The sequence below is a fragment of the Salmo salar genome, chromosome ssa05, assembly GCF_905237065.1.
Source record: "Salmo salar chromosome ssa05, Ssal_v3.1, whole genome shotgun sequence".
Taxonomy (NCBI): Eukaryota; Metazoa; Chordata; class Actinopteri; order Salmoniformes; family Salmonidae; genus Salmo; species Salmo salar.
This window is the reverse complement of record NC_059446.1, coordinates 28,457,281-28,601,459: the sequence shown is the minus strand read 5'-3', so window position 1 is coordinate 28,601,459 and position 144,179 is coordinate 28,457,281. Positions and strand designations below refer to the sequence as shown.

The 144,179-nt window shown below is 41.5% G+C and overlaps 1 protein-coding gene and 1 long non-coding RNA gene across 5 annotated transcripts; one reads left to right on the top strand and one right to left on the bottom strand.

The window, feature by feature from the left end:
* Positions 1–35,705: 35,705 nt before the first annotated feature.
* Positions 35,706–37,691, bottom strand: LOC106604554 (uncharacterized). The gene is made up of 3 exons (XR_001328688.2): positions 37,602–37,691; positions 36,375–36,527; positions 35,706–36,122 (listed from the first exon to the last, which is right to left on the bottom strand). It is a non-coding gene; the product is annotated as an uncharacterized lncRNA (long non-coding RNA).
* Positions 37,692–63,616: 25,925 nt separating this feature from the next.
* On the top strand, positions 63,617–137,310 carry pitx2 (paired-like homeodomain 2). Of its 4 annotated transcripts, none has more exons than XM_014199177.2 (4): positions 63,617–63,706; positions 129,793–129,861; positions 134,574–134,776; positions 136,117–137,310. In XM_014199177.2, exons 2-4 carry the CDS (start codon positions 129,816–129,818, stop codon positions 136,678–136,680), a joined length of 813 nt encoding a protein of 270 aa, XP_014054652.1. In that variant the 5' UTR covers positions 63,617–63,706; positions 129,793–129,815; the 3' UTR covers positions 136,681–137,310.
* The last annotated feature ends 6,869 nt before the right edge of the window (positions 137,311–144,179 follow it).

The following is a 144,179-nucleotide window of genomic DNA, read 5'->3' as shown; positions in this document are numbered from 1 at the left end:
GGGAGGGAGGGAGCAGGGAGGGAGGGAGGGAGCAGGGAGGGAGGGAGGGAGGGAGGGAGCAGGGAGGGAGCAGGGAGGGAGGGAGCAGGGAGGGAGGGAGGGAGCAGGGAGGGAGGGAGGGAGCAGGGAGGGAGCAGGGAGGGAGGGAGGGAGGGAGCAGGGAGGGAGGGAGGGAGGGAGGGAGCAGGGAGCAGGGAGGGAGGGAGGGAGGGAGGGAGGGAGGGAGGGAGAAGGGAGGGAGCAGGGAGGGAATGGGGGCATGTTTTTTTCTAAGCTACCGGAGGATTTCTTTTCCTCCACTACTCCAAAGCTCAAAGTAGTCACTTCGTCTATTTCAGCATCTAGATTCTGTTTCATATCCAAATATATAGCATTCTTGGAAAGATGACCCCTGCTCCTTTTACAGATGTGCTTGGTTTTGACAATGGAAATAATATGTTAATGTTTACATACAGTATTTGTATAGTGTATATTTGCTACGTCCTTCGATACTTGATGAAAATGAGTGGTAGCAAGAATAGTACCGAAAATAAATTAAGCAAGTGAGATAATTGACTTGTTTTATTCTACTGAATTGAGATTAGAATAAGTGTAATTAGTTTGCTAATCCAGTGACCCTGAATATGTCCTTAATTACATAAACCCATGCATGTATCAGGTCATCTTTAACGTTTCAAACCAGACCCTGCTCTTCCAGTAACAACAGAACAGAGGACATGATCTGTCAAAGAAAGATCACTTTAAACACAGCAGGACCTTTAAAGTCTAAATGATGATGCTGTCTTATGAGAAAGAATTGAAGTGATGTGTTTCCTCTTGGTTATCATTTTTTATTTTCCATTTCAAAGCCCAAAGTTGAGTCAGGCAGCATCGGAAAATGGTTGCTATTCCAAAAAGGTAATTCATGTCTCTATCTTTGCCATGTCTTGTGTTTGCTCATCTCTCTCCATCTGGATTCCATTACAAATGGGATTCTGACCGATAAGACAGTCGTCAGGGAAAGAGGAGAGGAAGAGGCTGGGAGAGAGGAGGAAGAAGAGGCTGGGAGAGAGGAGGAGGAAGAGGCTGGGAGAGAGGAGGAGGGAGAGGCTGGGAGAGAGGAGGAGGAAGAGGCTGGGAGAGAGGAGGAGGAAGAGGCTGGGAGAGAGGAGGAGGAAGAGGCTGGAAGAGAGAATGAGGGAGAGGCTGCGAGAGATGAAGAAAGAGAGAGTCTGGAAGAGAGGAGGAGAGAGATGCTGGGAGAGAGGAGTAGGGAGAGGCTGGGAGAGAGGATGAGGGAGAGGCTGGGAGAGGCCGTTAACTTTAGAACACACAATTGCACCATAGGGAGACGGAGACAGAAGACTGAACAAGTCCTATTGACAGTTTAGTCAGGTATTTGTGTGTTCTGGCACCTTATGTTATCTATTTTTCTCACTATTATGCAATCAATCTCACTCCATTGCTGGATTGTGGTCAACAAAAATAGCAACACAAATCATGAGAATATATGACACAGTAATTAATTTCCTTTATATTCGTATTTAGTTTTTTTTAACAAACCAGCTAACACAACAAATGCTACATAATGTGTTTCTCGTGAGGGTATTTTGCTATGAGGCTGCCATTACTTCTAGCAGGGGCATCAGGGTTGAGATTTATTCCCTCTGCAGAGGGCTAGACACATCAGACACAGACCACTCTCATTAACAGATGACCTCGGCCAAGGTCAGGGGTCGCTGTAGTCTGACCTCTCAATGACCCCCACATGACCCCTGTCCATATTGGCCTGAGGCCAGAGACTGACCGACTGACCATTGCAGACATATCTGTGCCTGTAATGGAGTTTTCACTGGGGAGAAAACAGAGTGGAGTGTCAATTGGGGGTTTTCTTGGACAATACAGTTTGTACAGGTTGAGATTGGCTGGTTATGGCCTGCTATGTAGTCTGTATCTAGGTGTGTGTGTTCAATGAAAATGTCTACTTTTACTGTGGTTTCTTGTCTTGTAAATTGTATGGGGTTGACGAGAAATTGCAATCCACATTTTGAATATGTGTTAGCTGAAAATCACTTATGCTCACCAAATTAAATGAAAAAAGTCGTCCCATATTAGCTGTCGCTAACTGAAGTAGATAACAAAAGTTGTTTGTTTGAAGTTGTTGCAAAGTGCATCATGGGTTGTCTGTACTGGCTCTTATCCAGAGGAAACAGTCTGATGCATTTCATTATGGAAACTGGCCAACTTGAATTACATAGAAGTAAGGTAGCAGTGTCTTAGTTGACTGTGGATAGTGGGATACATAATCTGTAAACATACAAGCATTCATCTCGAAAAGTATAAATGATCGACAGTTTACATATGCTCTGTCAACATACTTGTGAAGTGAATTGTTATGGAACATATTATCGCAAGACATTTGTTCTTAGCGTGACAATGTTTGGCCTAGGGCCACCAACATGTTTTATTTAATAAAGTGGGAATTTTGCACTGTTTTCCTTTCATTACTTTTAAGTTGAAAACAGAAACAGAAAGCCACTTGCTTTAAAGCATGAACTTTCCCGCCCAACAACTGTCAAATGCAATATGAGCATCTGGATTCAAATAGGGAGGCTTTTTTGCAGGATGTCCGTTTAATGCGGCCATTTTTCAAGCTTCCTTCTCCCTTTGCGTTTCTCTACGCTCAGCAGAGCCCCTTTAACTACTGGCCAAATCAAATCAAATGTTATTGGTCACATACACGCATTTAGCAGATGTTATCTCGGGTGTAGCGAAATACTTGTGTTCCTAGCACCAACAGTGCAGTTGTATCTAACAATTCACAACAATAACAACAAATCTAAAAGTAAAATAATGGAATTTAGAAATATATAAATATTAGATTCAGCAATGTCGGAGTGGCATTGACTATTTGCATTGCCCCCCCCCAACCCCTCTTTTACGCTGCTGCTAATCTCTGTTCATCATATATGCAAAATCACTTTAACCATATCTACATGTACATACTACCTCAATCAGCCTGACTAACCGGTGTCTGTATGTAGCCTCGCTACTTTTATAGCCTCGCTACTGTATATAGCCTCACTACTGTTATTGTTCACTGTCTTTTTACTGTTGTTTTTATTTCTTTACTTACCTATTGTTCACCTGATACCTATTTTTTACTTAAAAATCGCACTATTGGTTAGGGCCTGTAAGTAAGCATTTCACTGTAAGGTCTACACCTGTTGTATTCGGCGCACGTGACAAATTAACTTTGATTTGATTAAAATACAGTAGAATAGAATACAGTATATACATATGAGATTAATAAAGCAGTATGTAAATATTATTTTAAAATTATTAAAGTGACTAGTGTTCCATTATTAAAGTGACCAGGCATTCCATGTCTATGTACATAGGGAAGCAGCCTCTAAGGTGCAGGGTTGAGTAACCGGGTGGTAGCCGGCTAGTGATGGCTATTTAACAGTCTGATGGCCTTGAGATAGAAGCTGTTTTTCAGTCTCTCCATCCCTTTTTTGATGCACCTGTACTGACCTCGCCTTCTAGATGATAGCGGGGTGAACAGTGGTGGTTGATGTCCTTGATTATCTTTTTGGCCTTCCTGTGACATCGGGTGCTGTAGGTGGATCAAGACCTGGGTTTAAATACTGTTTGAAATCATTTAAATACTTTGAACATATGCTTTAGCCTGCCTTGAGTTGCGCGGGGTTTGCGCTAGTGAGACATTTCTATTGGTTCCACTGCAACAGGCAAGCTCAATCAAGCACAGCCAAAGTATTTAAAATGATTTCAAAAAGTATTTCAACCCAGATCTTCCCTGGGTCTACTTCAGCTTTGGAGGCTGGAGATTTAGGCTGCAGCGGACTAAGCCAGGAGCCGTGGGGGAGTATTTCAGAGGCTGGGAGAAACAAGTCAACAACAAAAAAGAGCTACGGAGTCACGGGGACCGAGAGGAAAGGGAGGGAGGAGGGTTCTTCATGCTCTCGGCCAGTCTTCAGGCACATGTATAAAACCGACCACCATGCTCGGGGATGAGCCAATAGGCCGCTTCAGGGCGCTGTGCTCAGCGCTAGAGATTGCCATAAGCTTTGACAGATTCAAAGGGAAAGGAGACGTAACGAAACGCTTTAGCGGGGATGACTGTATGTCCGCTAACTGAGAAATTGAGTGTTCAAGCTGCAGTTCTGTGTCGAGAAGCAGTTTCATAGAAACTGGTCTCAATCTCCATTGTGTTTCCATTTATACAGTTAAATTTACTTTTGACACTTAAGTATATTTAAAACCAAATACTGTTAGTAGTATTTTACTGGATGACTTTCACTTTTACTTTTCTATTAAAGTGTCTTTACTTTTACTCAAGTCTGGCAATTGGGTACTTTTTCCACCACTGCATTCATATTCCTTCCCAGAAATATTTTTCTGTATCAGGGTTATATGTTTTCCAGATTGACTTAGAAGTTGGATAAGAAGAGCATAATTTCAGTGGTTATGTGTTCAAATTGACAATATAACATTTATATGTCAGATCACAGAAGCTTATTTAGGTTTCTAAATCACTATAAAACATGTTTTGCCATGGAATGTATCCAGCCAAGTCCATTAACCAATAGGCAACACATCTCACAGTGGAACTATGTAGAGTAGAGAAAGTCAGGGTCACATGACGTAGAAGGGTCGACACGGGCCACCCGTCTCCTTACCCCGATGAAGAAATATCAACACTAGTCTCACGGTAGCCAAGGATTGCGAAATTGAGCTGTTTTCATCTAGGAGTCGGATTTGGTCCACTTTTTTTTGTCCTCTTTCTTCATGCACTCAAAGGCCCTGGTCCCAAAGCAGATGTGCCTGGGAGGCACGGGCATCAGGGTACGGGGGTGTGAGGGTTAAGTTTAGGCTCAGGGGTTGCTTTAAGGTCAGGGTTACGGTCAGGTTGAGGTCAGAGTAAGGTGAGGGGGTCCACTCCCCTTGGAGCAGTGTTTAAGTGATCAGTGTTTAGCTCTGTGTTCAGTAAACCAGCTATCCGCCAATTAGTGGTCACGAGATTAGGTGAACTAGATCAGTCCTAGGTGTTAAAATACTTCAGAGGATAATAGACTCACCAATATATTAACATCCACCAACACACAGTCATTTTTATCAAGGCTCTTCCGCATTTGGCAGGTTGTAGGGCTACAGGTTATAATACAGAGCATTTACAGTAACTGCTGAACATTTGATAGGGCATTGTTGTTCTAAGATTTAGGAGTACTTTGGCTCAATATATTTTAAGGGAGAGTTGTTGTAGTTGGTGGGTATGGGGTCGTCAACAGAGACCGGTGGTCCCACAGCAGTGCTGAATTGCCAGAGACCCCAATGATTTGCCAGCTTAGGGATGAGTTACATGCCCTCCGATATGATTTATTTCAAATGTCAACTAAAATATTATTTATGTTTCTATGGTATCTCACGGCAGTTGTTCGTGATCCCGTCACCCTTGGCTGTCACCACCATTTCTGTGCTCGCCTGCTCTCTCAGGGCTGCGGCATTCTGGGAAACCAAACACCATCCGACGAGGGGGACAGGGATGAGTCTCGGTACATGTGCTTCACCTCCCTGTGTCATGCCGGGGGGCACAGACAGTGCGTCATATCAGACATATGCCGTCCCTCAAAACCAAAATTATACTCCCTGAAGAAGAGGCAAAGACAGACTGGGCTTGTGTTGTCAAACAATCTGTCTGTCCAATGGGCCGACAGCCATGGGAATAATAACATTCTCATGACTGTGTAGTAGTGTATTCAACGGCTCTTATGGCAACGCCAGATATATGTCTGCGCCTGACAAAACCACTTAGCATTTCGCTGTATGACTTCATGAATGGTAGATCATGATTGGTTCATCTTGAGTCTTTGTTGTTGCACAATACTTTTGATATACAGTATTGAGCTGTTTTTTTCTTCAACGTGCTTTTGAAATTCATATTCATGGCGGCTGTTGTGGGGAAAAAAACTTGTGATCAATGTGTGCATGTGTAACTTCATGGATTGGGGTTTACTTGTGAATTTTGACTGTTGGAAAGGTAATGAAATTTGCCCAAGGCATCATTCAAAGATGCAAAGAAATGTGATATTCCACCTATTCATTAACTCCTCTTCTCTATCTCTCCATTGTCTTAGAAAATCCAACCAGGGGCATTCTCACGGCTTTCCTGGGCTTAAGATCTCATAAAATGAGCTGTCACCTGCTTAGTTATTGGGTCCTTACAAATAACCAAGATGCATAACTTGAGAAAGCACCAGTTCTTAAACCCTCTGTGGTACAGAGAAAAAAAGCACTTTCAAATACATTATTATTAATATGTTGCATAAACTAGGTCTGGACTGTACAGCAGATCGGATTAGCCAAGAAATGTAATATCAAAATGATTCCTTCTTCTCTCTCTCTCTCTCTCTCTCTCTCTCTCTCTCTCTCTCTCTCTCTGCCATGTGTTGTCATTTAAAATGATATTTTCTGAAGTTAATGACAAACGCAGGGTAGGTATAAATGGCTCATCCAGGGTGCTAATTTTATTGGCTGAGCAGACCCCGTAAAAAGGTCATTAAGCCTGGTTTGTGTTTAACCCACGAGCGTGAGGTGGAGGAAACAGTATTGATTAAATGACAGTTTAACAAGCAGCTGTTTAAAAAAATAGTGTCGGGGGGGGGCACTTGAAACGACCACTCGAGCTGACATCACGTTGAGGCGAAGGACTGGAGAGGAAGAAACCACGGCGAGGGCCTGCTTCCTTTGACGTGGTCATGATGGAAGTCACACACCCCTGCTCCTGACAAATTTATGTTAACAAGCAAATTAGCCACGGCGGAGAGAGGGGCCTGTGACAAATCAATAGACGGCAATAAAAACGTTGGTGCTGACCACACACTGTCTAGCGAATGTAAACTGCTAGGCGGCTCCATGTCCCCAAGGCCAGGCCAACAATAACCTACAACTGAGCGAGCCACAAAAGGTATCGACACAGAGCGCAGCCTCAATTTCCCCAGGCGGCAGGGGCCTGTCACATCAAACCGGCTATTAGTCACAAATTCTTGCTGCCATGGATCCATGCGTTCTCTAGGGGAACGTTGTCAACTTGAAAGTTGTGCCACTGGCAGAAAGGACATCTGTTTCCACTGTAGTGTGTGTTGAACAGAAGAGGGCTAGGGGTTGGGTTGTGAAAAAGAGCAATTGAGAAAGGATCATAAACAATGCTTTTTTAAGTGTGTGTGGCTATGGAGAAAGTGGTATTTTCTGAGTTTCGAAGATTGTGTCCGCATTGAAATGTAGTTCTACTTTCTGACATATAAAGTCCGATTACGCAAACAACATTGATTACACTATCAAAAGTAATTACAAATGTCAACATTGTCCAAAAGCAAATTTGGAAACCACAATTTTCCACAAAATACAGTTTGTAAAAGGTAGTTGAAATGAATGAAAGGCAAAACACTTGTTTTGTCTGTAGGTGAACATAACATATAGATATTAAAATTAAAGCACAATTTCCATTAATAACCAAGCAAATATTATCACAAATAATAAGATGTTTCCACCAGCCCTCAGTCCCTACTTCCCACCTCCTTACTATATGTCTGCACGTCTGTCCCTGTGGGGCACAGTGGGCGATCCGACATGGCTGTCAGTGCTGCAGTCTGTAGCCTTGTAGGTTTCAATCAGCGTCTCACAGCAGGGTGCCAGGTTCCAGACCGGTTCTACTTCATTTCCCTTCACACTGAAACAGGTGTCCCTCGCTGGCCATCACTCACCACCACCTAAGTGATCCGTCCCCATCCATTACGGCTCTATTAATTGCCCCCTGTGTTCCTCAGTCGCCTCCCGGTTAATGTTTAATGTGGCTCACTGGCTATACACGCTGGATCAATTAACAAAGACACAGACACAGTTACGCATATCCGGTGGCAGACGGGAAGATAGTGGCCTGGTATTGGACAGTTGAACGGATATGTCCCATCACTCTTGTAGTGGAGTGGCAAACACAATGGAGGTAGGATAAATACATATCATTTTGTTAATTAGGTTGGACAGGAAAGTCGTTTTTAAGAGCTCATTAAGACAATCATTATTATTTGGGGTGGAGGGTAGTGGAGAGGTTAAACAGGACATCTGATGAATAGACTAACACTATTAAAAAAAAAAGTAACTTCACAGTCAAGTCAGCTGCCTAGCAATTCAATTGTCTGTCCAATCAAGAGACAAAGAAACCATATAGGATTTTTCTAAAACCTTCTCTATTCATTGCAGAAAGAGTTATCATTTGCAATGGACACATTTTGGGTTTGCCTTCATAGTCCCACAACGTTTGATACCCAAAGGTCCAAAATAACCTCCATGAGGTCAAAGAGTGTCAACACTTTAGATGTAGTACAAACAAGTAAATACACCGTGTCAACACTTTAGATGTAAGTACAAACAAGTAAATACACCGTGTCAACACTTTAGATGTAGTACAAACAAGTAAATACACAGTGTTAACACTTTAGATGTAGTACAAACAAGTAAATACATCGGGTCAACACTTTAGATGTAGTACAAAAAAGTAAATACACCGTGTCAACACTTTAGATGTAGTACAAACAAGTAAATACACCGTGTCAACACTTTAGATGTAGTACAAAAAAGTAAATACACAGTGTCAACACTTTAGATGTAGGACAAACAAGTAAATACACAGTGTCAACACTTTAGATGCAGTACAAACAAGTAAATACACCGTGTCAACACTTTAGATGTAGTACAAACAAGTAAATACACAGTGTCAACACTTTAGATGGAGTACAAACAAGTAAATACACCGTGTCGACACTTTAGATGTAGTACAAACATGTAAATACACCGGGTCAACACTTTAGATGTAGTATAAACAAGTAAATACACCGGGTCAACACTATAGATGTAGGACAAACAAGTAAATACACCGGGTCAACACTATAGATGTAGTACCAACAAGTAAATACATAGTGTCAACACTTTAGTTGTAGTACAAACAAGTAAATACACAGTGTCAACACTTTAGATGCAGTACAAACAAGTAAATACACCGGGTCAACACTTTAGATGTAGTACAAACAAGTAAATACACCGGGTCAACACTTTAGATGCAGTACATACAAGTAAATACACAGTGTCAACAAGGGGCCATGTGTTCTAAAACATTAGTTATCTTAGATTAAGACATGCACGTGTTAAGGAGAATTGTTTTAAAAGAAGATTTATGATTCTCTCGCATTTGCCTCTCAATCAGGGGCGGTATTGTCTGGGGACAAATCTGGAATACAGATGAGATGGGGCGATGGAGGTTCAAAAATATAGATCCATTTTTGAGACAAGGGTTTGGCACATTTAATGAATTCATGCTCTCCCTCTCTCTCTGCACCTCTGCCTCTCTCTCCTCTCTCTCTGCACCTCTCCCTCTCTCTCTCTCTCTCCTCTCTCTTTGCACCTTTCCCTCTCTCTCTCCTCTCTCCCTCTCTGTTTCTCCTCTCTCTCTGCACCTCTCCTTCTCTCTCCTCTCTCTCTCTGCACCTTTCCCTGTCTTTCTCTATCTCTGAAAGGCTGAAAACGATGAAACAAAGAGCCACTCACAAGTGACCGTTAGGGAGGTGCTCTGCAGGCGATCAATCACTAATCAGTCATTGAAAATGCTTGTTCTGCTCTTGTAGGATGTTCCTATTACTAACAGAGTATGTGGTAGGTAGACCGAGTAGCCGATACTGTAGTATGGATGGACATGTATATCATGGCCTGTTATATTCAGTTTATTTTGTTAAACAAGCTATCTTATTTTCTCAAATCAAATCAAGAGTGATTTATAAGGCACATTTCAGCCATGGAATGCAACACAATGTGCTTTACAGGAAATTAAACAAATTAAAAACAATAAAAATAAAAGCTGAAATATTTTTTGAATAACTAATGATTTCACAAAGAATTGCACTCACATAAAATAATTGTTTGTGTTCCAGTAAAGTGCACAGAAACTGATCTGGTTTTTCCATTTCTACTGGTGTATGGATGGTGAAAGATACGGTTTATTTCAATAGGAAATGTAGTTTGGTTGAAGACAATGTAACACAAACAAATCCAGACTGTAAAGGTGGATGATTCTTTTTTTTAAATATCATTTTATCCAATGTTTCTTATCAAAAACACATCTAACCAAATACACATCTAACCGCATGCCCACACGCACGCATGCAAACACATACACATACACAGACACAGACACACACACACACACACACACACAAACAACACTCATGAATCCTGAACCCTCAGCGGACCCAGCGAGGCTTTGGATGATGCATGAGGTTGATACTACCTCCCAGGATAAGAATCACAGTATAACCTTAGCATAGTTTTATCTTTACCAATCTTAACTTCCTTAAATAGCCAGTGCGGTAAAAAATATGATTTTCCTGTGTTTTATCTATATTCCCACTCGATGAGGTTGGAATGATACTGTGAAATTGTTAAAATTATGATAATGCCCTTTTAGTGTAAGAGCTGTTTGAAAAGACCACCTGAAATTTCTGCCTGTCTTGGTGGGATGGAGTTATGGTCTGCCTGGTGACATCACATCATTAATTAATAGACCAATAAGAATGAGAGTTCCAAACCTCTCTGCGAATAACAGCTAGTTTAATATTTTCCCCTCCCCATTCAGACCACTCCCAGATAGTCCAAGCTAAATTCTTGCTTGAGAAATTGCTCTTTGCTAAGAAGCTATTTTTGTTTATTTTGAATTGAAAACAAATCACAGTAAGGTACTCAATTGTTACCCAGAAATTATTTGATATTGAGATTTTTTTTTAAACGGCTGCATTGGACCTTTAAACTGCAAAAAGGACATTGGACTTTCCAAAATATTTGAGATGTCAGTATGAAATTTGAACGTGTTGTGTATTCATATTTGTTTGTGTGTAAAAATAATAATTTGTATAATAGTAGATCATGTACAATTGTAAAGTGTTAATTATGTGTTCGATTAATAATCTAGAAAGGAATCAGATCACGAAATTGTAGTCACACTCAAGGAAAAATATTCACATTTTGTGAATATTTCAATCATCTTACACAAAAACATCTTGAAAAATGACACAACAGAATGCAAACTTATTAACTTCTGAAACTATTATTATGTGCTGCACTATACAACTAGGTACAAAAATTACACCCCCCAAAAAAATTTTTTGGGGGGTCTCACACAAAGTAACTACTGCCAAATAAAAATATTCACTACAAAAGATGGAAAGAAAAAAGAGAAATATTCAGCTTGCCGCCTAGCAGATATCCCACAACTTATTAAATGTGTCTGTGGAATACCCTATTAGGAATGAAGAATGGAGGTAGAAGGAAGAAAGGGCTTTACTTTAAATTGAGTGAGTGCCAACGCACATTTATTGGATCTAATGTGGTACAAGCGACCCCCTGCCACAATATTGGAGCTCCCCGGGCCAGCACTGTCACAGTGAGAGAACATAATAACCTTTTCTAAGGGGGACGACCCGCAGAATAAAGACTTCACAGTCGGTGCGAGCCAAGAAAACGGAGGGCTTCGCGCCTCAGATGAACATAATCTTTTGTTATTACATTGTTAATACGTTTTCATTCTGCGCTATGATCTCAAACCTCCAACAAACCACCCACTACACTACTCCTCCCCCTCCCATGAAAAAGTTGATTTCTATTTCAGTATCCGTGTAACCTTGTGAACAGATAGAGAGAACAACTGCCTCAGTGTGTAATGCTTAGTATTGACCAATATCTCCATCGCCATCTCACAAAGGATGAACTTATCCTAATGCTAGGTCTCGCAAAAACAAAATACTTTTTTTTAAGTGTCTCTGAAACGTTTTCATCCCGCTTATTCAGCTGACAACCTGAACCTCCGGTTCTACCTGTGAGCCACCCCCCTACAGTAGTTGAGGACATACACCACATTTGGGTGGCTGTGGTGGTTCAGCACTGTGGTGGCCATTGGGTCTATCGATTAACAGATTGGAAATATTAACTGGGGGATCATCCATCCCAGATCCCCCGTGTCATCTTCATTACGCATGTTTTTAGTGACAGGGCAGAAAATCCTCGGTCGGAGCAGGAAAGCATCACCACCTCTCATTAGCGTTGTAATTAAGAGGCCATCAGATAATGATAAATCAGAGAAATCATTCGGTGCAAAGACATGCACATTCATGCAGATGTGCACAGGCACACACACACTCATAGACACACACCAAACAAGCATGCACACACACACACACACACACACACACACACACACACACACACACACACACACACACACACACACACACACACACACACACACACACACACACGTTATTATTTCATTTGTTTTATTCATACACTATTGGCGTGTCATGCGTAATTCTTTTCATAATGTTTTAAGTGTCTACTTTGCTGCTATGTTTAAGTTCATATCAGAATTATTTCCCCCAGAAATCGTGAAAATCCTAATTCAATACTTCACCCACATTGAGACACATCCAGAATACAGCATTTCACACAGACACACAACTCTGTCTAATAGATTTAGCATTCAGACCGACCGATGAATGGAGAGTGACAGATATTGAATATCTTATGAAGGACCACCTCTTCTTCCTCTATCATGGAGGTGTGATAAATAAACATGTGGCCTGTTTGGCAATATGTCAATGCAGTGTTTTATGAGGCCACATTTTATACTGCATTATAAAGCAATTCGCATTAACTCGATGAAGCCACCGACGACCCACTCACGACAACCCAACCCTGGCCTCCGTACCATCACAGCACAATTATGCAGAATCCACGCCGCTTTGATTTAGGAACTATCAACGGCTGAAAATCATCCTAGGATGGCATGGAAGAAGGCCGGGAGAGATTGAATTGATTGAATTTTATATTGTTGTTGTCGGAGAACTTAACATGCCAGAATTTACAACCCGAGGAATAATAATGTCATATAAAACTGACAGAGGGGAGACAGCACCCTCTTATTTGCTCTCTATCTCCATCTTTCTCTCAGGGGTTACCCATCCCGATCCTTTTCCATTTGAAATGCATTCTGTTTTATGGAGAAACAAGTTGGTGTTTGACATGAGAGGCAGGGAGGGATCGATAGCAATTAATGTACCATGTGTATGTGGAACGTGTGACACTTTGTCACACGATAAGATATTTATATGACTTCTAAGATGATCTATCCATATTCTCCGAAGTACTATTTTAAATGTATAGGGTGGAATAAATATTTGATGAGTTTTTGTCTGAATGATTTATTGTTCTAAATAGTTTTTTTTTCATTTCTCTATGCATATGTTTTTGAAGTTCCAAATTTTTCGCCCATGTCCTTGAGAAGGCTCGTATGTGTTGTTCAAAATGTTTATGGGGAAATAAAATCAAATCGACACACAAGAAATGGACACACTGGCCATCAGAACAACCATGCGCAACATCAAATGAGCAAACTTCTACTCCTTTCACAGACCCAGGGAAAAAGGGTGCCATTTCTTATACCACAAAATAAACCCAATCATTTGAACACTTTTCTACCTCCGCTGGTCTGTGACACAGGTTTTGGCCTGAATGGGACCAGGTACCGGATGAGTGGGTACATCAAGGTGACCATCTCCACCTCCTCCTCTTCCCACTTTCCTTCAAACCCACACACTCCACCCCACACTCCCATCATCCGGGCCCATGTTAGTGCAGTGTAATTACTCGCCCCAACCCCCCAAAAATGACAGGACGTTGACCCCGACGAATTATTGAATTTTCATCGTCCGCCTAAGGCCATGTCGGGGCTATTCAATTTTTGCCTGAGGAGGACAAGCCATTAAAGGAGATAAGTCAAGAAACCGTCTCTTCTGATTGCCCGAAAGAAGCCATTACCACGACACAGGAGCGGGGACAGCTCTGGTGAGAGTGGACATCAGAAAGATGTACACACACACACACACACACACACACACACACACACACACACACACACACACACACACACACACACACACACACACACACACACACACACACACACACAGCATGTCTCCATCATCCACATACTCACACACAAATCACCCCTCCACCACACACACACACAACTCAACCATCCCCCGTCCTCCAGTCGCTATAGGAGAGCAGCAGACACAATTTACATGACTTGAAGGGAAGTGACAGAGAGCAATCAGCCTGGGGAATAGGGTTAGAGCCTACCGCGCAGATACATATTACAGCCCAGCACCCAGCCCCAATCAGATTGCTTATACCGGCCACGACCTACGACCCTGACACATATCAACCAATTGCCCTTTAGAATAATTATGTGGAATAATCTTTTGGCATTTGATTTGAGGCAGATGGTCAGGGAGCCCACTCCTAATGTATTTTTTGGGGTCATTGGTAATAAACACTTTTGGTGCGGCCTGTCTGGTGCCTAAGTGAAATACCCTTAGAGCTGGAGGTCAAAGTTATCTATTTGTGTCTGTCTGTCAGTCCGTCAGACTGTCAGTCTGTTCGACCATCTCCTATGGTTGGTGTGGATGATCACCATTGGGAATAGTATGATTCTGTGATTGTTTTTTTGAAAGCATCCCTTGACTTGACCCCCTTTTATGACCGTCTGGTAAAATCTCATCTTTACTTGAAATGATATCGTGTTAAATCACAAAGCACCATTACAATGCAAAGAAATTAAAGAGAGAAAAACAATATTGTTTCATTATACTGTCAAATGCAATATTCCTGTTTGAGACCGTCTTCTTGTTTGAAACCATCTTCCTGTTTGAGACTATCTTCCTGTTTGAGACCATCTTCCTGTTTTAGACCATCTTCCTGTTTGAGACCGTTTTCCTGTTTGAGACCATCTTTCAGTTTGAGACTATTTTCCTGTTTGAGATCATCTTCCTGTTTGAGATCATCTTCCTGTATTAGACCATCTTCCTGTACTGGCCATCTTCCTTTTTGAGATCATCTTCCTTTTTGAGATCATCTTCCTGTTTGAGATCATCTTCCTGTTTGAGACCATCTTCCTGTTTGAGACCATCTTCCTGTTTGAGACCATCTTCCTGTTTTAGACCATCTTCCTGTTTTAGACCATCTTCCTGTTTTAGACCATCTTCCTGTTTGAGACCATCTTCCTGTTTGAGATCATCTTCCTGTTTTATATAATCGTCCTATTTGAGACTATCTTTCTGTTAGAGACCATCTTCCTGTTTTAGACCATCTTCCTGTTTGAGACCATCTTCTTTCAGCCAAACTCAACAGAATTAGATCATCAGCTTTGATTAGCAGGTTGAATTAATTCTCGAAAGAGAGCTTCAAAGTTACTTAGGATCACTGTGACGTTTCTGAATGACCTTGATGATGTCCTGAAATGTATATCGTGCTAGAGCAGGGAAATGTGTTCTCTGCTCATTTCACCTCCATATTTTATGCACATAGCATAATATACAGTGTCCATGTTAGGACAGTCACAGCAGTGGGTAGAGGGTGTAAAGGTACAGGTAGAGGGTTCTGGTACTTTAATCGACTAGGACTCACATTTGGGTACCTATTTCTTTTTGTTCCGTATCTACGCCAAGTTAAATTGGCACCCAATGTGGGGCTTATTTTATTCAAGCAAGACGAACAGGCATTGCACATCAAACATGATCATTACATCATTTACATGAAAGCAGAACCCACTGCCTCTCTTCCATATGAACATCCCCTCGTTCATTAACCAGTTGATGACCATTAACCAACAATGGCCATTAACTCAGCATGACCTTAACCCCGGCCCTATAGCTACACAACTATAAACTTAACCCTGTAGTGCTTGTCTTGCCACCTCACCCCACCACTGTCACATTAGTCTGTGACCTTAATCATACACTCCTATCAGAAACCCAGTGAACCTAGCCTCCCATGAGAGTTCTGCTCCTTCACAAACTCTGGCTGAGCCCGGATACCCTATTTAGGGCTGTGATGGAGGGAGGCCCCGCTCAGCCACCCATCTCATTGTTTCACACCCTCTACCCAGCCCCCAGCTAGACCTGCATGTCCCCACTGGCTCCCTTCACAGCAGGATGGTAGTTGGCCATTTTGGCCATATCCTCCAACCCACCTCCACCCTCCATAGAGGGTTAACATCGCCACATGTCACTGTCACACATCAAATCAGAAATGAAAGATCTTTTGAGAGTTTGTGTCTGCTATTCCCTCTGTGAGATCCTGACATAGGGCCTTTTTATGAATCCTGGTTATTTCAAGTTGTAAACTTTGTTGTTGTATTAACTTGATGTTCTGTAAAAGAGGAGGAGCAAAAGGAATACTACAAAAACGTTATACAAAGTATTCATTCTAGCTAAAGCAAGCACACTAATAATAATATGAAATATGCAGAAGAGTTATGTTGCTAGCTGAAGGAAGAACACTAAGGAGATCATATCGTGGGAGCAGACTCCATCGACTCCGTCAAGCGATCAAATGTTCCACTCGCTTGCCTGTCATTTAACGAAATCTCGCCAGGTCACACCTTCCCATTTTGCCCCGAGGACACCAATTTATCCAGCGCATCTGTGTACCTATGGGATCGTAATCACGTGTGAGGCTAGGTGGACGTTGACCACGTTCCATGTACATGTTGTGAGTATGCTCCCCCAGCTTTCATGTTTCATCATGTTTGGTTGTGGACTGCATCACTTTACATTTATTGAAATGAGCAGATCCCTGGGGGTTGTGTGTAGAGCTGAGGCCTGCAGCCCTGCATCTATCGACTCCCCAGGATTAGGGCTGGCTGAGGCTGCAAGCAGGTCCCCTAGGCCCGTGGAGGTGACCCACGCCATGCCAAAGTTCAGGAGGGGTGAGAGCTCCCAGGAGCAGATTAGGGGCCTGCCTGTCCCAGCGGAGACATGAAAGTGTGAAATGATATGTGGCATGCATGCATACACACACACACGCACACACACACACGCACGCACGCACGCACGCACGCACGCACGCACGCACGCACGCACGCACGCACGCACGCAGCACACACACACACACACACACACACACACACACACACACACACACACACACACACACACACACACACACACACACACACGAACGAACTGGGCCAGTCGCATCAAACAGGCCCCAGCTCAACAAAGGCAAGTACACAAACATCAATTAGTGAGATGGGTCATGTGTGACAGCTTGGTAAATAGAAAAAGGAGTGAGAATAAGTAAAATAATGTCTAAATACAATAAAATGTGACTTTTGTGAAGTCTTTACCATTTACTGCTGTGACTGATGTAGCTATCTAGATGTTTCAGTCCATAGAATGTTGGACTATCCCATTGGCTATGTTTATTAAGGTATTGGGCTTTCCCAACATGAAAGTTTACTTTTCTGCATACCTTATGAAATAAAAGTGCATTGAATGAGTGTTATAAAATGTCCTTTGAAGTATTCCCTCAATAAGACATTTCTTAAAACATCTTAATTTTTTCGTAATTCAGTCCTGATCCCATGTTAAGTCTCCTAATTGCGCTGAGAAAACCAAGGAGCTATGTTCAAACAAGGCCATCCATTACACAGTGGTAGACAGGGTAATAGGTGTCTGTTTTTAGGTGTTACGAGGTTTTGCGATTTTTTTTTTTTTTTTTAATTGGTTCTTATGTTTAGTAAAATCTTGCTGCCTTTGAAGTTATAATTAACTAGGGCATGTCAACTTTCTAGCTTATCACTTTCCCACCCAAAAAATTATGGAAAATAAGAACATGACAATTACTACCTGTATTTTGCCATTGGTTACCATTATATCACCACCCAATAATAATATTATTTTAATGTCTGTGCCTATATGGAGAAATGGACTAATCAAGGGGTTGAGTATATGAACAACGGACTCCTTCAGTGCTGAAGTGGTTATCTATTTCCCCTCAGAGTGGTATCATCACCACCACCACCACTATCACACAGCCGCTCTCTTTCAGCTTGGAGAGGCAAAATAATTGGATTCTTTCCCACAAATAATGCCTTCACCCTTGAGTTTAATTAACAAGTAGACTGTGGGGCCAGGGTCCATCCTACTACAGTCCACTCTGCTATAAAGATCTTCCTATTTAATGGCAAATTTTATTATGACTGGGTGGTGATATAGGTCATTATAGCAAGATGCTGTTTTTGAGAAAATTGTGTAGTATTTATCAATAGGATAATTTAACCTGCATGATCATAATTTTGCTGCTGAATGTACCTGTGGTAGACTTTAACATCCAACAGTTCAGTGGTCTCTTTTAAAAGCTTTAAACGTGTATTTTGTGTTTATGCAATTCATGTGAAAATGTGACCAGTACATGAGCTGAGAAATGTGACCAGTCTATGAGCTGAGAAATGTGACCAGTCTATGAGCTGAGAAATGTGACCAGTATATGAGCTGAGAAATGTGACCAGTATATGAGCTGAGAAATGTGACCAGTATATGAGCTGAGAAATGTGACCAGTCTATGAGCTGAGAAATGTGACCAGTCTATGAGCTGAGAAATGTGACCAGTCTATGAGCTGAGAAATGTGACCAGTATATGAGCTGAGAAATGTACCAGTATATGAGCTGAGAAATGTGACCAGTATATGAGCTGAGAAATGTGACCAGTCTATGAGCTGAGAAATGTGACCAGTCTATGAGCTGAGAAATGTGACCAGTATATGAGCTGAGAAATGTGACCAGTATATGAGCTGAGAAATGTGACCAGTCTATGAGCTGAGAAATGTGACCAGTATATGAGCTGAGAAATGTGACCAGTCTATGAGCTGAGAAATGTGACCAGTCTATGAGCTGAGAAATGTGACCAGTCTATGAGCTGAGAAATGTGACCAGTATATGAGCTGAGAAATGTGACCAGTATATGAGCTGAGAAATGTGACCAGTATATGAGCTGAGAAATGTGACCAGTATATGAGCTGAGAAATGTGACCAGTCTATGAGCTGAGAAATGTGACCAGTCTATGAGCTGAGAAATGTGACCAGTATATGAGCTGAGAAATGTGACCAGTATATGAGCTGAGAAATGTGACCAGTCTATGAGCTGAGAAATGTGACCAGTATATGAGCTGAGAAATGTGACCAGTCTATGAGCTAAGCAAAGCGCTGTACATTGTACACTTTCAAACCCACACATGTGGTTTATAGAGCAGAGCCCATCATTTGGTCCAGAAAAATACCCATGAAGTCAGTAGTCAATATAGCAACAAACATAGGCTTTGAAAACAACTACACCAAACAGAGGCAAATTTCCCAATCTGTCAGAGGTCAGGCGGCAGTGCTACACTGTTGGTCAACACATTTAACAAGGCAAAATCCCAAGTAACGCCAATTTAAGGGATCGAGGCACTATGGCCGGTGGATTTAGGGGACTTACTTTATTACCGTGGGTGTTGTTTTATGGGCAAAGTGCACGCCATACTCTGCGTATCTCAAGCCCCTGTGCGTATTATAACTCTTCCTAAGGTCCTTAGGGCCGCTTTGTATGAGGAGCTGCCATTTTGCTGTCACTGTCCCCCTACACTCTCTCCGGTCTCTAAAGCTCCATGTTTGTTGTCCCATTCCCCTCTATGTCTCCCCGAGGAGCATCCTCATTTTAATATAAATAGAACGCTTCATCATGCAGTGGCATAAACTTTCCCATGCTGCATTGCTCCAGTGGCATTATCAGCTCCATAGGACGAGAAGCTGAGGGGAGACGGCACACTGTGAAAGCAGACAAAACAAAACATTTTATAAACAAAGAAATAAGATGATTTCAAAAACAGCTTCTTGTATGTGTTGGTAGATGGACATACAGGGATGAAGAATCCACTGATAGATTGCCCACAGACCAGACAGAAATGTGGCAAATCGTTGTTTCTTATGTGCTAGAAGAAAGGTTCTGAGATCTAAGAGAAAGTGGTTCTTACCAGCCTTTGCTAGCCAGGGCCTGCTCTAGTCTAATCAGATGTGCACAGCTGTATCCCAAATACCAGGGAGATCATTTAACGAGAGATGTGTGCAGCCCTCTCGGCTTGGGATTTCTCTCCCATCCTCGCTCTCCTCTGTTGTGGTAAAGAGGCGGCAAAAGGGCCAGCGGGGCAAGGACACAGCCCGGGGCAGTAGCTGCCAATACCCCTTCGCCCCAAAAACCACTGATTTGTGGCTTCTGATCGCGTGCACCTAAAGCTGGCCACCATGGACTAATTGCCGCTTCATCTGGTCGCGGGGATCCATCTTGGCTAACAAGAAAGCACTAGAGGTCTTCATTTAGCGATCAAGTCGGCTCCCCCAAGGGAATCTCCCCACTGCAGCTGCTGCTGTTCTCGTCCCTCTTCCCAATCAACACATCAAACGCCCCCCCCCCCGCTTCATTTCCCCTCCCTCCTCCTATTCTCTTTCTCTCTCCTTCACTATCGCTCCGAAAGAGGCAAGGAAAGTTCCAGGATGGAGGAACCAAAGACCAAGACACAGCGGTGAATACTGAGCGGCAGCTTTAGCCCAACCCTGGGAGCACTCTGGATTTAGCGGGATATTTATTCTTTTATATCCAGACAATAGAGATTGCACATGCCCTCCCGCGCATGCCAGAGTCCCTCTGGTAAATCAGAGAGAAACTAGCCAGAATGTAATGAGACTCCATCAAGACGATTGTCTAGGTTTGGCCATAATCGTGCATAAATTACCATTGTAGCAGGCTAACAGCCGAGGCTGTTATATGTTCATTGGAACATATGTTCCTTGGTATTATTTTCAATGGCTCCTTAGGAAACTAAATGAGAGAAGTATTTTCTAATAAGTTTGACTTCAGTGGACCTCTGGACTCTGTGGTCCAAGCTAATCAGCTCGGTGGTCGACATGAGAGTGATCCCTCTGCTTGTTTAAATTCAGAGCAGAATAAAAATCTAATAAAACTTCTCCCTGTACCCCTGTAGACAGAGACTTATGTGTTTATTAAAAGCATTGTTTAGCATATGCGTTGACTGGTTTTATAATTACGGGAAGTTACCATAGTGAGACACAGACACATTTTATTAATGGTGGAGAGTGGAGTATTGACAATAGTAATCCATGTTACATCATCAAATTGAACTAGTCTGTCCAATCTATCTGTCCGTCCTTCCGTCCGCCCGTCCATGCTACACCTACAGCGCATACATCATACTGTATGTAAATAGAGTCAGCTTTACAGGTGGCTGCAGGGGCAAGTCATCAATTCAGTTATTTGTTTAGAACTAAAAGATGGACTAAACCCATGTTTTAACTGGTTGTAGTTGACAAACTTGGCTGTTAGCATTGTAACAAAAATAATTACCAATGAATAGCCTTGTATGGGTAATATCATGTGTGATGTATAGCATATGCATTGATTCATGATAAACTAAGCACGATGTTACACACGGGTCATGACTTTACGATGCATCATGCTGTCATGTTATCTAATGTCTCTGTCATTTGCCTTCAAATTGCCTGCAATGTATTGGCAAAGTCTACTTGCCCAGCTCAGTGAATAAACAAATAATTTCACATATCAATGGTCATAAGACATGGGGAATCATGAGCAGTAATACATCTCTTGATGCATTTTAAATTCCATGTTAATAACACCTCTCCAAATGAGATAATGAACCAGACCAGTAACTATGTATCGGGTCATCTCTGTGTCAATCAATAGGCCCGTCAAAAAGTCAATAAACATATGCGTGAATTAATTCCATCCCAGTTATTATCATATAAAACAGCTCGGTAAATATGCAAATGAATGCCTGGGACACTCTTCAATATCAGTCAACTTGCTACTTGAGCGACAAGCCTCCCCACATTGGTCTGGCCATGCTGTTTACATTCATAGCCTGATAAAACGTCCCTTATCTGCTTCCATTATGCATCAACCTGATAGATGAATTATGTAATGTATTATATATCTTTAATTCAACACTATAATGGAGTTATTACAGATTGGAAGACAGAGATGACAACAAAATGCTCCAGTGTCACAGCAATAATAAGTGACATAGCATATCAAAGGATCCCCCTTTGCCTCTTGATTAGACCACATGGCAAACTATATAGTACTAGTCTTTTGCCAGAAACTAGTGACAATACTGCTAGCACTGGTGGAAGCCTCATTCTCCAGGTTTGAATGTATTTCGTGTAATTTATAGGGTGTGTGTGTGTGTGTGTGTGTGTGTGTGTGTGTGTGTGTGTGTGTGTGTGTGTGTGTGTGTGTGTGTGTGTGTGTGTGTGTGTTGAAACACGCTGATACTGCCAGCTATACACATGGACAAATGTGTGCTACAGTAAACAAATTATTTAAATATTGGTGAATCAAATCTCAATAAATCAAGGATCAATGAGGATTTTACACATCACTGTGCCCCAGCTGGCTGGCAAGACCATCCACAAGCAACCCTGCCACTCAGGCCGGCACCGCAAAGATGCCAGCGTTGCATCCTGTCAGTCTGCCAGTCCTTTCCACCCCTATTTCACCCAGCCATGCAGATTTTGCTTGCACTAATCCCCTTCTCCATGCTTCTTCCCTTCCCTTCCCTTACCTTTACCCTTCTCCTGGGTAATATGACACTGAGAAGAGACGACCAAATTCTCATTCCCTCATCCCTCAAACAACGGAGGAACTAGGGGCTGCGGAGCCTCATGTCTCCCTCTCTAACAAGATGAGTTGTTTTCCATGTGGACCCTTAATGCCACTTGGAGGCTTCATTCGGCAGATCCCCCTATGCGCCATAGTGAAATCATAGCCTGGGCCTCAAACCTCGCTTGTTGATCTTCAGATTATTGCTCGACAACAGGTTTCCCCTAAACCTCTCCCTCTGTGGGAAACCCAGACGTGGGGTGAGATGGTGATACTGAGATGTCTTCCCTTCCTTCTCTCTCTCTTTCTCTCTTTCACCACCCGAGTACTCACAGCTGCCACGCCACCGTGTCCGCTAAGCACGTTTTAAGACCAGTCCCAGTCGAGCCCTCTCTCCTCCAACCAGGACACAGGCCCTCAATCCAGACCTTTTTAAGTGATCATCCTTGTATCATAACAGATTAAGGGCTTGCTGCTACTCTGGATTAGGCCTAATCTAACCTTTATCCGCTCACATCTTCACCTGAAACTTATAAGGACCAGAAGTCAATGGGCCAGGGCCCGTGATTTACAATGACACTGATCTGTCTTTCAGCGCTCGAATTATCAGGATTAAGAAAAACACTTTTGAGTAATTATTTTCACATTGAATAAATATTAAGCTTTCCCGGATTTAGCTGAGTTTTCTCCCAACAAGAAAAAAATATCTAAGGAGGTTTAGACGCTAGGACGTAACTGAACTGGCAAATGAAAGTCCCCCTAATAAGGAATAGGATAACCAACAAACAGAGAGGAAGTAGAACACGAGAAATACTAAGAAAATGTATGTTATTTTGTCTTAAACACATTTTCAAGGTGAAGTGCACCCTTGTGCACTATGTCCTTATTTACATTTCAGTTGAGAGACACTGAAGCGTAGCTGAGCACAGTTAGAGAAAGATGATATTATTCTGTGAGAACTAGCTGACTAAAATGTGTCAACTGTCGTGTCTTTGCTGCAAGGTAGAATTGAACACCATGTCAATTCACCTCAGTATATCAATAATTGTATGCATCATTTTGGATGCATTATCACATTTCACTTGCTAAATAAAATGTGCAACATTTTACACATTTTTGGCAAATTTCTTGAGCAAAAAAAGAATCCTGGGAAGAAGGTGACCTCCAGCGAGTTCTTGATATTATATATTATTTCAATCATACCCAATTATAAATTGGAATCACATCAGAGAGCATCCTTCAAGGCCCAGATAACCTTTTAAAGAGAGAATTCCCTGAGAGGCCCAACCTCTGACCCCAGGCCTGCCAGCAATCTTTCTCAAGAAGACATTGCCGTGGTCACAGAGGTCTCTCTCTCTCTTTCTCACACACTCTCTCTTTCTCTCTCTCTCTCTTTCTCTCTCTCTCTAACACACACACACACACATACACACACTCTCACACACGCTCATACACACTATTTGTCTCTCATTCACAGTTCTCTTCAGCTGCAATAAAGGAAAATGATTATTATTATTTCATTGTTACTGGTATTAAAAACAGGAATATTATGTAATGTGCATTCCTTGTTTTCAGTGATCTCTTCCACACATTAGAAACATAATCACACAAACGAAAAGTGTCTCAAAAACCGCTGAAACATCAAAAGATAATTAATTAAACGGGAACAGATAATAATCTTGGTATGCCTTGAATCAATCTAAATGACCAAACTCCATCCTTTGTACATTTACTTGTTACAAAAGCCCACATGACAGAGGGACCCAGAAAGATGTATGGATAAGGTTCATTTTCAAACATTGATCCAGGAAATAGCAATGCTGTTTTTCCTGAGTCAAATTAATCTCACAGCAGTGTGCTGTGCGTTACTGTGTTGCCACTAACCCACTAACCCCGCTGTGCACCCCTAACAACCCTCCTAGATAAAATGAAGGCCTCTTGTGTCCACCTGCCCTCTGCCCAGAACCAGATGTTGCTACACTTTGATGCAGACTGAACTCTTTGTGAGTGCACAAGCCCCCACAAACGAGTGTTTGAACAAAAACGTACGCTGTACTTGCCTTTTGCCACAACACACAGTTTGTTTTGACCATAGCTCTGTGACAGATAGGACATTTCAAGCTCTTTACCCACTGATAAAGCTATTTTGTTTTTGTGACATTATGTCTGCATTGCTAGGTTGTAAAATTGTTTTCATTGAGGTTTATGCAATATTTTACTGTATATTATGAGCATCCAAGGAGAAATGGTAACAATTGCAGCAACATTAGACATTTAGGCAGAGAGTTATGACTTATGAGTTCTTGCCCTTTTTGAAGGGTTTGACATGTACAATTTAACTACATATACATTTCCACTTTTGTGATTTTTAAAAATGAAATATATTGAATTATTTGTATTCAATAGAGTGAATTAATCTTCCATGTCTGCCTGTAAGAAGAAACATCATTGTTTAATAAAGGTTTAGGTATAAAAACAACATAAACATGTTGCCCTTATGACCCATAAAGGCCTTGCCTTTAAATCTTCTCTCATTTTTAAACCTTCCAAAAGGGTTCTTTGGCTGTCCACATAGGAGAACCCTTTTTGATTCCAAGTAGAACTCTTTTGGGTTCCATGTAGAACCCTCTGTGGAAAGGGTTCTACATGGAACCCAAAAGGGTTCTACCTGAAACCAAAAAGGGTTCTTCAAAAGGGTTCTCCTATGGGGACAGCTGAAGAAACCTTTTCAGTTCTAGATATCCCTCAGGTGTCATGAATCTCATCCGATAGTGATAAGGTGCTCAAGTTAGGTAACCTACTTTGCCTGTCTTTGCCTGGTTTGGTTGTACAGGAACCATCTGCTGTCAATAAAGTCTTAAAAATAACTCTGAAGGGTAAACCAACATTTAATGTGGTTCTCAAAACATTGCCCTCGCGCTGATCTTCTGCCGATCTCCTGCTGACCTTCTGCTTCAGTGACAAGAGCCTATGTAAACTACACTTATGCTCCTAAGAAAGTTAGAACATGTTGCATGCACGCCAATTGTTGCCTTTGCTAATCAAGCCCAGGCAGAGAAAACAAACTGCTTTTGGTTTCAACTTGTGACTTAGGCAGAGGTTACCGTGCCAGTTCACTCGGTAGGGAATCTTTTGTCATGCCTTCTCTTTGAGTAAATGTGCCAGCATACTCCTGCAATTCCTACAGCATGATACAAAGAAAATAGATTTCTTTGATAATAAATTATCGTTTTTTTTTCCTACTCAGGCATTTTGAAGAATATATTTCAGATGTAATATTGGATATGTTGCGGACAGGTTATTAGGACATACTGTACATGATAGCCAGTTACACACCCCAAGTCCCTATCGTCTCTCTCCAGCATTCAATGTGGGGATTCTGCAAGGATGTTTTATTGTCCTTGGTCTGTGAGTCGACTGCCTCAGCTCAAGGTGATAAATTCGAGGAGCGGCGCTCTTCAATTGGGCTGTCATGGAAATCGACACATGGATCAATTTGGCAGCGGATCAGTTCACCCCTGTGGCCAACGACCAGTGTCACAACCTCTCAGGTCTCTAGCAAGGCTGAGGTGTCTCGCCGCCGTATGTTGGTTCACTAACTGCATGGGCAAACTTAGTGATTCACAGGCCCCAGGCAGGGGCCAGTCTGAGCATGGGGATTTAAAATATATATACACTGCTCAAAAAAATAAAGGGAACACTTAAACAACACATCCTAGATCTGAATGAAATAAATAATCTTATTAAATACTTTTTTCTTTACATAGTTGAATGTGCTGACAACAAAATCACACAAAAATAATCAATGGAAATCCAATTTATCAACACATGGAGGTCTGGATTTGTAGTCACACTCAAAATTAAAGTGGAAAAACACACTACAGGCTGATCCAACTTTGATGTAATGTCCTTAAAACAAGTCAAAATGAGGCTCAGTAGTGTGTGTGGCCTCCACGTGCCTGTATGACCTCCCTACAACACCTGGGCATGCTCCTGATGAGGTGGCGGATGGTCTCCTGAGGGATCTCCTCCCAGACCTGGACTAAAGCATCCGCCAACTCCTGGACAGTCTGTGGTACAACGTGGCGTTGGTGGATGGAGCGAGACATGATGTCCCAGATGTGCTCAATTGGATTCAGGTCTGGGGAACAGGCGGGCCAGTCCATAGCATCAATGCCTTCCTCTTGCAGGAACTGCTGACACACTCCAGCCACATGAGGTCTAGCATTGTCTTGCATTAGGAGGAACCCAGGGCCAACCGCACCAGCATATGGTCTCACAAGGGGTCTGAGGATCTCATCTCGGTACCTAATGGCAGTCAGGCTACCTCTGGCACATGGAGGGCTGTGCGGCCCCCCAAAGAAATGCCACCCCACACCATGACTGACCCACCGCCAAACCGGTCATGCTGGAGGATGTTGCAGGCAGCAGAACGTTCTCCACGGCGTCTCCAGACTCTGTCACGTCTGTCACATGTGCTCAGTGTGAACCTGCTTCATCTGTGAAGAGCACAGGGCGCCAGTGGCGAATTTGCCAATCTTGGTGTTCTCTGGCAAATGCCAAACGTCCTGCACGGTGTTGGGCTGTAAGCACAACCCCCACCTGTGGACGTCGGGCCCTCATACCACCCTCATGGAGTCTGTTTCTGACCGTTTGAGCAGACACATGCACATTTGTGGCCTGCTGGAGGTAATTTTGCAGGGCTCTGGCAGTGCCCCTCCTGCTCCGCCTTGCACAAAGGTGGAGGTAGCAGTCCTGCTGCTGGGTTGTTGCCCTCCTACGGCCTCCTCCACATCTCCTGATGTACTGGCCTGTCTCCTGGTAGTGCCTCCATGCTCTGGACACTACGCTGACAGACACAGCAAACCTTCTTGCCACAGCTCGCATTGATATGCCATCCTGGATGAGCTGCACTACCTGAGCCACTTGTGTGGGTTGTAGACTCCGTCTCATGCTACCACTAGAGTGAAAGCACCGCCAGCATTCAAAAGTGACCAAAACATCAGCCAGGAAGCATAAGAACTGAGAAGTGGTCTGTGGGCACCACCTGCCGAACCACTCCTTTATTGGGGGTGTCTTGCTAATTGCCTATAATTTCCACCTGTTGTCTATTCCATTTGCACAACAGCATGTGAAATTTATTGTCAATCGGTGTTGCTTCCTAAGTGGACAGTTTGATTTCACAGAAGTGTGATTGACTTGGAGTTACATTGTGTTGTTTAAGTGTTCCCTTTATTTTTTTGAGCAGTATATATTTGACTACTAGTATTCTTTTTTTATTATGCCCAGCTCACAAGGTCCCTTGATGATGTAAGGCCTGAGGCAATTGCCTCTTCTGCCTAATAGGAGGTGCAACACTTACTAACTGGCCAGAAGTTATACAATGTCTCTCCAAAAAATCTGATTTAAAATGAACCCTAACCTTAACCATAAGCTTTAGCCATTCTCTTCTTTTTCATAAGTGTTCACAATATAGCACATTTAGAGTTAGCAGCATGTTCATTGAGAGCGAAATCTGTCTGATGCTTCTCTTCATACAGAAAACCAACTCATCTCTCTCTCACTGTTTACACAGGAAGTGGAACCCATGCCTCGCACACCTGTAATTCGTCAAAACACAGGTAATTATGGGTCAATAGCCCGATGCAAACCCTAAATATCAGGGTTGGTTCTGAGGCATCTTTCAAGCGCCATTAACATTGACATGCAACAGTAAGCCCAACAAAGTAGCATAGAGATTACTCTTTCCTGCCGGCATAATCCATGAATTTCTTGCTCCCCTTTTTTTAGTCCAATTGCATGTCTAGACTAGGCTTCTTCTTTTTTTTTACCTCCAACAAAGCTTTGGGAAAAGTAAAAAATGATCTTCTCAGGCCGGCTTTCCCCGTTAGCTACAGTCTGAAGCCAGTGATATTAGGGACGTTTTTCATTGTTTTGTCTCGTTGAAACCCCCAACCCATGAGTACACACAATTTACCCCCTAGCAAACAAACAACAATAGCTGTCTGAAGCCCCTTATTCTATCCTTGAATTGTCCTGTTGTTGCCTTCCCTGTAGTGTAATGTACCATTCACAGGGTCATTAGGTGGTGGATGACTGACTCTGAAAACGTACAACTAATGTATCCAGAACCATCTTTGTTTCCTGATGACTAGTGAAATAATTGCTACAAGTTGTGAATACACAGTAGGTATAATGTGAAAAGTGACTAGGGGAGGGAGAAACTCTGGGACATCCTCCTCTCCGCTAGAGAAGAGCCCTCCAGGGGATAACATTCCAGGAAATCCCCCAGGAGTGAAGTCTTCCACAGGCCACAGTCATCAATATCCTGTCTGGTACTATTAGAGGCTTTTAAAATAGTAATCAGTACTACAGTCTTAAATACTCTCATAGGCATTTGGGCTATGCTTACTGTACCATCAATGAAAACACCAAACCTAAAAAAAAAACATTCTAAAACCTACATATTATAATATCTCAATAAATCGGAGTGAGGCTGTCCTAATATGGATACCATACATTATAATTACATTTCTTACAAAGGGAATTTGGGCTCCCGAGTGGTGCAGCAGTCTAAGGCACTGTATCTCAGTGTAAGAGGGGACCCTGCAGTCCCTGGTTCAAATCCAGGCTGCATCACATCTGGCTGTGATTGGGTGGTGTATAATTGGCCCAGTGTTGTCTGGGGTAGGCTGTTATTGTAAATAACAATTTGTTAGTAACTGACTTGCCTGGTTAAATAAAACAATAATAAAAAATATGACTGTTAGGTAACCATGATGAAATTGATGTTAATCCCTGCAGCATATTCACAATGGAATATTTCCTCATAGCCTTTATTGATCGGTACTGTTATTTGCGGTGAACATCACATTGGTAATTAAAACACATTTACCATTTGACTCTTTAGCTTTGATGGCATAACAGAAAACAGGTCATATGGAGAATGGAGGCCAAAAAGGATAGCTAATGAGTGTGACAGGATTATCTCAGGTGAGAATTGTTGAAGTATTATATAGACAATTTGGTGATGGGGGGAGGGTTAATTTTCTTCATTATATTTATGTTGTGAATATTTACATTTACATTACATTACATTTAAGTCATTTAGCAGACGCTCTTATCCAGAGCGACTTACAAAATGGTGCATTCACCTTATGATATCCAGTGGAACAACCACTTTACAATAGTGCATCTAAATATTTTAGGGGGGGGGTTAGAAGGATTACTTTATCCTATCCTAGGTATTCCTTAAAGAGGTGGGGTTTCAGGTGTCTCCGGAAGGTGGTGATTGACTCCGCTGTCCTGGCGTCGTGAGGGAGCTTGTTCCACCATTGGGGTGCCAGAGCAGCGAACAGTTTTGACTGGGCTGAGCGGGAACTGTGCTTCCTCAGAGGTAGGGGGCCAGCAGGCCAGTGGTGGATGAACGCAGTGCCCTTGTTTGGGTGTAGGGCCTGATCAGAGCCTGAAGGTATGGAGGTGCCGTTCCCTTCACAGCTCCGTAGGCAATCACCATGGTCTTGTAGCGGATGCGAGCTTCAACTGGAAGCCAGTGGAGAGAGCGGAGGAGCGGGGTGACGTGAGAGAACTTGGGAAGGTTGAACACCAGACGGGCTGCGGCGTTCTGGATGAGTTGTAGGGGTTTAATGGCACAGGCAGGGAGCCCAGCCAACAGCGAGTTGCAGTAATCCAGACGGGAGATGACAAGTGCCTGGATTAGGACCTGCGCCGCTTCCTGTGTGAGGCAGGGTCGTACTCTGCGAATGTTGTAGAGCATGAACCTACAGGATCGGGTCACCGCCTTGATGTTAGTGGAGAACGACAGGGTGTTGTCCAGGATCACGCCAAGGTTCTTAGCACTCTGGGAGGAGGACACAAGGGAGTTGTCAACCGTGATGGCGAGATCATGGAACGGGCAGTCCTTCCCCGGGAGGAAGAGCAGCTCCGTCTTGCCGAGGTTCAGCTTGAGCTGGTGATCCGTCATCCACACTGATATGTCTGACAGACATGCAGAGATGCGATTCGCTGCCTGGTTATCAGAAGGGGGAAAGGAGAAGATTAATTGTGTGTCGTCTGCATAGCAATGATAGGAGAGACCATGTGAGGATATGACAGAGCCAAGTGACTTGGTGTATAGCGAGAATAGGAGAGGGCCTAGAACAGAGCCCTGGGGGACACCAGTGGTGAGAGCGCATGGTGCGGAGACAGATTCTCGCCACGCCACCTGGTAGGAGCGACCTGTCAGGTAGGACGCAATCCAAGCGTGGGCCGCGCCGGAGATGCCCAACTCGGAATATGTCACAGGTGTTTCCTTTCAGTTGCTTGCTGACACAGTATGTTGATCAATGGTAACATATATTGTACATTTGTATAAACTAAAATATATAGGATATTACATTAGTATAACGTTCACAAGACTTCAATAAAGAAAGATAAAACACCATAAAATATGTATATCAGCCCTGTCTGATTAGAGTGCACTACAAGGAGCATGCTCAGCTGTTTCTCCCTGGTTCCTCATCTCTCTCTGGTCTCTGTCCTTTTCCCTCACTCTCCTCATCTCTCCCTGGTCTCTGTCCTTTTCCCTCACTCCCTCATCTCTCCCTGGTCTCTGTCCTTTTCCCTCACTCTCCTCATCTCTCCCTGGTCTCTGTCCTTTTCCCTCACTCCCTCATCTCTCCCTGGTCTCTGTCCTCTTCCCTCACTCCCTCATCTCTCCCTGGTCTCTGTCCTTTTCCCTCACTCCCTCATCTCTCCCTGGTCTCTGTCCTCTTCCCTCACTCCCTCATCTCTCCCTGGTCTCTGTCCTTTTCCCTCACTCCCTCATCTCTCCCTGGTCTCTGTCCTCTTCCCTCACTCCCTCATCTCTCCCTGGTCTCTGTCCTCTTCCCTCACTCCCTCATCTGTCTCTGGTCTCTGTCCTCTTCCCTCACTCCCCTCATCTCTCCCTGGTCTCTGTCCTCTTCTTTCACTCCCTCATCTCTCCCTGGTCTCTGTCCTCTTCCCTCACTCCCTCATCTCTCCCTGGTCTCTGTCCTCTTCTTTCACTCCCTCATCTCTCCTTGGTCTCTGTCCTCTTCCCTCACTCCCTCACTCCCTCATCTCTCCCTGGTCTCTGTTCTTTTCCCTCTCTCCCTTATCTCTCCCTGGTCTCTGTCCTCTTCTTGAACTCCCTTATCTCTCCCTGGTCTCTGTCCTCTTCTTTCACTCCCTCATCTCTCCCTGGTCTCTGTCCTCTTCTTTCACTCCCTCATCTCTCCCTGGTCTCTGTCCTCTCTTTCACTCCCTCATCTCTCCTTCTCTGTCCTTCACTCCCCTCATCTCTCCCTGGTCTCTGTCCTTTTCCCTCACTCCCTCATCTCTCCCTGGTCTCTGTCCTCTTCCCTCACTCCCTCATCTCTCCCTGGTCTCTGTCCTCTTCCCTCACTCCCTCATCTCTCCCTGGTCTCTGTCCTCTTCTTTCACTCCCTCATCTCTCCCTGGTCTCTGTCCTCTTCCCTCACTCCCTCATCTCTCCCTGGTCTCTGTCCTCTTCCCTCACTCCCTCATCTCTCCCTGGTCTCTGTCCTCTTCCCTCACTCTCTCATCTCTCCCTGGTCTCTGTCCTCTTCCCTCACTCTCTCATCTCTCCCTAGTCTCTGTCCTCTTCTTTCACTCCCTCATCTCTCCCTGGGCTCTGTCCTCTTCCCTCACTCCCTCATCTCTCCCTGGTCTCTGTCCTCTTCCCTCACTCTCTCATCTCTCCCTAGTCTCTGTTCTTTTCCCTCACTCCCTCATCTCTCCCTGGTCTCTGTCCTCTTCTTTCACTCCCTCATCTCTCCCTGGTCTCTGTTCTTTTCCCTCACTTCCTCTTTTTCTCTCTCTAAGAGAGAGAGGGAAAAGTATGGCGCTCAGCTAGAGATGAGCAGGCTTAGACAAATGGTCTCTCTCCCTGTTGTTTGGCAGCTGGGCTCTCAATGGCTCCCAGAAGACCTAACACTTTAGATCGACAATAAGGTACCAGGGGCGCATTGCAGACCGAACAGGATAGGAACGCGAAGGAAAACTCCTTAATCTGAAATCACAGCTGTCCAACGCTCGTTATTGAGGACAGACACTGGAGGAGCCGACACGGCCGCTTGGAGCCAATAGTTCCCCAAGGTCCAGACATGCCACCTGAGAAATCGGTAACTTTCACACAAATACTTTATCACCCTCTCCTTTCTTTTTTCCATAAATCCTGAACCAGCGGTCCAGCTTCTATCAATAAAACCCCAGACACTGAAGGGGCTGTTAAACAAAGCCATTTGTTACACTGTCATTTAATGGGAATCAAAGGGGGATTTTCTCCATTTATGAAGTTTCCTCTTAAGCATGGAGAAGAAAACATACTTTAAAATGCATTATTCACATGTTTTTGGCTTATGCTGGAGTTGGATCCGAGATGGGCGATAGAAAGTTTTCCAATTAATTGCTTCACTCCCTCGAGCTTCACTCACATCAGAGGAAGGGACTGTTCCAAATAAAACACAATGATGGTCCTAAATATGTTGCTGGTTACTGAGTCTTCCCTGGAACAATTGCATAAAACCTAATGCCAATGACAAGCAAGGCTATAATCTGAAATTGTGAAATTGTCAAAAACTTTACCCAGCTAGAGTTTCTGTATGAAGTTGGACCAATTTTGCTGAAAAATAATGATCACAGATTCCAAACCCACCCATGTCAACCAATACTCCGGTCCTAATTAGTGATGACATTGGTTGCCCACACATTGCCAGAACAATTTAACACGAGAACTTTGATGTGGGTATTTTTCTTCACTTTACTGTTCACCTTCAGATGAAACATGAATGTCTAGGAAACCTCATACTTGGTACTTTCTGATAACTATGTATCCTGTGTATCTATACTTCTAATGTACTTCTTCCAAGTCTGTGTGACACTGACACCAACTCTGTGTGACTGACGCTGTCCATACGGACACTGAATTAACGGCAGAGTCATATGAACTGATTCCAGGCCTGTATTTAAGGGTCACTGTGGCTGGATTATAGTTGGTTTTGGACACATTATTAAGAAGGGACATCCATTTATCCATGTATCTTTTTATCGCCCTACACTACAATAAAGTATTGGTGGCAGGGACTTCAATGCAGTCTCTTTAATTTACCTTTATGTCAATGAGGTCTCTCTTTGACTTGCGCTGATTGGCTGTAACTTAGGCCTAGAATGACTAGATGATACTGAGTATTAACCATGAGTGAATCCTTATTTAAAAATGTAGAAGCAAGTACACAATGCATTTGATAGAAAGTGATTAATCAAAGCCATTGATAAAAATAAATATTTGCAATATGATATAAAAAGAAAGGTAAATGTACTGTACATGTGTAGCTACATAGAGATGATAGCTGACTCTATCCAGTTATGATGGGGAGTCACTGTAAGAGCACAAAATAAAGACTTAGAGATGAAATGACACGACACATGGCTCAGAGAATTTACGTCTGCCGAATCGCCTTGATCACGACATAAACTATGCCGTGGGTTTTCGGTTACAGTGGGACCCATATGGTATGTGTTTTAAACATCGTTTAATATCCATGATTCATTCATTCATGGTTTCTGTGGGTCTGTTGACAAGGATGTTGTGTGGTTTATCTTCGTAACCTGTGACAGAAGAGATCATATGAGCTGTATTTTACCTGTCTCTGCTCATTTAGAATATGCTGAAATTAGAAATGCAAATCATGTTATTGTTTGAGATGGACATCCTGTAACATTGTATACATGTCATTTAGCAGACACTTTTATCCAAAGTGACTGACAGTAATGCATGTGTATATTTCAGATACGGTTGATCCCGGGAATCGAACACACTATCCTGGTGTTGCAAGTGCCATGCTCTACCAACTGAGCTACAGAGGACACCTCTTGTCCATGAGACGTCAAAAGGCTCTCTAGCATATACTCAATGGCTATGTGCTCCCATCATGGCCTCTTGCCTGTCTCTGGTTTCATGGTCAATGTGTCAGATGACTCAAGATACAAATGCTTCCTGGTCCTTGAGCTCCACCAAGTTATGACATCGCTGAGTTTATTGTCAAATTAAAGCTGAATCGCTCATCACCAATAAACATTTGCTCTGTGTTCGAGCAATAAACGTTTGCACTGCACATAAAACCATTTTAACATTACAGAAATGATAAAACCAGATAGGCATGATCAGACAGATACTCATGCCTTTTAATATATCTATGTGTGAATAACTTGGTGTGTGAAGTGACTCATTATAATATGTTATCCAAGGCCCCACTTGATTGGACAATATAATACAAGGACTTTGTTATGGCGAAGAGATTGCGAATAACAGAAGATATTGCACAAGCTAAGTGAGACATCAGAGGTATTAAATTGAAGCAATAAAATACATTGATTCATTTTGCCACGGTGTAAGCTGATCCCATGTTATAGTAATCTGCTGGTATGAGTATTTCGATATATATTAGATAAAAGTATTTAGATATTATATACATGTATCTAGTGGTGGAAAAAGTACCCAACTGACATACTTGAGTAAAAGTAAACATACCTTAATAGAAAATGACTCAAGTAAAAGTAAAAGTCACCCAGTAAAATTCTACTTGAGTAAAAGTCTAAAAGTATTTGGTTTAAAATATACTTAAGTACCAAAAGTAAAAGTATAAATAATTTCAGATTCCTTATATTAAGCATACCAGATGACACCATTTTCTTGTTTTTTTTAATTTACGGAAAGCCAGGGGCACACTCCAACACTCAGATATCATTTATGAACAAGCATGTGTGTTTAGTGAGTCCACCAGATCAGAGGCAGAAGGGATGACCAGGGATGTTCTCTGTTTAGTGAGTGGGCCAGATCAGAGGCAGTATGGGTGACCAGGGATGTTCTCTGTTTAGTGAGTGGGCCAGATCAGAGGCAGTAGGGATGACCAGGGATGTTCTCTGTTTAGTGAGTCCACCAGATCAGAGGTAGTAGGGATGACCAGGATGTTATGTTGATAAGTGACTATTTTCCTGTCCTGCTCAACATTCAAAATGTAACAAGTACTTTTGGGTGTCAAGGAAAATGTATGGAGTAAAAAGTACAATATTTTCTTAAGGAATGTAGTGAAGTAAAAGTAAAAGTAGTCAAAAATATAAATGTAAAAGTAAAGTACAGATACCCCCCAAAAAATACTTAAGTAGTACTTTAAAATATTTTTAAGAACTTTACACCACTACAAGTATCTATATACATGTTTACTGTGGGAAGTCCTTAAATTATATTTCTGGTGTCCATATTAGGACAGCCTCAGTCAGCATGAGTTGTTTCATATAATTTGTAATCACTTTGAGATATAGCCATGTTGGAATCTCCTTCATGTAGACTCTAGAATCTCCCATTGAAATGGTCACATTGATGAGAAAATGTTTGTGACACACTGGCGTGCTTCTTCAAACGTTGTCACGTCGGAGAGCTCCCACTCAACTGCATATGATATATCCTGTTACAATAAAATATAAAAATTATTATTGCTGTATAAAATAGCTGAAAGTGCTCCATTGGGCCCTTAAAGGGCAAGGCTGAGGGGATAGTCATGATTTACACACACACACACACACACACACACACACACACACACACACACACACACACACACACACACACACACACACACACACACACACACACACCCAGGGGCCCAGTGTGAACTCCACTAATACACATGCACAAACATCTACCCAGGGACATTTACCTTTCGCCCTGGTTGTCTCCATCTCATTGACGTGTGGCCATCAATTTGCGCTGTATTTTAGCTCCTACTCTGTCCCCCTCCTCTCTTCTCTTTGAATTGCATCCCCCTTGGGAGCACCTGTGTTTGTTCCTGATGAAAGTCCATGACCACGGTCTTCATTTATAAGGGAGATAAAATGCTTTGTTGAGTTGTACTGGACTGCAGTAGTCCTATGGCAGCATGCAGTTATGTTGTTCACCCACAGTGCAGTGTGTCCTTGTTGCCACACAGACAATCATTAGATCAAATAAAACATTCCAGAACGGAAGGGAACAACCTAACATCTCATGACAAAAATAAAATGTTGATATTTCTTTGGTAGATTTTTTTTTTTTGGGGGGGTATTTCTTTGGTAAAATCTTTTGATACAAATATTTTTCAAAGAAGGAATTTCTTTCATTTGCTTTCAATTAAAATGAATTAAATTGTGTTTTCCTCTTTTTGGTTACTACATGATTCCATATGTGTTATTTCATAGTTTTGATGTCTTCACTATTATTCTACAATGTAGAAAATAGTAAAAAATTAAGGAAAACCCTGGAATGAGTAGGTGTGTCCAAACTTTTGACTGGTACTGTATATGTAAGTAAAGCATTCTTGTCTGTACACAGGCAATTCTAGTGTACAAACAAGAAAGAGTTGTTGTGATCTACAACATAGAGTTGTTCTTGACACAAAATGAAGTCTACAGGAGGAAATAACTTCGCATTAGCACGTCAGTGACGACAGGGCCAGGTGGAAATAAATCTATGATTCTCACTAGTGTCATCGTCTGTTCTCTTCCCTTCCCACCCATACTTCCTGTAACCTCGATGTCAGAAAGAAAATGAAGGATTAGTGGTGCTCTGAATCAACGAAATTACTTTAAATTAGTTCCTTGGCTACCCACTAGCCCAATGCGTGGCATGTTTAAGTTGACATTTCAAATGTAGAAGTAATTTGCATTCTATTTGACTCCGAATGATATTGCCGATATTAAGCATTCTGCCGGCATAGTTTTGAATCCCTCAGTTCAAAGATATGAAGCTAAGCATCCCAGATTAATCTGGCTAAGTAAGACTCCTGTCAATCTAGGACAAAAGACAAGGTGGGGTTTTAGTTCCAATCACATTCTTTGGTGTCCACTTGTGACACTGAGCAAATCTTCAACTAGTGCTGCATTTCTCTTATTAAATAAAGATCACTCACCGAACACATGTACCTATAATATCTCTTCAATCTGGTGAAATTCTGAAACAAAAAAAAGAGAACAAATATTATGTTGAGGTTAATACATGGAGCCGCACACGGTGAGGTAAGAATCTGGCGTGATCCTGTTGCTAAGATACTCGGGTAATGCCAGGGAAACAAGCCCATGTTGCTAATCTGGTGGGAGCCATGCATGTCTCCACATATTTTGGCACAGCGACGACTGACTCTACTAGCTGCTTCGCCGCTCCTCTCCTTGAGTATACAGTATTACCACTTTATCTCCCAAAGCCACAATAATCTGAAGAAATAAGATATGTATCACACTGTAATGGTAGTTGGCTGCCTTGTGCAATTTCAGAGAGGATTAGGTTTCATGGGGTGGATTTAGTCTAGTCCTAGTGATTTTGACTAAAACATCATTGTCAATTTTTTTTCATTTGAATAATGATTTATTTTTGTTATTGTCAAAATGACAAAAACTCTGGGCCATTTTAGTAAACTAAATGTCCTTTCACTTTAGTTACATCACATTTGTATTGCCTCATTAACCTATAATAAACATAAATCACTGACTTCCATGTGCACAAACATACATAGCCTTGTCCTACCAACATATTTTTCTGCATAACATTCTATTCTATTCCCAAGAGCAGAAATATGCCAAATATATATAAGAATATATAAGAATTATCTGGCCATGTAAATTCCTAATTTATTCAACATACAGTACCAGTCAGAAGTTTGGACACACTAACTCATTCAAGGATTTTTCTTTATTTTGACTATTTTCTACATCGTAAAATAACAGTGAAGACATCAAAACAATGAAATAACACATATGAAATCATGTAGTAACCAAAAAAGTGTTAAACAAATCAAAATATTTTTTATATTTGAGATTCTTCAAAGTAACCACCCTTTGCATTGATGACAGCTTTGCACAATCTTAGCATTCTCTCAACCAGCTACATGAGGTAGTAACCTGGAATGCATTTCAATTAACGTGTGCCTTGTTAAAAGTTAATTTGTGGAATTTCTTTCCTTCTTAATGTGTTTGAGCCAATCAGCTGTGATGTGACAAGGTAAGGGTAGTATACTGAATACTATAAGTCCATATTGTGGCAAGAACAGCTCAAAAAGCAACGAGAAATGACAGTCCATCATTACTTTAAGACATGTAGGTCAGTCGATCTGGAAAATGTCAATGAACTTTGAATGTTTCATCAAGTGCAGTCGCAAAAATCATCAAGTGCAATGATGAAACTGGCTCTCATGAGGACCGCCACAAGAAAGGAAGACCCAGAGTTACCTCAACTGCAGAGAATACGTTCATTAGAGTTACCAGCCTCAGAAATTTCAGCCCAAATAAATGCTTCACAGAGTTCAAGTAACAGACACATCTCAACATCAACTGTTCAGAGGAGACTGCGTGAATCAGGCCTTCATGGTCAAATTGCTGCAAAGAAACCCCTACTAAAGGACACCAACACGAAGAAGAGACTTGCTTGGGCCAAGAAACAAGAGCAATGGACATTAGACCGGTGAAACGCTGTCCTTTGGTCTGACGAGTCCAAATGTGAGATTTTTGGTTTTTGTGAGATGCAGAGTTTGTGAACAGATTATCTCTGCATGTGTGGTTCCCACCGTGAAGCATGGAGGAGGAGGGATAATGGTTTGGGGGTGCTTTACTGGTGACACTGTCTGTGATTTATTTAGAATTCAAGGGACACTTAACCAGCGTGGCTACCACAGCATTCTGCAGCGATACACCATCACATCTGGTTTGCGGTTAGTAGGACTATCATTTGTGTTTCAACAGGACAATGACCCAAAATACACCTCCAGGCTATGTAAGGACTATTTGACCAAGAAGGAGAGTGATGGAGTGCTGCATCAGATGACCTGGCCTGCACAATCACCCGACCTCAACCCAATTGAGATGTTTTGGGATGAGTTGGACCGCAGAGTGAAGGAAAAGTAACCAACAAGTGCTCAGCATATGTGGGAACTCCTTCAAGACTGTTGGAAAGGCATTCCAGGTGAAGCAGGTTGAGAGAATGCCAAGCATGGGCAAAGCTATCATCAAAGTAAAAGGTGGCTACTTTGAAGAATCTCAAATATAAAATATATTTTGATTTGTTAAACACTTTTTTGGTTACTACATGATTCCATATGTGTTATTTCGTAGTGTTGATGTCGTCACTCTTATTCTAGAATGTAGAAAATAGTACAAATAAAGAAAAACCCTTGAATGAGTAGGTGTGTCCAAACTTTTGACTGGTACTGTAGATATTGCACATTACATACAGAACAAACAGACACACAAAGGCAGAGAGAGAAAGACAGAGAGAGAGGGGGAAATAGAGAGAGAGAGCGAGAGAGTGAGAGAGAGAGAGCGAGAGAGAAAGTAGTAGCACAATCACCAGATGGTGCCGCAAAGTATTGGCAAAGTAGTATGGATTGCGTCTCCGTCACTCGGTCACGTCATTGCCATTGTTATCAACTTTCTACAGACGCTGCAGCAACATTGATGTTCAAAAGTATAACGGGGGCTAATGAGTTAGAACGGGAGCTAATGGCGTTTCATCCAGTAATTTAGTTGAGTCACTAAACCTAAAGTCTGAATCGAGTCCCAGGTCCCCTGTGCTCGAGTCTGAGTCACCAATGGTCGAGTCATGAGTTGAGTCACAAGTCCCTATGACATAGCATATTTCTATCTGAACGTTCCAAAATGTTGCGTCCTGCTGAATGCGCCACAGGTTGCTAGCTACAGCTAGCTAATGAGGTAACATGATTGAACAAGGTGTAATCTATACAAATGGTTAACGGTCCTGTCCGCAAGTAGCTTAGTTTTATAATGGGCCACTTTATGAACGTAAAATACGGCCCACCAATGCACGATAGAAAGACAAAAACGTAGTGTCCCGGTATTGTGGATCATGTCTTTCGAACGTTAAGGGCTTGAATCAAGCCGTTTTCTCTGAAGAAAAGAGGGAGACATGGCTACATTGGCTACAGAACCTGGCTATGTAATGCAGTGGGGAAACTGCAAGGGTTGAGCGAGACTAGAAATTCAAGACAGCCTACTTTTCTATACTCAAAGGAGAGAAAAACATAGCTAGACTGTTGTTTTACTATTGAATTCAATGCAGCTTGTGTTTCTTAATCAGGCAAAGGTTAGCTAACTAAAAGGTTAGTGGTGATTGGTTAGCTAACTAGAAGCCTAGTGGTGATTGGTTAGCTAACTAGAAGCCTAGTGGTGATTGGTTAGCTATGGGGAAGCAAGAGAGTCACCTGCACAATGTGTATAATCGGAGGCGGAGCCGGATTGGAGCCTGCCTGCCCACACTCATCGCTTGCTCCCCCACAGCTCACCAGCTGATGTAGGCTGTGTGTGCCGGGTGGGACGTGTCCTTCCCACTGCTGAACAGAACTGCGCTGCTCATCTGTACAGCCAATATTATTCATTGAAAACCTCTCAATCTCTCAAAAAACTGTTTTCCAGTCCACTTAGTAGTCTGATTTTAGTCACAGTGACAATTTCGTCATGTCTAGTTTTAGTCAACTGAAATGAAAAAAACCCATTTTCGCTTTGTTATAGTTTTGTCGGGGTATACTTAGTCAGTAATAGTCTCGTAAGTTTTTACATAAAAATATGTATTTAACTAATATTTTTGTCACTATTTTTGTTGACTAAATCAACGCTGCCATGTGCTCCTAAATATAACTACACCTGAGTCATAAATTAGCATTTGAATGTAGTAATAACCTTACACTGACAGGCATCAATATTGCCAAGTGCCATTTGAACTTCTCACTCAGATGACACTTATTCAGTGAGGACTATCTTCCTCATTAAATTAGGTAATTTGAGGAAAGTACATGGGTTCAATCTTATTTCTCTTGACTAGTGTGAAAACTCAACAAGCTCATGGTTTAATTGAGGAAGCTACTGGAAGATGTTTGAATAGGGTCTTCCGAACGTATATTGTTGTGTGATTCTACCTCAGTCAAGAATAGAGTTGGGATGAAGTTTGGAGTGAAGGACAGAGATAGATGGACTAGATGGAAAAAAAACAATAAACCTTTCCAAGGTGACTGCATGACTTCGGGAGAACAAAGATGGCGTTCTTGTTGGCCATACACCACTCAAATCAAGAGGATCCAGACCATCTCTGTCTGGTCTGTTGGTGAGAAGTCCGATTCTCACCTGTGGAAAGCTATCGTAGTGAGCCCCTGTCATCTTAAAATCATCTTAACGATGGCATAGGGATTGTAAGGTCAAGCTCTATTACTACACAAGGTGTTAGTATTCAGTCAACACCAGCGCTGCTATTCATTCACAGTTAGTCTCTCCATAACACATAATCAAAATGGACTGATTGATGTTAACCAATTCGATGTTTCTCACGATGCTGCACCGCTCCTCCCGTCCCCAGACAGCCACCTCCACTGCAGGTTTTTATGCTCTTTCTCTTCTTACCTTTCTCTTCATTTTCTCAAGGTCAGAAGCGTGATGGGTCATTGGCCAGACATGAGAGTAACTTAATGATGTTGGAATGACATTTAGCCACGGAGAGGCTGTATTTAGCTGCATCTGATCTGACTTGGTCCAAAGAGAACCACCATAGTCACTCAGAATTGCTGCAGAATGAATTGCAGGGTACAACTGTTAATGAAAGAGAAAATACATGCACTTCCCACTTAGGAGTATCATGTAGTAGCCTTATTTCTATTACAGCATGTTGGATGACTGTCATTCATATTCCATTCACCCAATTCAATGTAACATCGATAGGTTTAGGCTACTACATGATATTCATATTTTCCCAAAGCCCATCCTGAGTTTGCTACAACGTAGCCTATGAATGAAAGTTTACAACGTAGGAGCATACAGGCCGAGAGGAAAATGTCAGATGACTGACAGTGACATATGGACAGACAGCAACACATTCAATACCACCTTGCACACTCTTGCCTGCATCTAGCTTATCTAAGGTGTAATCATTAGTCCAACAGTTGCAAACGAGAGTTTCTATTGGACAAAATCAGGTATTTTTTATCCCTGTTTCGTTTGCTTCCGTTTAAGAAACGTTTTTCAACAGAATCGATGGAAAGAATACACCCCTGATCACACATAAACACAGTTTACTTTCATAGCAGCCATGTTGTATTCCTTCTTACCTCTATGTACTCTCCGCCTCTCACCTTTTCCCTTCGTTTGTGAACTTCAATGAACAACACATCAGCTGTATGTGACCAGGCGAAAAACCTTTCCAAGCCAAACCATGTCATAACCACTACACACAGCCTACATTGTTGTAGCCATATTAGCTAAAGTAACGTCCTAGTCAACATAGTGAATAGAACTAATGCGTTAGTAAACCCGCTACAATCATGCAGTAATGTTACAGGATATAGTCAGTAAGCAGTTACACTGGCGGGACCAGTGGAAATAAATTAATAAAACCAAAAGCTTACCTTTACTTGGAAGAGTTCCAGTGTTGTGTTGGATAGTCATAGCCAGCTAGCTAACGTAGCAACCCTCTGTTTGAGCCGGGTGTTTGAGTAACTAAACTAGCCAGCTGCATTTGCCACCTAAGTAAGTGAAACTGAAAGTGAAAGAAAATGACAATCTCTCTCTCTCTCTCTCTCTCTTTCTTGCTTCTCTTTCATTTTTTAAGAAATGTATTTGTTGAAATCTGTTGAATCAACTACTACATTTTATGCACTGCAGTGCTAGCTAGCTGTAGCTTATGCTTTCAGTACTAGATTCATTCTCTGATCATTTGATTGGGTGAACAACATGTCAGTTCATGCTGCAAGAGCTCTGATAGGTTGGAGGACGTCCTCCAGACGTTGTCATAATTACTGTGTAAGTCTATGGAAGGGGTGAGAAACAAGAGCCTCCTAGGTTTTGTATTGAAGTCAATGTACCATGAAGAGGACGGAAGCCAGCTGTCCTCCGACTACACCATGGTACTACCCTATAGAGTGCTGTTGAGGCTACTGTAGACCTTCATTGCAAAACAATGTGTTTTAGTAAATTATTTGGTGATGTGAATATATTTAGTGTAGTTTCATCTAAAAATCTTAACCTTTTCAATGTTTTACAATTTTTATTTTTATGAAATTTACTGAGGAGGATGGTCCTCCCCTTCCTCCTCTGAGGAGCCTCCACTGCAGTATATGCTGTTAAAAAATGATATGTAATCATACGATATAGCACATTTCAAGCCTAGCCTTGTGTATCTGTAAACATTTTCTCCTTCCTGGGTGTGTGTTTGGGTTCTAACCAACACCTTCCATCCCAAGGCCGATACACATCGCTATAAACGCTACACACCACAGTGGGAGAAGAATCAATAGTGTGTTTTGGGGCCACCCAGGAATGACAGACACATTTCAATCGTCCTAGCAGAATCGTTGGTAGAAGAAGAGGTCTGATAGAAATGTTTTCCAAAACCTCTTACTGCTCTCAATCTCCACGAGGCTCCAGTGAGCAGGAGGAGAAAATGCTTGTTTACCCGGCAAACAGACTGGGGCCCTGATTGCCATCCCAACGGTAATGGCCAAGGATGAGGCAGATCAATAGCCATCTGCACCAATTTCTCAAGTAATAACATTCAATAGGAAAATCCATTTACTTTTACTTATCGTGACTTTATTTCATTTGATCATATAGGCGGCCCATCCCAGCTAGTAGCGGTTAGACTATGTGGACAGTTATGGTTGAAGACCAATAGTTACTGTGTTACCATTGGCCTTAAGCCTGCTTGTTAATGCTGGGAAAATTGGAGGTGTTCGGAGCAAATAGGTGGAAGGGGTAAGAAATGGTGTTGAGGAGAGTGGGGTGTTTGTGTACAGTTGTATATTGGAATTGTTTTCAAGTTGCTGGGTCTATCCCTCTGCTGCCTAGTATTTCAACCTCACCGTTTCAAATTGACCTTGAAGGTTGGTCGTTGATATCACCACAGCTCTTTTGGTTCTTGTTTTGTGTGTGTGTGTGTGTGTCTGTTCCCGGTGGTTCAAAACAGGAAGTTTAATAACAGTTTGTGTGTTTGGCTGAACTTGCCTTTGGACTCAGTTCAAAAAATCCTCTTGCTCAGTATCCCAGGTGGACCACTCTGGTACCATGAAATGTCTTCATTTTCTCTCAGTACGGTTTATTTTGCAGTTGTGAACTGCACTTACGGAACATTTTGCTGTTTTACTCACTTAAATTACGAATCTTGCTTCAATTCTTCACATCTCCCTTTTTTTTTATTCTGTCTCAGAATTGTCTTTCATCCCTGTCTCTCTTTAGCTCACCGTTTTCACTGTTGTTTCCTGATGTAAAGAAGCAGTATATTGGCCTGTTGCTGTCCATGCTAGTGCCTATTCAGTGTCTACCAAATGAAGCACTGCTTCTGGCTGCCCTCTGGATAACCCTGCTACTAACTCCACTGAATCCGTGGCAAAGCTCCTGGGAATAATATTTCTATTTTGGCTCCTATATTGTTTTCCTTTTCAGATGATGTTATTACGTACTGTAATATCCCTGACAAAGAGCATTCACTGTCAGAGAGATGCTTTGTATTATACATTTCAGACATTAAATTGAGTACAACAGTCTCAAACATTTTCGTTTCGTTTTTGAGACTTACCTCACTGTATCATGATCTGCGAACTGTATTTTTTTGCCACGATTTTCTCTTTTGATGCTAATATCCAAAAAATCCCAGCAACTACTAAAAAGACATGTAAGCACGTACGCAGGCACAAACACACATGTACAGACACCATTGTTTTGTTGCAAAATGTAGGTGACAGGTCGTAAAAGTAACATTCAAATTTACGCCCCAACTTATTATACTGTAAATCCTACCTCAGCGCACCATTGACTTACCTTCTAAACCTTTCATTTATAACAGTGGTCCTTTGCACTTCAGTGGAATTAGTTTACTTTTTCTCTATATTTCGCACTGCCTTGGTTGTCTCTTGGAGGTATGATATGCCACCAATATAGCAGCGTACCCTAAGCCTGCATTAGAACACAGTTTTCCTAAATATAAAATATTTATTACACATTATGGTGTTATCAAATATAAAAGAGAATTATTTAGACCACGGTAGGCATAAAGTCATATGGATTAGGTGGACCTCAGTTTCAAGTTTCACAAACCAATCAAACATGTACGGTTGTCAATCATGGTACCACGAAAGGTGAGCATTTTGACACTGATGTGTCATATGGACATCAAATTAGCATTGTCAACATGTCTACTCAGTGAAATTCCAGATCTTTAATGTAAACTAGCTTGCCATCTCAGGTCAACCATATGATGATATTATTGAATATATGATACTATGATACCATTCACCAAGCCAGAATGACATCCATACCCTGTACATTGGCAGCACCTGCCTGGAATGATGCCAATCACATTTCTAGTTCGCCCAGGGCACGAGAGGAATCCCATCTGTATTTTGGGGGGAGGGAGGGGCACACATTGCCCACAATATTAAATCCAAATTGGGAGGGCACCGAGCACCGCTGGGCAACTCAACGAGCACGATGATCCAACTGGATTAGATGGCCACACACCATGCTATCTACAGTACACTGATATTGACCCTATGAAATGGCCCATATTAAAAGTACTGGTCAATTCCTGTAACATTTGTCAATTTCCTCACATCCTTTCACTGAATGAGTGTGTGTGTGCGTACGTGCATTCATGTGTGTGTCTCTTCCTCATAAATCTGGCCCTATGATGCCTACGTGAGTTCACCCTTAACTCTCTTATAACTTCACTCCAGTGCAGCCCTCCACCAGAACCCATGGGATAGAGCTCCTCCATAAATCCTCCATCGCATCAGTAAGATGTACGTTTTCTCTCCTCCCTCTCTCCATCTCTCCGATTCTCTCACACATCTTTTCAACCATCCTCTGTTTGTCTCCTGATGGCCCCTGGGGGGTTCCCTGTGCGTCTGTATACTACAGTAAGTGGGTATAGATGGGGAAGGGTGGGCTGGGGCGGACCAGGGAGTGATATAGACGCCAAGGTGACCGCTATAGGGAGGGGGGGATCTTCTCCAGTGTAATGGACTTATACCATTCTAAACTGTGTATTGCAGAGAGAATGTTTTCTCACATACCATGGTTCAGAGAACAGGTTTACTAGTACTATAATGGTACAAGTAATGGGGAGATGCATGGCACCCAGTGCTACTTGAGACAACACATTTCAGGAGGAATTTAAATTCATGGAAATACAACATAGTCCATCCTAGCTATATGAGATTGTGTGTAAGAGAAATGTGTTAGGGAGAAATGGAAAACACAATCTTTTCCAATTATTTTAGAATTCCCTTAAAATACTTTGCAATTTTTATATAAAAACCTCTTGACTGAGTCTGAAAGAGATGTAGCCAGATATTTCATATTCCCTTACTATTGACCCCACAATCCTTTTCATATTTTTTGTATCAGGGTAATTCACCGGTTGTTTTGCTCCATACGTTGTGTGTCTCACAGAAAGTATTCATACCCCCTCACATTTAGTTGTTTTACAGACTGAATGCGAAATTGATTTAAAAAAAAAAAACATTCACCCATCTGCACATAATACCCCATAATGACAAAGTGAAAACATGTTTTTAGAAACGTTTGCATATTTTGGGGAAATTAAATACATAAATATCTCATTTACGTGATCACACCCCTGAGTCAATATAAGTTAGAATCACCTTTGGCGGCGATTACAGCTGTGAGTCTTTCTGGGTAAAGTCTCTAAGAGCTTTACACATCTGGATTGTACAGTATTTGACGATTATTCATAACAAAAATCTTCAAGCTCTGTCAAGTTGATTGTTGATCGTTGCTAGTCAGCCATTTTCAAGTCTTGCCATAGTGTTTCATGCCAATTTAAGTCAAAATTGTAACTAGATCACTCAGGAACGTTTCACTGTCATCTTGGTAAGCAACTTCAGTGTAGATTTGGCCTTGTGTTTTAAGTTATGATCCTGCTGAAAGGTGAATTCATCTCCCAATCTTCTATTGGAAAGCAGACTGAACCAGATTTTCCTCTAGGATTTTGCCTGTGCTCATACTGTAGCTAGCTGTATTCCTTTTCTTTTTATCCTAAAAAACTCCCTAGTGCTAGTCGATAACATGAATCAGCTACCACCATGCTTGAAAATAGGTACTCAGTAATGTGATGCATTGGATTTGCTCCAAACATAACACTTTGTATTGAGGACAAAAAGTTCCTTTCTTTGCCACATATTTTGCAAGTGCCTTGTTGCAAACGAGATGCATGCTTTAGAATATTTTTATTCTGTCCAGGCTTCCTTCTTTTCACGCTATCATTTAGGTTAGTATTGTGGAGTAACTACAATGGTGTTGATCCATTCTCAGTTTTCTCTTATCACAACCATTCATCTCTGTAACTGTTTAAAATCACCATTGGCCTCATAGTGAAATCCCTGAGCAGTTTCCTTCCTATCTGGCCACTGAGTTAGGAAGGAGTTGGACATTTGTATCTTTGTAGTGACTGGGTGTATTTATACACCATCCACAGCCTAATTCATAACTTTATGATGCTCAAAGGGATATGCTTTGAGGGACGTTACAGATAATTGTATGTGTGGGATACAGAGGTAGGGTAGTCATTCAAAAATCATGTTAACCACGATTACTGCACACAGAGTCCACGCAACTTATACTATGACTTGTTAAGCACATTTTTACTCCTGAACTTATTTATGCTTGCCATAGTAAAGGGGCTGAATACTTATTGACTCAATACATTTTCAGCTTAATTGTATTTATTAATTTCTAAAATGTTCTACAAACAAAATTCCACTTTGACATTATGGGGTATTTTGTGTAGATCAATTTAATCATTTGAATCTATCTGTAAGACAACAAAATGTGGAAAAAGTAAAGGGGTGTGAATACTTTCTGAAAGCACTGTATATCTAAGTATGGGATCAGAGTCAGAAAACGTTGATATTTACTGGAACAATTTAGTGTGTTCTGTAACCTCATGTCAAACTTTTATTTGGGAAAATGGAAAGGAAATGATTGTTTTAATATTTGTTAATAAATGCTGTGATGCAAAAAATTATATTGAGGAAAGAAAAGTGCGGGGAAATTAAATGTTTTTTTTAATATACTTTTAATGTCTGTGTAGAAAATATTGTTAAATCATTTTCAATATAAAAGCTAAAATAATTGAAAGATGCATTTCTGTGCAAAGTAAATATTTTTCAGAAATAAAATTTGTCTTAACGGTGGTGTGTGTGTGTGTGTGTGTGTGTGTGTGTGTGTGTGTGTGTGTGTTCACGTGTATGTGTGTCTAATTTTCCAATAATTGGCGCACAAACATCAAACCTTCGTGCCAGGCTCTGAATGTCTCTCATTACAGTGTAGGGGGGGGGGGCATATAAAAAATGGAGGGAAGAACAATTAGCATGTCTGAAATGTGGGGCTAGTGAGCTGGCCATTACGGAGCGAATGCTATGTCAACGCAGAGAGCCCAATCTGAAGAGGCTCACACACAATCTGCTCCACACTTTAATTACCTCGCAATGAACCAACTTCAAAAAAACATCTTGAACTTTCATATATATTGATCTTAATTATTTCAGCCCTGGAGAACAAACTCTGAAGTGGAAACAGAAGAGTAGTTCTATTTTTTTTTCTACTGACTGGGATTTTGCTCAATTGGTATGGAGGTGTTCTGAAAAAGAGGAGTGGAAAAATAGCCTGAGGCGCCTAGCAGAGGATTTGACCTGTTCCGGAGAGAAAGGAAAGAAAGTGTTTTTTTCCCACACTAGCCTGGCCCTGGTTTAAGGTCAGGAAATATATCGGTACCCCTGTAGGTGTGTGTGTGTTTGCCCTCCCCTGGATGGTATATAGGTGCCTGAGGTGCCGAACTATTTGAAGATTGTGCTGACCTGCCTCAGCCGCTCTCAGCTTATCCAAAATAAAATAAATAATAATACAATTTCATCTTTTATAGACTTTCTCGGGTTCCTCCGCGTAATCTTCATCTACTTTCAGCGTTATGGCATCATAGCCAGTCACACGATGGTATGTAGACTCCTTGATGATATATTAAGTTTGGTAAATAATGCTTAGGTAATAGGTGAAAGTTCACGAGTATGAAAAATTCAATGGCCCCTCAACTTTTGCATGGAAGCCTCCATACAGGCCTTACATCTGCTAGTGTAGATTATCTTTTACAATTGTTTTATTAAACAAAGTACTCTATATAAACGAAAATAAAAATGTATATGCAAACATAGCATGTTTCTGTTTTTATGTCTTAAACAAGATGTTCTGTTTACATTTGCAGTGAAGCGTCAACATGAACACCAGTCATTTTCAACCCAGTACCATCTGAAACCCTTATCATTTTTCTACCTCATGTGAAATGTCATACGTCAGGCGTGACTTCAATTAAATACACTGAGTTGTCTTGCAACCTTATCCACAATAACTGTATCTTGCTAGGACACAGCCTTACACTGGCGTGAGAACCAGAACAACATCCCAGGCTTTACCATCGAGTAAAACGACCATATTTCCACACGATGGGAATCGCTGACAGCCTTTTATTTCTCTGTGCCGTATTTTCATAGTGCAGTTCTGCCCGATGGTGGTTATGATAATTTAATCTGTGAAGACAGAGATTTGAACTGCTGACAGGAAGATGCAAATCCCTCAGTAAGTCCTATGCTATATAGCCCCCAGCTGCATGTGCAGTTTAATATCTACGGGAATGATTCAAATGAAAAGGTGAAACCACCATTGTAGTAATAATAAGGAGGAACGTGCAATAGGGGTTGGTGAGAGAGGGTAATATTTAGTCATGTTAGCCTGACATTTAATGTAAACAGACGTTCCTGAATGCTAATTTGAAGAAAATGGCTAAATTCGTTCACATCTTTTTTTTTTCACCTCAGAATGTCCTGCAGAACATGAAAATAAGTGAGCGGTGGATGATATTCTCGCAGATTGGTAATTCAGTATCAGTTTGCTGTCCTGGGTTTGAATTTCTAAGGTCAGTCAGTCAAGATACAATTTACAAAACATACAGCATATGTCTCTTAATAATGCATTATAAAGAAGCTGAATAGGATTTTGAGTTGACATTACAAAACGTTCAGATTCAGAGTATTATTCTGCCAGTATTCATTATATTTAAACAATTTTCCATATGATACATTTATGCCTGCTTTTGAATTATCTTCTTAAATGAAATGGCTGTAAAATCTGAGCTCCATTTGCCAAACCTTAGCTGGTACTAGGTACTTGCCCAGAACATAGGTCTACCACAGTGGCCAGGACATTCCATGAGTTCCTGTGGAAACTTTGCTGACCAATCAAATCCAAAGAGAATGACATCACAAGGGGCAAAGCATCCAAAAATGGCTGTCATTGGCCCACATAGACACCATGATGCATGTGTCCCCAATCACTTATGTCGGTCTAACTTGACCACTGTGTTGATGTTTTTAAGAAATGTGCTGTATTTTTTTCGCATCCTATCTAAATGTATTTTGCTGCCACTGGAATTTAGGCCTACAAGTGTAACTGTCTCTCTGTGACCACCTATGCATGACAGTAGAAAGAATAATAACCAATCAGCTCATTCTGAATTAAGAGTAAATGTAAGTATCCTTGATTTATACCTGATTCAATTGTGGTGCGTTGCAATGTGAGTTTTACAGATTTTTCTGTGTGTAAAATGTCACTGAATGTTCTGGTTCTGGTGTATTAATACACTTTTATAAGAGGGCATGGCCTTATAAATGCTAACAGTGATCTGGATAGTGATCTGGGTAGTACCAGGGAGGTGGCTGCCATCTAGTCATTACTGGTCATATGAGAAAGGTCAGGACTCAGGACGCCCGTCATCTCTAGCGGAGAAATTAACTTTTACCATGAAATGAACCCTCCTTGGGAATATCTGGCATGAGCTTTGACAGTCAAAATGACTGAAGCAGTACTAGGGTAAAGGCACTACTAGATAAAGTGTTTATTTAGGTCTAACTTGTGGTCAAGAGATATCCATTTAAATTTCATGGAAGTCCATACTCATTGCTTGTAATGTCATCAACTATGATACCAACCATGACGGATTGAGGTTTATTTTTTGAGGGCCTGTAAGTTAATCATGGAACCTACTCAAAGGTGATCTAACGTTGCAAAACTCATACCACTGATCATTTCTTCATTCAACATCCAACACTGTACATGTTGAAAGTCTACCAAAACTCAAATTCTTTGAAGGCCTCTGTTTTTGAAAGACACCTCTACTGAGTCAATAACACTGGTTGGTTAACAGAGCTCAAAGAAACAAAATAGATCAATAGTGTCTGAAGAACTCAGGTAAACTATCTAATGGAAACCAAATTGGTTGTCTAGTTTATTGTACAGAACGGGGGAGAGGAGGCATAGAGAATGAAGGGCATTGGCCAAGGGCAGGGGTCAGAGTATTTTCAATCATAGGGAATGGCGTCTGATTTAAAATTAGAGTCTATCAGCCATGAACTACAGACAGACAGACAGACAGACAGACAGACAGACAGACAGACAGACAGACAGACAGACAGACAGACAGACAGACAGACAGACAGACAGACAGACAGACAGACAGACAGACAGACAGACAGACAGACAGACAGACAGACAGACAGACAGGGCCAACACCGGCCAGCTAGGGAGACACTCAGCTATGGCTTTCGTTCTAAAAAGCTCACAACTTACCTAGTTATTATCAGTTAAGGTGAACTAAAAAAATCCATATTGTGCTGCCTCTCCATTGAAGCTGTGAAAGAGACAGGGGTGTACAGTCCTACATTAACATACCTGGACACTCTTGGAGAATTCTTTTCTCCAACTTACTGGCTTAATGCTACAGTTCACTCAGGCTCCATATACATTAGAATCATGCAGAAATATCCTGCAGTCTCTGGTAGCTAAATCCTTAAAGAGAAATGGAGGTTGGCTGAGATCCCTTGAACGACCTCAATTCAACTGGCTTGCAATTCTGCTGTGGAGCGACAGAGACACTAGCTATGTGGACTGTACTATCCACGCTAGCTGAAAGATTGGAGACATGCAAAGTATTATCTTGGCTCCACTGTGGACCAAGAACCACAGGTATGAAAAATGTAATGAGGCAAGTATGTCTCTCTGTAACCCAAAGAAATGACAGTGTGGAAAGGTAGAGCTAAAATAAGCCCGTAGTGGAGTAGGGCAACTCTTGCTTATAGTGATTAAAACTGTTCTTTATTCAATGAACACAAAACATGTACATGCAGGCCTCATTTGAATGTCCAATTATTTCTGAAACCCCCAAAAAGAGTATTGAAAGCATAGTGCCATGGATAGGGTGGCGTCAATTGGGTCAATTGGGTATGGCAGAGTATGGATGTCGCCTAGGCACATGCACAGACAGGAGTCAACCTGTGCCCAGCACCTGCCCCTTTGCCCTCCCACCTGCCCCGTTGCCCTCTCACCTGCCCCGTTGCCCTCCCACCTGCCCCGTTGCCCTCTCACCTGCCCCGTTGCCCTCCCACCTGCCCCGTTGCCCTCTCACCTGCCCCGTTGCTCTCCCCCTCTCACCTGCCCCGTTGCCCTCCCACCTGCCCCGTTGCCCTCTCACCTGCCCCGTTGCCCTCCCACCTGCCCCGTTGCCCTCTCACCTGCCCCGTTGCTCTCCCACCTGCCTCGTTGCCCTCCTACCTGCCCCGTTGCCATCCCATTCACCAAGTGGTGGGATCGGTCGAGTGTGTGTAGCTAGCTTCCTAGTTTAAATATCAACAGTACTGCCACAGCAGCATAACATTTGATTAACACTTGATAACACTTGATTTACATCATCATCAAAATGCGGTCTGGTTGGCTGAAAAGAGCAGCAGAGAGAGGCAGAAAGACAGAGAGGAGCGGCTGCATCAACGACCCTCGTTCCGAACCAACTCCATCCCTTCTTCTTTCGGCAGCAGCAACACAGGTAGTCTAGACTTTAAATAACCACCATATACTAAAATATCCACACAAGCCACGAGCCAGCCAGCGATTTAGCTTTAGTTTGAAGATTATATTATGAAGATTATTTAAGAGCATTGAGGATAAATCCAAACTAAATCAAGCTAGCTAACTAGCAGATTTACAACAATCATCAACATGAATGATCAGCTCATAGCCCACCCTCTTTTCCAGATGCCAATCATGTCTTTAGGAGGCACTGTAACTCATTTGCTTACAATTTGTGATAATGAGTGTCTTGTTGCAGAAATAAATAGTCCAAAAATATATATTGTTTTGCTACAGATGCAGTTGGTATGTTTTGAAGATTGAGATATGAATAATGAAAGTGGCTATTTTTTAAGCTGGGGGTGGGGTCGCAGGGGGTTGGGTGGGGGGTCAGTTTGAGCACCTGCCGTCTGAAAGTTCTGTGCACGGCCCTGCAGTTGCAACACCAACAGTTTCAAATAGGCTACTAAAATCATTCCAATCCCGATTAAAAGGCAAATCAGGATTAACGAGCTGGCTTTTAGGACCATGCGGATGCCTCAGAGCTGACAGGCAGGCTATTTGCCCAGCTTTCTGAGAGCACTGACTGAGGTATGGCTGAGAGTGCATCCATGCAACTGCAGAGAACAGCACAACTTTTCTCTCAAAACAGTGCAGAGGTAAAGATGGCTGTAGTAGATGGCATGGCTAGGTACACTATATTTACAAAAGTGTGTGGACACCACTTCAAATGAATGTATTTGGCTATTTCAGCCACACCCGTTGCTGACAGGTGTATAAAATCAAGCACACAGCCATGCAATCTCCACAGATGAACATTGGCAGTAGAATGGCCTTACTGAAGAGCTCAGGGACTTTCAACGTGGCACCGTTATGGAATGCCACCTTTCCAACAAGTCAGTTCTTCACATTTCTGCCCTGCTGGATTTCCCCCAGTCAACTGTAAGTGGTGTTATTGTAAAGTGGAAACGTCTAGGAGCAACAACGGCTCAGCCATGAAGTGGTAGGCCACACAAGCTCACAGATTGGGACCGCCGAGTGGTGAAGTGCGTAGCGTGTAAAAAATCTTCTGTTCTCGGTTTCAACACTCACTACCGAGTTCCAAACTGCCTCTGGAAGCAATGTCAGCACAACAACTGTTCGTCAGGAACTTCACGAAATGGGTTTCCATGGCCGAGCAGCCACACACAAGCCTAAGATCACCATGCGCAATGCCAAGCATCGGCTGGAGTGGTATAAGTGGAAACACATTTTGGAGTGATGAATTTGGGTTTGACAGATGCCAGAACGCTACCTGCCCCAAAGCATAGTGCCAACGGTAAAGAGGGGTCCCGTGTGGCTCAGTTGGTAGAGCATGGTGTTTGCAACGCCAGGGTTGTGGGTTTGATTCCCACGGGGGACCAGTACAGAATAAAACATTTAAAAAATGTATGAAATGTATGCATTCACTACTGTAAGTGGCTCAGGATAAGAGCGTCTAGTAAAATGTAAAGTTTGATGATGATGGCGGTGGAATAATGGTCTGGGGCTGTTTTTCATGGTTCTGGCTAGGCCCCTTAGTTCCAGTGAAGGGAAATCTTAATGCTACAGCATACAATGACATTCTAGACGATTCTGTGATACCAACTTAGCGGCAACAGTTTGGGGAAGGCACTTTCCTGTTTCAGCATGACAATGCCCCTGTGCACAAAGCGAGGTCCATACAGAAATGGTTTGTCGAGATCGGTGTGGAAGAACTTGACTGGCCTGCACAGAGCCCTGACCTCAACCCATCGAATACCTTTGGGATTAATTGGATTGCCAACTGCGAGCCAGGCCTAATAGCCCAAAATCAGTGCCCGACCACACTAATGCTCTTGTGGCTGAATGGAAGCAAGTCCTCTTAGGAAGCCTTCCCAGAAGAGTGGAGGCTGTTATAGCAGCAAGGGGGGGGCAACTCCATATTAATGCCCATGATTTTGGAAGGAGATGTTCAACGAGCAGGTGTCCACATACCTTTGGTCATGTAGTTTAACTGCTGTTTGACTTGACATGAAACTAAACTAGAGTTTTAATCCCACTGCTGAGCTAGTGTGTAGCAGCTATTTGCTGTACGACGTGTTTGTAGACTGTTAAATCCCCTATCGACTGATGTGAATGAAGCTACAGCAGCCAGGGTGATAATGGCTGGAGTCAATTTTGCCTGATTTGCTGTTCTCCAAATAGCATTTGAATGTTTTTTAATTGTGTAGAAATGCAGTAAATCCCCCCCCCCCCCCCATCACTTTGCCATGCACAAAGTTTAGCTGAAATTACACCCTAGGGATAGGGCCATGGTTTCAATAGCGAAATCTCTGCCTTTGCAGCATGCTGGGCGAGCTAAATCAAGTGCAACGTAAATAACCTCCGGACTATACTGTATTAGTCATTGGCTGTTATTGTCTGTTGGCCACAGTCAGACACGGGTGTACCCACAACTCTTTTGTCATCATTTCATCAGCAACCAGAGGCTGTGTTGCTGCTTACTCACTAAACATTAGCAGAGTCAATAAAAAATTCCACCATGGCCCCCTTCCACAGTGCAAACACTGAGAAATACAGTATGTAAACACTACCATGCTACGCCGCTGATGCCAGAACCCGGGAAGAAAAACTAGAGCTATCTTCGACCGACCGTACAGTATCAATAACTGAGACGTCCAGTGGTGAACCCACACTGTTCATTAGGTGTGTAGCCTCTGGCAGATTTGAAGGTCGGCTGTCCTTTTCCGCTCTCCTCTCTGCCGAGCGTCACCTGTAACTGCTAAATGTCAATGTGAAATATCAACTAATCTCAACTGAGTTCCCCGGGTACGGTTGGCCCGCTGAGTTCCCCGGGTACGGTTGGCCCGCTGAGTTCCCCGGGTACGGTTGGCCCGCTCATGGAGTCCGCGGTGCAGGAGTCTTATGATGACCACTACTGTCTTTAACCCGTTCCCATCTAGGAGGAGCGCGCATCAACAAATTACACATCTGGAGGATGTCTTCAGGTGTCTACTGTTGTCTTCGAGTGTCTTCGAGTGCCTTCAGGTGTCTTCGGAAAATAAGTATTGAGAAATATAGTCAAAGCAGCTATCTATACTTTTGTGACGTCTATTAAGGGTCTATAATACCTCAATTGTGCCCAATGTGAAAATGCAATTACTCTTTCTTTTTTTACATTTAGGCTACTCCCATATTACAGTTTACTTCTGGATTCACAATTTGGATATATTTCCATATATGTCCAACATATAAAGCCTATATGAACCTAAAGTCAGACTAGGGCCGATTCTCGATCATATGTAACCCTTAAGGTCCCTCCCACCTGTCCTATTCGCCCTGCTGGGTGTTAAAGAAATGTGACACAGGTTAATCAATGCAGCACCCACAGGTAATGGGCGTTGACTAACAACTCCCAGGGAGTTTTGAACTAGTGTTATGCTTGCAATTACAAGCTTCTGCAATTACATCCTTCAGGGAGCTATTGTATGTTTCAAAGTAAAGCTGCCTTGCAAAAGACCCCATGTGTTGCAAGGGGCAAGGAATCCACTCAGAAAAACAACAGCTTTTCCTGACATAATTCTTCTTTATTTGGGGCAATTCTCATACTGTGTGACCAGTTGTTTATGAAATTACTTTCTCCTGTCTGGCCAAGTTAAAATTTCCCTACAGCAAAATATGGCTTTTTATTATTAGTTTTTTTTGTGTGCAAATTGTGACATTGTCTACTTTTGCATGTACAGTATGGGTGGCAGGTAGCCTAGTGGTTAAGAGTGATGGGCCAAAAACGGAAAGGTTGCTGGTTTGAGTCCCCAAGCTGACTAGGTGAAAAGTCTTTCAATATTTCTTTGAGCAAGGCACTTAGCCCTAATTGATCCTGCATGTCACTCTGGATAAGTTGACTAAAATGTAAAACTAGTGAATGTTCCCAACTGTTTAATGGGTTTATTGAAAGAGCAATACCAATAATTGATAGTTATAATACAACTTTAGTAACACAGCTATATTAGTGAGTGATATTGCAGTGATATTCCATCCCCAGAGGAGGCAGTAAGAAACTCAGAAGTAAGGCTATAAAGAGCCTAGTGACTGCTGAGGGGACTTATCTGGTTACCGGTCTGCTGCCCCCACACTGTGACTGGGAGAATAATCTAGTGGGCGCACTGCACTCTGGGGCCTCCTTGACCGCAAAAATACCTTCTGCTTCACTAAAGACAAAACTCAATGGACAATCCAGGATCGTTGCAGTGGGGAAATAGAAAAAGAGTTACAGTAGATCAAGCTGTTAGTAAATGTTAGCTGAGAGATGAGTCTTGTTTCAACATTTCCACCAAACAGGTCACAATTTGTGTGTGAATATTCCGTGATGATAGACGTCCTTTGTAAGACTAAACATTGGTGCTGCGTTTCAGAGGTTGTGCAAACTGACAAATGAAACTATCCTCCGTTATTGCACTTGTATAAGTCAGTTACTGTCATCATTCATGGAGAGCTGCTTTTCTTCTGTCAGCTGTATACTTGATAGTAGGGAGGCCCAGGGAGAGTTATGAGACGCTTCTCAACTAGCTTCAGTTGCAGGTCATGCAATGGTTTTCCAAATGATAAAAAAAATCAAGGTGAAACTCCCAGTGATGCTGTATGGTTTCAATCTGCAATTTTAAAGAGGGATAGATGTACATGCTTTCGTGACTAACAAGGTCACAAATGGAAGCCAGAGAAAAATAAGTTGATTTCATTCTTACAATACTTTGTCTCTGTAAGGTAATGATTTTACAGTATCTAATCTATTTCATTGCAGTGAACAAATCCAGTTTATATAGCTTAGATTGTCGTTAAGTTAAGAGGTACATTATGTGTGAAAAGTAAGTATTAAGAAAGCCATAAATGCAAGCACATAAGACATTTTTTAATTGGAACTGCACCCTCTCACAAACAATTTATCCTCATTGTGAATTTCTCAGAAGGGCTGAATTATCACAGCAGTTGCAAATCCATTGTCTGAAAGGTGAGGCAAAATAGACAATATTTATGTCCTCCACCAAAACATAAATTAAAGTATTTCAGGGGCATATTCACTAAAGGAAAGCTTTGGCTTGTCCAGGCCGTCACTTATACTGATCACTGCAGACAAGATCTAAGAAATAAGGCAAATATTTAACCTCGACTTGAACTTTCACTGAATATCCAACCCCGAATGGAATTATCTTCAAGAGGTCTAAAATTGAATGAAAAAAGTCCTATGTATGCCCGATGATACAGAAAAAGTAAACATTAATTCAATTTATCAGTTCAGAATCTTAATTTGAGTTTGATCTTATCCCAAATGCAATTTGGTGATACCTAATCGAATTTGAAACACAGGAAACACCCTATATAGACAATGATGATCAGTGAACCACAAGAATGATATTCTATGAAATTCAACTAAACTATTGTGGAAATCACATTCCTCTTTCTTTAATCATTTTTCTGAGGACTGATGTTTGCGTTGACTTTGTTGCATAGGCTAGAGCCAGACAGAACACTGTCTACTCTACTGCACAACACAAACACAAACCCAGACGTGACAGCTGTCAATCAAACGGTTCCCCCAGCTGGCTCCCCCTGTCAGCCGTCACTCTCGCCACACTCTCCCAAGGTTCCGCTGGGCTCGGGCATCTCTCCCCTTGTTTTCGCATAAACAGATCCTATTCCTCCGCAAACAGGCCGATGCCGTCCCTTTTGATAACAATGTAATAATTCAAAACAATTGATTCAGCTCTTTGATGAGTACACTTTTATGGGTCATGAAGACTACCCTCCAACCGACATCTGTTTGATTTTAACTACTTGAACTTTATCCTCAGCGGGATGATTCACCGAGCCAGATCGGTCCAGCCTGTTAAAGTCTTACTAATATAAGGGGAACAGGGGCAGGATGACATGAATGTAGTGCCAAACCTTTCCAATTCAACATTTTACTAAAGCTATGGGAATAGAGTTCTGATATCTTAGGAAAGTAAGTTAGAGGTGTTGGCATCGTCATAAAAATGAATGATGTTACAATGTCTAGTCCTGATTTATAAGATGAGGACTAGATGTTTTAGATGTTTGAATGTAACTTAAACATGTTACACAAATGTCCTGTTGATATGAATGCCTGAGTTCTGCAAAGGTTTGAGTAAAGCAATTTTTCTCAATTTAGGATTTGACCCATTAATTCATGTCAACAGTGTAGTAATATATATATAGTAATATGTGCATTATGTGCCTCATTGTCCATTGTTCAACTCTACATATCTTCAATCACAGAACATCATGCTCTGTATACCTCCACCCTACTAGGGGAATGATTCAACCAGTGTCTAGTTTCCCTCACAGACAATTTGCTTGGACAGAGACAGAAGGTGTTTTTACTCAGACAGAAATTAAAGTTGAATATTTCTTAGTTTCTCCCTTCCTTTTCCCTGGCTTGCTTTATTTCTCCAAATTATTAGGGGCGCTGGGGACTGCGTCTGTTTCTGCTGCTGCCCTGCTCGTAGTTGGAGCTGTTTGCTAAATCCATGGTAAGGCCCCTGAGATTCACCGTCTCCTAGATGCCTATAACTCATCCCTAGCCCTGTCTCTGAAGGGAGCTTTTCCCTCAATCCCAGGCCTGAAATATCCTTTCAAAGGCCGCAGACTGGAGACAGTATGTAGGTGTTTTAGATAAGGTAGGAATTGCATTAAGGGATTTTTCCGTTTGAAAGTTGGGTTTGGAGTTTTTTTCCTTTCTTCCTCAGAGGCTTGAGAAGGACACTGGAAAAGGATGAGAAGAGAAGTAGAGGTACAACAACGTTAAGAACGGTGGCTTAGGTTTGTGGTCAATTCACAGCTCATAAAGGAAAGAGTATGTAGTGGATGTGAGTCATGCAGAAGGCCAATATGCAGTTGGAATAGAGCAGAGTTGTGTTCAGGAAGAATACTACTGAGTTATTGGACCACAGAGATATTAACAAAATATTCCAAGAACATTGATCTCTTCATATCCATAATTACAAGGAACTTGATTGAGACAGAATGTGGGAGAAAAAGTTGCCTAGAGAATTATGGATTTCGGAGCATGGAGTCCTTGATGCCAAATGTGAAAGCGTTCAATTAAAATCTCCAACCCTCAACCTCAGAACGAGCGATTTGTTTATTAAAGCCGAGAACTGGCCAACAGAGACTCTTTAAAAAAAAAGACAGTGACGTGTGTTATCCAATCCGTGGCGTGTGAAAGCAAAAGTCATTTTAAACAGTGAGTCTGTTAAGGCCTCAGTATGCCGGTATGGGCGTAGCATTTCCAGAGCCTTTTGTACTCCATGCTCTCTGTTTTATAAGAGCTTACTGTCCGCCGTGGCGTTTACTTTAAAACGTTATAATTAAGCGGTCCCCGTTTTTTCGAGGCTGATCGTGTTTACTTTTGCCAGCTTAACAAGCATAGGACCCGCTCGACACACAGTCACACTGACTCCCCGCTTCACATCGTATTAGTGGTTCAGTTTGTGGGCTCAGGTTACAGTGAGATTAGCCCTCTGGCATTCCCTTTGGTGCCGCGCCGTAGCGCACTTTCACCCAAAGGGCTCGGCCACTCATTTTCTCTATGAAATCCCACCTCCCCTTTGAAATAACCCCTTATTTTCCTTAGTAACCCCTCCTGCTAGAAACAGGAGCAGTGAACTCATACATTACATAGTATATAAGAACATGTGTATTGTGCTCAAATAAAACATACTTTTGGGTGATAAACTAAATTGTTCTTAACAACACTGTAGCGGCATTCACATTAGCTGACTTGCTATACTGTAAAAAAGTAGGCTGACCCTGAAGTTTTATTTGACAAATTGTGAGTGAAAGAATACTAATTTCTTATGGCATCCCCTCCAATGAATCTTTGAACATGTTTGTCTGGGGAATGTTTGGATGAATCTGACTTGAAAGATGAATCATATTTCAAATGCAATAAGAACAATATTAGCATTTGCACCAACATAATACTGGAGCGTACAGCACCACATATAAGCTACAAGGTCATTAGAATAATTACACGCTGTCTAAATTGGAACAACATTTACATTTTAGTCATTTAGCAGATGTTCTTATCCAGAGCGACTTAAGGTACTGAGTACATACATTTTCATACTGGTCCCCCGTGGGAATCGAACCCACAACCCTGGCATTGCAAATGCCATGCTCCACCAACTGAGCCACATGGGAACCTAAATCAAAATGAATAATGAGTAATGAAAAAAAGTAATAGAAGAGAAGGTAACAGTATTGCGTAGTACTGCGAGCTAATACTCTTTTTAAATTTAAGATGAAAACAGTGTGTACCAAAGTGGTAACCGGTACCTGCCTATAATTTAAAGGCTCCCGAGTGGCGCAGCGGTCTAAAGCACTGCATCTCAGTGCTAGAGGCGTCACTACAGACCCTGGTTTGATCCCGGGCTGTATCACAACCAGCCGGCATCACTGTAAATAAGAATGTGTTCTTTACTAACTTCCCTAGTTAAATAAAGGTAAAATAAATAAAAACAATGACATGGTAATTAGGCTACATACAGTAGTCTTTCTGCTGGTAGTTGCGAAAGCCTATTCTGGCCTATATGCAACTTTGAGTCAGACCATATGTTGTTGTTGATAAAGCACCGTGTCATTTATTTGAAACTTTTATTAAAGAGTGTCAAGGAATGTTCTTTGTTTGAAGTCAGTTTTGCAATTACAAAGTGAATCAATTACACACTAAAAACAAATGGTTCTATGTAGTGCCAAATAAGGGTTATTTGGCTTGTAACCATAGCAGAACACTTTTTGGTGCTATATAAAACTTTTTTGTGAAGGTTCTATAAAGAACCCTTACCTAAGGTTCTATAAAGAACCATTAAAAAATATGTTCTATATAGCACCAAAACAGGTTTCTGCTATGGTTGTAACCCTTTGCAGATCATTTTGAAGAACCATACAGATTTGTCTTATTCTGTTAAGCCATATTATAGTGTAAACATTCCCATAGGTGCTTACCGTTATCGTGTTAATTGACAAGTTGGATCGGGTGTGCTAGCTCTGGAACAGCTGGGGGTCCATGATGAGAGAATCGAGAACCACTGACTTATTCAACCATTCTCAATTGACACAAGGCTATATGCAATGGTCACTGGCCCTAGACATATATAACATGTACAGTAATGGCATGTCAACCGATTAGATCACCTGGAATGACACTCTCACTCACAGTTGCACAGAAAGAGCTGTGAACAAACCACACCCTAAAATATTGTAACAAGCCAAATTCCTTATATTAACCAAACTAGACGACACAAACATGTTTTATTTACGGATAGCCAGGGGCACACTCCAATACTCAGACATAATTTACAAACAAAGCATTTGTGTTTAGTGAGTCTGCCAGATCAGAGACAATAGGGATGACCAGGGATGTTCTCTTGATGAGTGTGTGAATTGGACCATTTTCCTGTCAACATGTAATGAGTACTTTTGCCAGGGAAAATGTATGGAGCAAAAAGTACATTATTTTCTTTAGGAATGTAGTGGAGTAAAATTAAAAGTTGTCAAAAATATAAATAGTAAAGTAAAGTACAGATACCCAAAAAACTACTTAAGTAGTACTTTAAAGTATTTTTACTTTTAAGTACTTTACACCACTGATTACAGGCAAGGCTGTCTTCAAGGGAGGGTTCCCTACCAGTCACTGACTAGTACCCACAGAAGAGCAGAACCCAGCATTCTGAAAGAGAAGACAGGAAAAAGGAGCAAGACAGGGGGAAAGTTGTTCTAAACAGTCTGGCAAGAAGTTAACTGGGAGGAAGGAGATCCTTCAAGTCAAATCAGATGCCAATTGGATAGCTAACAGAGGCATAACTTGTGATTGGACAAGAGCCTTGTCAGATATTCTGTCATGTGAGTATCAGGACCGTTAGGATGAGTCGGAAGATATAGCCAGCAGCAGCAATAAAATAAAGTTCAAGTCGACACCCCGTCTGTCTACAGAATATCTTCACTCAACTCCAAGTCTGCTAACTAGAACAACTCATCCAACTTTTCCAAGGTAAAAGAGGATTTCCTATTTCTCTGCATGTACCTGGTGTATACATTTGTACGATAGAGCAGTAGGGAGTTTTGTACAGCCTAGGCAGAGATTAAGGCAAATTCTGATAAGGACTCAGAGTTGACTCTGCGCATTAAGGAGGATTAATGTTTAGCTGTGTGTGGCAGGGGCCTTCTCAGCATCGGTGTTGAGGCAGTGTTGCAGACCGCGCATTAATCCAAAATTAGTATAAAAGATCAGCTGTGGCCACCAAGGCAAGCCTTCTTAGGACTTAAGCTGGTAATCAAAGCTCACTTTGGGACAATGAGGCACTGGGAAGGCCCTGTTTTGAAGGAGGGAGAGGGGGTATTGAGGAGGAAGAATTGGGCTGGGGTGGTGGCGGCGGTGGTGGTAGGGGATGGGGGTGTGACGAAGGCCTCTTGAAATAATGGAGGGGTAGGTGCCATCCACAGTGGTTTGAACCCTCCTCTAGTGGTGTTGATGTTGGTTCGGGTTACCACAGTGCTGAACAGTGGTTGGAGTTGTCCATTAAACACCGTTGTTAGGTTAGAGCCTTGGTTCTCAGCATGTGCATCTAAGAGGGTAGTCTAACATCTGCTTACTGCAATTGTACTTTTCATGATTAACCCTTCACTGTGCATTTAATTGTTTTAAACTAGGATGATATAAAACAATAGGTGACAATATGACCTGCATGCACACAAGATGCACACAATATTCAGGATGTCTATATAGATTTGATTTGATTTTGAATTTATTTTGATCTCTTTTAGTCCCAATTTGGACTAATCTTCCAATAGTCCAGGATAGACGATAGTAGATATAGAGGATGTCTATATTCAGGATGTCTATATTCAAAATTTCTATATTAAGGATGTCTATATCCAGGTTGTCTAAATACAGGATATATATACAGTTGAAGTCGGAAGTTTACATACACTTAGGTTGGAGTCATTAAAACTAGTTTTTCAACCACTCCACAAATTTCTTGTTAACAAACTATAGTTTTGGCAAGTCGGTTAGGGCACCTTCCTTGTGCACCACACAAGTCATTTTTCCAACAATTGTTTACAGACAGATTATTTCACTTATAATTCACTGTATCACAATTCCAGTGAGTCAGAAGTTTACATACACTAAGTTGACTGTGCCTTGAAACAGCTTGGAAAATTCCAGAAAATTATGTAATTGGCTTTAGAAGCTTCTGATAGGCTAATTGACATCATTTGAGTCAATTGGAGGTGTACCTGTGGATGTATTTCAAGGCCTACCTTCAAACTCAGTGCCTCTTTGCTTGACATCATGGGGAAATCAAAAGAAATCAGCCAAGACCTCAGAAAAAAATTGTAGACCTCCACAAGTCTGGTTCATCGTTGGGAGCAATTTCCAAACACCTGAAGGTACCACGTTCATCTGTACAAACAATAGTACGCAAGTATAAACACCATGGGAACATGCAGCCGTCATACAGCTCAGGAAGGAGACGTGTTCTGTCTCCTAGAGATGAACGTACTTTGGTGAAAAAAGTGCAAATAAATCCCAGAACAACAGCAAAGGACCTTGTAAAGATGCTGGAGGAAACAGGTACAAAAGTATCTATATCCACAGTAAAACGAGTCCTATGTCGACATAACCTGAAACGCAGTACAGCAAGGAAGAAGCCACTGCTCCAAAACCGCCATAAAAAAGCAAGACTACGGGTTGCAACTGCACATGGGGACAAAGATCGTACTTTTTGGAGAAATGTCCTCTGGTCTGATGAAACAAAAATAGAACTGTTTGGCCATAATGACCATCGTTATGTTTGGAGGAAAAAGGGGGAGGCTTACAAGCTGAAGAACATCATCCAACGGTGAAGCATGGGGGTGACAGCATCATGTTGTGGGGGTGCTTTGCTGCTGGAGGGACTGGTGCACTTCACAAAATAGATGGCATCGCGAGGAAAGAAATTATGTGGATATTGTGAAGCAACATCTCAAGACATCCATCAGGAAGTTAAAGCTCGGTTGCAAATGGATCTTCCAAATGGACAATGACCCCAAGCATACTTCCAAAGTTGTGGCAAAATGGCTTAAGGACAAGAAAGTCAAGGTATTGGAGTCGCCATCACAAAGCCCTGACCTCAATCCCATAGAAAATGTGTGGGCAGAACTGAAAAAGCGTGTGCGAGCAAGGAGGCCTACAAACCTGACTCAGTTACACCAGCTCTGTCAGGAGGAATGGGACAAAATTCCCACAACTTATTGTGGGAAGCTTGTGGAAGGCTACCCAAAACAATTTAAAGTCGGAAGTTTACATACAACTCAGCCAAATACATTTAACTCAGTTTTTCACAATTCCTAACATTTAATCCTAATAAAAATTCCCTGTCTTAGGTCAGTTAGGATCACCACTCTATTTTAAGAATGTGAAATGTCAGAATAATAGTAGAGAAAATGATTATTTAAGTTTGTATTTATTTCATCACATTCCTAGTGGGTCAGAAGTTTACATACACTCAATTAGTATTTGGTAGCATTGCCTTTAAATTGTTTATCTTGGGTCAAACGTTTCGGGTAGCCTTCAACAAGCTTCCCACAATAAGTTGTGTGAATTTTGGCCCATTCCTCCTGATAGAGCTGGTGAAACTGAGTCAGGTTTGTAGGCCTCTTTGCTCACACATGCCTTTTCATTTCTGCCCACAAGTTTTCTATAGGATTGAGCTCAGGGCTTTGTGATGGCCACTCCAATACCTTGACTTTGTTGTCCTCAATCCATTTTGCCACAACTTGGAAGTATGCTTGGGGTAATTGTCCATTTGGAAGACCCATTTGCGACCAAGCCTTAACTTCTTGACTGATGTCTTGAGATGTTGCTTCAATATATCCACATAATTTTCCTTCCTATGATGCCCTCTATTTTGTGAAGTGCACCAGTCCCTCCTGCAGCAAAGCACCCCCACAACATGATGCTGCCACCCCCGTGCTTCACCGTTGGGATGTTGTTCTTCGGCTTGCAAGCCTCCCCCTTTTTCCTCCAAAAGTAACGATGGTCATAATGGCCAAACAGTTCTATTTTTGTTTCATCAGACCAGAGGACATTGCTCCAAAAAGTACAATCTTTGTCCCCATGTGCAGTTGCAACCCGTAGTCTGACCTTTGTATGGCGGTTTTGGAGCAGTGGCTTCTTCCTTGCTGAGCGGCCTTTCAAGTTATGTCGATATAGGACTCGTTTTACTGTGGATATAGATACTTTTGCACCTGTTTCCTCCAGCATCTTCACAAGGTTCTTTGCTGTTGTTCTGGGATTGATTTGCACTTTTCACACACCAAAGTACGTTAATCTCTAGGAGACAGAACGCGTCTCCTTCCTGAGCTGTATGATGGCTGCGTGGTCCCATGATGTTTATACTTGCGTACTATTGTTTGTACAGATGAACGTGGTACCTTCAGGCGTTTGGAAATTGCTCCCAACGATGAACCAGACTTGTGGAGGTCTTAACATTTTTTCTGAGGTCTTGGCTGATTTCTTTTGATTTTCCCATGATGTCAATCAAAGAGGCACTGAGTTTGAAGGTAGACCTTGAAATACATCCACAGGTACACCTCCAATTGACTCAAATGATGTCAATTAGCCTATCAGAAGCTTCTAAAGCCATAGCATCATTTTCTGTAATTTTCCAAGCTGTTTAAAGGTACAGTCAACTTAGTGTATATAAACTTCTGATCCACTGTAATTGTCATACAGTGAATTATAAGTGAAATAATCTGTCTGTAAACAATTGTTGGAAAAATTACTTCTGTCATGCATGAAGTAGATGTCCTAACCGACTTGTCAAAACGATAGTTTGTTAACAAGAACTTTGTGGAGTGGTTGAAAAACAAGTTTTAATGATACCAACCTAAGTGTATGTAAACTTCCAACTTCAACTGTAAATATAGAGGATGTCTATATTCAGGATGTCTTTTTAGAGGATGTGTATATAGAGTATGTCTGTATAGAGCGTGTCTATATACCAGGATGTCTATATACAGGATGTCTATGTACAGGATATCTATATAGTGGATGTCTATATTACAGGATGTCTTTGTACAGAATGTTTATATAGTGGATGTCTATATTACAGGATGTTTATATACAGGATGTCTATTTAGAGGATGTCTATATAGAGAATGTCTATATACAGGATGTCTATATACATAATGTCTATATTCAGGATGTTTATATACAGGATGTCTTTATACAGGATGTCTATATTCAGGATGTCTATATTCAGGACGTCTATATTCAGGATGTCTATATACAGGATGTCAATATACAAGATGTCTATGTACAGGATGTCTATATTCAGGATGTTTATATACAGGATGTCAATAAACCGGATGTCTACATTCAGGATGTCTATATACAGGATGTCTATATTCAGGATGTCTATATTCAGGATGTCTATATACAGGATGTCAATATACAGGATGTCTATATACAGGATGTCTATATTCAGGATGTTTATATACAGGATGTCTATATACAGGATGTCTATATTCAGGATGTCTATATTCAGGATGTCTATATACAGGATGTCAATATACAAGATGTCTATGTACAGGATGTCTATATTCAGGATGTTTATATACAGGATGTCAATAAACCGGATGTCTATATTCAGGATGTCTATATACAGGATGTCTATATACAGGATGTCTATATTCAGGATGTGTATACACCGGATGTCTATATTACAGGATGTTTATATACAGGATGTCTATTTAGAGGATTTCTATATAGAGGATGTCTATATAGAGAATGTCTATATACAGGACGTGCATATACAGGATGTCTCTATTCAGGATGTCTATATACAGGATGTCTATATTACATTATGTTTATATACAGGATGTCTATTTAAAGGATGTCTATGTATAGAATGTTGAAATACAGGATGTCTATATACATAATGTCTATATTCAGGATGTTTATATACAGGGTGTCTATTTTGAGGATGTCTTTATAGAGAATGTCTATATACAGGATTTCTATATACAGGATGTCTATATTTAGGATGTTTATATACGGGATGTCTATATACAGGATGTTAATATACAGGATGTCTATTTAGAGGATGTCTATATAGAGAATGTCTAGGATGTCTATATTCAGGATTTCTATATACAGGATGTCTATATAGAGGATGTCTATATTTAGGATGTTTATATACAGGATGTCTATATACAGGATGTCTAAATACAGAATGTCTATATACAGGATGTCTATATTCAGATTTTTATATACAGGATGTCTATATACAGGATGCCTATATTCAGGATGTTTATATACAGGATATCTATATACAGGATGTCTATTTTACAGGATGTCTATATAAGGATGTCTATTTACAGGATGTCTATATTCAGGATGTCTATTTAGAGGATGTCTATATACAGGATGTCTATTTTACAGGATGTCTATATACAGCATGTCTATTTATAGGATGTCTATATAGAGAATGTCTATATAGAGAATGTCTATATACAGGATGTCTATATACAGGATGTCTATTTACAGGATGTCTATATTCAAGATGTCTATTTAGAGGATTTCTATATACAGGATGTCTATATACAGGATGTCTATTTTACAGGATGTCTATATACAGGATGTCTATTTTACAGGATGTCTATATACAGGATGTCTATATACAGGATGTCTATATACAGGATGTCTATATAGAGAATGTCTATATTCAGGATGTCTATATACAGAATGTCTATATACAGGATGTCTTTATACAGGATGTCTATATAGAGAATGTCTATATTCAGGATGTCTATATACAGGATGTCTATATACAGGATGTCTATATACAGGATGTCTATATAGAGAATGTCTATATTCAGGATGTCTATATACAGAATGTCTATATACAGGATGTCTTTATACAGGATGTCTATATTCAGGATGTTTATATACAGGATGTCTATATACAGGATGTCTATTTAGAGGATTTCTATGTAGAGAATGTCTATATACAGAATGTCTATATTCAGGATGTTTATATACAGGATGTCTATATACAGGATGTCTATTTAGAGGATTTCTATGTAGAGAATGTCTATATACAGAATGTCTATATTCAGGATGTCCATATACAGGATGTCTATATATTTTTTTTATTTTATTTCACCTTTATTTAACCAGGTAGGCAAGTTGAGAACAAGTTCTCATTTACAACTGCGACCTGGCCAAGATAAAGCAAAGCAGTTCGACACATATAACAACACAGAGTTACACATGGAGTAAAACAAACATACAGTCAATAATACAGTAGAAAAATAAGTCTATATACAATGTGAGCAAATGAGGTGAGATAAGGGAGGTAAAGGCAATAAATACGCCATGGTGGCAAAGTAAATACAATATAGCAATTAAAACACTGGAATGGTAGATTTGACAGTAGATGAATGTGCAAAGTAGAAATACTGGGGTGCAAAGGAGCAAAATAAATAAATACAGTAGGGGAAGAGGTAGTTGTTTGGGCTATTTATAGATGTACAGATATAGATGTCTATATATATATATATATATATATATATATATATATATATATATATATATATATATATATATATATATATATATATATATATATATATATAGATATACAGGTCGTCTATATACAGGATGTCTATATACAGGATGTTTATATACAGGATGTCTATATACAGGATGTCTATATACAGGATAATTATATACAGGATGTCTATATACAGGATGTTTATATACAGGATGTCTATATACAGGATGTTTATATACAGGATGTCTATATACAGGATGTCTATATACAGTACAGTAGAACTTTGTGCACCCATTAAAACTTAAAGGAGAGGCTTTTCCCAAATCACTCCCGCATGGTGATTGGGATATTTACGGGAGATTTCTCTGCACTGCAGGACCGTCTTTAAATGCCGGTTTTAACACCAATATACAACTGTGTCAAGTTGAAAAGAAGTTGTATAACATCAGCAGTAAACATCAGCTGTATAACATCAGCAGTAAACATCCGCTGTATAACAGCAGTAAACATCCGCTATATAACATCAGCAGTAAACATCAGCAGTAAACATCCGCTATATAACATCAGCAGTAAACATCAGCAGTAAACATCCGCTGTATAACAGCAGTAAACATCCGCTATATAACATCAGCAGTAAACATCAGCAGTAAACATCCGCTATATAACATCAGCAGTAAACATCAGCAGTAAACATCTGCTGTATAACATCAGCTGTATAACATCAGCTGTATACCATCAGCTGTATACCATCAGCTGTATAACATCAGCTGTATAACGTCAGCTGTATAACGTTAGCTGTATAACGTTAGCTGTATAACGTTAGCTGTATAACGTTAGCTGTATACCATCAGCTGTATAACATCAGCTGTATAACGTTAGCTGTATACCATCAGCTGTATAACATCAGCTGTATAACGTTGGCTGTATAACATCAGCTGTATACCATCAGCTGTATAACGTCAGCAATAAACATTGCCCTGCCAAACTGGTTCTGGATAGTGATACAGAAGTTCAGACACCACTCTATTCTTTTGGGACATAAAACTGAGGAAATGTATAAACTTAAAACACAACCTGTATATGATGAACACTTGCAAATGTCTCAATGTGTAAATGATTGTATATACTGCCCCCACATGCGATGTGATGTAAGAAATGAAAACTACTGTTAATAAATGGCTACATCTATTGACAATATACAGTAGATATGTTACATCATATAACCTGTACAATAATAAGGAAAATGATTAAATCGAAGTCATTGAAGATTAATGCTGTGCACAATACAAAAGTGGAGACATACACGTGAAAATAGTTCCGAACTATATGAACAAGTTGTTAAATGATTTATTTCTAGAGATTTTTTAGTGCTGTAGAAAATTACAGTGGCCTTGAAAAGTAAATCATCTCCTCAATCAGCTCCTTTTGGCTTGAGCCAAGTGGCAGCAGCCTTTTAACTGAGCACTAACTTTCCAAAGAGCTTTTCCATGTCCACAGCATTCACAAAGTCTGCGAACAACAGACCAAATGCAAATGAAAGGGAACGACACGCAGAAAAAACAACAACACAGCCAGCCAACCATTTAGGGCATTTGTACCGCACTGTGGCAAAACCCAATCTCTTCAAGTGCCAGCAGGGTACCAGCCTAACCAAGCAGAGGCACCCCTCACCACTCTACTGCCCCCCCCGCTCAACCACCCACTGCTCCAGCTAAGATTAGACAAATTAAACACCATTATTCACGTCACTCCCACAGCTGGCCTTTTAAGTGGTTTTATGTTAACTATCATAATGGTTTGCTTTGAAAGCCCCAGTCTTCTCCCTAATTTATAATATGAAAAAGTACTTTTGGCCCAGTCTCAGTGGGATTTTTTTCATCTATCGCACTGCAGTGGAAAAATAGTGGGGTTTTGGACCTATGTTTGGTTAAAAGTCAGACAGACAGAACTGAAGCCAGCTCAATTGAAATTCTGCCAGTCTACCATGTAGTATTTTATCAATTATGAAACATTGTTGAGTGTAGAGAGAAGTCTTTTGATGCTGTCTTATTCGGGCAGGATAGTACAGTATGTGTGGAAGGTCGTCTAACTCTCACATCTCTCCATACGTTTCTAATGTAGGTTCCTGTGGGGGAAAAAGCCCTGTCATTTTATCAGTTTTTTTCCCAGCGACCTGAAAATGGATGTGGTATTGGCAGGAGGCCAGTGGACTTAGCAAGGCCGGTGATGGATAACCTAGTTTCAAACCCATCATCACCCAGAAACATGTGCAATGTGTCTGCAGTGTGATGACCCCCACCCAGGCTGAGTTTGGCCTAGACACGGACACAGGAAGTGACAGTTTGTCAACTTCCTGTTCTCTGCCCCAATTCTGAAATACATAATGATATGACTGCTAACAGGCTCTGACACATGCTTGGAGTGCTACTGTGGAATACTTAAAGCTAATTATCAAAATAGACATCCAAATATCTCCCAGGCTGCTTCACAGCTTTGGTGGCAGCATTCTTAACCAGTTATAGAAGAGTTAATAACCTTACCTGTCAGATCATTCAGTAGTGATTACAATTAGAAATGTTTGTTTCTGAATCGTTTGACTACTTACAACAACGAAACCATTTTCAATGTAGGATGGTGATAGTCCATGGCTAGAATGTCATCTTGATTAGGTTAGGGGAGAACTAACCTGACAAATCCTGATATCCTAACTGACAGTATCACTTTATGGGCCATGAAAATTCAAACGTGCCAACTATAAAAGCAAATTCCACTTCACTGCATCTGCTCAGAACATTATTTTCTTTGATGAGTCGCGAGTATCAACATCAAGTCTAGCAGCAGGGAGCGTGTAACTTTCCTAGAAGAAGAAAAAAAAATTCACAGCAGGTTAGGATTCTGTGTCTATACATATAGAGCTCCTCAAGCCTTGGTGAAACATGATATGTAACTCTGTGAGCGCCGTGTTTTAGATCCGGTATTAAAAACCCTTGACAATCTTTTCTTCTCCTTCTACTTCACACAGCATTCCACGTTAGCACTCAGCGTTATATTTCAAGCTCTTGGAAATTAGGAGGAGCTCGCTGACACTTTCAGAGGAGTTAAAATGACAAATATATGTTTTATTGATTATAAACACATGGAATGGCAATGATACTATGCCGGGTTAGTTATCACTGGAAAATGAAAGACAAAAGACTGTGGAGTCAAATCACAGTGTCTGTGTGTGTTTTGAGGCGCTGTGGGGTGCTGCTTCTCATCCCACAACACAGCACTGATTTATGCGTGACACATCTTAGTAAGTGGAGTCAGCACATAAGAAAAGCGTAGCTGGAACCACACTCTCTTTCACATTCATATGTTTCACATTTCTACTCTCTCGTTGAGAGGATGACATTTCATTTCTTACTGCAAGTCATCTCATAAGGACTAATTCAATTTAGACCAAAGCCTGTCCATAATACTTACTCCATTTTTTTTTCTCTTCTCATTTCGACTTCATCTCGTGCATAAGTGAGAGAAAATGTGGTACATATTCAAATGTTTTCTCTTGGCAACAGTCAACGTCTTTGGACACAGCAGTTGTTAAAGGATGCGTCAGTAAGACAGAATATGTTGAATTTATCCCTAGCTCCCCTAATTGCATTCATTGGTATCATAATCCATCCAGAAGACATTGACTTTTCAGCATCAAAGTGAGCCTTGGCAGGTTTAGCGGCGCACATCTTTCTTTGGTTAGACCAGACAGCTCACTGAATGAACCTTCTGATTTATGCTGGTGGTGGTGATGGGGGGGGGTGGGTTGTTGAGTAAGACTATGGGAAGCATCAGTGGGCCTTACCACTGGGTTGCATTGCCTTCTAGCCTACTCATTCCACCTATGCCTTTTTTCCCTCAACTGTGCCCTCACTGTAATTTGGTGGTGGGGGGTTTGGACTGCCATGTGTAAGATAAACAGATCAAGGGGGTATAATTGCAGTCTTTGAAAATTGCATTAATAATAAATGAACGAGGGCATTCATTAATGATTAGAAATCCATTACCCAGTCATATGACCAGGTCAGACTCATGTGTCTGGGGTCACTCTACAGCTGAGGGTATACAATTGCTTATTGAAAATGCCTTTTCTGATAGGTATCCCTGTTGTAGTTTGATTTGATTGCAAAAATCTATGTTTACGACATAGTTGTGGATATGAAAAGCATCTATATCGCATCCTAGTGTCAATTGTTCATCTGCACAGGTGTGAAGTTTGTTTATAGTAAAACACCATAACACTAAATCACTAAATTAACGTATTTTATGTAGAAAATGGATCGATATGCTTTGTCATAGTTTTTCATGGTGCTGTAGGCCTAATTTTTTAAAACAGTTCAAATTATAATGTCCAAGACTAATTAAGTAGATGACCACTCAACAAAAACGTGCTTTAATTGAAGAATAACAAGTAGCACTCTGCTTTGGAAGGCCTATCAGCCCGTCGTCCTCATCCTCCAGAATAGCAGGAGTTTTCTATATTTAAGTGTTGGGGTCAAGAATGATCCCCTGTGGGATTACAGTGGCACCCATCATACCAGTCAACAGTATCAAACATCCAGCCTTCTCTGTTGCCATCAGAGACACTTGCCCACACTGACTGACTGCACCCTGCACCCGCCACCACTGACAGCTAGCGAAAGGTAACCCACCTCCACTTGTTTCCGATAACTAATCTGATCTAATCTGGGGTCTTTCAGGATTTTAGAGGTACTGTAAAGTGACATGGGACCAGAATTCTAATAATGTGAGGACAAAGGCTGGGGTTGGAAGACTTGTTCTATTGTACACCAAACAGAGTCGATGTTACAACAGAAGTAGATTCTCATAGCTTATCGCTAACTCTGCCATCTGGTGCCATATTTTCATTGCGTGAAATTAGTGGCTTAATGTAAGTGTGGGACAGGGTTTTGCACCATCAACAACAAAAAGTTGTAAGGAGAACTTAAATGAATCAAGTCATGTAAATTCAACGGAAAGTTCCCAATATGTGACTCACTTATTGTAAATGTGTAGGCCTTGTCTGCTAGTCCTGTGACATAACTGCTGGTAACACCATGTACCGAGCTGTGAAGAACACCCATAAGATGGCTAGTAGGATTGTAGCAAGGTTAAGGACGGAGGTTTGACTGCACCAGCAGTTTAAGGGGCTAGGGGGGAGTTGCTCTTTAACAGTCCGGCACTCAATGTTCCTGCGCTGCATTTTCATCCATTAACACATCCACTGTGTAGGTTTTCTATTTGGGAAGTGTAATGGGAGGCAGATGAGTGTCTGACATGGATCCCCTTGCAGTAAAGAGGCCCCAGTAGGAGGAGAAATTTGTCCAAGTAAAATCACCCCGACAGGGGGGAAACTCTTAGGTCAGAAACTCCAAAGTTGAGGCAAGCAGAGCCCGATGGGTTTGTGATGAAAACAGTGTGATCTATCATCGCCACAGTGCCCCTATACGTTAAGGGACCAGACACGCTGGGAGCTCCCTGTTAGCTTCCTCTTGATCAAAGTTCAACGGAGCCAAGTGGGTTGCGCATGGCATCATTGGTTAAATAGAGGGAGGAATGTTTTGAAATGTTTTTTTTTGTGTGTATGTACATAGGCCTATATACAGCAAATGATCACAATGTCAAGGAGAGATATTTTTTAAGTCTAAGAGCGGTTTACTTGTCGCTAATGCTACATCTGAGATAACATCTATATGCTGACGGAAATCATTTTTCACAGATCATTACTATGTTTCTGTCCACTAATATCACTGTAGACTTTGGCCATGAGTACAGTCTATTGTACGTTTGGTATTCATTCTGTGATGAAATAAATTATCTCAAATAAACCCCTTTTAGCTTATAGCTTCCCAATCTGACCTCCTACTAGCCCTAGAAGTAGCCTATGAAGCTAGCTAGTTCCCAGTACTCAGGGATCTAGACAGTCTGGGACGTATTACCACAGGAGCTACACAGTCGCCCTGAGAAGAATGCCAGCGGTTTAAAACAAATGTTATTGTTTGTCACAGGAAACCGATGTGATTACTGTTTTCTCACACACACACTCACGCTGAGCACCGCGCCGTATTTGTGCATGTGGTTCGCATTCTCAACCAGCACCTTATAGTCTTCATCTTTATGAAGTCACACCTAGGATAGGTTCAACAAAGCACCACACTGTTTAAACAAAGTATTTGACAATCTCTAGAAGGAAATCTGTCTGTTCACTTCAAACAATAGATTGGGTTTCCTTAACATGGCAGCGGTTCAAAAGGGGGATCGACAGGAGGAAAGGCAGGAGGAAAGGCACTATAAAGGACAGGAGGAAAGACAGGAGGAAAATACAGGAGGAGGGCAGGAGTACAAGAGGGGAGGAAAGACAGGTGGAAAGACAGGAGGAAAGACAGGAGGAATAGACAGGAGGAATAGACAGGAGGAAAAGACAGGAGGAAAAGACAGGAGAAAAACGTTGAGTGGTGCCGTCGACGTCTGTGTTGTCGCGACTTGACAGCAAAAGTGATGACTCTCTTATCGAGGGGTGAAAAGGTGGAGTTACTGTGTCTCTTTATGCTGCGGTTGTAATGGGGAGTCAGCTGTGCTCGGTATTGTAAAAGTGGGCTGTTGAGAGTGCACTACTCTGTGTGTGTGTGTGTGTGTGTGTGTGTGTGTGTGTGTGTGTGTGTGTGTGTGTGTGTGTGTGTGTGTGTGTGTGTGTGTGTGTGTGTGTGTGTGTGTGTGTGTGTCTGTGTCTGTGTGTGTGTGTTTGATTACCTACGTTATAAGGACCCCAAAGTCCTAACATTTCACCTGAATGTCCTGAAAAGGCAGAAAAACACGTTTTAATTATCAGGACTTTTTTCAGGTCCTGAATTTATTAAAATGCTATTTTAAGCTTAAGGGTTAGATATAGAGTTTTGGAGTTAAGGTTTGGGATAGGGTTAGGGCTAGGGTTTATGTTAGGTTTAGGGTTAGGGTTACGTTTTGGGTTAAGTTAAGGTTAGGTTTAGGGAGTTAGGATTAGGGTTTTTGGGGTTAACGTTAGGGTTAGGTTAGGGTTAGGTTTAGGTTAAAGTGGAACTGACAGCATTTTGGCAACATTAAATCTTATTAAAAGCACACCCCCAGGAAGAATATCACACTTTTTAAACATTATATATGGTCAGTTTCACGTTTTCATAAATTCTTAGAACGTTTCGGAATTACGTATACTAAGGCATTTGTAAAAATTCTATAGCAATATAGAGTGGGAAAGCGGCCGTGCGTTTGGACAATTAATCGACACTTCATTAAATAACACCTAATAAAAACATCTGTCTCATCCAAACCCGGAGTCTACGGAGACCATAGCCAATCAGATCTACAGTAGGCCTTTACGCAAACAAGCCATTTGGCCTGCCAACATTCACTTTGAACTTGACTGTGTGTTTACAGGAAGTTGCAACAGCGCAACTTTAGATCATTAGAACGCATTCGCCAAAAGTGACAAAATATTCCTGAATGGATTTCTGCAAATATGTAAATACTAGAGGAGTCCTTTAAGATTTGGGAACTTTACAGTCCTATCGATCAGACAACCATGAAAGGGTAGGCTCTCTCTCTCTCTCAGTGATGCACAACAACAAGATCAAAAACTAACACTAGGCAGAGCAAGATGAGCCAATATTTAACGAAGGAACATTACATAAAACCTCTCAAACTTTTTCAGCTAGTTGCCCATCAAAATTGCACTGATAAATGATGGGGAATTGAAGCCTACTTGTCCTTCAGCAGTTTGCCTGCCAATGCATTCATTCTTGTCCCAACCAAGCAGCCAAGCTAACTGCTAACATTGGCTAGCTTGCTAGCTGGCTACTTCCAGACACAAATGAGAGAACACCTTACTCTGACCATTTTACTCACCGTAGCAGAGCTGGTTAGGCTGTTTACATGTTATCTAGAGTGGTCGTGACTAACTATTACCTTTTTTGACTACGTTTACTGACACCAGTCATATCAAGTGGGTGTTGCAAATGAATCAGTTATTCTACCCTCAGGCAGACTCAGATGAGAGCGCTCTGAAATCGGAGTAGACATCCTAACTGGATAACAGTCGTTCAAATTCTTGCTAGGTAACCAAATAGCAACTGCATCTCTAGCTGTGTATAGCCACCGAAAAAACGATGTGAGGGGGAAAAGTCAGTCACTCACCCACTTCTGCAATGACATGACATCCTCCTAGCAGCTACCTATCTAGCTAACAGTAGGCTCCTTGTTTTTAGCTTGCTACATAAACAGATACGGTAGCCTATTAGCCACGTTAAGACTGACTTGTGATTGTTGCCCTTGCTAGTTTATTTGTTTTGGCATACCCAGCCTTACTTACATTTGTACATTTCTGTCAGAAATATTGAGTCATTGAAACTGAAATAGTGCATCCCGAATGGAGGCAGCAAAACATTTTTTTGGGACTACCAAGAAATGTATTGGTGAATTATATTAGTCATGCAGTAAACTGTATCCATCTATTCTGCCAACAATGCCTTAGTGTACGTCATGGAATGTTGAGTCAAACAGAACCTATTTGTAAGACCTCTTATAAAGTTGGTTTTGTAGCATCAACTGGGAATTTGATATTTTTGACTGATATTATTATTGTCTGTTTGTTTCATATCCGCAAAGTTGTTAAAACGCTGTCAGTTCCACTTTAAGGGTTAGTCTTAGTGTTAGGTTTAGGGTTAGCTGTTAGGGAAACCAGGGTTTTTAATGGTCAATCAATTTTACACGCCAAAAAGTCCTGCCATTTCACAAAAACTAAGTGTGTGTTTGTGTGTGTGTGTTTGTGTGTGTGTGTATGTGTGTGTGTGTATGTGTGTGTGTGTTTGTGTGTGTGTGTGTATGTGTGTGTGTGTATGTGTGTGTGTGTATGTGTGTGTGTGTATGTGTGTGTGTGTTTGTGTGTGTGTGTATGTGTGTGTGTGTATGTGTGTGTGTGTATGTGTGTGTGTGTATGTGTGTGTGTGTATGTGTGTGTGTGTATGTGTGTGTGTGTGTATGTGTGTGTGTGTTTGTGTGTGTGTGTATGTGTGTGTGTGTATGTGTGTGTGTATGTGTCTGTGTCAGTGTGTTTAATTGTACCAATTATTTACCAAACAGTATGAGGCCTACAATATTATTTGCAATCTCTCTTTCACTCTCTTTCTCTCCATTTTTCCCTACATTGTTCTCTCCATTTTTCTCCCTCTTTCCCAGTCTTACCCTCTCTTTCTCGCTCTCATCCCCTCTCTGGGCGTTAATGAAGCAATGAAGCACAGAGGAAGGGAGAAACAGAGTACTAGTAAAACCCAAAGCCTATAGGCATCTAGTAGGAAAGCTGAGAAACTGAGGTCCCAGTCACCCGGCATGCTGAAGCTAGGAAACTGAGGTCCCAGTCACCTGGCATGCTGAAGCTAGGAAACTGAGGTCCCAGTCACCCGGCATGCTGAAGCTAGGAAACTGAGGTCCCAGTCACCCGGCATGCTGAAGCTAGGAAACTGAGGTCCCAGTCACCCGGCATGCTGAAGCTAGGAAACTGAGGTCCCAGTCACCCGGCATGCTGAAGCTAGGAAACTGAGGTCCCAGTCACCCGTCATGCTGAAGCTAGGAAACTGAGGTCCCAGTCACCCGGCATGCTGAAGCTAGGAAACTGAGGTCCCAGTCACCCGGCTGCTGAAGCTAGACTGAGGTCCCAGTCACCCGGCATGCTGAAGCTAGGAAACTGAGGTCCCAGTCACCCGCCATGCTGAAGCTAGGAAACTGAGGTCCCAGTCACCCGTCATGACAATGCTGAGAAACTGAGGTCCCATTTACTCGGCATGAGAAACTGAGGTCCCAGTCACTCGGCATGTCAAAGCTTAGAAGTCAGACTGTTTGTTTTGCCTCGTATGTCAACACGGTCTCTGTTCTCCTAGAGAGGCTTTTATCTTCAGCAGCTTTCCAACATGCACTGTGTGTGTGTGTGTGTGTGTGTGTGTGTGTGTGTGTGTGTGTGTGTGTGTGTGTGTGTGTGTGTCTCTTTGTACTACTCACCTCCCACCGAACACCTCAGTCTCAAGACACCACAGCCAATCAACCTCCTCAATCTAACTCAATATGCAAATGTTGTGAAGGGAGCCAATTAGAGAATTGATCTGGTTTGAAAGTTTTTAATTCCAAAAATAGGTTTTTCAGAGGCCTCCCTCCCAGTAATGGTTCTCATGTGAAGCTGTGGCTTTTTCCGGAGGGAACTTGAACGTGCTTGGTGGTAAACATTTGTTTATGTTTTCCTCAGGCTGGCACATCATTTCAAAGGGAAGCATGTCACATAACTTACCCTCGTATCTCCTTCACATTGAAAACACATTGAGCCGCTCGCTGTTATAATGTCAAATCAACCGAGAAGCATGCTTGTTGATGCTGTCAAGTATTTATTTTTTCTGTGCCAGTTGTAAAAAGATTGAGATTAGTATGAGAAAAGTTATGATAATTGAACCATTTAATCAGCAAGCCATTGGTTGGTTTAGTCAAACTTGGATTCACACTCTGAAGCCCCCTGAGTGGTTTGGCGGGATGGTGTGTGTGTGTGTGTGTGTGCTTGTGCGCACGTGTGCGTGCGTGTGTGTGTGTGAGGTGGAAGCCTTAATCCGTTGGAATGATCTCTACTATATAGGGATGTAAGTGAGTGTGCATGGTGTGTGTGTATTCACTTGGCCGCCTGTATGGTGTTTAGAGGAGGCCATAAAGCACATGACTGGGCACTATTCTGTAACTTTATTTTCCACTTTGTTAAGCCACAGCACATGGTTAACAAGGCCTCCTGTTTTAATTGCTCCCACCGCACAGCTCAGACACACTACTTGAGCGATGACAACCAATGTCATTGGCAGGACCGCCAAGCTTAAAGCTAGTATATACCTCCGCCAGTGAATAAAACGTCATTTTTCATTTTAATATTCAGTTCAATTTTCGAAGTGCTCCGCTCTGCCATATTTTGATTGAATTTAGAAAATAATAAATCTTCTGACATTTCATTTATGTTTCATCACATTGATACAATCAGGAGAAATATGTCCTCTCCCTCCTTTTGAAGGCGATGCTGTCGAGTTTAACAGCTTTTAAATTAAATTAGGATTCTTATGAAGTCCCATTTTCAATAGATGACATTTACCAGAGTCCTAAAAAGTCTGGTTGACAAGGTTTTCATTAAATACTAGGCAAGTCGTTTGTGGCTTGAAAGGGAGAAAAATTCCACTAAAATCATTGGTCTTTTTTATTGCTTCCCCGCATGGCCTTTACCCAACAAACAAGAGACTGCAAATCCACATGTAAGTAGCCATCACCTCAAACCTTAAGTCCTTGCAATATGTTAAAATAACATTTCCTTATGTTTGAGTGTCATTAACTAAAGGACACACACACCTTTATAACAACTAAATCAAACATGACACTGAATGATATTTGGTCAGCGTCGATTACATTTGATCCGGTAAGGGTGCTTGAGTATAGCTGAGGTCAATTATTAGGTTAGTACGTACTAAACCTTTTATTTTATTGCCTTTATGTCGAACATTCAGGTGTGTGTGAATGCATAATCGAAGTGTTGTGTGTATGTAAATTCTAAGGGGCAGAGTCAGATCAGACCTATTAAAATGCCAGTGGAGGGTGGGGGTGGACATGCAGTAGGACAGCAGTACCATGGTGTCATCTCAGACAGCCCTGACAGCAGAGTGCTGTGAGGAATGGTCCTGGTCAGCCTAAGGAAGACAGAGATGGAAGCAGAGATGGCCTTATCTGGGCTTTAATTTCTCTCCCGAGGTGAGCTGTGAGAAGATCAGTGACACTAAACCCCAGGAATTACCCTAGATATTGCCCCCCTGTGCTCTGCAAATGAAATCCGGCCGCCGGGTAGGAAGAACATCATGGTTAACGCTCCAAAAATCTGTTTTTGTGCTAGACCACAGCTGGCGTGATAGGGAGGGAGACGGTGGGGGGGAGGAAGAAAGAGAGGGGAGGAGGAGGGGAGTAGGGGAGGTGGGGACCGGAAAAGTCAGGGAGAATAAGAGAGTGAGAGCCTGTTGACGGACAGATGGTTCAGCCTCTCGTAGGTCCAGACTCGAGAAGAGTTCTTGCAGGAAGTCGCTGGGTTTTGTGCGTGCCCTTCCTCTAGCGGAGTGAGTTTATATTGAAAAAAGGTGGTGGTGAAACCAGAACCATGGCCCACCTGTCTAGGGGGGTCTGAGAGGGCCATGGGGTGTGTGTGTGTGTGTGTGTGTGTGTGTGTGTGTGTGTGTGTGTGTGTGTGTGTGTGTGTGTGTGTGTGTGTGTGTGTGTGTGTGTGTGTGTGGTGGGGCGAGAGGGAGGGGGGCTCCTACCAGGCTCCTACCAGAGCACTGTGATCATAACCTTCAGAGTCCTGAGCCCCACCAGCTGTCTGTCCCATATGCTGCCCTGTGAATGTCTAAACAGAGTCTACAGCCAAGGAGCTGGGACCTCTCTTACAGTCTACAGCCAAGGAGCTGGGACCTCTCTTACAGTCTACAGCCAAGGAGCTGGGACCTCTCTTACAGTCTACAGCCAAGGAGCTGGGACCTCTCATACAGAGTCTACAGCCAAGGAGCTGGGACCTCTCTTACAGTCTACAGCCAAGGAGCTGGGACCTCTCTTACAGTCTACAGCCAAGGAGCTGGGAACTCTCTTACATGCTACACACACACACACACACACACACACACACACACACACACACACACACACACACACACACACACACACACACACACACACACACACACACACACACACACACACTATCCCTACAAACATGCAGACACCCACTCACACACACACAAAGACCCCTGGGGACCTTTATTAATAGGTCCTGATGAACAAGCTGTACTCTTTTGAAGCCCATTGCCTCTATTCTCCAGAAATAGAAGGTGCACATCCAGTTAGAAGACGGAGAGGACTTAAAGCTTCTAAATAAAACGATGGATGTTCACCCATTGCCAAATCTACTTGTACTCTGTTCCAAGAAGGAAAAGGTGCTAATCTCCAGTCAAGTCCAGAATAGCAGGTAGTTAGCAAGGAGATCTAAAGATAGATGGGACGGTAACAGATTCCACTTGAGATGGAACTTTGATCTAACTATATGTTGGCCCCTTGAGCAGTGAGAATAATGACACTTTCTGTACCGTTATTTGGTTAACATACAGGGTGGTATATGATAAACCTGTAACATTTGGCCGTAGTTCAATGGGACGTAAAATGTGGTGCTATGGAAATGTTTTGAAATGTAATGGAAAAACTGTGGTGGCCAGTTTGTTAAAGGATTCCTCAAGGAGCCTCAACTGGAATGAATACAAGTTCTACATATCAAAAAATGAAAATAAATCTTGACGCTGTGGTTTCTTAGCATTCCATACACCAGAATCAAGTAGGATGAAAAGGGGGACTCATTTGAAATATAAACACCCCAAAAATACATGTATTTATTCTGTCATTTGTATTGCCACTATATGTGCATAACGTTGTCTTGTAATTACACCAGACCTAAAGTCTGGGGTAGGGGCGGCAGGTAGCCTAGTGGTTAGAGCATTGTAATCGAAAGGTTGCAAGATCGAATCCCCGAGCTGACAAGGTAAAAATCTGTCGTTCTGCCCCTGAACAAGGCAGTTAACCCACTGTTCCTAGGCTGTCATTGAGAATAAGAATTTGTTCTTAACTGACTTGCCTAGTTAAATAAAGGTAAAATAAAAAATATTTCAAATAAAAAGTCAAGTAGTAAGAGGCCTAAGGGAGGTTTGGAGATGCTTAGTTCCTTGGTCATTTGGACTTTCCCCAACTTGGGAGTGGAAATTCACAAGTGTTATTTTCCAAGTGGTTTGGATGGGGCTTTACCTGGCTTTGGCTGTTCACTTAAGCGTTCAGTACCTTCTGCCTTTTGGCTGCCTGCACGTGTCTTGAGGCCATGGCGTAAAGTACCAACCCTTTAGCTGACAAATACTGCAGCTACCACTTACTAGGCTTCTATATTTTACTCTCCGCTTGCTTCAGCAATCCTACGGTTTGCATTAATAAGGGAATTTGAGTACGATTCAACGCAGTTGTCGGAACTCAAGCATACCTCAATTAAATGATACAGTACCGTCTACCGCAACGGTTTTAAGGGAGAGATTTTGTTCATTCTGAGAATACTGGTCTATATCGTTTTACTGCATGTGAGTAATGATGACATGATAATTTTTGGTCTTTCATCAAGTTCTCTGTCTGTGATGTCTGGTTTCTGTCACTTTCACCATCATGAATCATTACTTTGACCAGACTCCTACTTGCTGAAACCGATTTTACATCCAAGCCTTGCAAAAGCAATTTCAAAATCAGCTCTAATTTAGGCCCAGTAGACTTTGAAGATTGACTCAGGGCTTAGTGTATAAAATGCCTTGTTATGACAGAGCCTTCTCACATATTTGTCCAATTATCAATTATTATTAGGCTACTGAGTTTGTCTATGCTTTTTAGGTCGAACAGTGGTTGTTGAGTCAAGAACCGAGAACTGACGAGAGCTTGCTCTTTTCCTAACAAGGTGGTGTGGCTGGTGTTTGGCTGACCACACTGGATCACAGATTTAAAAAAGTAGATATCTATTTTTCTGTTTTCTGTTATGCCTCACACTTTATTCAAACCAATAGCTTTTCTGTTCTCTAATAAATGCCCAACCACGTCCCATCACAATGATCAGAACCATAAACTAAATACTTCAGGTATACAGTTCCCCCTCGTTCGCCTCCATTAGCCTCCTCTTTACAGCTGGCATTTCTGACGTCTCGTGTTGCGTTCCCCAAATGTTACAGACGGAGAGGGCAGACATCGTAAAGAAAAGAAAAAGCGCTCACCCACCTGTCGTTCCGGCGTGGGGCTAGGACGGCCATTTGAGACCCACCTGTGATGCTTTGGTCTGGTAGGGTTGGAGTGGGGGCAGTGGTAATATGGAAACCCCATCAAGCACACTATGGACAGAGAACCCCACCACCCCCATTCTCTGCTAAACAGGTGGGGTTCCCCACTGTAGCCTGCATAGATATTGGGTTTCCCCCTTTGATACCCTGTTACAGAGTTAATTAATTTCCCAGACCGCCACACACCCCTTTCGACTGACAAACAAAACGGGGAATGTCGATATGAGAACACCTCTTGAGAATGTGTGTCGATTTTACAAGCGGCCATTAACATGTGTGATTTAACCCTTTGACCCTTTGTTGGGAAACAATGATAAAAACAAGAGGGGAAGTGGCCATGTGACCATGTCAACAACAATACATTGTGATAGTACTCATGGAGTAATCACAGCTTAAGTACCTGTGTACCATAAACAACACAGACATTTGTCTACACATCACATTTCTAAAATAAAATTTGGACAAACTTCAACATTGATTGATAGAGAGAGAGAGAGAGAGAGAGAGAGAGAGAGAGAGAGAGAGAGAGAGAGAGAGAGAGAGAGAGAGAGAGAACGCTTGAAAATACTGTCTTGTATCCAGATCACGTCGAGGGATTCTCGGGATTCTCTGTCACTCAAAGGTGAAACAACAGCCGAGGAAATTGGGAAATGCTGACAAATTGTATTGTGTAGCCACATTAATAAGTCTCAGGAGCTTAAATAACCATGTACAACTTGTTCTCCACCACTTCCAAAGCCAACAAACTGAACATCCCCCTGCTGTGCTAGTCTAAGTTGTGCTCTGCTTCCTTGACATTGATTGGTTATTGTTGAGCTGAAGAGACACCCGAAACCATGACCCCTGACCCCTGCGATTCCAGTTGTTTGGTGATTCTTCATTTCTGGTCGTTGACACAATGGCACGAGGCGAACTTGGACTGCACTTGACTCCCAGCGTCCTCCCCTCTATATTCTAGCCGTCCTATATCCAGCGACGTGTCTGACATAGCTCCCCACTAACAGAACAATGCAAAGGATTACGACAGGGAGCTAAATTTCAAGACCGTAAGCATCCTTATGAAAATACTCGGGTCAGTTCAAACAACCAGGAACTTTCATGATGTAAGCCATCTCACCCCACACATGCTGCTTGATTTCTTTCCTCCATTACGTAGGTAATGCCCCTTCTGCAAATTAGTTAGGCCCTAAAAAAATGAAAAACCTGTTTTCAGAAATAAATGTCTTTTTTTGTGATGTGTGTGGTGTGTATGTTGGAACGGTGCTGAAATCAGAGACGCACATACATTTGCAGCAAAAATAACTCTGGCACATATTCAAATGAAGGCCTCCTTGTGACGCACATATGGATTGACCCATTAGAAAAGCTATAAGTTAGTTCTGTCAGGGCTCTGGCATGTTTTAATGGCCCTGGGAACGTCTCTGTCCGAGTGCCATGACAAGTATTGATGGAGAAATGAAACCTTGCCCGATCAACAAGCAAATAAGAGCCACTTGTGCAACATTGCTTCAGGGATATCAGTGGCACACATTTTGTTGTGAGCTATACGGACAATTCAATAGGTCCCCATGAAGCAAATGGTCACTATTGGCATTTTAGTTTTTTCCTTGTGTCTCAAGAGGGGGGCTGGCATCTGTTGTGACCTTTGACTCTTTTGTCATTGGGATGTGTAAGGGATAAACACAGACACTCTGTATATTATCTTTTAAATAATGGACGACATGTGTGGTCCGCAGTGTTCAATAGTTCCAAGATAATGTACAGAGCAAAGCCGTTTATCCCGCTTATACCACAGTTGCTAAAGAAAACATGTTTTCATCGATATTTTCATTTTCATAAATGAATTCATAGTTTTTTAACCCCCCACCAAACCAGCCATTCAATCTTTACATTCTCGATTGCTACGCTGGCAGGCAACGTTCCTGTCCCTTGCTTGCTAGCTAGCCAACTACAACCAACAGAGTCACGTCAAACAGGGCAGCCAGAACAACAACAAAGTAGCTACATTTGCATTTGCTTAAGCTATTTTTTGTGACATTTAGTTCAATACATCCATGACAATGATCTGACGATGCACGATTTTGCCTGGAATAGAAAAGTTTGTGTCTCTTCAGGTAACTGTTCATTACAGTAGAGGAAATCGCATTGCAAATCAAACACTAGGCTAGAAGCTAGCTAAATAGTTTGTTGCTAGCAAATCTGCCAATATGGCAACCAAGTTCATCTATAGCAGTGGCTGTGAACAGTTGGTCAAACCAGAAACGTGGGAGTTTTTGACAATATAGGGAAACTTGGGTCATGACTGAAACATCGACGGACCGGAGAAATCCATGTTCATCACTCATCACGTTACGTCATCAAGTGCTGCAAAAAACATGTCTCTGCAAAAACAAATGAATGCTAGCTAGCTAAGTTTTTCATTGTTGGACCTGCGTTTACAATGTATCCAATTTTGGTTTGTGTCATTGTTGGTTTATCTTTCTGCAACTTTGCAGCAAGTACAGTCTGCATGGTGCAGTGATTTAAAATGGTAAAAAGGCATTTACTGCTGGAACTACTTCAGAGGTGTCCTATATTGTTTCCAACTGTCTGGTATATATGAATGTAATGTCCACCCTAAAATACCCTTCTAGCCAATCAGAAATTAGTATTCAACGATGCTGTATTATGATGTGTTATATGATCTGGTGTAAAGAGAGAGAAGCTCTATTATACCTTATAGTATTCCCCTCTGTCCTGATAATTTGGTCTGATGCGCTTGGTGATTTAACAAGTGAAAAGACTTCCTGGAAGGGCAGGGGGTATTTTTGGCTGTGACAATATTTATAGAACCTGGGCACGCTTTATTTCAGTGAGATTGTCTACGCAATAGCATCCATAAATTCATCCAGTGTTGAAAGGATGCAAACATACCATGAGGGCATTGAATAGCGTAAGTGAGAAGTTCCAACAGCTTAACGATCCAAACTCATCCAGCAATACATTATTCTTGTTGTCTTTTAATTTCACCTCTTTTTCATTGGGTATTGATCTTTGTTATCTCTGCGCGTCACGGTGGAACTTACTCAACTGTCCATGAGCAAACCTCCTCTAGCCCCGGTGCTAATTTACTATTGCAGAGGAGGAAAACACCAAGGCAATATGAGAAAGGAAAGGGGGAAATCCTCCCCCAGATGAGCAATGTGTTTTCGTGTTTGCTCACCAAACAAAGCGCAGGAATTAATGACATGTTGCTCGATTTAAAATCATATTGATTGTTTTTCGTATTTTTCTCTCTCGGAAACCAAATGCTCCCACACAGAGCTTTGCCTTTGAAAGATCATTTTTAGCAAGTTTAAAGATGCCACTCTAGCACCCACTAAATTTTGCTGGAGAATATTACCTCAAAGTCCATATTCATTCCACTTTTATAAATGAAACACTATGTGGGTGTTGAGTGGCGCAGTCGGAGTGGGTTTGAAAAATTGCCCTGCTTTATGAGATATCAGTTTCAGTTGCTCAAAGAGGAACATCTGGTTGTTGGGCCGCACTCCAAAGAACACAAACCCAGCTGACAACAAAATACTCCAGAAGGAGTGCAGACCTCCTTTCAAAACAGCATGCCACACTCTTTGTTGCAGTAGCTTCCAGTTTAGACTCAATATGCACTTTGTTTTTATTTTTCTACTTAGTTGTGTTCCGCCACAGATGGTGCGGTTAATGAATAATGAAATAGTAATCTACATACGGAATTTCAGGAAGTGCATCACCCATATGTTTTGAGTTTTACTTTGTGGATGCGTTGGTTTGGTTATGCTGGAGTATTTCTCCAAGTTTTTCAAACTTAGGTCCAGTGAACTATAGACTTTGTTGTGTCTGAAGTCCATTTTGTCAAATCTTTACTATACTGAGTCAAATTCTAAATGCAACACGCAACAATTTCAAAGATTTTACTGAGTGACAGTTCATATAAGGAAATCCGTCAATTGAAATACATTTATTAGGCCCTAATCTATGGATTTCACCTGACTGGGAAAACAGAAATGCATCTGTTGGTAACAGATATCTTTTTTAAAAAAAGGTAGTTGCATGGATCAGAAAACGAGTCAGTATCTGGTGTGACCACCATTTTCCTCATAAAGCGCGACACATCTCCTTGATCAAGCTGTTGATTGTGGCCTGTGGAACATTGTTCCACTCTTCTTCAATGGCTGTGAAAAGTTGCTGGACATTGGCGGGAACTGGAACACGCTGTTGTACACATCAATCCAGAGCATCCCAAAAATGCTCAATGGGTGACATGTCTGGTGAGTATGGAGACCATGGAAGAACTGGGACATTTTCAGCTTTCAGGAATTGTGTACAGATCCTTGCGACATGGGGCAGCGCATTATCATACTGAAACATGAGGTGATGGCGGTGGATGAATAGCATGACAATGGGCCTCAGGATCTCACCACGGTATCTCAGTGCATTCAAATTGCCATCGACACAATGCAATTGTTTATGTGCCAGTACCATAACCCCACCGACACCACGGGACACTCTATTCACAACGTTGACATCAGCAAACCGCTCGCCCACACAACGCCATACAAGTTGCCTGTGGTTGTGAGGCAGAATATTTTTTATAGTGAGCATTTTGGTTTTGTTTTGTCTGATTTGTGACGTCCTGTAGTAAATCAACAAAAAAATGTATTGTCACAACAACAACAAAAACGGGTAAGTCTTTTGTAACATGCTAAATCATGGTACTTTCAAATGCAGTTTCCTTACAAGACAATAAATGCTGAATGAATGCATATGTCATAAAGTGTTGTTGCTGTAGTGTTACCCCACTGGACATTGTACATTGTTTCACTTGATAGTAATCCACCCACCCCTGGTGAAAAATAGTATTCTATATTTCGTTTCTACCTCTCTGGGTGCTCTCTCACTGGGCTAGGAGGTAGCTGAAGAGACAGCCCTCTCCATTAGTCATCAACGTTGGCCCACGGCCCATCTTTCTTGTCACCAACAGGTTTAAATGAAAATAATCTTCTCTCTAATTCTTATAAAACCCAAGCAGGTCAAAAGGTTCTGAAATTATTTTACACAATCTTCCGTCCACTGTCAACAAGGTAGTGACTTTACGGCTAGAGGGCGTCGTAGGGGGTGGTGTCTGGCAGCACTGCCGCAGGGGCTTTCACAGAACCTTTGTTCCTAGAAAGCCCAACAGCATGCTGGGATATTGGCGAGGTTACGATGCGATCAAGCTACACGGATCCAACTCGCATTTATCAGAGAAGCAAGGAATTCCACCTATGTCAGTCCCCATACATACCAAAACACAGAGTTCTCAACCAGTGATAGAGCAGGATATAGGGCCCATAAAAAGTGTGTAAGACCAGGGAAAGGAAAACATTTTGGGAAAAATTGGACATTTCTTGTTTCTGTGCGACCACAACATTTTATTGTGAAACACGTCAGTCTATTATCATTCTTTTTCTTTTTTCTCTCTGTTACTAGTTATTTCCGTCTGCATTCGTTTACCACAGCATCAGCCTTTTCCTTCCAAATTACATCTGAAGGCAATCCCTTCCCCTTCTGCACCCTTACAGAATCACTGGAGCCTTCACCAAAGCCATGCCCTTCTCTTTTACTGCAGAAGGAATGTAAAAGTACCCCCTCAATTGAAGTTTGTTGACTTTTATCATTACAGTTATTCAGCCTTTATATGTATAATGAAACCTTTCAGAGAGTAAAGTAAGAGAGCGAGAGAGCTGAGGGATAAATTCATGGAGTGGAAAGCTCTGTTCGTAGATCGGATGTTTCTTATATGTGGTTTCTGTGACCACAAAAGACAGCTAATGAATTGGACTATTCTGTGCTGCAGTTGAGAGAAAATGCAAATGTTGCCCTTTTCCTTGCATGTCTAGACTTTTCTGGGTTGATTTGTATTCCAGCAAAACTGGGTTGGTGACTTTCTCAATGAAACTTCTTAAAATAACAATGATCTTTTATAGTTTCGGGTCTTGCTACTGCAGCAAACTGACTGGGTCCCATGGGCCACATCACTGTGAAAGTCTCTGCGTAGATTTCTGCTCATGTGATGTCATGTGATGCAGTACTTATGACACCCTTCTACCTGTGTAATGTGCAGTGGTGTAAAGTACTTAAGTAAAAATACTTTAAAGTACTACTTAAGTAGTTTTTTGGGGTATCTGTACATTACTATTTATATTTTTGGCAAACTTTTAATTTTACTTCACTACATTCCTATAGAAAAGAATGTACTTTTTACTCCATACATTTTCCCTGACACCCAAAAGTACTCATGACATTTTGACATTCACACACTTATCAAGAGAACATCTCTGGTCATCCCTACAGCCTCTGATCTGACAGACTCACTAAACACAAATGCTTCGTTTGTAAATTATTTCTGAACAAGAAAATGGCACCGTCTGGTTTGCTTAATATAAAAAAATTGAAATGGTTTGTACGTTTACTTTTACTTTTCATACTTCAGTATATTTAAAACCAAATACTTTTAGACTTTTACTCAAGTAGTATTTTACTGGGTCACTTTCACTTTTACTTGAGTCATTTCTATTAAGGTATCTTTACTTTTACTCAAGTATGGCAAATGTGTACATTTTCCGCACTAGTAATGTGTTTCTGTTTAATCCTCATCTTTATCTTTTTGTGATTTTGGTTGAACGAACTAGGGCCATGAACTATATGGTTGACAATGTATTTGCTGGGACAGTGATGCTTGAAGTACACATTAATGAATTACATCTCATTGACTAAAGAGAGGCATCAATTAGAAACAAACATGCTGTTATTGTCTTTTGTACCTGTGTGGCTGCGCATGTGTATTTTCCTTCTTTCCGTTTCTTGGCTATAATCATGCAGTATAGCTTTTTATTTTATTTTACCTTTATTTAACTAGGCAAGTCAGTTAAGAACAAATTCTTATTTACAATGACGGCTTACTCCGACCAAACCCAGACGATGCTGGGCCAATTGTGCGCCGCCCTATGGGACTCCCAATCACGGCCGGATGTGATTCAGCCTGGATTCAAACCAGGGATTGTAGTGTCGCCTCTTGCACTGAGATGCAGTGCCTAAGACCGCTGCCCAATTGTAAATTAATGTTACTGATTGAGCTCTTGCTGACAGTTTTTTCTTCAGTGTCAAATGGTTGCTCTTTTTGTTGTTAGCCACTATCTTGCAGGCTGCAACAGTTACAGGATCATTTTTGTTCTGTCTGATATGTTACATGTCAGTGTTCTACCAGTTTACTTTGGCAGCTTTTGGCTGCGGGAAAAGAATGCACAAAGCCCTCCGCAATTTCACGTCTGCATTGAATCTGCATTGAAGGATTATACATCGAACCTTTTTTTCTTACAAAAGCATGAAATGTAACTTAGAAATATAGTTGTATATAAACTCAGCAAAAAAAGAAACGTTCCTTTTTCAGGACCCTGTCTTTCAAAGATAATTCGTAAAAATCCAAATAACTTCACAGATCTTCATTGTAAAGGGTTTAAACACTGTTTCCCATGCTTGTTCAATGAACCATAAACAATTAATGAACATGCACCTGTGGAACAGTCGTTAAGACACTAACAGCTTATAGACGGTAGGCAATTAAGGTCACAGTTATGAAAACTTAGGAGGCCTTTCTATTGACTCTGAAAAACACCAAAAGAAAGTGGCTCAGGGTCCCCACTCATCTGCGTGAACGTGCCTTAGGCATGCTGCAAGGAGGCATGAGGACTGCAGATGTGGCCAGGGCAATAAATTGCAATGTCCGTACTGTGAGACTCCTAAGACAGCGCTACAGGGAGACGGGACAGACAGCTGATCATCCTCTCAGTGGCAGACCATGTGTAACAAGACCAACACAGGATCGGTACATCCAAACATCACACCTGCGGGACAGGTACAGAATGGCAACAAAAACTGCCCGAGTTACACCAGGAACGCACAATCCCTCCATCAGTGCTCAGACTGTCCGCAATAGGCTGAGAGAGGCTGGACTGAGGGTTTGTAGGCCTGTTGTAAGGCAATGACACCACTGGCAACAACGTCGCCTATGGGAACAAACCCACCATCGCTGGACCAGACAGGACTGGCAAAAAGTGCTCTTCACTGACGAGTCGCGGTTTTGTCTCACCAGGGGTGATGGTCGGATTCGCGTTTATCGTTGAAGGAATGAGCATTACACTGAGGTCTATACTCTGGAGCAGGATCGATTTGGAGGTGGAGGGTCCGTCATGGTCTGGGGCGGTGTGTCACACCATCATTGGACTGAGCTTGTTGTCATTGCAGGCAATCTCAGTGCTGTATATTACAGGGAAGACATGCTTCTCCCTCATGTGGTACCCTTCCTGCAGGCTCATCCTGACATGACCCTCCAGCATGACAATGCCACCAGCCATACTGCTCGTTCTGTGCATGATTTCCTGCAAGACAGGAATGTCAGTGTTTTGCCATGGCCAGTGAAGAGCCCGGATCTCAATCCCATGGAGCACGTCTGAGACCTGTTGGATCAGAAGGTGAGGGCTAGGGCCATTCCCCCCAGAAATGTCCGGGAAGTTGCAGGTACCTTGGTGGAAGACTGGGGTAATATCTCACAGCAAGAACTGGCAAATCTGGTTTAGTCCATGAGGAGGAGATGCACTGCAGTACTTAATGCAGCTGGTGGCCACACCAGATACTGACTGTTACCTTTGATTTTGACCCCCCCTTTGTTCAGGGACACATGTTCAATTTCTGTTAGCTACATGTCCATGGAACTTGTTCAGTTTATGTCTCAGTTGTTGAATCTTGTTATGTTCATACAAATATTTACACATGTTAAGTTTGCTGAAAATTAACACAGTTGACAGTGAGAGGATGTTTCTTTTTTTGCTGAGTTTATGAGTTAAAAGGACCAAAGTACCTAAGATAAGTTTTTTTATTATATTAATTTAAATATTAATGTTCTACTCTTCAATATCAAAATGGGTTTAGGCTGAAAGAATAGTCATTTCTGAAGAGGTTGTAATGGCAAATTTGTCTAAATCATAAAATATCAACAGTATGAGTGATGCTGTACTTTTCTGCAACAGTATGCTGTGTATACGATTGCAGTCCTAGTGGCATGATGCATTTTGTCACTACTACCAAGGAACAATTACTGCTGATAAACAAACCAAAATTATCATAGCTTGGAAACATTTGTTCTGAGGGTGCAGTAGGTATATCTCCCATGGTTGCCATTTTGTAACACTTAAATGTCTTATCAGCAATATATCACGCTTCCATAACACTACTGGAAGAGGCCTGCCAGTAGCATTAAGATAGTATTACTATTCCTCATTCCCTGGTTAAGTTCTCAGTCTGTCACATTGGCCAAGGGAGTAGTGGAATGAAGTCATCACTGGAGTTAAAAGCTACCGTGTCACTGATAGCAATGTTAGAGGAGGGAAGTAAAGTTGGCAGAGTCTGTGAGTGTCTCTTGAGAACTGGAGAATTGGAGGAGTAGAGGAGGAGAAGGGGGACTGGAAAGCAGAGGCTGAAGAAAAACATGGAGGGAGGGAGGAGACAAAATAGCAGAGGAGAGTAGAGAGACAGTTTGGAGGAGGTACAACAGGAGCAGGGGATACAGGAGGTGAGACAGGAGCAGGGGATAAGGGAGGTGAGACAGGAGCAGGGGATAAGGGAGGTGAGACAGGAGCAAGGACACAGGAGGGGAGACAGAAGGAGGGGATACAGGAGGTGAGACAGGAGCAGGGGATACAGGAGGGGAGATGGAAGCAGGGGATACGGGAGGTAGGACAGAAGCAGGGGATACAGGAGGGGAGATGGAAGCAGGGGATACGGGAGGTGAGACAGGAGCAGGGGATAAGGGAGTTGAGACAGGAGCAGGGGATACATGAGGTAAGACCGGAGCAGGGGATACGGGAGGTGAGACAGGAGCAAGGGATAAGCGAGAACAAGAACCACAGAGAAAGAAAGGAGAGGAGGGATGAAGGAGGGAGGAAGGGAGGGAGGAGAGAATAACGGGAGAGAAGACAGACAGTTCCTTGTTCCTCTGGCTCCAGGCCCAGCTGGTGTCTGTAGGTCTATACTGTTGCTGGTGTCAGATCTTTATTCCACCCTGGAGACAGCTGGAGGTGTCAACACCACGCCAGCTTTAGTTACCTCCCCACAAAAACTAGCCCTGTGTTTGTGCACACAGCCATCCCCCTGTCACAACACACATCCCATGTTGACACGGAGCCTCCTGTGACTGTACAAGGAAAGACTAGACCTATTTTTTCATGACTAGCAACAAATAGAAATTGACACATCAACCAGGATAGAGTTGGAAGTGATCAGATTATATTTTTCCTGGTGATTGTGATACACTACATGGCCAAATGTATGTGGACACCCCTTCAAATTCGTGGATTCCCCTATTTCAGCCACACCCGTTACTGACAGGTGTATTAAATTGAGCACACAGCCATGCATTCGCCATAGACAAACATTGCCAGTAGATTGGCCCGTACTGAAGAGCTCAGTGACTTTCAACGTGGCAATGTCATAGGATGCCACCTTTCCAACAAGTCATTTTGTCAAATTTCTGCCCTGCTAGAGCGGCCCAGTCAACTGTAAGTGCTGTTATTGTGAAGGGAAATCCAGTGACGGGAAGTCTTAACACTACAGCATACAATGACATTCTAGACAATTCTGTGCTGTCCAACTTTGGGGAAGGTCCTTTCCTGCTTCAGCATGACAATGCCCCTGTGCACAAAGTGAGGTCCATACAGAAATGGTTTGTTGAGATCGGTGTGGAAGAACTTGACTGGCTTGCACAGAGCCCTGACCTCAACACCATCAAACACCTTTGGGATGAATTGGAACACCGACTGCGAGCCAGGCCTTATCGCCCAACATCAGTGCCCGACCTCACTAATGCTCTTGTGGCTGAAACTGGGAAACAAGTTCCCTCAGCAATGTTCCTAGCGGAAAGCCTTTTCCATATGAGTGGAGGCTGTTCTAGCAGCAAAGGGGGGACCAACTCCATTGAATGCCCATGATTTTGGAATGAGATGTTCGACAAGCAGGTGTCCACATACTTTTGGTCATGTAGTGTATGTTTTGTTTGACTGCCTTAATAGTATATAGGGTGCTGCAAATCACAAGGAGCAACCTACAACGAAGGAAAAGCGTCTCTGGAGAATCGTAATCAAGCATGACAAGACCAAAAACTAAAGTTAAAGAAGAACTTTCATGCCCCATTTACAATGAAACAATCACTCACTTCTGGGGTTTCAAATTCACAAGGATCTCAGACCAACATTCGGGGGGGGTTAACACTCAAACCACAAATCAAATTGCTAGGAAGCCTTATAATACACTTCTTAATGGATTCCAGCAGAGAAGATGGTCTGGCCATCAAATGTGCCTCTCTGAAAGTCATTCCGTGTACCTTTTACAACTTGACAACTATAAGAGGAGGGACAAGAGTACACATTAAAACAGATTAGAGGAATCCATTTCCATTTGATTCCTTTATTAATTTCCCCTTGAACACTTCATAAAGAGATAGCTAGCGCTCCGTGCCCTGCCAGCAAGTGATAGCAGAGTGGGAGAACTAAAGGAAATGGGTAGGAACTTAAACACATTCCTTGATAATGAGGTTAGTAATGGTACAGGGGGCGAGTGGGAGTGGTACAAGGGCAGACCCCAGCACTCATCCAACAGACATCATCATCCCCCGAACTAGAAGGGTACGGATGACACTCAAATAAACTCAACATTGGAGCTACTCATGTAGAGAGACTACTGCAATCTTAGAGACTACACAGGCCATAACAAAGGCACTGAAAAGTTGGTTCAGTCATTCAATTAATATGTGGGCGTATAATAGGCTGTTTCATTGTTTATGTTCATACATGTTACAGATAAATCTTTCATATACTTTCAGCATTTGCTTGAGCCTTCCTGGAGTGCCAGGACAGTGGGCGTTGACTTTCAGGGCTATTCCATTGATTCCACTGTGCCAGGCAAGCCCAATCAAGCCCAGCTTCGTATTAAAAAGATTGAAAATGTAATTTGACCCCAGGTCTGGTCTACACATTCCTAGCACAAGCAAACCATTTTGAAACTCTGGAACTTTATTCACCTAGGAGTACATGTGCCACAGCTTGGAAATTTACCATGCAAATGTGTTTATGCTAAATCGGATGATGCCTAATAAATCATAAGCATAATGTTATTGAATTAGTAGGGACTTAGTAGGAGCAGATACCATATTAAATCCTGTCTTTTCCAGTTCACTGGTCTCGATAGTGATATATCAAAGTCCCAGGTGATATACTCACATCTCCTCCATCTCCGTCGGCTTTCATCACCTGGTAGCGAGGCATCTGCATAGGGACACAATAAATAATAAATTGGTTTGGATTTTCTGATGGCATTTCCATGTGTGCATCGTGCAATTGTCAGGAAAGAGGCTTAACCGTTAATTCCAAACCGTGCCCCCTTTCAACAGTCGCTGTTTGTTGCTCAGATTAACGGTGGGGTCTCCATGGTTATATGGCATGCGATGATATGTGCTGCATGTACTTTATAGGATGCATATTCATCCCAAGTGCACATTCAGATTTAGCTCTCGTAGGCTCAACTAGAATTAGAGCGACTCCTTAGAATACGACCTGGTAATCCTTGAAACATCCAAATACACAAAAATGGGGGAACTTAATAAGGTGATTTTGCAAAGCACATCCTAATTGTGCCTTGTGCTAACCAATACGGAAGACGTGTCTCCCCTCCATCATGTCCCAGGAAGATAACACTTCACTTATTAAGTGATGCTATCACACTGTCATGTAACTATGTGAGGATTCCAATGGCATTGGAATACATCATTCATAGTAGGGAGCCTTATGATTCAGGGATATGCTTCCGTTACTCCAATCACAAATCAAAACAGGTACCTCCCAGTCTGTCACCATCTATTTCAGGGGTAGGCAGCTTCATATTTTTGATTTAAACAACCTAGAAGACCAGCTGTATTGAATGTAGGCAATCCCTGATCAATTAGCTCATTTGGTCAGGTGTTGCGCCTTGTTGGAATAAAATCCTGCAGTACCTGTGGCACTCCAGGAACAGGGTTGCCTACCCCTGATCAATTCGAATGGTGTTTCATAACATTGATTTGTAGAACACTTTGAGGAAACTTGGGCGTGAGCAAAGGAGGAAGGGACAATGGGAGGGAGGACAGTGAAGGGGTTGATGTTTGGCTGAGGTGAACAGGTGCAAGCCTCATCCATCTCCACTTCTGTCCACTGTTCTGCCCCACTGTGAGTTGCATGGCTGCAGCCTCTGGAGCTCTGTAGCCGTGACGGAGTGGGTCAGCAGGAAGCTGTTGGCCCTGGGCTGCAGAGCTGACAGGCGACCCAGAGTGCTCCACTCCATTCACACCATGTCGAGAGTCGAGGGGGAAAAAATGCCCAATTGTGACCTTCTGAAGTGTTGTGCAGTGGGTTCCACCTTCGGTGCCAACTCCTGCCTGCTTGCTGCTGCACTGCAGTGTTCCTGCAAGGTTTCTACATTCCCCCACATCAACACAGGGGGAACTGTACTTATGACCCCCATTCAGTTTGTCTTGTTGAACGATGTGCCTGCTCAGATTTCAAGATGAAATTTTCGTTAGATCCTTGGGTTGAAAAACTTGGGGGATCTGTGTGTGTGTGTGTGTGTGTGTGTGTGTGTGTGTGTGTGTTTGTGTGTGTGTGTGTGTGTGTGTGTGTGTGTGTGTGTGTGTGTGTGTGTGTGTGTGTGTGTGTGTGTGTGTGTGTGTGTGTGTGTGTGTGTGTGTGTGTGTGTGTGTGTTGTGTGCTACTGTAATTGGATGAAAACTTAATTGGGTGTCAGGAGATACGGCTGCCATTTTCTATTTGATTTCCTGGGAAATTGTTCAGAGAGCATCTTAATCTAGCTTGTTCCTCCCTTTGTCTTTAATGTTAGAAATAGTCCTCCTTGTTGTTGGTTTTGTTTAAATTTAGTAAGCTCTCGATTGTCACGGTACTGTCATGGAGTCATATAGAAGTTGATGGATTTCCTTCCCCTAAAGACTCTTGAAGTTGAGTGAACTGGCGGTATTTGAATTTGAGGCCCGGTGTTGTACCCATGAGCACCATAAAGGAGGTTAAGACTGGGGTGCTCTGCAGGGCCTTGAACTCACTGGAGGATAGTCACTTCTTTCTGCTAGGATCATGGTCCTGCCCCTATAGCACCCTTCTGTAAGCACACTATGGAACCCACCTCACACATGGAGTTTGAATGGATACAGAGCAGGTTATTTATGGTGCAACAGTAACTGTTAATAGAGATGATTCACTCTATTCCATGACCAGTACTAATGTTTTACTGTATTAGGGTCATCTGTAACAATGGTCCCCCCCCCCCCCCCCTTTTCCCCCCAAAGGTGTCATAATGTATCTTAGGCACACGTTGGCCGTGTCCTAAATCTATCTTGCCTACTACTTACTAAAACAAAATACTGTTTACTAATTGTACTATTTAGAACGTACTGTTTAGTAAAAATGTCTGCAGTAAGGAACAAATATCAACATACTTGGCTCCTCCATACTGAGAAGGAGTCATCTAATGGACCATTGCCGTGAATACCAGTTGTTGTCAAATACACGTGGGTCTGAAAGGACAATTCTCATCCCCATGGCGTGCAGTGAATTCTACTAGATTAAATTAACCAAAACTAGTATAACATCCTGGCATTTAAAGCATACACAATTTTCTAAATTTCACAGGACCTCTGACCAGTGGTGTAAAGCACATAAGTAAAAATACTTTAAAGTACTACTTAAGTTGTTTTTTGGGGTATCTGTACTTTACTTTACTAATTATATTTTTGCCAACTTTTACATCACTACATTCCTAAAGAAAATGATGTAATTTATTACTCCATACATTTTCCCTGTCACCCAAAAGTACTCGTTACATTTTGACAGGAAAATGGTCCAATTCATACACTTATCAAGAGAACATCCCTGGCATCCCCTGCCTCTGATCTGGCGGATTCACTAAACACAAATGCTTCATTTGTAAATTGGAGTGTTGGACTGTGCCCCTGTCTATTCGTCAACAAAAATTTTAAAAAGACAATTGTGCCATCTGGATTACTTAATATAAGTAATTTGAAATGTTTCATACTTTTACTTTTGATACTTAAGTATATTTTAGCAATTCCATTTACTTTTAGACTTTTACTCAAGTAGTATTTTACTGGGTGACTTTCACTTTTACTTGAGTAATTTTCTATTAAGGTATCTTTACTTTTACTCAAGTATGACAATTGAGTACTTTTTCCACCACTGCCTCTGACCTGGACCACCCACTCCACCACTGTCTTGAAAGACTCCCCTCTGGCCACAGGTACCGGTGCCTTTGCTGTCAGGAGTTTGGTTTGGTATCGTAAATGTTATAACTATATGACTATATGACTATATTTATAATGTTATGACTATTATGACTAAATGTTATGTACGAGCATGTGGAAATGAATTTCCTCCTGGGAGGACAATCAAATCTAATCTAATACTATAAACTTTATACATACCCAAATGCCTATTTAGAACGCAAGTACAGGTATTTGGACGCGGCCACCAAAATGCACACCTGCAAGCTTAATAATCACGCTTGGACATCACGCAGACTTTTGTTAGATTTAGTCAACTTTATTAGTAGCGTCGTCAAATTAACCCCTAGCTTATACGTTGCTCAGGTGCTAAGCCTAAAGTCATTGAAATTCAGCATTGAAATTCATCACAGTCAAGCATCACATAGCCCCCTTTATTCAACAGTCACACCACTGCGTGCACTAATGCAAGTGATTCTAGGGGCATATTATCGTAGATTACCATTTATTGTCATTAATCTTGCACTGGAGGCAGCTCTGCAGAGTGGCTCACCCATACTGGCCACAGCCACAAAGTCATAAAATCTGATTTTAAACCTAACCCTAATCCTAGCCTTAACCTTACCTGTAACCACATTGTTAACCCTAATGCCTAACCCTAACCTTAAATTTCGACCAAAAATAATGTTTTTATTTTCATACATTTTTACGATATTGCCAATTTTGACTTTTCAGCTGGCGCATCTATCAGAAAAAGTCAACCTGACACATTATCAACAAATGGCAGTTGCATCTACACTGTGCATATATTAGCATCCAACATCCCTCATGTTCCCATAACACTAAATCTTGTGCAGCAATGTGAAGGTGCTGCAAAGTGCACCTTTGGTAAGGAAAAACCACATGTATGTGCATTGCATTGTTGTATAGCCCAACATGGTAACACTTTATATTAATGTACCCAAGGTTCAAAAGGGGTTATAGGCTATTAATTATTAGTTTATAAACAGTTATATCTCATAAACATAACTACAGGATTAATAATGAACCTAATTTGAGCTACTTACAAAACATGTATAAACCCCTTATGAAGGGTACTTTACTGTAAACTATTACCTATACTTCAATAGAAGCCTTCTCAATGTAACTCCATCCTTACATGGATGAAAAAAGCACCTCACTATTGATGGTAGAAGAGGATAGTGAGCATCACCAGGTAATTTCAAGTCCTTCATTAGTCATGATTCATGTATACTTTAGGTTCATTTAAGGCAGTCCCTTGAGTCAGTTTGTCTATGCATTGTCTGGCTTTCAGATAGATTTTCCTAAAGGAAACCACTTGAGCCCTATTTATCAGAAGTATAACCTTTCCGCATTCTGGCCCACAACATCAGGGTAGAGACTTTCATATATTCCTCACCGTGAACTTCAGATAACTCTGTCAAAATACAAGGTGCTTTCAAAAGGTTTGTCTGCAGCTGAGACTTGTCAAAATGGCAATGTGGCGCAATAATATTTTGTATTTATTTTATTTAACCTTTATTTAACTAGGCAAGTCAATTATTAAGAACACATTCTTATTTACAATGATAGGACAATACACACATCACGACAAGAGAGACAACACTACATAAAGAGACACATAAGACAACAACATAGCAAGGCAGCAACACATAACAACACAGTATGGTAGCAACACAACATGACAACAACATGGTAGCAACACAACATGACAACAACATGGTAGCAACACAAAAGTGCAGCAGCACAACATGGTAGCAGCACAAAACATGGTACAAACATTATTGGGCACAGACAACAGCACAAAGGGCAAAAAGGTAGAGACAACAATACATCACGCAAAGCAGCCACAACTGTCAGTAAGAGTGTCCATGATTGAGTCATTGAATGAAGAGATTGAGATAAAACTGTCCGGTTTGAGTGTTTGTTGCAGCTTGTTCCAATCGTTAGCTGCAGCGAACTGAAAAGACGAGCGACCCAGGGATGTGTGTGCTTTGGGGATGTTTGACAGATCGTGACTGGCAGAACGGGTGTTGTATGTGGATGATGAGGGCTGCAGTAGATATATCAGATAGGGGGGAGAGAGGCCTAAGAGGGTTTTATAAATAAGCATCAACCATTGGGTCTTGCGACGGGTGTACAGAGATGACCAGTTTACAGAGGAGTATAGAGTGCAGTGATGTGTCCTATAAGGAGCATTGGTGGCAAATCTGTTGGCCGAATGGTAAAGAACATCAATGAGCTCGAGAGCACCCGTACCCGCTGATCTATAAATTACGTCTCCGTAATCTAGCATGGGTAGGATGGTCATCTGAATCAGGGTAAGTTTGGCAGCTGGGGTGAAAGAGGAATGGTAATTACGATAATCAAATGTATTTTGTGTCGTGTTTCCTATTAATTGCACCTAATTGCACACGGGTGAGAATGCATAAAGGAGTTACTCAACGGGCCAAAAGTTGTCAAGCCAGAAACGTCTGCCCTCTAAGACATGCAAAATAAAATAAAAAAGTAATATGCATAGGGAGAAGAGATTATCTCATTTAAATAATCTATCAAAGCAGCTATTATCAATTATAGAAAAAATGCTTCAGCCACCACTTTCTGCACTATGGCTTTTTTCTCAACTCAGTAAACACCTCTTCAGTTATTAACAACCTCCCTCCCTCCCTCCCTCCCTCCCTCCCTCCCTCCCTCCCTCCCTCCCTCCCTCCCTCCCTCCCTCCCTCCCTCCCTCCCTCCCTCCCTCCCTCCCTCCCTCCCTCCCTCCCTACCATCTTTCCTTCCTTCCTTCCCTCCCTCAACCCCTCCCTCCAAGCCTTCCTTCCTTCCCTCTCTCTCTCCCTCCTAGGTGTCTGATTCTAAGGTATAAGATTTGATATTACAAATGACAACAATTTTTATTATATTTTTATTGATGAGTCATTTGGCAACTGTATGTGTACCCATTTGAAGGATGAAGGAACTTCAGAGTGTCCCGTGGAATCACACAACCCAGATGTCTTCAGACATGACTCTGTTGTTGTGTCCCTTATGAAACATTCTGTACAGTACATTGTGGCGGGGGAGTGAAACAACCTGGAACAAGATTTAACACTTCTAATGACATCTATCAACAATCTGGGACTTTGCGTCAAGGCCCAATGTCTTTCCTGTTAGCTAAACATCGTTTGTGACAGCCCTGCAATTAATTGTAACGCTAGATGGGTGGAATGTGCGCAGAGTTCAAATGGCCTTGGCTGACACATCGCCATCGAATAGGATATATAGACTCGTAGACACGGAAAGCAGCAAGACAGCAAGCGTCAGCTTAGCTCAAGTCAATGGGCTGGCTTTCACTCCAACCAGGGGGGCCAGATGTAACTTAGTACTCAGCCTTCTCTGTATTAGCAGTCGCATCATATAGAGACCATGGCCACAGAAATGTCCCCATTCGTGACAAAGTTATTGCTTTGGTGTGGCTTATTTTCGAGGTAACTGTGGGACACCATTTCATGATTTATTGACTTGTTGAAGCATCACCAGGAAGGAAGCCAGGGGTGAGAAACAGACGAGACGATGTGCCGATATAGCTCTGACAAAATGCAGTCCCCTCCACATGACACTAGACCTTGTCACTGTGTAATGTAATAATCTATTAGTGACACAATCTATCTTCTAATAATTAGTCTATACAAAGTTGTATTGGTGTTTGTTGTGGGAATCCAGTAGCATAACTTGCCGGTGTGTTTTTGCGTACGTAACTGACCTTGAATGGAGAAGATGAAGGTGACAGTCATCAAGGGTAGCGAAGAATCAAGTGACCAATGTTCTAGCTGTGTTAACCCCATTGGTATTTCAATAGCAAGTATATAGACAGGACAACATCTATGGTGGCCATCTTTACAGACACCCCAATCTCCTTCAGGCTTTACAGTTCTAACAGGAAGACAAAATGGTCTTCACAGAGACACCAAGGCTGGAACAAGCTAGTGGGGGGGGGGGGGTTTACAATGAAACTCTAGTGTTGTCCCGTAGCATCCAGGGCATGCCGGGTTCACCAACCCTGCGGCAAACCGAGGTGTCAGTCTAAAGGTGTCCTCTGAAATACTTTATTTTAAGCAGTATTTACGAGATAGACATCTGCCATTAAAGTAAATGACGATAACGCCTAAGCTTAGCCTATTACACATTTATTTGTCACAATGTGGCACCTCACATATCAAAGCTGTCCAGTTGGTATTTACTATGCCATTTCATAGTCCCATGGCTAAATGTAATAACACATCCAAACTGTAACAATGCGTTGCACGACATTGAATGCAAATACATGCAAGTCACAGCAATGGGTGTGCATAACATTGGATGTTAACCCAACGCACAGCAATTGGTGTGCATAACATTGGATGTTAACCCAATGCACAGCAATTGGTGTGCATAACATTGGATGTTACCCCAAGGCACAGCAATGGGTGTGCATAACATTGTATGTTAACCCAAGGCAGAGCAATGGGTGTGCATAACATTGTATGTTAACCCAAGGCACAGCAATGGGTGTGCATAACATTGGATGTTAACCCAAGGCACAGCAATGGGTGTGCATAACATTGGATGTTAACCCAAGGCACAGCAATGGGTGTGCATAACATTGGATGTTAACCCAAGGCACAGCAATGGGTGTGCATAACATTGGATGTTAACCCATGGCACAGCACAGCAATGGGCAATGGGTTGTTTCCACTCCCTGATCTGGTTTGATAACTTGGAGGACTGTTTGCAGGAATGTCTAGTGTGAAGTTTTGTATAACCAACATGGCACTCACTGTGTTTAATTTTCACTGATACAAAAATGATATTAAGGACAGTAGATGGTAAATTGTAATGGATCGTTGTTAGATACCACTTAAAATGTATTGGAAGCTTATGAGCTGTTTCCTAATAGGAGCATTGTTGCAAGGTCACAATTTCAATATTCTTTGTTAAATATAGATTTGATTTATCTCAGCATAGGAATTCATTCAAAGCCAAACCTCCATATCTTCTGTCATTTTCATCTTTGAACATGAGCAAACAGTGGATCAGCTGGCTTGTTTTGAAAGGCGAGGTGGTGTTATTTTTATTGCGAGTCATCAGTGAGGGGCAAGTTGCCTTGCTGTGCAATCAAGCTCCATTTAGAATGACATGAGCAAACAGGATTACTGATATGTGGTTAGACAGGAACATGTTCAAAACGAGAAGCATTCCAGTGGCAAGTTTGTGTCTTTTGTGAGAAGTCTGTTGATGTGCCAAGGAAAACTGACCTCTCTCTGGCATTTCTAGAAGCTTTGAAAGCTGCCACACTAGGCCCAACCTACCTTTCCTTTCTCAACGTGTTCTCCACAGGCAATTAGCAAGACCTCCTGGGCAAGTTATATTTAAAGGTAATGTTTCAATGAAAAACATTTGCATGGAAATTATAAACAATAATAGTTCATACATGTATAGTGACATTTTACACTTGACACTTTTGAATTCCGCTGGTTTACCCTCCAAATCCGCTACGGTAATACTTTGCTGCTCTTGTAATTGTAGACATTGACAATCCTCAAGCTGTTTATAAACATCAAAGGCGTACTGGAGCCCCTGTCAAGCGTACAGTATTCACTTTGTTAAAGCTTGCCCTGTCAGATTTATGCCATTGGGTGCTTAACCCTTGTCCCTTTTAAAAAGTAGTCCATACCTATTTGATAGAGGGAAAGAACGTTAATCTACTCCTCATTCCACTCTATATATGACAGGAATCTGAGCTGTCTAATGGATACTGTGTGGGATTCCCATGGTATAATGTCATACAGTTCATCTTAGTTACTAAGAGAAAGATAGAAAAAGAAAAAAGTAAGAATGAAAGAATGAAACAAAGAAATAAAATATAGGTATGGAATAGACATCAATAGACAGTAATTAATTAGTTAATATACAATCAATAATGTGATACAATATTTGAACAATCAATTATGTGATACGATATTTGAGCAATATTATGATACAAATCCAATCACATTCAAGGGATTGAATCTTGAACCAAAAGAAGAGCATTCTTGAAAGAAAGAAAGAAAGAAAGAAAGAAAGAAAGAAAGAAAGAAAGAAAGAAAGAAAGAAAGAAAGAAAGAAAGAAAGAAAGAAAGAAAGAAAGAAGACAGAGAAGAAGAAGACTGGAGTGAAGAAGAAGCACATCAGATACTATAACAGCAGTGTCTCTAACTCTTCCGATGGCCATTCCTCCGGGAAAAGGTTTAGGAAAACATCAAAGCCTCTGTTCTTCTTTTTCTCTCTTTTTCTCCTCTCTTTGACTAGAATTATTCCATTAGGGCAGAATGTGACATAATTACTAAAGATGGTGGTTGTGGAGAGTCTCCTCAGGATTACCGACCTCTCCCCTTTGATGCCCACGGTCGTCCAAATGAGACAGCAGCCGCAACACAAAAGCAAAGCCCTCAATAAGCAACCAGTGCAGATAGACCACTAGCCAGCCAGTTCACCAGCACCACAAGGCTATAGTTGGAGAACAAATGATTTTACCTCAAACCAACCGCATCCAAACAACCCAGCTATGACAACATGTCTCAATAAACCATATGAAGTGATTGCAGATCCTGAAGTCTGAGGTGATTCCCCATTACATACTCATCATACTCATCCTAGGGGCAATAGGCAGCGATACGGCACATGTACATCCCATTATGTTGATATAAAGCAATGCCGGCGGTGGAGAGATTGTGAACACGCTGAATGCTAATCCCCCTTATCCTGCTGTTAGGGCAGGGTGTGCCTCAGTCCTCTGTAATAGTCAGCAATGAGAAGCTTGAGTAAACACAATCAATGGAAGACACCGGGATATGCACCGCCGAGACTTCCGAAGTCTCTCGCTCTTTATTTTCCCCTTTCCACCTCCCGACATTGGCTTAAACGCCCCAACCTTTGTGAGTTCCCGGCAAATTAAATCCCAAACAATGTTATTGATCGGAGATTGGATATTACAAGTGGACAATGATGATTGGGAATGTTATCAGTGAATCAACAATTCAGGAAAGTGTTGGGATAAAAAACTGTGACTCCCTCTTCCGCTCTCTCCTCTCCTAGTGTCTTGCCACTCCTGCTCCCTTGCTTGAGGATTACAACCTCTTCATCCATTATTAATGAAGTTAAACTACTAGTGACATGCTGAATGTGCTGCATGGGAGATTTGTAGCTAATCCAACGCAAAACAGCCTCAGTCACATAATGAAGGGGAAAAAAGCACAAATGTCAACAGTTTCACACAGGGACTGGATTAGGCGCCTCCTTGCTAGCTAACACACAAACACACACACACACACACCTTTCCCCGACAGTTCCTCACCCATGGATTAGTGTTTCTTTAAATGGCTTGAGGAAAGGGCGACATGGCTACATACTGTAGATATGTGTTGTTCATCCCATGTTAATATTAACTGGTTTACCATTGTATTTATATCGCATTGACTGTCGTTGGAATACAACACTGAGGAAAATGGGAGGACATAGTTTATCTACATTTATAAACTGGGTGGTTCGAGCCCTGAATGCTGATTGGCTGACAGCTGTGGGATATCAGACCGTATACCACAGGTATGACAAAATATTTATTTTTACTGCTCTAATTATGTTGGTAACCAGTTCATAATTGCAATAAGGCACCTCAGGGGTTTAGGGTATATCGCCAATATACCATGGCTAAGGGCTGTATCCAGGCACTCCGCGTTGCGTTGTACATAAGAACAGCCCTTAGCCGTGGTATAATGGCCATATACCACACCTCCTTAGGCTTTGTTGCTTAATTATAAACTGAACAGTCCTTAGCCGTGGTATATTGGCCATATACCACACCTCCTCGGGCCTTATAGCTTAAATAAACACTGAGAGTAAGAGTGAAGACCATCAGCAAGAAGATGCTTGGTCAACACAAGGGATAGCATGTTTCAGTGTGAGGCAATGGGGGGGTCTGGTAATTGCAGGGTTGGTGGTTCTACTGTAGTAGTCTGTGTACAAAGCAATTCAGGGAAGTAGTACCATGAAGCAGAGACCAATTTGGCCTCAACTGGAACAAACTGACAATGATAAATAAGATGTGTTACAGGTCTAGATAGCAAGACCAGCGTTCAATCGCCAAAAGTGACAACAACTTCATGTTTATGATACAGTACTACACAGTCTGATTTCAGGGCCCGGTTGTATAAAACATCTTATGTTTTTCTCTTAAGGGTTTACCTTAAGGAATAATTTTCCCTTACCTAAGGGAATTTGAAAGCATGTATGGAAGAAACAGTATCTCATTACCATGGAGACGGCCTGATTCATTGACTAAACAAAGAGATCACATTTATTTTGTGAGATCCCAAAATGAACTTTTACAATCAAGACAGGAGAAACAAAATGATTCAGAAAATAATAAAACAAGTTTCTTCAGGTTTCCTTTTCTCAACTTGTTTCTAGTGCTTTCTAGCATGTCAAGCTATCTTACAGAATAGCTAGCTAACTAGCCAGCTAGCTCTGTAGCCATGGATTGTGCACCTTCCATTGTTTAGCTAGCTAGCTGGTGGATGTTTTCCTTTTGAAACCAGGGCAGAGGAAAGCAACATTCACCTCCACAAATGCTGTTTACAATGATATCTATACTAAATGAAGCACTTAAGGGATGGTCAAACCATCATGGTCAAACCTTAACTTTTTCACTTAACTTAAGGGGGAAATTCAGGAAACTTCAAGGGAAAAGATAAGGGGACTATTAACTTATAGGGTGTTCCGCAACCAGGCCCTGGGCCATATGTAAAATGTATGCATGCATGACTGTAAGTTGCTTTGGATAAAAGTGTCTGCTAAATGGCATATACAGTGCATTCGGAAAGTATTCAGACCCATTGCCTTTTTCTAAATTTTGGCAAGGCAATTAGAAATGACAGACAGGCAAATTTTTCTGACTTGATTGCTATTAATCAGAATAATTCAAGACTGCTCTTCTCGACCAATGATTGCCTGATAAATCCTACCCCCCTTAAACCTACAGTTGAAGTCGGAAGTTTACATACACCTTAGCCAAATACATTTAAACTCACAAGTTTCTCACAGTTTCTCATTAAATATCAGGAATTTCTCACAATTCCTGACATTTAATCCTAGTAAAAATCTCCTATCTTAGGTCAGTTAGGATCACGACTTTATTTTAAGAATGTGAAATGTCAGAATAATAGCTGAGAGAAGGATTTATTTCAGCTTTTATTTATTTCATCACATTCCCAGTGGGTCAGAAGATTACATACACTCAATTAGTATTTGGTAGCATTGCCTTTAAATTGTTTAACTTGGGTCAAACGTTTCAGGTAGCCTTCCACAAGCTTCCCACAATAAGTTGGGTGAATTTTGGCCCATTCCTCCTGACAGAGCTGGTGTAACTGAGTCAGGTTTGTAGGCCTCCCTCGCACACGCTTTTTCAGTTCTGCCCACAAATTTTCTATAGGTTTGAGGTCAGGGCTTTGTGATGGCCACTCCAATACCTTGACATTCTTGTCCTTAAACCATTTTGCCACAACTTTGGAAGTTTTATTTAATTTATTTTATTTCACCTTTATTTAACCAGGTAGGCTAGTTGAGAACAAGTTCTCATTTACAACTGCGACCTGGCCAAGATAAAGCAAAACAGTGTGACACAGACAACAACACAGAGTTTCACATGGAGTAAACAATAAACAAGCCAATAACACAATAAACAAGTCAATGGCACAGTAGAAAAAAAGAAAGTCTATATACAGTGTGTGCAAAAGGCATGAGGAGGTAGGCAATAAATAGGCCATAGGAGCGAATAATTACAATTTAGCAGATTAACACTGGAGTGATAAATGAGCATATGATGATGTGCAGGTAGAAATACTGGTGTGCAAAAGAGCAGAAAAGTAAATAAAATAAAAACAGTATGGGAATGAGGTAGGTAGATTGGGTGGGCAATTTACAGATGGACTATGTACAGCTGCAGCGATTGGTTAGCAGCTCAGGTAGCTGATGTTTAAAGTTGGTGAGGGAAATAAAAGTCTCCAACTTCAGCGATTTTTGCAATTCGTTCCAGTCACTGGCAGCAGAGAACTGGAAGGAAAGGCGGCCAAATGAGGTGTTGGCTTTGGGGATGATCAGTGAGATATACCTGCTGGAACGTGTGCTACGGGTGGGTGTTGTTATCGTGACCAGTGAACTGAGATAAGGCGGAGCTTTACCTAGCATAGACTTATAGATGACCTGGAGCCGGTGGGTTGGCGACGAATATGTAGCGAGAGCCAGCCAACTAGAGCATACAGGTCACAGTGGTGGGTGGTATAAGGTGATTTGGTAACAAAACGGATGGCACTGTGATAGACTGCATCCAGTTTGCTGAGTAGAGTAATGGAAGCTATTTTGTAGATGACATCGCCGAAGTCGAGGATCGGTAGGGTACTCAGTTTTACTAGGGTAAGTTTGGTGGTGTGTGTGAAGGAGGCTTTGTTGCGAAATAGAAATCCGATTCTAGATTTGATTTTGGATTGGAGATGTTTAATATGAGTCTGGAAGGAGAGTTTACAGTCTAACCAGACACCTAGGTATTTATAGTTGTCCACATATTCTAGGTCGGAACCGTCCAGGGTGGTGATGCTAGCCGGGCGGGCAGGTGCAGGCAGGGAACGGTTGAAAAGCATGCATTTGGTTTTACTAGTGTTTAAGAGCAGTTGGAGGCCACGGAAGGAGTGTTGTATGGCATTGAAGCTCGTTTGGAGGTTTGTTAGCACAGTGTCCAGGGAAGGGCCAGAAGTATACAGAATGGTGTCGTCTGCGTAGAGGTGGATCAAGGAATCGCCCACAGCAAGAGTGACATCATTGATATATATAGAGAAAAGAGTCGGGCCGAGAATTGAACCCTGTGGTACCCCCATAGAGACTGCCAGAGGTCCGGACAACATGCCCTCCGATTTGACACATTGAAGTCTGTCTGCAAAGTAGTTGGTGAACCAGGTGAGGCAGTCATTAGAAAAACCAAGGCTATTGAGTCTGCCGATAAGAATACGGTGATTGACAGTCGAAAGCCTTGGCCAGGTCGATGAAGACGGCTGCACAGTACTGTCTTTTATTGATGGCGGTTATGATATCGTTTAGTACCTTGAGCGTGGCTGAGGTGCACCCATGACTGGCTCGGAAACCGGATTGCACAGCAGAGAAGGTACGGTGGGATTCGAAATGGTCAGTGATCTGTTTATTAACTTGGCTTTCAAAGACTTTAGATAGGCAGGGCAGGATGGAAATAGGTCTGTAACAGTTTGGGTCTAGGGTGTCACCCCCTTTGAAGAGGGGGATGACCGCGGCAGCTTTCTAATCTTTAGGGATCTCGGACGATACGAAAGAGAGGTTCAATAGGCTGGTAATAGGGGTTGCAACAATGACGGCGGATAGTTTTAGAAAGAGAGGGTCCAGATTGTCTAGCCCAGCTGATTTTACGGGTCCAGGTTTTGCAGCTCTTTCAGAACATCTGCTATCTGGATTTGGGTGAAGGAGAAGCTGGGGAGGCTTGGGCGAGTAGCTACGGGGGGGGGTTGTTGGCCGGGGTTGGAGTAGCCAGGAGGAAGGCATGGCCAGCCGTTGAGAAATGCTTATTGAAATTTTCGATTATCATGGATTTATCGGTGTTGACCGTGTTACCTAGCCTCAGTGCAGTGGGCAGCTGGGAGGAGGTGCTCTTGTTCTCCATGGACTTTACAGTGTCCCAAAACTTTTTGGAGTTAGAGCTACAGGATGCAAATTTCTGCTTGAAAAAGCTAGCCTTTGCTTTTCTGACTGACTGCGTGTATTGGTTCCTGACTTCCCTGAACAGTTGCATATCGCGGGAATTTTTCGATGCTATTGCAGTCCGCCACAGGATGTTTTTGTGCTGGTCAAGGGCAGTCAGGTCTGGAGTGAACCAAGGGCTATATCTGTTCTTAGTTCTGCATTTTTTGAACGGGGTTTGCTTATCTAAGATGGTGAGGAAATTACTTTTAAAGAATGACCAGGTATCCTCGACTGACGGGATGAGGTCAATATCCTTCCAGGATACCCGGGCCAGGTCGATTAGAAAGACCTGCTTGCAGAAGTGTTTTAGGGAGCGTTTGACAGTGATGAGGGGTGGTTGTTTGACCGCAGACCCATAGCGGGTACAGGCAATGAGGCAGTGATCGCTGAGATCCTGATTGAAAACAGCGGAGGTGTATTTGGAGGGCAAGTTGGTCAGGATAATGTCTATGAGGGTGCCCATGTTTACGGATTTAGGGTTGTACCTGGTGGGTTCCTTGATGATTTGTGTGAGATTGAGGGCATCTAGCTTAGATTGTAGGACTGCCGGGGTGTTAAGCATATCCCAGTTTAGGTCACCTAACAGAACGAACTCTGAGGCTAGATGGGGGGCGATCAATTCACAAATGGTGCCCTGGGCACAGCTGGGAGCAGAGGGGGTCGATAGCAGGCGGCAACAGTGAGAGACTTATTTCTGGAGAGATTAATTGTTTTAATTAGAAGTTCGAACTGTTTGGGTATAGACCTGGAAAGTATGACAGAACTTTGCAGGCTATCTCTGCAGTAGATTGCAACTCCTCCCCCTTTGGCAGTTCTATCTTGACAGAAAAAGTTGTAGTTGGGTATGGAAATCTCCAAATTTTTGGTGGCCTTCCTAAGCCAGGATTCAGACACGGCAAGGACATCAAGGTTGGCAGAGTGTGCTAAAGCAGTGAGTAAAACAAACTTAGGGAGGAGGCTTCTGATGCTGACATGCATGAAACCAAGGCTTTTTTGATCACAGAAGTCAACAAATGAGGGTGCCTGGGGACACGCAGGGCCTGGGTTTACCTCCACATAACCCGAGGAACAGAGGAGGAGTAGGATGAGGGTACGGCTAAAGGCTATCAAAACTTGTCGCCTAGAGCGTTGGGGACAAAGAATAAAAGGAGCAGATTTCTGGGCATGGTAGAATAGATTCAAGGCATAATGTGCAGACAGGGGTATGGTGGGGTGCGGGTACAGCAGAGGTAAGCCCAGGCACTGACTGATGATAAGAGAGGTTTTATCTCTGGACATGCTGGTAATAATGGGGGAGGTCACCGCATGTGTGGGAGGTGGGACAAAGGAGGCATCAGCGGTATGATGAGTGGAACTAGGGGCTCCATTGTAAACTAAAACAATGATAACTAACCTAAACAACAGTATACAAGGCATATTGACATTTGAGAGAGACATACAGCGAGGTATAAAGTAATCACAGGTGTTGATTGGGAGAGCTAGCTAGACAACAACGGGTGAGACAGCAACAGCTGACCAGCTAAAACAACAACAACAGGTAAAATGGCGATGACTGGGCAGAGAGGGTCGGTTAACTGCATACAGAGCCTGAGTTCGCGGCTGGGGCCGACAAATAAACAAAAAATAAACAGAATGTAGTATGCTTGGGGTCATTGTCCATTTGGAAGACCCATTTGCAACCAAGCTTTAACTTCCTGACTGATGTCTTGAGATGTTGCTTCAATATATCCACATCATTTTCCTACCTCATGATGCCATCTATTTTGTGAAGTGCACCAGTCCCTCCTGCAGCAAAGCACCCCCACAACATGATGCTGCCCCCCCCCCGTGCTTCCCGGTTGGGATGGTATTCTTCGGCTTGCAAGCCTCCCCCTTTTTCCTCCAAACATAACGATGGTCATTATGGCCAAACGGTTCTATTGTTGTTTCATCAGACCAGAGGACATTTCTCCAAAAACTACGATATTTATCCCCATGTGCAGTTGCAAACCGTAGTCTGGCTTTTTTATGGCGGTTTTGGAGCAGTGGCTTCTTCCTTGCTGAGCGGGCTTTCAGGTTATGTCGATATAGAACTCGTTTTACTGTGGATATAGATACTTTTGTACCTGTTTCCTCCAGCATCTTCACAAGGTCCTTTGCTGTTGTTATGGGATTGATTTGCACTTTTCGCACCAAAGTACGTTGATCTCTAGGAGACAGAATGCATCTCCTTCCTGAGCGGTATGACGGCTGCATGGTCCCATGGTGTTTATACTTGCGTACTATTGTTTGTACAGATGAACGTGGTTCCTTCAGGCATTTGGAAATTGCTTCCAAGGATGAACCAGACTTGTGGAGGTCTACAATTTTTTTCTGAGGTTTTGGCTGATTTCTTTTGATTTTCCCATGATGTCAAGCAAAGAGGCACTGAGTTTGAAGGTAGGCCTTGAAATACATCCACAGGTACACATCCAATTGACTCAAATGATGTCAATTAGCCTATCAGAAGCTTCGAAAGCCATGACATAATTTTCTGGAATTTTCCAAGCTGTTTAAAGGCACAGTCAACTTAGTCTATGTAAACTCCTGACCTACTGGAATTGTGATACAGTGAATTATAAGTGAAATAATCTGTCTGTAAACAATTGTTGGAAAAAGTACTTGTGTCATGCACAAAGTAGATGTCCTAACCGACTTACCAAAACTATAGTTTGTTAATTGGAAATTCTTGGAGTGGTTGAAAAACGAGTTTTAATGACTCCAACCTAAGTGTATGTAAACCTCCGACTTCAACTGTATGTGAACTTTCCTCGACATATAAATGTGATGAGTTTGTTGCATATTTCAGAGATAAGATAACCAACATTAGGCTGGGTATCAGTCAAGCAAGACTTAATGAGAAGTTTGATGATTTGTGCCACCTTCTTCAAAACAGTTTTGAAGTGCATATCTAAGGAAGCGCAAGCAATTGTTAATCATGCCCTGTCCACAGGCACTTTCCACACTTCATTAAAAACTGCAATGGTGAAACCCCTTCTGAAGAAAGGTAAGCTAGATTCTTCAGCTCTTAGCAAATTTTCAGCCAATCTCCAACCTTCCATTCTTAAGCAAAATTCTTGAGAAATAGTTTTTCAAATAGCTAAATTATTTTTTAAGTGGCAACTGTATTTTTGAAAAATTCCAATCTGGTTTCCGTGCCCACCACAGCACAGCCTTAGTTAAAGTGGTCCATTATCTTAGAGCCAACATAGATGCCAAACAGCTCTCTGTCCTTGTACTCTTGGATTTAAGTGCTGCATTCAACACTTTTGACCATTATGCCCTTCTGGGCAAACTGGAGAGGTGGGTCGGCCTCTCCGGTCCAGTTCTTAATTGGTTTAGGACCTATTTAACCGGTCAAGAGTTCTTTGTCAACCATGGAGAAACATCACTCAGAGAAAATACATATCACATGTGGCGTTCCACAAGGGTTGGTTTTGGATCCCGTACAGTTTATATATGTTACCCTTTGTCAACGTTTTCAGAAAGAACCACATTGATTTTCACCGCTACACAGATGATACACAACTTTACATTTCTGTTTCACCAGAGGATTTTAGCTCCACAGATAAATTATAGGACTGTATTAGTGATTTAAATACTTGTATGGCTCATAACTTCCTCCAGCTAAATCAAGACATTATTAAAACGTATTATTAAAACTTATTGTTTGAGCCAAAGCACAGACATTATTAAAACGTATTATTAAAACGTATTGTTTGAGCCAAAGCACAGAGAGAGAGAATCTGGCCGCACATTTTAATTCACAGACAATAAAAAATAAAACAGCAGGTAAAAAAAACCTAGGTGTTATTTTAGATTCTGAACTAAATTTCTAATCATGTGACCAAAATAGCTTTTTACCACCTGAGGAACATTGCCAAGGTACATCCGTTTCTCTCTCAGACTGATACAGAGAGACTCATCCATGCTTTTATTACAAGCAGGCTTGACTACTGTAATGCTCTCCTGTCTGGTCTACCCAAGAAAGCCATTGGTCAACTGCAAAACATACAGGTCCTCTGGCACTGACTGGAATTTTAACTATCCCAAAGCCTAGGGCCAAGTGGCATGGGCGCAGCCTTTAGTTATTATGCCTCCAGCCTCTGGAATAGCCTGCCAGAGAACCTGGGGTGGACGAAACTGTGGACATACCTAAAAAATATCTTAGCACACATCGTTTTAGCTTTGCTTCTCCTTCGGATGCTTTTTAGTCATTACATTTTAGTCATTTTTTGTTTATTATCTTATGTTTGTGTAGTAAATATTTCAGCTTTAATTTTCATAGTTTTTTATTCGTTTTTTCCTGTGAAGCGCATTGTGTTGCGTTTCATGTCTGACGTGTGCTGTATAAATAAGGCTTGATTTGATTTGATTTGGAATATAAATATACACTGAGTGAACAAAACACTAGGATCACCTGCTCTTTCCATGACATGGACTGACCAGGTGAATCCAGGTGAAAGCTATGATGCCTTATTGATGTAACCTGTTAAATTTACTTAAATCAGTGTAGATGAGGGGAGGAGACGGGTTAAAGAAGGATCTTCAAGCTTTGAGAATTGAGACATGGATTGTGTATGTATACCATTCAGAGGGTAAATGGGCAAGGCAAAATATTAAGTGCCTTTGAACAGGGTATGGTAGTAGGTGCCAGGCGCACCAGTTTGAGTGTGTCAAGAACTGCAACGTTGCTGGGGTTTTCACGCTCAACAGTTTCCCGTGTGTATCAAGAATGATCCACTACCCAAAGGACATCCAACCAACTTGACACAACTGAGGGAAGCATTGAAGTCAACATGGGCCAGCATCCCTGTGGAATGTGTTCGACACCTTGTAGAGTCCGTACCCCAACGAATTGAGGATGTTCTGAGGGCAAAAGGGGGTGCAACTCAATATTAGGACGGTGTTCCTAATGTTTTGTACACTTAGTGTATACTGTATGTACTGTAGATGATGGTGTATATAGACATTATGGACAGTGTATGAATAGAAAAGGTGTAGAAGTTATATAGGATGAGCCTTAACTAGAATACATATGAAGTGAGTAAAACATGATGTAAACATTATTAAATTGTCCTGTTTTCAATGACTACAGTGCCTTCAGAAAGTACTCACACCCCTTGACTTTTTCCACATTTTGTTCTGTTAAAGCATGAATTTAAAATTGATTAAATTGAGATTTGTTGTCAATGGCCTTCACACAATATCCCATAATGTCAAATTGGATATTTTTTTTACAAATTCATAAAAAATGAAAAGCTGAGTCAATAAGTATTCTACCCCTTTGTTATGGCAAGCCAAAATAAGTTAAAGTAAATGTTTGCAGAACAAGTCACATAGTAAGTTGTAAGGACTCACTCTGTGTGCAATAATAGTATTTAACATGATGTTTGAATGACTACCTCATCTCTGTACCCCACACATACAATTATATGTAAGGTGCCTCGACACCTATTGGTAGATGGGTAAAATAAAAAATACAGACATTGAATATCCCTTTGAGCATGGTGTAGTTATTAATTACACTTTAGAGGGTGTATCAATATGCCCAGTCACTACAACGATACTGGTGTCCTTCCTAACTTAGTTGCCGGAGAGGTAGAACTCAGGGATTTCACAATGAGGCCAATGGTGACTTTGAAGCAGTTACAGAGTTTAATGGCTGTGATGGGAGAAAACTGAGGGTTGGTCAACAACCTTGTAATTACTCCACAATACTAACCTAATTGACAGAGTGAAAAGAAGGAAGCCTGTACAGAATAAGAAATATTCCAAAACTTGAATCCTGTTTGCAATAAGGCACTTAGGTAAAACTGCAAAAAATGCAGCAAAGAAATGCACTTTATGTCTTGAATACATAGCTTTATGTTTGGAATCACTGAGAACCACTCTTCATATTTTCAAGCATGGTGGAGGACGCATCATGTTATGGGTATGCTTGTCATCGGCAAGGACTAGGGAGTGTTTTAGGATAAAAAGAAACGTAATAGAGCTAAGCACAAGCTAAATCCTGGAGGACAACCTGGTTCAGTCTGATTTCCAACAGACACTGGGAGACAAATTCATCTTTTAACAGCACAATAACCTAAAACACAAGGCCAAATATACACTGGAGTTGCTTACCAAGATGACATTGAATATTCCTGAGTGGCCTAATTACAGTTAAATCTGCTTGAATATCTATGGCAAGACTTGAAAATGTCTATCTAGCAATTATCAACATCCAATTTGACAAAGCTTGAAGAATGTTTTAATTCATGTGGAAATACTGTAAAATCTAGGGGTGCAAAGCTCTTAGAGAGTTACCCAAAAGACTCACAGCTGTAATCGCTGCCAAATGTGATTTTCACTCTCAAAATGAAATTTTTTTTTTATAGAACATCAATCTGATTGGGTGTGCCTGTCATGGCATGGCTCCCCAGTGGGTGTGCCTCAGTCCACCCAGGCCCATCCATGTCTACACCCCTGATGCAAACAGTGCATGATGACAATTGCGGATCAGAAATAGCTTACTAACCAACACTTTGGACTAAACCTTTTCAATACCTGGTTTGCATACCCATTGTTGCCTTAGTTAGCATTTACTGGTTGATATCATAAGTCGAAATGTCTTTCCTACCCTACCGGCTACCGATGTCATTCTTCTGTGAGCTGCTCCATGCCAAAACCAGTCAAGAGCTGCTCACTCTTGCTGCCTGCAGATGATATTCCGCTGAAACTAGGCTATGTGTGCGACGTGCATGTGAATATATTTCACATGCTTTGCAATTGTGTAGGATACTTTGTGCATGATATCTCTATTGTACTACATAATGAATAAGTCGTATACCTCCACTACACCACTTTGATACGCATCAATAGGGATTAGGAAGTGAGTATACGCAATTCCCACTGAAAAATAAGTGTGTAGACGGTTTATACCTGAATATAGCCTCCACTACACCACTGGCCATTTTTGTTTTACATAAAGTGCTCTCTCCTACACAGTGGTATTACGGTGGCTGTCCTTTCAGAATCATGAACCTGTCACACACTGAAGGCCTATAGGTTCACCACTGTACTAACCTGTCACACACTGATGGCCTATAGGTTCACCACTGTACTAACCTGTCACACACTGAAGACCTATAGGTTCACCACTGTACTAACCTGTCACACACTGAAGGCCTATACGTTCACCACTGTACTAACCTGTCACACACTGAAGGCCTGTGCAAACATGTCTATAGTAGATATAAAGGCTGTTAAGATACTGTATTAAGGTTTCAATAAATATTTGGCCTGGCGAAGGGGTTTTATGCGCTGACTGAATGGAAGCTAATTCAAGTTTTTTACTCCGCTGGTCTTGGCTGGTCTCGGGAAGAAATTAGGAGTCCTCACTGTCCGAGGCCGAGTACAAATGTATCTGACACGGAGACAAGACCAAGACACTCACCATGGGGTCCGTGACCGGTCTAGAGTACTACAACACTGCCTGGAGATAGAAGCTGTCAGTCTCTCTGTCCCAGCTTTGATTTACCTGTACTGTCTCCGCCTTCTAGATGGTAGCGGGTTGAACAAGCCGTGGCTCAGGTGGCTGAGGTCCTTGATATATTTTAACATCATTGTTTTTTAACCCAAAAATCATTTGATTAATAAAATATTTAGTCAGTCGTCTTCCTCAAATAAAGGGGATGATGCAATCTTTGCAATCTTTGCAAGAGGCAGGTAACTGATTTAATTTGTCCTCAACTCATGGCTCAGTCATTTCATTCAGGGTAAGTGGAGTTAGCCCAGTCCCTGAGTAGGTTAGTTCTGAAGGATTCGTTGACATAGAAATTTAGCTGGCTAAAAAGTGAGCCACTTTCACATGACCAAAGATACCTCGCTACAGTGCATTCAGAAAGTATTCAGACCACTTCCCTTTTTCCACATTTTGTTACGTTAGACTTATTCTAAAATTGATTAAATTAAAGATTTTGCTCATCAATCTACACACAATACCCCATAATGACAAAGTGACAACAGATTTTATCTATCATTCTTAAATGGAAGAAGTTTGGAACCACCAAGACTCTTCCTAGAGCTGGCAGCCGGGCCAAACTGAGCAATCGGGGGAGAAGGGCCTTGGTCAGGGAGGTGACCAAGAACCTGATGGTCACTATGACAGGGCTCCAGATTTCCTCTGTGGAGAAACTTCCAGAAGGACAACTGTCTCTGCAACACTCCATCAATCAGGCCTTTATCGTAAAACATCAACCAGCTAGCTAGGTGTATAGATAGCTAGCTACTTAGCTAAACAATGGAAGGTGCACAATCCATGGCTACACAGCTAACCTTAGCTTGCGCTTTAAGATATCTTGACTTGCTAGAAAATAATAGAAACAAGTTGAGAAGAAGTCACTAAACAAAGTGCGTTTTATTATTTTCTGAATTTATTTGTTTCTCCTGTCTTGAATGCAGAAGTTCTATTTTGCGATCCCCCAAAATGCCATCTGTATGACAAGATGTTTAGTCAGTGAATCAGGTAATCTCCATGGTAACCAGAGACTCTTTCTGCCATACATAGATGTGGTGAAGGAGTCAATGGAATGCAGACATGAAGAAGTTGTCAGTTTTCCGGTTTAGAAGAAGTTACTGCTAAATGCCTACTCCCGTTCGTATAAACTGGTTAGCATAGCTAGCATACAGAAATCAGTGGCGAAAATCAAATTAGTGTTTAACTGTAATGCAGTTGATTGGTAAGGATGACATGAACATGTGTTGGGGTTGACATCCATAAAAGCATTATACTCAGATGTTTACCTAAACATAGTGTGAAATACGCATAAACAATAGCCTACATGTAGGCTAATTTTGCTGGGGGGCAATGACAAGACTCGGGATCTGTCCCCCATGGCCCTTTCCTCCACGTGTTTCCATGGCAACCCCATTGTTTTGGTTGAGATCAATTGACCTCTTTACCGCATCTACAGTATGCATTCAAACTACCCTAAAACCCCTTAAATTATGCCCTTACCTAAAGAAAATGTTTGAGGGGCTCTATGCAACACCCTTAAATGTCCTTAGGTAAGGGGAAATTATTTCTTCAGGGAAATCTTTAAAGGAAACACTTAAGATGTTTTATGCAAACGGACCCAGGTCCTTAGCACAATCGCTCTCCCTCTTCCTCTTTATCCCTCATTCTTTATTTATTTCTATCTTTATCTACCCCCTTTATCTCTCCAGCTCTTCTCCTCTTCTACTATCAACATATATCTCTCCAGCTCTTCTCCCCTTCTACTATCAACATCTATCTCTCCATCTCTTCTCCTCTTCTACTATCAACATCTATCTCTCCATCTCTTCTCCCCTTCTACTATCAACATCTATCTCTCCATCTCTTCTCCCCTTCTACTATCAACATCTATCTCTCCATCTCTTCTCCCCTTCTACTATCAACATCTATCTCTCCATCTCTTCTCCCCTTCTACTATCAACATCTATCTCTCCATCTCTTCTCCCCTTCTACTATCAACATCTATCTCTCCATCTCTTCTCCCCTTCTACTATCAACATCTATCTCTCCATCTCTTCTCCTCTTCTACTATCAACATCTATCTCTCCATCTCTTCTCCCCTTCTACTATCAACATCTATCTCTATCTCTCTCACTCTTTCCCTTACAGTCATACTCTCTCTCTGCCTCAGTAGACCAATTACGGCTAAGCTGATTCCGATTGCGACCTGCGATACACCTGAGGTACATGGTCAGGGGAGTTAGCGTGTAGCCGATCTGTTTTACATGTTATTGACAAGATGGAAGTATCATGGTCTTTTTATTACACCAATTTCATTCTTGGCCAATTTCCCCTTCGGCAGGTTAGTGGCAGTTCGCAATAGATTTGTTTTTGTGGAATTGATCAGCGAACTGCTTGAGCAATTTATTGGTCCCCTTGCATCTGTGATTAAGATCCGCATGCTACGTGCCCTTATCTATGTGTCCGTCAATATTTTGCAAGACTGATTGTGGGATCTTGGCACTCGTATTAAAAAAGGTTGCATTGTGTTCTATATGAGTGTGGATTGACTTCCCTGGGGGATTCTTTGTTGTTCTCTGGAACATTTTAAATCACGTCTGACCATAGCAATGTCATGTCTTAAGTCAATAAGAATACAGACATGCCTGTTAAATCTGACCAGAAATGACAACAGAATATTTGTTCACATGTCAACGTGGGCCCAAGTTTAATTCAAACTAATCCTTTCTCATTGGAAGCCGTTGTAATGTATGAGATTCATATTAGAGCAGTCAAAGGCCAAAACCACCATGACATCAGCAGTGCATTTTCTTTGGGAACTCAAGGCTAGGATAATTACAAAGAAGATAGTATAGGCAAACATCTGAGTACTTTTTAAATATACACTGCATTAGTTGGTAGGCAAGGGGGAGTGCAAGCAACCATGTAAGTCATTATATGTGCCAGCTCTATTAAATTCAAACCACAGACTCATATTTAGCTGGATTGTACTAGTAGCCTAGCCTACTGTCATGCTGCATCTTTTCCCTTTGGGTGTTGAGACACAGCTTGGATATAATAAGGATCAGGCGGAAAGCCATTCAACAAGCTCAAGAGCTATCCAGGAGTCATCCTTTTCATTTGGTTAATTTACAGGCAGCTTTTTATTATTAATTTGACTTAGAATAATGCTGGGCCAGTTGAAATACATGTTTTTTCAATTGAAGAAGTTTGTAGTAGTGAGTTTCTAATCTTTCTCTCTCCCTGTTTCTCTCCCTACCTCTATCTCTTTCTCTCTCTTACTCTCTCTTTCTATTTCTCTCTCTCTCTTCTCCCTCCCTTTCCTCCTCGCTCAAATGTAGCGATGGTAAATTAAGCTGATTTCCAAGCCATTACTTTCTAACATATTAGCAGTACATAAACTGATTTGTTTCAAGATTTGTGGCCTTGGAAACACCATTTGACTCCTAATTTTATTACATGGCCACGGAGTGCTGGCCAGACATTACGTTAAGCGACAATCACATGTGGGTTTGAGGGCTGACGCAGAAAACGAGGCAGACCAGTTTCTCAGGCAGACGTACACTCCTGAGAAATCGACTTCACGTCCACATTACCAAAGCCTGCTACTGAAAGAGAGATTTTATGCTGAATGACAGATTGATAGTGGACCATATGGTGTCATCATGCATAGTGCAGTGTTTTGGGGTGGGAGATGGTATGAGAAATGTACAAGTTCATGTCAACCTGGAATGGAATGTATTGACCGTAGTGATGTAGAGATTTGATTGGTTTGATTGGCACAACGTTCTTCTTTGGGGTATTTTTAGTCCAATTTAACTAGAATTGATTCCTCATGGTCTACGCTGGATTCGACTTTAATGACTAGAAACTGGGATATGAAAAATAATTGGATATGCCAAACTATTTCTCCTACATGTCAGAAGAAATAAAGTGTTCTCGAAATAGACTTATAACACACTGTGTCGGGAGCTTAATATTAATGACACTATGGAGCTGAATAAAGGGAGATGTGTGATACAATGCCAAATAGTTCAACATCTCAACTCTTCTGATTTTGGTGCATGAGTATCAGTGGAGGCTGCTGAGGTGAGGACGGATCACAACAATGGCTGGAATGGAGTCAATGGAGTGGTATCAACCACATGGAAACCATGTCTTTGATGGGGTTGATACCACTCCATTGACTCCATTACAGACATTATTATGAGTCGTGGTGACCTCAGCAGCCTCCACTGATGTAGTACAGGTGAGTGATAATTGAATCAGTGATAAATGATCTGTTACAAATGTGTGCTACACAGTGATCACTCACCCCCTATACCCCCCACCCCACATAACAATCTAGTTATTGGGCTCACAGCAACAAGGCCTATAGAGAGAGAGAGCGAGGACTGTCCTGTTCTGGCACAACACAGTCAATGAAGCATTTGCTAATGTAACATATATCAAATCATAAACAATTTAGGAAGAAAAAGGTAGATGTAGGCTATATCTAATTCCAACAAAGAAAACACTCACATGCATGTGACACAGGTTTTTACAAATTCCATTTGCAATGCAATGTTTATTATACCATATTCACAATTAATAGACTATGGAGTTGATTGATTAGTTCAGCAACTGATAGTCAATCCCATATTATTTGCCCTCTCTTTGGTTATATGGTGGCTGCATTAGGCTACACATTCATATAGTGGAATAAGAAATACATCCATAAACATGAAAGGGAGAGGGTCATGTCTAAAAGTTTAGAGTATGCACAAGTAAAAAGTTGAAAAGTCTAACTGTACTGCTGTCGAAAGCTGAATGTGTGCCAAGTAGATGATGTGCTCGTTAAGAATCAGGAGAGCGCACTTGGTCAGGTCACCTCCTTTCTCACATCACAGCCCCATCAGAAATTCTTTCAAGTGTCCTTCTGCGTCGCCAACGATGACAACAGCGAATCGATAAGTGCTTGAAATGAAAAGAAGCCGTCGGTTTGCCCCCGAGGCAAAAGATTTCATAGCACCAGCAGCAAGCAGTCTTTACTGAACTTCATGCATTCTTTTGCACCTTTCTTCGTGAAAAAGAGAAGGCAGGCTCTCGTTTTTATTCTCCAGATGAAGGTAAGCGCGGTTATAGAACAACGTGACTCTCAAGACGCAGCCTTTCCCCCCCTTCTGATATGACAGGCGGGGTTGGGCGTGATGTACCAAAGGGATGCATGCCAGGTTGATATATTTGATAACAGAGTTGGGGGATTTAGGAGTCCTGCGGCCCACACGGAGATAAAATATAATTGGTGTATATAGGTCATCTTCAGAACATTTTGTGACCTGATATTAAAATAAGGCGTCGCAGAACAGAAAATATAGTCCTATATCTGCATTACAGGTTACCTTGCGCGTGTCTTAATTCATAATAGCCTACGAATGTGCTTGTTATTTAACTAGGCTATAGACATGTGTTATGCCTATGACCGGAAGCAGAGAAAATCAGGGATGCAACTCTCATAAATAAGGGTAATTGATTTCCTGTGTCCATAGATCTAATCCGATTGCCTTACACGCAAATGATAGCACCAGTATAATCATATCTTTACAATAGTTCATTAGACATGCACGTCGAACGCATAATTTACCCACAAGGCTATAAGGCCTACATGTTAGGAAGGTGTTTGAAATAGTATGAGTAATGGTATTCTGCGCGCATCATTAAATTAAAGGGGCAATGTGGTTAAAAACATAAGATATACAAGGCCTTTGTCGTGTGTATGTTTTGCTTCAGTGCCCCTTTGCCGCGAAATTCCCATGTGGTTGTGTGCATTAATTCCTTGTTTAATGAGAGTATGACTAAAAATGTGAAAGAAGGATTAGGCACGTGAAATGTACATCCGGTCTGCTTGGCTCATTTAAGATGTGAAAGGAATATCAGTCTGTATTTTAAGGATCTATAAAGTGCATTTGCATCCCAGCCAGCTGTTCGCTTCTGCAGAAAATATTCGATAAGTCTAACCCAAAACGTGTCAATTAAAATGTAGGCCTACTAACTAGATTTATATAAATGTTTATCTCTGTTACACCAAAAATCTCACACGAAAAATGTTTCACTTTAAACTGCCAAAAACTTTACGTAAATGTTTTCAATTAACATTTAAGACATGGTAATTTACACTGACACTGTAAATCTGTATCAAATGGCAGATATTTGTTTTATCATGATTGGAACCTTCACAATTCTCATATTTGCACCTGCCAACTAAATTCTAGTCTACTTTTATGATTTATTGTTGTGATGCTGGTTAGTAAATGTAATCAATTCATGAATATATAGCTTTAGCGACTGGTTTCTGGTCAATTTCAACATGTATAAGACTCTCTTCCAGCAAATGTCTTGTAGCCTATGTGGGCTGCAAAGAAATGATTGACTTTGAAATAACAGTGATATAAATGAACATAGGCTTCAAATGCCCTAATCTTACTGAGAGATATAAATAGTATATGCTATTTTATACGGGAATTATAGAGTCAAAAAATATGTAGTCATTGGCAATTTGCTTATGCAAACATAGACTGAATTAATTCCATATTTTATATATTATCTTAATTAATGAAGGCCTAAAAACAAGAAAATACAAAGGGTAACCTATTTGTTTTAATGAGGTTTTATGCAATGCTGTTACATTTCGTTTATTTTATTGTATTATTCATTGTGGTTGTGAATTGAGCGTTTCTAAGTTTATACTGTCTTTAACTACACATTGAACGTCGGCGCAGATAAAGACACCCACTGAGGAACACACACTCACACACACCCACGCGCTCTGTCTCAAAACTCAAGAGAGAGAAAAAAATGCGCCACTCTTGGAGTGTCTGTCTGGGGAAAAAAGTTGTTAAGGCTGAGGACGATCCAAGAAGAGAATTATCTACTGAAGTGACAGCGCCTGCTTCACCATTTTTAATCGCACTGTTAGCTAGATGGTTATAAAATCGTATGTGGCATCAGTTTTTATCCAATAAGCGGGAAAGAAAATAAATCTAAGTAGCTCTGAGACTTTTTCCTTCGGGAGGCAGACAGCAACTTTCATATTTTGGACCTGGAACTTCGCTGTCTCCGGTTCTTATCTGAAAGGTGATAAGCGGAACCATCGGTGTGGAATTTACCTCTTAACCTGACAAGAATAAAACAGGAAAGGACGAAAAGCGCTGGCGTCTTCGACCACTGGTAAGTGCTGAGGCTACACTTTGCGGAGATGTGAGTTAATGCAAGTGAAATAATTCGTTCCACCTCGGGTTAGCCTTTTCGGCGTAATCTGGGAAAGTCTGATGTGAATTTCATCAGCACCGCAGTCACATGAAGGGACATGATAAGTGAGTTCGTGGCAGGTTTCACCTTACGAGTCCGCCAGATGATAATAATGTATCGTTAGCACTGAATTGAACATGGAATGGACTGGACTTCATGGTCTTGCGCCTCTAATTAGCCTAATGCAAAAACATGTTTTTCTTTATTTCTTTTTTTATTTTCCTAATGCAGCCAGGCTGGACTGGGATTGTTCGTGGTTTTGAAGGGAATTGTGCAAACTAAAGAAATAAAGAAGCATACATCGAACCTTCAAATATCGCTGCTGATTCAACAATTGGTTGCGGGCTAATGGACTGATTGCACATCAGATGCGTTGCGTATATTGCTGTGATTGCATTCTTAATCTCAAACTGGCCATGTCTTCGATTGAAATAAATATAATATAGGCTATTTATATTATATGTCGATTATAGTAACACCCTCAAAATATTTGACACCAGTAAAAGGCACATTAATTATGATATAGATCATTTAGGCGTATGACTAGGCTAACAACGAATATAGACAGAATGTTATGATTTAGGACTAAAATAATTAGACATTCATGGTGTCACAATACACACATTTAAATTGACCTAATTATTATTATTATTATTATTATTATCAATATTTTTATACGTGGTAATAATATAGTAGGCCTAGTAGTAGTAGCAGTAGCAGTAGCAGTAGAAGTAGTGGTAGTAGTAGTAGTAGCAGTAATAGTAGTAGTAGTAGTAGTAGGCCTAGTAGTAGTAGTAGTAGTAGAACTAGTAGTAGAACTAGTAGTAGTAGCAGCAGCAGCAGCAGCAGCAGTAGTAGTAGTAGTAGTAGAACTAGTAGTAGTAGATGCAGCAGTAGTAGTAGGCCTAGTAGTAGTAGTAGTAGTTGTTGTTGTTGTAGTAGTAGTAGTAGTAGCAATAGCAGTAGTAGTAATAGTAGTAGTAGTAGTGGTAATAGTAGTAGTAGTAGTAATAGTAGTAGTAGTAGCAGCAGCAGTAGTAGCAGTAGTAGGAGTAGTAGTAGTAATAGTAGGATCAGTGGTAATAGTAGCAGCAGTAGTAGTAGTAGTAGCAGTAGTAATCATAGTAGTAGTTGCAGCAACAGTAGTTGTAGAAGTAGCAGTAGTAATAGTAGTATTAGTAGTTGTTGTAGTGGGCCTAGTAGTAGTACTAGGCCTAGTAGTAGTAGTAGTAGGCCTAGTAGTAGTAGTAGTAGTAGGCCTAGTAGTAGTAGTAGTAGGCCTAGTAGTAGTAGTAGGCCTAGTAGTAGTACAATGGTTATCATAATGAGAGACTTGCAAAGTAATGTATATTATGTATTAACTATGCTTGCAAGTTAAATTGGAGTTAAAATTAACTTCTACAAACAGGTACGTTTACCTCCTAATCGTGCAATATTAATTGAATTATTACTTCTTTTTTTAAGTAACATGAATCTAATTAATATGATCAATTAAATTTCTAATATTTCTCACACAGGCCTGTGTGCATACAAGGCTACTGCTCCTTTTTATGGCCATGTCATTTTATTCGGCCAAAATTTAAACAGGAACTTTCAAATTCAAGTGAATATTTTCGATATTTCTATGTGACTTATTTGAAACGGCTATTGCCCGTCAATGTCATTTCCAACCCAGTTGTAAAGAGAAGGGGCTAAAGGGAGCCTGCTGAAATATGAATGAAACCGTATTACTGTTGCTGATTAGATAACACGAGGGATTTGCAATAACCTTACACCTTTCAACCTGACACCCCATCTTTCATTTTAAGGCGGAATACACGAGAACCTGCTCCACTCAAACAAGGGTTAGCAGGTACACGCCATGGGAAAACTAACCGCAAATTTCTCACCCTTTTCAATAAAATCACAGATGTATGCTATAAAGCAGGTGAGGCGAGTAGCAGAACCGTTCCTCGCAGGCGGGTCCAGAGAGAAAAATAATGAAGGGGAAAAACGGTTAACAGCATGATTGCATGCAAATTTCCCATCTTAAATTATCATAAGCAAACAGTCGGAAGTCTGGTCTAATAAAATCCCATCTGTGTTACTTCATATCGAGTTAGTATAGAGCTGCGATAATGAATTTTGTAATATCCCAACGACAGACATCTCAATCAGCCATTAATCCCGTGATTTTACTGCGGATTCACTCAACTTCCAGCGCCCCAAACTGCTGCATGCTGCCTGGCACAATTTACACCAACCCCGTCACAGAGCAACGTTGCACTGCTTTTCTGTGGGACTGCATGGGCCTCACATTTGAAGAGCAGTTTATGTAATGGGGCCTATTCAAATGTTGGATATTTGAGGAAACTTGAGGAAAATTGTGTACAGTGCCATATATTAACAATTATGAAAACATATAGGTGAAAATTGTGTTTGGTCCTGTACTACAATTTATTGACTAAATTCATAATAATTGTGTGATTTTTTTGGAGCACACAAGGTAGTGTGTAATCGATGCAACATTTTCAGCATTCTCATAATAAATCCAGTCCCTCTCTTTTCCAGAAGCCGTTCCTCTAATTGCGACAATGGACTCCCACTGCCGCAAACTTGCATCAACTTGTGCACAAATAGGTGAGTATCTATGTGTAACTCTTGGCGCACCATCACCACACTTCAACGTGACATTCTTTTCGCCCACTGCAGAAAACAGATGCAGAGATTATAGCAGCATCATTTCGCGTTTTGTTTCCGTTGCATAGCAGGAAATACGATGCATTTCTCTTCTTTAATTGTCACTTTTTGTCACATAGGCCTACTTCTTCGTTCCCAAAATATCAGAGACCAGTCTAGGCCTAAAGGCGCTTTAGTCCAGTTAATATGGAAAGAGTGGTCTTATACTGTCTTAGAGTGACACCTGGTGGCTGGTTATGGATGTGCAGTAGATTGGGAAAGGCCTAAGCATAAATTCTATCTTCATACACCCAGCTTTTGTTAAACGTGCCAGAGGTTACAAATTACACGCAACACTATATATGGACTACTTTTCTTTGGTGTCATGTTGTCTGTTTTCTTCATTTGACGTATTAGGTAGTCTAATAGCCGACCCTTGGCCTATGAATGACAGGCTACTTCATTTTATGTATTAAATTAGCCTATAAGGAACTCTTATTTTTAGGAGACTCCCATTGAAACTTACAGTAGCTGTAATTGATATTGCACTCGTGTGGATACCCATGCTGCATTAATGTCTCTTACACCAAGTTGTGGCCCATATCAGTTAGCCTATGCCAAAATATGATGACGCATTTTAAATGCATACACAGAAATATGCACATAAACAAAAACTGCTATTGTCCGTATGAGTATAAGCTGCATTAACGAAAAATACAGTTTATTTCGTCTGGGCCATGTCAATAATGTTGGAGTGGATTTAATTGATTGTGTTTTCAGGGAATGACATAAAAGGAATATTGTTTAAGTGTTAAACGAATTACCAGTTTGTCAACTCTTAATTTAGCTCATTTTATTTTCGTTCATGCTATATTGGATCTAATCAAGTGACAAAGCACGCATCATCCCGTGAGCCTACTTTGCTCCATAGCAGCAACTTGAGCAAGGACGGCGTTGTGATCACTCATTGATTAACAATAATAAGATAAATAGAAAACATAATTATTTGAGGTAATGCAATGATGAGCCAACGAGGCTTGCAAATGTAGGCACTGGAGTGAAGAGACACTCGAGCGACCTGATTATTGGCGATCCCCTTTCAACTGTTTTACACCAGCCTTAATATATGCAGGTCTTGATAGATTGACTCCAGGGAAAACTAAATGTATAATGAAAGCTTATTCGTGAGGAGGAATATACTAATGGGGGAATCTGATGTCCCCTTAATCTTATGTAAAAAGCCTTGTCGTCTCCCTTATATTGACTGAATTACTAATTAATGGCCCTCTATGGCGTATCGCGCGCAGTAATCCGCGGAAGAGAGATAAAGCATTCTGAAGGTAAAAAAGAAGAGGAAACCGATAATCCACTGCAAGTCTAGTATTACTTTCAGAAAATAATTGAGCAAACACTTGCTTGCACAGCCTACACAAAACCTTTGGACTGTTCTGCCATTTACATGTTTTTCTTTTGAAATGATTATATATATTTTTTGCCTATTAAAAGACATAAATCAGTCAACATAAATCAATTCTCAGAAACCTCGCCAACATGCAGAATGCAGGTGAATGCTTTAGGCCTATGTCATATTCAAATGAAATGGGTCACCACTTAGATCATGAAGCATTAGACCCCAAATGAACCGCATATCAGGGAGATTTAAACAAATAAAATCCACCTGATATGCCTGACAGGGGCGCACGGATAGGCATTCCCGAGAATCCTCAAATAAACTGAAGAAATAAATGATGAATGGAAGACATGCAGGCTAAATTCACATCTTCAGTCAAGGATTGCATATATTATCGTCCAGCTACATATGTACCTACAGTGGGGTGGCTAAACACACAGCACGAAATGATTTTTTATAAGGAAGGAGGATGGAGGAATAATCATACCCTTGGTTTCGACAGCTCTTGCTACCTTCCTCAATGGTCCACGGGCGGCTCTCCCACAAGAGTGCAAATAAGGTGTATATCAAGGGCTTTCACGGGATTAGCTCAATAACGTATTAGTAGCCCATATCCTGATATCTACGAGAATGGGGTGAAAAGACGCGTGATGGCTAAATATTCAGCAGTTTACATGCCGGCCTATTGCCTTATCAAGAATGCATGCAACAATTCTTTTTTTTTTTATCCACTCAAGTTATGAAGAATTTGTGTGCTTTTATTATTATTATTTGTATTATTATTAATAATAAAAGCAATGCATTCATAAATAATAATATATTATCAATTCATATATTATCTGACGTGTGGGGACTGACAACGTTTTCTTCCAAACTATTGTGTATAGTGTTGCATGAATGAAGATTTTAATGCTGTTTGCATTTACAATGTTAACACACAGACCTAAGGGGAAGTATAGTGGTCACATGTAACTACTGTCAAAAGCCTTCTTAGAGAATATCCTCCAAGCATAGGCCATTTATCTGCTAGGATACTGGACATATGTTTACTCTACTTTTACGCGTCATGATCTTGAGGGAATTAGCGAAAATGCAATGGGAAATCAGCTCTAAGTCATTAAAAGTCCTTATACCAAATTCTTAGGCAAATGAGAGTCTTATCAGATTAAAAACCACTACAAGTCGACTCCCTGAGAACCGCTGAGAGGTCCAAACGTACAGGATATCGGCTAAGGACCGAGATAAACTGCGTCATTTTGACGAGATAGAATGAAATGGTTACTTATTGCCTAAACCAAGACCATTTCACTTTTACCCAAATTAGGATAAATGTGTGACTAGATTGTGCCACTTTACTTCTGATGTGGTTGATTTTGCTGGTCATCATTTATCTGGTAGGCCCGAAATGGGCAACAACTTGAAAGTGACAACATCAGTTCTGTGAACTGGGCCCTGCATGGGGTCAGCGCATCACCATATCCCCATCATAGACATACTGTGGCGTTGCACTTGTGCGCCTTGCTTAGAGATAGATGACTGTTAATGGAAAGGTCACTTCATCAGGTCATCTTTATTGCTTCGTTTCTTCAATGGGAAGAAGATAAGATTAGCAAGAACGCAATGAATAGGCCAATTTTTACCAAATAAATGCATCATGCTGTTTGTTTGACCTGATTTTTAGATATGATTGCCTTAGTTGGGTTAGTGTTCAATTCTGAAAAACTGGCATTCGGTTCGTCTTGGATAGGCTACACTACACGGTGCATCCCGTCTCTCTTTACATGCTTTTTTAAAAAGAAAAATAAGCACCGTACTGTACCCCGCTTAAACACATTGGCAGACATCCCTTATTTCTCTGCGCACCGGTTGGCTGGGCAAACCGTCATGTCCACGTTGACGGCCTGTCAAAAAAATGGGAGGGCTCTCGGTGACGTCAAAGGTGTAGGCGAGAGTCACAGTTGGACAGCCAGAGCGCAGCGAACAGCTGAAATGAAGAGTGAGCGGCGTAGTGTGCCTAGCCTCTGGATCTAATATCACCTACCTGCCCTTGTCACTCTGGTACTCCGCACAGCTAGCAGTATCAGCCCGAGATACATATTTGCTCTTCCTTCAATCAAAACGCCGTTGCATTTTCATCCAACGCGAATAATGCTGGGTTTCTTCTAAAGACATTTTAAGCCGTTTAAACAACTTTTTTAAAAACATTAATTTGCCAGAGGAGACGTGTTGCTGTGAATCTTAACACAACTGATTCCCCCTTTTCTCTATCCGTCGGACGTCTCTCTTTTTTTGTTGCTTGCACTGAGGGAACTTACTCCGCCTCTGACAGCGAGTTTTGCGCGCTATCCTATTCATATGAACTCTATGAAGGATCCATTGAATTTGGACCATCATCACCACCACCACCTAACCGGGACTAAACTCTCCTCCACGCACCACACGGCACTAGCAATGGCCTCTAGTCTGCAGCCGTTGCAGCGGTCTGTGGACTCCAAACACCGGTTAGAGGTGCACACAGTATCAGACACCTCCAGTCCGGAGTCCGTAGGTAAGAATCATCCCGTGATGCAGACTACTGTCAGCACATGGCTTTTTGAGGATGGATGGCCGTTTTTCTGATGATAGGAAACATAAGACGTCTCCCTACAGCCTCTCTCAACAAAAGCAGTTTGAGACCGAGGACGTTATTAGTTTATGTATGCAAATAGTTTGGGTATTGAAAATATCAGACAGAGGATCACTCTCTTTTTGACTATGCAGATATTGTGATTGCGCCAGTAATTGATTTATTTGTGTCCATAAGTGTCAGGGAACGTGACGCTGTCGTTACTTTCATATCCACCTTTGACTCCGGTGAAGTTATATTTTTCTCATGTTTCATGTCTTCACGCATATTTTTGTAAGTGTAATAATTGTATAAAACATTTACATTTTTTAAATGTAAACCTATATTCGATTAATTACAAAATCTATAAACGTTTTTAAATACCATTTGTATTGTATTACTGTTGTGCATACTGACATTGTTTGGGAGTCACGTTGTAGGCTTTTTAACAAATTTTCATGTAGCCTACGTGCTTCAAATAAGGAATCGTTACATTATAAGTAGTTTAACCAGGAGAGTAACATTTGATCCAAAGGTTTTAAAATGGGTTCCAATTTTACGAGGATACCTCTTATAATACCACCCAGGATTGGCTACTTCACGCTAGGGACCGACCCGACGATGACTCATGTAGTATTTTGTTTACTGTTTCAACAGAGAAAGACTCAAAGGGCCAGAGCAAAACTGACGACTCTTCAGATGATCCTTCTAAAAAGAAGCGACAGCGGCGACAGAGGACTCACTTCACAAGCCAGCAGCTACAGGAACTGGAGGCCACGTTCCAGAGAAATCGCTATCCGGACATGTCTACAAGAGAGGAGATAGCCGTGTGGACCAACCTCACAGAGGCCCGCGTCAGGGTAAGGCACTTGAGAAAAAACGAACACCATTCATGTGTATAATTTCGGGTTATTTGTGCCACTCATATATGGAGTCGAGGCAAGGATGTCAATTATTACGCAGGGAATTTAGGCACGCATAATTACTCACCTCCAGAACATGTTGTCTTAGGGAAATAAAGTTGCATTCACAATATTATTGGTAAATAATAGGCTGCCTGAAAACAAATACTCAGACTGGTTATTCTTTGCAATGATATGACTCACTAATAATGTCACAAAATAGTACGCCAATAATGCATTGTTATTTAGAAAATCTATAATGATAGGCCATCCACCTACTTTACTCATATATTTTCCCCTGTACAACAGTACGATTTTACTGTCAATATCTCTGCAGTGGATAAAATGGAAATGGGTGAAATATAGCATTTCACACATTTACTATATTTAGGCTATAATATCACAGTTTTGTTAGATATCTGACATTGCTGATAACTAGATAATGAGGTTGTTATTAGTTGTTTTAAACAAACAAAGCATAATTACAGGCTAATTAACGTGTTAGCTGTTAGGACTATTGACATTAATGGCTGACAGACACCAATCGTGTTACTATGTTCGTGTGAATGAGGTGCAAAGCTTGTATTTTGCGTTTGTCATTCTCGTGTTGTATAACTAAATCCACTAACGTGTTTGTCTCCGCCTATGGAGGAATACACATCCTCAGACACCACATTAAGATGGTCCAACGACAGTTAGGAACGATGGATGTGTATTGGGATTCTATTGGAATCAACCCAGATTGCTCTGCATGAGAGAAAGTGACTCAATTAGGCCTGGTAGAGTTGCAATCCAACATACTATTGTTATCACAAATAGCGTTGCGCTTTTCAAGCAATACTTTTACAATCGTTTTTTTTATGTAAATTAATGAAACGTTTGAGAATAACTCGTTATAGATTTTTGGCATAGCCTGTGTTAACAATAATAATAATTTAGTTGTATATTTATATTATTTTGCAAAGCCTGTGTTAACAACAATAATAATTGAGTTGTATATTTATATTATTTTGCAAATTGGTAAGGTCGAGATTGTCATTTGTGAGAAATTAATTTCATTGGTTTACAGTTGTATGTCCGATTTTGACCTAAGACACACCTGAAGACCACACATGAATACCACATCTGGGTCCTTGCAGACCCATCAATTACATTTTTGTGAATTGCACAGGATAGCCAACAAGTCCTAATATTCTTATGTTGGCCTGTTGGCTATAAAATAAAGCACATGGGGCCGCCTACATATTGCATTAATAGCCTATTATTAAATTCTGAACTCATATTTGTCTTTGTCATAGGTGTGGTTCAAGAACCGGCGAGCAAAATGGAGGAAAAGGGAAAGAAACCAGCAAGCCGAGCTATGCAAGAACGGCTTCGGTCCTCAGTTCAATGGACTTATGCAGCCCTATGAAGACATGTACCCCAGCTACACATACAACAACTGGGCCGCCAAAGGGCTAACTTCGGCCTCCTTGTCCACCAAAAGCTTCCCTTTTTTCAATTCCATGAACGTCAACCCTTTGTCATCGCAGACGATGTTCTCCCCGCCCAACTCCATCTCTTCAATGAGCATGACCTCCAGTATGGTGCCGTCCTCGGTTACTGGCGTGCCCGGTTCGAGCCTCAACAGCCTCAATAATTTAAACAACCTTAGCAACCCCTCTCTGAATTCGGGAGTTCCCACGCCAACCTGCCCGTACGCCCCGCCGACCCCTCCTTATGTGTACAGGGACACTTGTAACTCCAGTCTGGCAAGCCTGAGACTGAAAGCCAAGCAGCACTCGAGTTTTGGATACACCAGTGTTCAGAATCCAGGCTCAAATCTGAGCGCGTGCCAGTACGCCGTGGATAGACCAGTGTAATACCTGAGAATGCACGAGCCCCAGTCAGAGGAACGAGAGACTACTTCTTTTTTTTTCAGAAGGGCACTAGAATACTAAACCCCCGAAACCCGCGATGGAGTTTCAAACTTAAACGGAAGTAATTAGGCTTTTTTAAAAAAAATCCTAATTAGTATTTTGTTCTACACCGGCGAGTGGAGAATGTATGATACTTTACTTTCCACGCTTGTTTATTTTGAGGTTTCTAATTTTGGACGTTAATTGACTGAAAGGTTGTATATATATCGAAATATCATCTCCAGTTTATTGAGGCGAATGCTGTTGCTCTCCAGTTTTCTCAAGGTTCAATTTAACAAAGCATGTGAAAACCCTAAAGGAATAATGTTTTGCTTGCAAACAAGGGAATGTACATACTAAACGCACCAGTTGTGTGTTTCTAACATATTATAAATTTATTATTAAATGTCTGTGTGAATATCGATTTAGAGTAGCAATCTTGCGTATAAAAAGACGCATCAAATGTTCCTGCGAAATTAAATTGGTTTTGCTCTGTGTATACTATTTAGTACGGAATTTTGTTTCGTTTTTTTCAACAAAAAAATAAATAAACTATTGTGTTTTATTTAATGGAAGTAAATATATTGTTCAAAACGTTTTGTTGAGGATTTTTGTGCTGATCCAGGTGTTAGTGTGAGTTTTGTCGAGTCTATAGTGCAGGGAATGACAGTGTGTCTATCGGGGTTCGATTATGCTAGCTACTAGGCCTACTAATCTAAAGCAAAAACAATGGCCCTCTCCAATACACATATGAATCGAGACGCAGGGAGATGCACGGGTGGAGAGGGCGAGATGCCCCGCCAGATTAACTGCTGAATACATGTCTGCTTTTTAGCCAAGGCCCCGGAGTGATCACTGGTGCTTGAAATAACACTGGAATCAACAAACTGGAATTGGACCACACAACAAAGGCCCGAGCTCATTACCTTCTGACACATAATAATCACGAGTGCTATATATAGCCAAACAATGAGCAGCACTGGACGTTTAAGATGCGCCTCTTGATGCAGTGGAAAGTGATCATAGACTTACATAACATTCTATATCGCAAAACATTACCATAATCAATAATGCCAATACAATGTTAGCATCTTGTTTTTATTTTGACTTGTGCAATGTTCTACGAATCTCTCATAAACACAACGATTAACTATTGCAAAACGATTCTCTAGCCTATTGAGAGATTGGCTATATGACAGGCCTATGGCGTCGTGTTCTGGGCGTAGGTGTTCATATTGTAAGTATTTTCACTTTGCTATATTTGTTTTGCAGATCTACAACAATCTGTCTTTTCAATAAGATAACAACACCAATCATAATATCAATAACAATTGGCTAACTATGACTACGATAATAACAATGTTATACTTGGCTGAATAGTACATTAAACATTTTTAAATGTGGCCTACTATTTTTTCCAGAGAGCCCATGCACCTTCCTTTACGCATTGTGTTGACATGTTCGATCCGGCATTGTAGTTTTGTCTAGACAATCCTGTTTACAATGCGCTGTGGTCCGTTATCAAATGCACCAGTGCGTTTATAGAAAATCAAAACAACTACAAGGCACCGAGAAAATATAATTCACAAGTTTGAACAAACAAAGAGAGGTATGTAGCTCGGGGACGGAGGAGGCTGGGACTTGTGATCTGATGTCAGCGCAGAGCTCGAGATCATTGAAGAGCGCTGATGAAAAATGGAAGAGTTACCACTGTTGGCCACATTGGCTAACAAGAAAAATCCAACCTTCAGCAGATGTCGAGGGAAATAGCCTTCCATTCGAAATCAAATGCACTGTGCAGGGGGATTATTTGAGGTGAGCACTTGTTCATTTGATAATGTGTTATTCATTATGCTCATACAATGTTTGAAACAATAATTTACCTAATTTAGTTGTGCTGTAGCGAAAGTCAATCACTATTTTATTAGTCCATATTAATGCGCGTTGAGGCTCATTAAATATAACATAACATGAAAGAAATACTGGTCAGAATAATTTTTGCCCTTATAGCAGCATCCACCAGCTGGAGCACCTAGGCTACACCAAACAAAACATTTTCCATAAAAAGAGCCCCCCTAAAAATGTTTCCTAAAGACCTGGAGGCAGTACATTTTCAATTTCAGATCCGCTCGAGTTTGATGGAGTCGGTAACATGAAGCAATAATAGGCTGACAAGGATAAGTCTTGCAGCCTGGCGAATATGCAGTCTGCGTCTCAATACACATCCCAATCAACATGTGGGCACAGAGGGCCTGAAGAGACAAGTCTTCAGGGAGACATCTCACTCGCCCAGAAACCGCCCAAGACTCCAGACCTCTCCTTCTGTAAAGCATGGACTACCCGGTAAGAAATATATTTCAATGTTTTCAATAAATTACAAAAATATAACAGGGTTGACAGGCTTATATTTTGGTAATTGACCACAAGTGGTTTGCTCAAACATTTTTATTCGTGACCAAATTATTTCACGTTTTTGAATTTAAAATGACGCAAAATGCTTTTAGCTTTTAAAAATTTAGGAAGGAAATCATTTTGACCAGATTTTTTTGTTGCAGCTCAATTTTACCTCCTGCAAAACGAACGTCCTTAATAATATTAAAAACGCTTCGGTTTGATAGCTGTTATTATTGAGATTCATTTTAAAGCGATGTAAACAACCATTCAAAAGTAAACTCAACTCCTTGTTTCATGTCACCAATGTTATTTCAAGAGCTTATCCTCCACTATGCTGGGCCTTCTTCGCTAATAGCCTAATAATTGTATTTATTTCACCTTTATTTAACCAGGTAGGCTAGTTGAGAACAAGTTCTCATTTACAACTACGACCTGGCCAAGATAAAGCAAAGCAGTGCGACACAAACAACGACACAGAGTTACACATGGAATAAACAAGCGTACAGTCAAACCTCACGGTTTATTAGGCTACCACACACAGCACCAATAAGATTAATAACTACTTCGACTTTAGAGTATAAGCAACGTTTTGTTACCTTTTTGAAGATGTGTTACCCTTTTGCAGGTTTTTTTCGCTTGTATGTTTTATTTCCATTGTGATTGTAGCTTACTCTTTACAGAAATAGAAATCTCACGAAACATAATGTGAATGCTGATTCAATTCGTTGTCTAATTTAGTCACCTCATGTTGGGGTTCTTATGATAAGGAAAAGTTACAGAAAACGCAGAGACCCTATCACCTCTATCCCACCCCTGGGAATTCAAATTAAGCAAGTGAGAGCACACATCCGTGCATGACTCGTTACTTCTAATCTAAATAATTAACAAGCTCTCAATATTCATGTCATGGTGTGCCAAACATGTGAGACATTTTGCCAATATGGTGTCTATTTGTTGTCCAATTACACACATCAATTACATGCAATTCCGATCTTCTGAAAGCTATTTTCCAACGACTTTGTTATGCACGTCAACTTGTTTAGGTCTTTCTGTTCTGTGCAAAATGTGCTCGACATGCCCTTGCAATTTTTCATTTCAGATACACGGGTGCACAACTTGAAAAAAATGCATCCTATTCAAATCATTTTGTATTCAAATATCAACCAATTTAGGCATAGGTTTGGTCATCTTAGTGGGTTATTATATATAATACATGAACAATCTTAAGCAAATAGAAAATTCATGTTTTCAAAATAGAAATGCAATTTTTCATGTGGGCACCAAGCGGTTATGGCGGGCGATTATTCAATAGAATCATGGAGTTTCTTCTCGTTTGAACTGGGAACGGGGTGAATTTGGTCTTAACTATTTATATATCCATCCTTTGTTTTTACCTATGTGTCAAGATGAATTATAGTATTTCAAAAGCTAACAATTTATTAACACTTTCAACACTATTGCATTGTAGTCTAGCTTGTCAATGGCGGAATTGACGACATTATTTGAGAAGAATATGCCTACTTTTTTGTCAGATTCAACATTCTCATGCGTTAAATTGGCTAGCAATAAACAAATAGCTATTGAGCGGGCCTACATTAGAGATGTTGCCTAAACGCAAATCCCATCCATCCATGGAAATGTACACCTCTTCCTTTTGATGTTTTGATTGCATTATGCTGTACAAGGCAAATTGGTATTGTCATAATCAGTGAAATATCAAAGAGAATGGCAAGCCCTCTTGAATTGGCTGGATAGTAGGAATACACACTGAATAATCTCAGACAAACTCGTTCATGCTTATCAATTCCAATTATTCGCCTCTCACACACACAAGCACAAGAATCCACACACATACACATTGGCCATACCACTCTGGGTCAGTGGGGGGCTTCTGACCAATCATAGCATAGGGGTCGCTGCTAGAGGTCAGATGAGCTGACCTCACATATTCTCACCCACACACACAGACACACACACACACACACACACACACACACACACACACACACACACACACACACACACACACACACACACACACACACACACACACACACACACACACACACACACACACACACACACACACACACACACACACACACACACACACACACACACGGAGGCCCTCCATAACATTTACATTTACGTCATTTAGCAGACGCTCTTATCCAGAGCGACTTACAAATTGGTGCATTCACCTTATGATATCCAAGATGAAATACAATTATTCCCTCTCAGACAAAGCTGTCTTCCATAGCTAAGTGTATACATCACCTGGTCTTTGTTTGTATGAATAAAGAAAACATTACAAAAAAAAAACTATTCATGTTACACGGTAGTTGCATAGACAGTGTAATTACATTGTGGGAATACATTTATGCATAAAACATCTGTTATACCTGTTTGTGGTAAATAATTGTACATTACACAAGTAAGAACCTTGCAATAAAGGGGTTCTAAAGTCACTTGTGTGTGTGTGTATGTTTGCATGGGTGCACACCTATGTGTGTGTGTGTGTGCATGCCTGTGTATGCCTGTGTGTGTATATGCTTATGCTTGTGCTGTGAAGCCTGGGACCATGCAAGTGTGTGTGACTCGGACAGCTCTAGCTCCTCTCGTCCCATTTCCGTGGGCCGCTGGCTGGCCAGCCGGCTGGAGCGTGTGAAAGCAGATAACCAGGGCAAATTTCATGACTCACACACTTCCTGCTCTGTGAAGTTATATTAAATGATGCAGAAAAAAACTATCTGATGTTTTGTCTCCAAATCGATTGCTACACATTGAGCATGTTGGCTTCACCCTTGAGTGTGTTCAAAGGATCGGTACCATGGCCCTAATGTGCCTTGAACAGAAAAATAATATGATCCGAGGATGGATTCAGTAGATAAATAAACAGTCTTGTGTTTTCTAACAGTCTTGCCTTCAACCATGTGGTGTTAAATTGACTATTCAGTTTTCTAGTAGTCTTCTAGAAATGTATTGGAATGGGAGGTAATAGCCTATTAGGAATGTGCACTGTGTGTCTTTTGGGTGACATGGGACCGTGTATCAAGCGTCTCAGAGCAGGAGTGCCTTATGACCACAATGAATACAATTCCATGGACAGAGGGGAACTGATCCTAGATCAGCTCTCATACTTGAGACCAGCCAGGTCACCCGTGATACAAGTCAGTATTTGATGTCCATCCATGTCTGAGGATGCCGGGAGATGACGTGGAAACCGGCCACTAGGGGTAACAGTGAGTGCTGTTACTTTCAAGTAGGTTTCGGTTTTGCGAGTGTGTTGTAGGCGGGAAGGGGCGGGAATGGCGGATGGGCAGATGAAGCCTATCCCCTACCTTAACCATTCTCAGTGAATGCCTAACCTTATACATTTGGAGTTAAAGCCTGAACTTAACCCTAACTTTGTGTTTTTCTTCTGTCAGTGTGATGTTCTGTAGTTGCCGTTCGACCTGTGATCCATTTCACTGGGGGCAAAACAGAGTCAGAAAGCCTTATTTAACATGTCATAGGAATGTTTTAACATCTGCTGTACATGGTAAGACAAAACAAATAGGAATCGTACCATATGTAAGCAACTCAGATGAGCAGAAAAAGGATAACATTCGTTTATTGGTGGTAGATGGGACGAGTTATGCCTTTACAGCACAGGAGGTTGGTGGCACCTTAATTGGGGAGAACGGGCTCGTGATATTAACTGCCATTCCATTTGCTCCGTTCCGGCCATTATTATGAGCCGTCCTTCCCCAAGCAGCCTTCTGTGCTTCACTGTGTGAGGGTTTTTTAAACCCAAAATAAACAAATTCATTATAATTTATTGAATATGCAATACGTCTGTTGTGTCTCTGTTGGCTGCCCTATATAGACACATTATAAGCACATTCATAGTGCCTTTTGAGGTATGCCTAAAAAAAACGATCTCAAACACAAAGCCATATTATCCACTAATCACCCCACCTACTGCAACTACCAATATCTTCCTCTTCATGTCCCTTCATGTTAACCTGAGTCTCCCCCTCATGTGAGTCATCATGTTCAAACACCTTTAGTTTACACTGTAAGTCTGCCGTCTGGCCAAACGGCGTCAATCGCTTCTCAATGTTTTCCTTTCTGCCGTCACCTCCTATAACATTCTAAATGGCTATTACCTCTACCTCCTACTGTCAGCCACCTCTGACAACTATTCTGATACAGAACATACTTTCATGCTGGTTCAGATTTTACCTTATGTAGAAGGATACATTTCCTAAAAGGCACTTTTTATAGCAAAAAAATACACTGCTCAAAAAAATAAAGGGAACACTTAAACAACACAATGTAACTCCAAGTCAATCACACTTCTGTGAAATCAAACTGTCCACTTAGGAAGCAACACTGATTGACAATAAATTTCACATGCTGTTGTGGAAATGGAATAGACAACAGGTGTAAATTATAGGCAATTAGCAAGACACCCCCAATAAAGGAGTGGTTCTGCAGGTGGGGACCACAGACCACTTCTCAATTCCTATGCTTCCTGGCTGATGTTTTGGTCACTTTTGAATGCTGGCGGTGCTTTCACTCTAGTGGTAGCATGAGACGGAGTCTACAACCCACACAAGTGGCTCAGGTAGTGCAGCTCATCCAGGATGGCACATCAATGCGAGCTGTGGCAAGAAGGTTTGCTGTGTCTGTCAGCGTAGTGTCCAGAGCATGGAGGCGCTACCAGGAGACAGGCCAGTACATCAGGAGACGTGGAGGAGGCCATAGGAGGGCAACAACCCAGCAGCAGGACCGCTACCTTCACCTTTGTGCAAGGAGGAGCAGGAGGAGCACTGCCAGAGCCCTGCAAAATGACCTCCAGCAAGCCACAAATGTGCATGTGTCTGCTCAAACGGTCAGAAACAGACTCCATGAGGGTGGTATGAGGGCCCGACGTCCACAGGTGAGGGTTGTGCTTACAGCCCAACACCGTGCAAGACGTTTGGCATTTGCCAGAGAACACCAAGATTGGCAAATTCGCCACTGGCGCCCTGTGCTCTTCACAGATGAAAGCAGGTTCACACTGAGCACATGTGACAGACGTG

Excerpts from the sequence above, each read along its gene's own strand:
- pitx2 (XM_014199177.2), top strand. The coding sequence starts at position 129,816 with ATGGACTCCCACTGCCGCAAACTTGCATCAACTTGTGCACAAATAG. Across the intron at positions 129,862-134,573 it reads ATCAACTTGTGCACAAATAG|AGAAAGACTCAAAGGGCCAG; the intron begins GTGAGTATCTAT and ends CTGTTTCAACAG. Across the intron at positions 134,777-136,116 it reads TCACAGAGGCCCGCGTCAGG|GTGTGGTTCAAGAACCGGCG; the intron begins GTAAGGCACTTG and ends TCTTTGTCATAG.